The sequence below is a fragment of the Pistacia vera genome, unplaced genomic scaffold (assembly GCF_008641045.1).
Source record: "Pistacia vera cultivar Batoury unplaced genomic scaffold, PisVer_v2 Contig228, whole genome shotgun sequence".
Lineage (NCBI taxonomy): Eukaryota > Viridiplantae > Streptophyta > Magnoliopsida > Sapindales > Anacardiaceae > Pistacia > Pistacia vera.
Window position 1 is genome coordinate 351,042 of NW_022196033.1, and position 144,179 is coordinate 495,220.

The 144,179-nt window shown below is 37.6% G+C and overlaps 1 protein-coding gene across 1 annotated transcript; it reads left to right on the forward strand.

The window, feature by feature from the left end:
• Positions 1-19,916: 19,916 nt before the first annotated feature.
• On the forward strand, positions 19,917-80,244 carry LOC116131041 (DExH-box ATP-dependent RNA helicase DExH7, chloroplastic-like). The gene is given in 46 exon segments (XM_031416691.1): positions 19,917-20,239; positions 20,964-21,069; positions 21,305-21,496; positions 23,390-23,439; positions 23,799-23,949; positions 24,035-24,094; positions 24,097-24,168; positions 24,171-24,273; positions 24,275-24,428; positions 39,982-40,193; positions 41,482-41,615; positions 41,739-41,911; positions 41,913-41,937; positions 45,658-45,737; positions 46,469-46,534; positions 46,536-46,595; positions 46,773-46,796; positions 46,798-46,860; positions 47,553-47,653; positions 48,624-48,681; positions 49,247-49,312; positions 50,478-50,560; positions 50,692-50,875; positions 63,648-63,794; positions 63,897-63,996; positions 64,086-64,252; positions 64,605-64,730; positions 66,497-66,793; positions 68,816-68,909; positions 69,710-69,868; positions 70,337-70,491; positions 70,950-71,238; positions 73,373-73,515; positions 73,940-73,978; positions 74,069-74,125; positions 74,412-74,495; positions 75,272-75,378; positions 76,439-76,581; positions 77,022-77,088; positions 77,332-77,401; positions 77,551-77,643; positions 77,993-78,202; positions 78,477-78,569; positions 78,842-78,975; positions 79,420-79,512; positions 79,723-80,244. Coding segments are annotated over 45 exon segments (5,373 nt in total). The 5' UTR covers positions 19,917-19,936; the 3' UTR covers positions 79,499-79,512; positions 79,723-80,244.
• Positions 80,245-144,179: the final 63,935 nt, after the last annotated feature.

Sequence of the window (144,179 nt, forward strand, 5' to 3'; positions counted from 1 at the left end):
CCATATGCACGCCACCATCAGTGAGTGGGCTCAGCAGAGAGATACATTATTTGTACAGTCTGTCAGCAGTGCATGTAGATGAGGACTGTACCTAGTATACACTCATATGGCTAGGGTTCCAAATCCATGCCTTAGCCTAGTCTGATTGGCAAATCAAAACAGAAAAGAAAAGACAGAGATACAGCATAAGAGACAAATAGAAAAGAAAAGAAAGTTCTTTTCTCAAAAAAGTTTATTATTCTGCATATGTATTATGCTACTTACATGATTTAGTATTTCTTGTATGCTTGACGATGTATAGTTTTATTAATTGTCTTTGCACATTGGTAAGTAGCAAATCAGAATACTAGAAAAGAATGCAGAATATCAGAAAAGAATGAAGAATATTGGCAAAGAATAAAATGAGGGAAGGAAAGTCAGAATATGAGTAACGGAGGAAAAACAGTAGTGCAGTTTGGTTTACTTACTGAGCAATTAGTGCTCGTTCTGTTATTTTACTGTTTTTCAGGTACTGGATGATTTACGGTCGGGTGGGATGTCAAAAAGCAGAGGAGTTTGGTGGCACTATCCAAGATTACATTGTACTTATTAAAGTATATCAGTTATTTTGTGTATATATTTATATGAATTAAAATTAAAATTTTCGGATTTTACATTATTACCTCTATGTATATATGTTTACAATTAGGTTGTGGATTTTATCATATATATCTCAAAGAATTACCAGCTAAAGAGTATATTACATTTTTGGTATTAGAGCGTCGATTTTCAGAAATTGACAGTGTGCCTCTCTTGTCACGTTGGCGTACTGTAGCTGATCGTTTTAAGTTATTTCTTTTTCTCACTTGTATTAGATGACCAATAGTATTGGTGCTATGTGCTTTAGATGAGATGGTCGACTCAATGCAGTAATAAGAATGCATTGAATACGGGTGAGCCATCCAACCCATCAGGATGTACTCCTCTTGTCCTGGATGAAGCGAGGATTCGTAACATTATTCAGGAAGTATTGGTAGAGAGTCAAGGGAGACCTATATCAGAGAGAGTTGAGATACCAATTGTAGTACCGACCACTAGAGATGAGAGAGAAAGGTCGGTACCTCTGATAGTGTAGAGTCGTCTTGAGCCTATTTATGGTTACCTAGTTAGCATTATTCGTTAGAATTTAGAGGTACGACTGGCCCAATAGTGGCAGAAGAATGGATTAGATCTGTGGAGCGTATGACAACAATTTTTCCCATGACAGATTGGGAGAAGGTATGCTAGTTTTTTGTTTAAGAGTGATGCCCGGATTTGGTGGGAGCTGATGGAGGATACTCATGATGTAGCCACTATGACTCGGGGAGATTTTAGACGAATTTTTGAGGTAGAATACAGGATAGCTAACAGAATGCATGAAACGATACAGGAATTTATTAACATATGACAGGGGATTACTTCAGTGAAAGAATACTCCAGTAGATTTAATTCCTTGGCGAGGTTTGCACCAGGTATAGTGAGCACACCAAAATTGAGGATGAACAAGTTTGTGCATGGGCTGAATCCAGAAATAGCTCGGGATGCGATGGCAGGTGCCCAACCCCCTAGACTTACAGTGAGGCTTTGGAGTGAGCTTTACAAGCTGAAGTATTTGTGAATAGGTTAACTCCATTGACTTCATTAGCAGCAACGCCTAGTATTCCACCTCTCGCTCCACAGAGAGACAAATTTGATGCCCCCAACAATAGAGAAGGGAAGAATAAGAAAATATTTCAATAAAAGAAGAACATGAGGGACGGGAAGAATAAAAGGCCGAGGACTTTTGAGTTTCCTCAATGTCAAAAATGTGAGAAACATCATCCGGGAGAGTGTCTCAAGGGTGTGTGTTTTAGATGCAAACAACCCTGACATATGATGAAAGACTATAAGGCCCCTCCTGCACCCACAACACAGACATCCAGAGGTACTAATGCTCGGGTATTTACAATTGCAGAAAGTGAAGTCGAGGCTAGCCCATTTGTAGTTACTGGTTAGTTATTATTTCATTCAATTCCCCTTTATGCATTAGTTGATTATGGAGCCACACACTCATTTATTACACATGGGATTATAGAGACATTGGGTTTGAAACCTATTTCAGTAGATCAACCTATTAAGATAAAATTGCCAGATGGTGATAGTGTGGTAACTCAGGAGATGCTTTCAACGGAGTCCGTAGTGATCCATGGAAGGATGTTAATAGTGGATTTGATTGTATTTGATATGCCCGACTTTGATGTTATTTTGGGCATGGATTTCCTATGGAGATATCGAGTAGAGATTGATTGCCCAAAGAAGCAAGCAAAGTTTAATCTTGATGATGGCAATAAGTTCAGTTTCGGAGAGGGCCATCAGCTTAGCATGTTAATCAGCAGTGTAAAAGCCAGAAATATGTTAAGAAAAGGGTGCTCTGGGTATATTGCCTATGTGGTGCAAAGCAGTGATGTCCCTCAGAATGTTCCAATAGTCTGGGAGTTTCTAGATGCATTTCCAGATGATTTGCCAGGTTTACCTCCAAAAAGAGAAATGGAATTTAGCATTGAGTTAGCACCAGAGACAACATCGATTTCTAAAGCCCCTTATCGTATGGCCTCAACCGAGCTCTAGGAATTGAAGAAGCAGCTCCAAGAACTCCTAGATAAGGGTTTTATTCGACCTAGCCATTCTCCCTGGGGTGCTCCAATTCTATTTGTGAAGATGAAAGATGGGTCGCTATGGATGTGCATAGATTATAGAGAGTTGAATAAAATGACAGTGAAGAATCAGTACCCATTACCTCGCATAGATGATTTATTTGATCAGCTTAAAGGAGCAGCAGTGTTTTCAAATATTGATTTGAGGTTGGGTTATCATCAAGTAAGAGTTGCAGAGCAAGATATAGCCAGGACTATATTTCGGACTAGATATGGGCATTATGAGTTTGTGGTGATGCCTTTCAGGTTAACCAATGGCCCAATAGTCTTTATGGATTTAATGAACAGGGTGTTTCATGACTGTCTTTCATGGCTGTCTTGATCAATTTATAGTGGTGTTTATTGATGACATCCTGGTTTATTCTAAGACAAGAGAAGAGCATGAAGAGCATCTGAGATTTGTGTTGTAGTGATTGAGAGATAAGAAGTTGTATGCCAAATTTTCGAAATGTGAGTTATGGCTGGATCAAGTTATCTTCTTGGGCCACTCTGTCTCAAAAGAAGGTGTGTCAGTAGATCTCAGTAAGGTAAAGGCAATCCTAGAGTGGCAAAAGCCAAAGACAGTGAAAAAGGTTAGAAGTTTCTTAGGGCTTGCAGGTTATTATAGGCGATTTGTAGCAGGATTTGCTTAGTTGGCTAAGCTGTTTACAGCTCTTACCAAACAGGGAACTCCTTTTGTATGGTCAGATGTGTGTAAAGAGAGTTTTCAAGAGTTAAAACGAAGACTCACCATATCTCCTATTCTAGTGTTACCACAAGAGGGTGTAGACTATGATATTTATACATATGCCTTACTTCAAGGACTTGGTGTTGTGTTGATATAGTTAGGTAGGGTAATAGCTTATGCTTCTCGACAGTTGAAAAAGTATGAGACAAGATACCCTATGCATGATTTAGAGTTAGTAACTATAGTTTTTGCATTAAAGATATGGAGGCATTATTCGTATGGGGCAAAAAGTAATATTTATACTGATCATAAAAGTTTGAAGTATTTCTTCACCCAAAGGGAGCTGAATATGAGACAAAGGAAATGGTTAAAGCTAGTAAAAGATTATGATTGTGAAATCAAGTATCAACCTGGAAAAGCCAATGTGGTAGCTGATGCCTTGAGTAGAAAAGCCTTTTTGTCTCAACTCACAGTGCAGAAAGAACCATTGGAAGAATTTCTCAAGGAATAGATAGGGATGGTACCAGGAAGAATTGCCATATTAGAAAAATTCAATCTACTTTACTGGAAGAAATTAAAGAAAAACAAACTGTTGACGAGTGATGTTAGAAAACAAGTCAACAAGTGTTGGAAGGCAAGATATCAAAGTATCAGATTTCAGGTGATGTTCTCAGTTTTAGGAGTCGTATATGTATTCCTTAGGATGCTGATCTAAGAAAGAGGATTCTTATGGAGGCTCATGACACACCATATGCTACACATCCTGGAGGAACCAAAATGTATCAAGATTTAAAAAGTAAATGTTAACTAAATAGCCTTATTTTTTATTAAGCTTAATTAAATATGATTAGGGGTTAATTAGGATTAATGAATAATCGTGTAATCTTTAAAAAATTATAATATGCCCCCAAAGAGTCGAAATTCTTGCAAATAAACCCAAACACCTTCTTCTTCTTCCTCCCGCCACGTTAATGCATTCCTTCACCATTAACATCTTCTCCAACACAGATCCTTCTCCTCCTCCTCCTTCTCTTGACATTTTGTCCAGGTATGTGTATCCCCCTTTCGATTTCATATTTCGATTTACAAAGATCTGGGTTATGATTTTGATTTAGCATGGATTGGGTTTGGATTATGATTTTGATTTAGTTGTTTAGGTTGTTGGGCTATGTTTGATGTCATGGAAGTTGAAAGGAGTGAAATATGTTGAAAATTTGTTCTTGGTATGTGTTCTGGTATGATGGATCGATTGGAGGTAGAGATAACTAAAAATGTGTTTTGGGTATGATGGATCGCTTAAGCGATCTGGTACGTCTGGTAATGCAGCAGATAGATCGCTTAAGCTATCAGGTATGTGACATAAGATCGCTTAAGCGATATAACAGACCATATAAGCGACCGTGCAGATTCTTTTTAAAATATTTGAACCCTTAGTACAGCATTTAAGAATATTTGTTTTTTCTTGCATTACAGGTAGTTGGCTATTATTACACATGGGACAAGTTGTTTTGGGTGTTGAATATTTTGGTGAGTGGGTGGAGGAAGAAAGTAGCTGGAAGTGGATTGGGAAGAGCAAAGAAGTTACACCAATTGTTGTGAGCATAGAGGTTAGTTTTGATGAGTTGATTGATGAAATAATTAGAAGAGGTAATTTGAGTTGCTCGCGTAGTGATATAGTTGTGAAGTATGTTTTAAGCAAAGTTCCTGAACATTATAAGGTACCTCATGCTATATTAAAGTCGGATGAAAGTATGAAGTTATATATGATTGATGTGGCCGATAATGGTTCGAGGCTGATTTTAAGGGTTTCTTTTGTAGAAAAACCGTTGCAAGTTGGTTCAAAGGAAGGGGACAACGAGGAAGTAGGCAGAAATTTGCTTTCTTTTAATTTGAACTACGAGGCCATTGATTTGTTAGCTGAAAAATCAAGAGTAGAAGATGAATTGGGTGGTGAGGAGGACACTATAAAAGAGGTTGGTGATGGGGGATAGAATGAAAATGTTGAGGAAGAGGACCCCGTAGATGTTCCCACAGATGTAGAGATTCCTTTAAATACAGATTATGTAGAAGGCGTAGATTGTGAGGAAGAGAACAATATGGTCGTTTATGCAGGTTCAGAGGGGGCAATTGCAGGTAGTAGTGAATCAGCTCATGTTTTTACGGATGGATCGGAGTTGCGCATAGGGTATTTATTTGACAACAAAGAGGAAGTGGTGAGGAAGCTAAAACTTGTTGTCGTGAGAGGTAATTTTGAGTTCATTACCAAAAAGTCAAATTCATTGGCTGTGATGGTTGCATGTCATGACCAAAAGTGCTATTGGAGTAGGTGCCCTAGAGCCAATCAGTTATTGTGGAATTAACTCTTTGTAATAATGTTCATTAATCAATAAAAGACATTTTATACTCTATCACGTAAATCATTATTATTGCAATATGTATTGGTATATGTCCTTAGAATGGTAGAACCGTGACGAGGGTATCAAGTGTTTCAAATCTTGATAGTGAGAACCCTATGAGCACATATGGTGGCCATTCTAGAAACGTCCGTAGCCCTAGTATTATTCTAAAGTAAAAGCACAGATAATATGGTAAGGCTATCATAGTGTTGAATGACCCTGTCGAAAGGCATGACTGATGTCACTTGTCAAGGTTGTTTGGTGACAACCTGGTGCAACACATGGGTGCTTGCTGATGAGAATGCAAAATGTCACATTTACCCCCCTTAATGTCTAGTATTTTATACTTATTTTTTGCCTAAAATGTACTGATTATTATTCTATTTTTATTTAGGAAGCAAATGGGAGCATTAATTGCAAAACAGAACTAATTAAGTGAATTCGGACAGTTTCAACACTGCTTCGTAATCTGGGTATAACTCTCTCATCCGAGCTCCGATTGAGATAATTCAAAATGCTGTAAAACTCTAAGAAAGAGATATACAATGTTCATGTTTTGAGTTTTGAGAGATACTCGCTGCATCAATGTGGTAATCGGGCCTGAAGTTGACGCATCTGCACTGCCGATGTTCTGGAACATTTTGCCTTGTCATGCAAATCAATTGGGCAGTTTATTATTGGAAGATTTGAAGACCAGTGGCACACAAGTTACAGCTGGACACATCACTTTCCTATTTTTACTTTAGACTTTATCTTATTTTCAATTAATTAGAATCAAATTAGGATTAATGTTATTTTAGGATATTAGGAGATTGAGTGGAATTCAAATACTTAAAAACTGGATTTTTTTTAAGGAGATCAGATTAGGTTTGGAGGGACCACGCCTCTCTCCTCTCTTCTCTGGAATTTTTCTTTCTTTTTGGAGTTTTTGGTTGATGGCCATGAGCGGCTAAAACTTTTGTAACTTGGTCGTCGGAAACGGAGACCTCGGAATCAACCAACTGTGAGATCTAATCTATGTTATTTTAGTGTTCAATTTTCGTGTTTGAGTATTGAATGTTATTCTGTGCATATTTTCATGATTGATGCATTTAATTACTAGGAGGCCTACTAGTGTATTATTTGTTGAAATCTACCGCTAAGTTTGATATCAAATCCGTAATTGTTTGATCCCTCCAACTTGTGAAGCAATTAGGGTTAGTAATTTGCTGCGTCAGGAATTAATAACCTTATGAAGAACATTCAACTAAATTAAATACAACCGCTTGTGTTTGTGTTGTTTAGCTTCATCGATCTCTCTAATTCTTAAGGCTGCCACTAGATTAAATCTTGAGCGCTTGTCTAGGGTTGTTTAGTGGTAAGATTAATTAAGAGCGCTTGTTTCCTAATTAATTAAAATTAAGGAGAGATAGGAAAATAGTTCCAACGGCGAATATTCAATGTATGAATTGATTATTTTTGCATCAATGATCAGTTGTGAGATTCCGATGGTGGATGTTGATGGAGACCAAGTTTCGTTATATTAATTGATTTCGAATTGAACTGTTTTTGTTTTTTTTTTTTGGTTTTTGCTAAGAACGTTTTCTGTTTTACACAAAACCCCCCAGCTTTGTTCACATAACATCAAATTCGGCTAGACACTCTTTGTGGGATCGACCCTTGCTTACCATATTTACAGTTCAGTAGTTAGGTTCGGAAGGTTTTAATTCTGGGTGCCTACGACAGCACGTCACTTGCTGTAGGCAGATACACCGCAGCAAGTTCATTGGACTGACCCACCAGAGGATTCCATATGGATGGTAACCCTAGTGTCTATGGAACAAATCCTTTAACGAATGGTGGTGCATGTGATCCGTAGACTTGAGATCACCGGAGCGCCTTGTGCACCGATTGGTGTAGTTTGACACTAGCCTAACACAGTTCTTTTCAGAGCTGTCAATATGGTGGTTATTGGCTGCATCAAGGAGTGTATCAAGACTATGGTGGATTGACAGAGGATTCATCACTCCCGGGTACGAGAGAAGTTATCTCATGGCGCAATTCAGTAAATGGCAGTGACATTAAAACTAAGGCCACAGTGGGATTAAGTTGTTGCTCTATCCAGATTATAATACGGGTCATTGGTCCAGAAACTGAATACATAATATCGAGAGCAACTGAAGGTTGACACTATTTCTATGCCTTTGTCTCGTCAAGATAACGGATGATGAAAGGATCGAATTGTATGGTAACCATATCATTGACAGGTAGCTACTTTGCTGAATCCGAATCTACAAGGTGGCCATGATGCCTTGCTAAGGGCCAATCTTGGTCTGTGTATTAGTAAGACGGTTAATTGGTGTTAATCGTGATACTATACACTACTAGCATGATGAGGAGCCTATAGGTCACACACATAGAAGATAATTTAAGATCCAAGAAGAAGGAAGGGCGTTTTCGTCTTTTTAGGGCGAAAAAGTATTTTGGTAATTTCACAGTGCAATTAAATTTGCTGAGGTCGTAGCCTTTATTTAATTTATTAGAAAAATTAAATAAGTTAAATTACGTTTAAATATGTGTTCGCATATATTTAATTAAATCATCATTATTGTTAAATGTTAATATATATAGATTAAATATATATTAATTGAGTTTAATTGAGATAATGATGAAATAAATAAAATATCTAATTTGGGAGTGTTTGGTAACATGGGGTGTTTGGGTTGGAGCCCAATGCTATTCCATATGGGAATAAGGCAGTAAAGTTTTACTATAAAAAAAAAAAATTATTTGTAAAAGATAAGAGATTTTTCATTATTCACTTTTTCTTTGTAAAAGAGAAACACAGCAGCCCCATATTCCCTCTCCCATGGTAGACTTGGTTTTTGGTTGAAATCAATTCTTCCTTTTCTTCTTTAATCTTAAAGCTAAGGAGGATCTAGCAAATCCCTCCTTAGTTCTTTGTGATTGTCTTCGTGTGGACTTCATAAGTTCGATCCTATGCTTGGATCGGTAGCAAATACATACAAAGACTATTTTGGAGGAGCCTCCAAACGTGCATATGTTATTCTAAACTCTTGATTAATTTTTCTATAGATTTTACTTTAATATAAATTGTAAAATTATACCCTTGATCTTGGCTCATGTAAACGATCCTTGTATTATATTTTTTTTTTTTGTTTCCATTACATATATGGGACCGTTTACTAACAAGTGCAAGTGGCGGGTTTATTGTAGAAGGTTGGCGGAGTCGAAAAAACTTATTCTTAGCACATATACCCGTGAGCACACATGTGGTTTGGGACATATTCAGGTGAGCATCGACAAACGTCCGCTAATGTTGTTGGACTATTTGTCAAAAGTCAGTTCGTTAAAGGGAAAGGTCCGTCTTCTAAAGACATTCAAAGACTTGTGCGCATAGAATTGGGATGTGCTGTTAGTTACTAGAAATGCTGGAAAGGGAGACAACATGCACAAGATTTTGTAAGGGGCATGCCGGAGCACGGGTACGCAGTATTAGAAGCGTACCGTTATATGCTTTAGTTGACAAACCAAGGTAGCAAGACGGCTTTGAAGTGGGACAAGAATATGATGTTTAAATATTTTTTTGTTGATTACGGTTCTGCTATAAGGGGTTTTGTAAACATGAGAAAGGTGTTGGTTATTGATGGTTGCTTTTTGACAGGAAAGTATGGAGGTACATTGTTGGTGGCCACTGCACAGGACAGCGAGAATCACACATATCCTGTTACATAGTGTGTGGTTGACTTTGAGAATGACGAGTCGTGGACTTGGTTTTTTCAGCAATTACGTATGATAGTGCCTGACAATGATGAGTTGTGTATAATATCCGATAGGTACAACTCTATAAAGAAGGAGATTGCCACTATTTATCGTCAAGCACATCACAGATTCTGTATGAGGCACTTGTTAGGAAACGACCCGGTTGCGCAGTGGAAAACAAAAAATTTATACAACCATAGATCGTTCCTTAAAGCCCAAAATCAAGGCACAAATTTTACAGTTTATGTATAATATCAAGAATCTGTAGAAAAAGTAAATCTAAAGTTTAGATTCATACCCATGTTGCAGGCTCCACCAATATTGTCTCTGAATGTGTTTGCTACCGATCCAAGTGTAGGATCGAACTGTAGAATTCCACACGAAGACAATCATAAGGAACCAAGGAGGGATTTGCTAGATCCTCCTTGGCCTTAAGAAATCAAGAAGAACAAAAAGGAAAAACTTGATTTTTCAATCAAACAGTGAAAGTGACGTGGGAGAGTGTATGGGTTGTTATGTTTTTCTTTTCTTTAATCAAAAGGCAAAATGAGTTAATTAACAAATCATACAAACACATTTCCTTTTATAGGCAAACCAAGTTGCCCTATTCCCACATGGAATGGGCTTGGACTCCAACCCAAACACCCCATGTTGCCAAACACTCCCAATTAGATATTTTAATTTAATTCATCATTATCTCAATTAAAATCAATTAATATTTAATTAACATTCAACAATAATGATGATTTAATTAAATATGTGCAAACTCACATTTAACCGTAATTTCATTTATTTAATTTTCTAACAAATTAAATAAAGGCTACAACCTCAGCAAATTTAATTGTACTGTGAAATTACCAAAATACCCTTTCGCCTAAAAAGACGAAAACGCCTTCTTTCTTCTTGGCTCTTAAATTATCTTCTATGTGTGTGACCCATAGGCTCCTCATCATACCGACAGTGTATAGTATCGCGATTAACACCAATTAATCGTCTCACTAATACACAGACCAAGATTAGCCCCTAGTAAGGCATTATGGCCACCCGCTAGATTCGGATTCAGCAAAGCAGCTACTTGTCAACGATATGGTTACCGTACAATTTGATCATTTGATCATTCGTTATCTCGACGAGACGAAGGCATAGAAATAGTGTCAACCTTCGGTTACTCTCGATATTATGTACTCAGTTTTTGGACCAATGACCTGTATTATAATCCAGATAGAGTAACAACTCAATCCCACTGTGGCCACAGTTTTAGTGTCATTGCCATATACTGAATTGCGCCGTGAGATAATTTCTCCCGTACCTGGGAGTGATGAATCCTCTGTCAATCCACCATAGTCTTGATACACTCCTTGATGCAGCCAATCACCACTGTATTGACAGCTCTGAAAAGAACTACGTTAGGCTAGTGTCAAACTGCACCAATCGGTGCATAAGGCACTCCGGTGATCTCAAGTCTAAGGATCACATGCACCACCCTTCATTAGAGGATTTGTCCCATATACACTGGGTTACCATCCATATGGAATCATCTGGTGGGTCAGTCCAGTGAACTTGATACGGTATATCTGCCTACAACAAGTACCCATGTGTTGCACCAGGTTGTCACCTAACAACCTTGACAAGTGAGATCAGTCACTACCTTTCGACAGGATCGTTCAGCACTATGATAGCCTTACCATACTATATGTGCCCTTACTTCATAATAATACTAGGGCTACATACGTTTCTAGAATGACCACCATATGTGCTCATAGGGTTCTCACTATCAAGACTCGAAACACTTGATACCCTCGTCACGGTTCTACCATTCTAAGGACATATATCACTACATATTGCAATAATAATGATTTACGCGATATAGAATAAAATGCCTTTTATTATTGATTAATGAACATTATTACAATGAGTCAATTCTACAATAATTGATTGGCTCCAGGGCATCTACTCTAACAGCACCTTGGTGAGAACATAAAACAAAAGTTTAAGTGTCCTGGCCTCCTTCAGACATACTACATGGCAGCAAAACCTTATCAGGTTGATGAGTTCGAGGAGCACTTCCAGCAAATCCAAATCAAGGATGATAGAGTTGCTAAGTATCTTGAGCATGATGTTGGTTTCGAGCGATGGAGTAGAGCTTACTTTCCTAGAAGAAGGTTTGATGTCATGACCACGAAAATAGCAAAGTCCATAAATTAGAAATTGTTAATAGAAAGAGAGTTTCCAATAGTTGCACTTTTTGATGCAATCCAGAGGACATTGTCACGGTGGTTCCATGAGCGTCGTACGGAGTCAGATAATTTTACTACAACCCTTGTTCTGTCAGCTGAAAAATTATTGCGAGAACATATGGAACTATCAAATGCACTGTTTGCCTATCCTCTTAATGCTCAAGAGTTCACTGTGCGTGGCTATGGTCCGGATGCCCTAGTTAACCTTATTAGCAAAACTTGCAGCTGTAAAGTGCTTGACATTCAACGTTTACCTTGTCCTCATGCACTAGCAGCACTGAAACACCAATGGAAGCCGGATTTTGGTTCAAGAATTTACATGGAACTTTGCTCCCCTCTCCATATGGTAGATCACTACATGCTAGCTTATTCAGAAACAATATATCTACTGCCTCCAGAAGAGCAGTGAGTAGTGCCGCCAAAGTTGGCTGACATTATCATCCATCCGCCATTCAAGAAGACAGTAAAGGGGAGAAAAAGAGTTAAGCATATTCCATCAGCCTCTGAGGTTCCCCAGAATATGAATAAATGCTCAATTTGCAAGCAACCTGAGCACAAGAGAAGCAGTTGCTAGAAGTAATCACATGCAGATTAAGAAAATTAGGTTCGAAAAAGGATGAAATTCAGGGAGTTGCGAAGGCCAACCGTTGATGAGTTATTGTTTTCAATTATTGATGTTATAAATTTTATTGTTACCTTTAATAAATCATTCTTTACATTTCTTGTTACATGGCCTAAATATTTGTTGGTGATTTTAGTTTGGAATTAGGTTGTCAAATTGAGGAGAAAGTATGGAATTAATACGTGTTGGTAATTTTAGTTTGTCAAAATTCAGGAGAAAAGCTGAAAAAGTATATATTGCCCATGATCGCTTAAGCGACAAAGAGTTTTTCAAACAGGATCACTTAAGCGATATCACGGATCGCCTAGGCGATCGTCCACCTGGGTAGATATGACTTGCCCAGGTGCACGATCGCTTAATCGACCAAGACAAAAGACAAGAATTGCTTAAGCAATATCTCGGGTCGTGTAAGCGATCATGCACCTGGGAAGATTTGATTCTGCTAATCACATGATCGCTTAAGCGATCCACGATCGCTTAATCGACCAAGTGAACAAAGAATCGCTTAAGCGATATCTACGATCGCTTAAGCGACCCTGTGTAAACGAAGTTCCTTTTAGTATGATCACTTAATCGACCAACGAAAAATTTTAAAATTTAACAAATACACCCCCACCTACCCAACTTCCTAGATTCTAGCCACCATCGTCGGAATCCTACCGAGAAAGGGCGTTACGATGCATAGCGATCGGATCAAGCTGATAAGGCATCGATATGGCCTTTTCTGGCCAGATCGACCACGGATGTGGTCAGAAAAGGCTAGATTTGGCTGTCGATGGAGGAAAAAGTCAACATCTGGCCATCTGCGATGGCCAAATATATGGCAGTCGTTTTCGGTCAACGATGCCCCAGATTTGGCTGTCGTTGACTGTCAACGTCGACCATTTTTTTGAAAGTCGATGACGGCCAGATGTGGCCTTTTCCGACCAGATCCACAGTGGATCTGACCAAAAAATGTCACATCTATCAATTATCGGCCATTTTTTATTGTTTGTAGCCATCGCTGGTGCCGGAATCTGGGTTTGGGTGGGTTGGGGTGTTTTTGTTACTTTTTAAAAATTTTCAGGCTGTATTAATGAAATTAATTCAGTTAATGGGTCTAAAATTTATTAAAAAATACTAATATTTCCTAAATAATTAAACAAGGAAAAATTTTGGGAATAAGATTTGTAATATTTATAGGAATATTCAACCAAACGCACCCTTTATGTTCTGAACAAAGAAGAAGAACATATGTTCACTAAGATTCCATGGTTACCTTTGAAATATAATAACGGTCATGGTCCACTGAACGAATCGTAAACCCCATATGTTTAGCATAGACGTAAACATTCTACATCTTATATGTTTCATACTGACGTAAAAGAACTATATGTTTAATATAAATATAATAACGGTCGTAGGCCACTGAACGAATCGTAAACCCTATATGTTTAGCATAGACATAAACAGTCTACACCTTACATGTTTCATACTGACGTAAAAGAACTATATGTTTAATATAAATATAATAACGGTAATAGTCCACTGAACGAATTGTAAACCCTATATGTTTAGCATAGACATAAACAGTCTACACCTTACATGTTTCATATTGACGTAGAAGAACTATATGTTTAATATAAATATAATAACGGTCATAGTCCACTGAACGAATCGTAAACCCTATATGTTTAGCATAGCGTTAATCGGTTAACCGATGCTCTGAAATACAAAAAATAATATCCGAATACATAGGATCACTTAAGTGATCCTCTGTATTTACACAGTCGGTTAAGAGATCTGTCTGTATTGCTTAAGCGATTCTTTGCTTTTGCTCCTGGTCGCTTAAGCGATCTAGCCCGCGGCAGATGCCCAGATCGAAAATCGCTTAAGCTATCCATTTGTATCGCTTAAGCAATTTTCGTAAAAGACTCTTGATCGCTTAAGCGATTTGAGATCGCTTAAGCGATCTTGGCCAAGGCAGAATGCATCTGCCCAGATCTATGATAGCTTAAGCGATCCATTTGTATTGCTTAAGCAATTTTTGTAAAAGACTCTTGATTGCTTAAGCGATTTTGGCCAAGGCAGAATGAATCTGCCCAGATCTATGATCGCTTAAGCGATCTTATGTATTGCTTAAGCGATTCTTCCTAAGTGAGTCTCTGTCGCTTAAGAGATTTGGGATCTCTTAAGCAATCTTGGCCAAGGTAGAATGAACATCTGCCAGATAGGTAATCGCTTAAGCGATCTTATGAATCGTTTAAGTGATGCTTCATAATAGACTCTTGGTCGCTTAAGCGATTTGAGATCATTTAAGCAATCATATCTGGAAAAGTCTTGGTCGTTTAAGAGATATATGTGGTCGGTCATTTACGTAATTGTTTGGTACCATGCCATTCTTTAAGTTAATTAATTTTGAAATGACTGTGATTGGGAAACATTTGTACATCAATCAAATTCATCACAAATCAAAATATAAGAGACATCAATGTAACCTTTTTATCAAAACACAAAATAAAATAATCATTAGCCGCAACTGTGGTGAATCAAATAATCACATCAGTACATCACACGTTGTAGTGATACATAAAATGAAACAAAACGCTAAAAAACCATTATCCAACTTGGGTGAAGCAAATGATCACACCATGCATAATAAATTCAAACTGCTAATGAGATTTCTTATATAGACAAAAAAAAAAATATCTCCCAAATGTCAGATCCAATTCTTTACAATGATTCTACAGACACAAGGCTTTTGGCTGCCGCAAGAAGAGCCACAGCACAAGAATTTCCTATACACTACCTTTAATTTACTTTTTGATGCCAAAGAGTTTAATGTCACTAACACCTTTGCACAATCCCTTTATTGGAGATGCCTTCTCCTGCCAACCAGCCTTTGAGAAGTTTTCGAATTTTGTTTGCCAACAACCTTTCTGAGATCATTGTTTGATACCATGCCTTCCCAGTAGCCTTTATTGCAGATGCCTCCTCTTGCCAACCAGCCTTTGAGAAGTTTCCTCTCATTGTTTGCCAAGAACCTGCAAAATTATCCGGCACACACCTGCAGACACGTCAACCTTTGTAAATAAAAAAACACTTAAAAAAGTTACAGAGTGGGTAGGTGAGAAGTTCACTCAGTCCGTGTCTTTCGGTAAAGCTTCATATAAGCATGACACCTGTAGCATCAGCACCACAACCCAAGTATCAACATCAACATCACATAAACTACAAAATTCAAAGTCCAACTTTCATACCTTTTTATTGGGTTCTGCTCACTCAAAACCGATCCATCTGCCCATGGAAGCAGTTGACAGCCCAACCCTCCCGGCAGTCTCTCATTATTTTGTCATTCAACCCGTCCATCGGGGTGTTGGTCATGTCGAACTCAATAAATTTTAGGGCATATGCCCCACATTCAGCACTACAATAGGAAGAAGACATTAGCATTAGAATAAACTTATAGAACAATTGTATTATGTAAGTTAGTTTTATACAAAATTTACCTTGACTCATTTATTGGGCCAGTAGAGCACTTAATTGGCCACTTTTCGATTAGTACTTGATCACCCAAGTGCCCAAAATCCCGATGTCACGCAACAGCCGTCGGAACAACCTGGACAGTGGCTCCAACTCGACCTCCAACTGCTTGTCTTGACAAATAGTGGGGTTGCAGTCAAGGATCTTTAGCAACCCCTCCTCTAGATGCGCAACACTCCTCTAGAGTGCTTAATTGGCCACTTTTCAGTTAGTACTTGATCACCCAAGTGCCTAAACATCCTGCTGTCACGCAATAGCCGTCGGAACAACCTGGACAGTGGCTCAAACTCGACCTCCAACTGCTTGACCTCCAATTGCTTGTCTTGACAAATAGTGGGGTTACAGTCAAGGATCTTCAGCAACCCCTCCTCTAGATGCGCAACGACTGCTATCCAGTACGTTTGTTTGACAAGGATGATGCAGTACACTCTTTTAACAAAGGCCCAACCGTGGCCATATTTGGGCCGATCCCCCGTATATACTGCATAATTCTGTCATCAAAATGAAAATCATCAGGGATGCAGTCTAACTGTACTGGGGCCAATCTTTTTCACTTCGGTCTTTTTGCTGCACCACTAGCAACGACATTTTTAATTAAAGTGCGATATGCTGAAACAAGCATTTGGCCAAACGCCACATCAGTGATAGCACAGTCGGGATACAACTGATCACCATCAGTAGTCTATCGTAGCCTCATTAGTGGCAATATCTCATCGATATGCTGCATCAAATAAAAACAACAAGATAAGTATGGAAAACATAGGCAAAAATAAGGAAAATTAAGTGAAAATAACTCATCGAGTCCTCAAGCCACGTGCCCATCGTCAACAACTTCTCAAACCATTCTTAGGTATAATCCCTTGTCTTACACTTTATATGGGCATTACTTCCTGATCCATTGTAATAGGCATAGAAGAGCTTTTTCTTTTCCTCTATTGGCCTATACAAATTGACATTTGAGTCCAATTTCCCTTGCCCACTTCCTCCCCCTTCTTCCATTTTTACATCCCTGCTTCTTTCTCCTCCCACCTCACCCTCCTCCATTATCGCCGCCCCACTTCCTCCACCAACCTCCTTAACCTCCTCCATTTCTGGTTCTTCCTCCATTTGTTTCTTAATTTTCTTCTTCTTTACCTGTGTCACTACCATGTCAGGTGATTTCACAAACTTGCTCTTTCGGCTCTCTCTTTTCAAGCCAGTTTGCACTTCAACCACCTTTAATTCTCCACCAACATCCTCCTCCATTGTACCAACTTTCTCCTCCACTGTACCAACTTTCTCTCTCAGCTTATCCATTTTCTCCTCCACCCTTTTCATGCACTCTTCCATCTTGTCAAACCTTGTATAAACAGCTGTTGTAAAACTCTCAAACTGGCCGTTTATGTGGTTAACAACCTCATTCTCCCGACGTCGATTTCTCAACAAAGCAGTACTTATTGTACCGATTTGCTGAGGCATATGAACCTCTTCCTCCCTCTTCTCTTCCTCATCCTCGGGCCTCCAGCCCATTGGAGCTTCATAATCCTTGGCATCAATGACGTTGTCAAGCAATGGCCCTGCAACTGCCATCACATGTGTGACCCCTTTTAGGTCCCGCACGAGGCGATCTATCCGTTCATCCCTTTCATCCTCCATTGCTTTGAAAGGTGTGACATAGTCCTCTTCCGCTTCATCCTCAGTAGTGGTGAGAAAGGGATGGACGACTCCCTGCAATAAGAAACAAAATCAATCAGATTAAAGCAAAATAAAAAAGCAATTGCATATTCAAAAGCTTAATCCTTTAATCTTACCCCAGCCGCTTGAATCTCAATCTCTATTTGGTCGTAATCCGAATGGTTACACTTCCCGACATGCCACCGCAACATCCTAGGAAATTGTTGTTGCACATCCAAAATGTTGCTCCTCCCTCCCGCCTTAGCAAAGACAGGGATGGCCTTGTACATCCAAGCCTACATTGTAAAAAAAACAGTCTATATCATAATTGAAACACATATATTATAAAAAATATAACAGAGAGCTATTAATATTTACTTGTATTGCCCATGGGAAGCTAAACAAATTATACGTGCTTGGTTTAGCCTTCCCACCCCATTTGGCATGTTTTAATGCCATGTCTGGTTTTTTCAGGCTCTTGATGGTTTCGCTCAAATGATATCCATCCCCACGAATAAGAATTAAAGAACTCCAAGTCGCTTGCAAACAACAACCAATCTTTCTCAACAGCTTTTGTTGAGTCACCAGCCAATAAGATAGAATATAAAAACAATAGCAAGCACACTTTTATCTTTTCTCCATCATTAAACCTAACTATTTCTAGCCTCTCCTCTAAAACGTGTCTTGTAATAGACTTTGCCCCCTACAAAACCTTATTACGAAACCTTATGGCTCCCGGACTCATTTTTATTGCGTCTGCCTCTGCCTTATTTGGCACTTCCCTCGCATCTTAAGCCCGTCACCACGACATACTCCATCATCCCAAACCGTAGTGGCTTTCCGTCCACCACGAACCACATTTCATTTTTTTTTGTTGCGTTTTACTGAGTGCAGCAACATGTAATGCACTCCCTGCCCCCAAAATGCCTTTTTCCAATTTATTCCGATTCTTAAAAACTAACTGAAAAAGTGCGACCGAAATCTCTTTCACCATGCCTCATTCCAGCTAAAATGGCCTTTATTCTATCAAAAACATCCTAACTCAACCTCATCATCACCCTTGCAGGGAAGTAGGGTACCTTCTCACTTATAGGCTCTAACTCGTAGTCTCTACAGTTTATGGTCCGCACAATCTGCACAATCGATATAAACAAAATGTCAGCAACAAAAATAAACCAAAACAACTAATAAACAAAATATTAGCAACAAAAAATTACCACTGTAGTCACTTAAGCGATTTTGGATCGCTTAAGAGATCTTGACTCCGCCTCGTGCAAGATCGCTTAAGTGACCAAGAGTAAACTGAGAATCTCTTAAGCGATACAAAAGATCGCTTATTATATCTGTGATTCTGCCTCGACAAGATCGCTTAAGCAATTTGAAATCGCTTAAGCGGCCAAGAGTAAACTGAATCAATCTCTTAAGCGATACAAAGGATCGCTTAAGTGATCCTTTGTATTGCTTAAGCGATCATGAGTGCGATCATGAGTAAAACAGATTAATCACTTAAGCAACAGTATAAGCAATATTCCCAAACAACGTACCCTCTCTTCGTCGGCCTCCTCCTCATTGCCTGAATCCTCGGACGACTCCTCCTGGCTTGAATTCTCGTCGGACTCTTCCTCCTGGCCTGAATTCTCATCTGACTCCTCGTCTTCAAAACCGTTTGCTAGTTCTTCCATCTGTTCTTATGCCACTAGCGTCTCCTCTATGTGTGGACCACCTTCACTGATCGGATGATCCACCGGAACATCCATTCAACTGCTTGCGCCACCGGAATCTAGGATTCGAAGTGGTGTTGGGTTTTCCTCCTCATTGTGAGTGTTCGCCATGGTTTTGGATTGATTTTGGTGTCAAAGTTTGCAGTTTCGATTGGAAATGTGGACTGTATCGCCGGAAATCGCACAAATTCTGTTTAGGGTTAAGGAAATCGATTTTAGGGTTCAACAAATCGATCAAAAATCGCGACTATATCACCAGAAATCGTGACTGTATTTGGTTTAGGGTTCAAGAAATTGATTTTAGGGTGCAAATTGCAGGTGTTCTATCGGAAAAAATCGTGTCTCCCTTTGGTTCAAGAAATCGCTTTTTTCCCTAATGAATTTCGATTAAGTGAGGTGAATAGTGGGGCTTGTTTTGAGAAATTTCAAATTTTAAAAACTTTCATTATTTCTGATTTGGCCTACATATGTTTTAATCTTTTTATTTTAACCCATTTTACGTGTTTAATTAATCCTAACTATGCCACGTCATCTTCTCTAAATTAAAAAAAAATGAAAAACAGTTTCAAGGCCATTTTCTTAAATCGAAACTTGGGATGGCCTGGCAGCTAAATTTTCTACAACTGTGATCACTCCTCTTAAAAAATGGCTCCCAAAAAGAAGCCACAGAAACAAAACAATAACAACAAGAACGCCAATAAGAAATCAAATTCATCTTCTTCTTCTTCATCATCCTACGATCCACGCCTACATATTTCGGCCGCGAACAAGAATCACCTACGATGCCTCCACCTCAACTTGGCCTGCCCTGCTGAGCTAGTTTCGGCTGCAGCTTAGGATACTCTCTAAAGGACTCAAAAGGCCAAGAAGCTCAAAGCTGTCTACGAGAAGCTCTTCTGCGCAGGGTTTTCCTATAATCAAATTGAACTTTCTCTCTCTTCGCTTAAGGTAAATTAGTAATTCCATTCTTCGTTCTCTTTTATTTTATTCTTTTTAATAAATACTTATCAGTTAATTTAAATAATGGAATTTTTATGAATTTAATGTCATATCAATTTGTTTCTTTACTTTTTTTGGTTATTGCTCAAGTAAATTAAATATTTAGAACATTTCAATTCATTTTAGGTCAATGAGGTATAGGCTTATTACAAAATGTTTTTCGTTAACTAAGGAATAGCTAGCTAGGTTTTTAAATAAACTTTAGGAAGAATTTTCTTGACCTTCATATGGCTAATTTTGACTAATAGGTTCTATTTGTTTTGAGATTCTTCAGAAACCTTGCTTTAAGTTCTTTAAATCGCATTAACTCCCGTAGAATATAAAATTTATTTGAAACCCCTCTTGTAGGAGAGGCGACTCTACTTGTTTTCCAAAGCAGGGGCGCATCTGTAACTAGAATAAACTATTGGGGGAAGTACCCTAAATTCACTTAGTTTTTATGAAACTTTAGGGGTGGCTTTGAAAGATTTTTGGGAGGTTTATCAAAATAATTAGAATTTAAGGGGAGGAATCTGATTAATTTTGAAATAATTGGTGCTACTTGTATCTTAGCCAAATTTTGAGGAGACTAATGATTTTTGGAGTTTTGGTGCTTTCATAAGTCCGTTTAGCTAGATTATGAGAATGTTTTATACATGTTGAGTTCATACAATTTTGTGCTTGTATTGAGTAGGATGATGCTACTTTTGAGGCTGCTCTTGATTGGTTATGCTTAACTTTGCCGGGGAATGGACTTCCTTTAAAATTTTCTACTAGGACTTCTCAGCACTTGAATGGAGGTAATTTATATGTACTGTATATTATGGTGTTATATTTTGAGTGTATAGAAATTAAGTGTAAACCAATGGCATATTTCTAGAAGTTTCTACTGTAGTATGAGGTATTGATGCTAGGAACGTTTTTTATCCTTGGATGAAGATCACTAATGGTTCAGACCTTCATGTACTGGTACCTTGTATTATAGAATGACCCATATTTGATAATGATGCTAATGCTCTTGTTATCACGTGTTAGGAGCTTCTGTTTCTGTCATATCGGTTGTACGGGATTGGATTCCATCTGATGGTTCATCAGCAAATACTAATGAGGAAGTGCAAAAAATTTCAGTTAGGACCAAGGGGCATCAAGGTTATGATGCTCTAGATTCACGCCAACCATCTCAAGGAGATTGGATCCGACAATATATGGAACAACAAGAAGAGGTTCGTGGATGGTTATAAATTATGATTTTTCATGAGTAGAGATGACTGGCTCTTGAAAATAATCGACTCACCCTATATTTAATATGTTTATGATTGAATACATATAATTGAGCATCTCCTGTTGTTTTTATTTCCCTTGAAATGGATATGATAATTTTTAGAGTTTTTTTGTTGAAATGGGAGTTTATGAGGCAAATTTTGTGCCTCTAGCGGCATAAGGCAAGGTGACCCACTTTCACCTTTCTTGTTTATCATTATAGTTGACACCTTGGGTAGGCTAGTTGACAAGGCTGAGGAGCTCAATTATATGGAAGGTTTCAAGTTTGGTAAGGATAATTTTGAGGTCTCCTATCTCTTATTTATGGAAGTCACAATCTTCTTCTCTTTTGAGAACTAGGACAAGATCTCTAACTTAATAATAGTGGTAGAAACCTTATATTTGATTTTGGGATTGAAAATTAATTTGTCTGAAGGTGTAACTGTTGGAATTAATTCCCATGAACATAAATTGATTTAATTGGCAAATTCTACTGGTGTTGAAGTTGTTAAGTTTTTTTAAAATTCTTGGGTTTTCCGTTCTTTGGAAATTAAAGAGCTTAAGCATCTTGAAACCCTGTTGTGAAAACTATAGAGAGAAGATTGAAGGATTTGAAGAAGGTTTTTCTCTCAAAAAGGGGTAGATTGACTTGGGTATACTTGGTGTTGTCTGGTTTGCCCACATACTCTCATCTCTTTTCCAAATTAAAGTTCGTAAGACTATGGGTTTCTTTTGGAAGTTTTTAGAGGGAAAGAAGTGTCACAAAGTGAAGTGAAATGTGGTATAAAGGTCTTAAGACAAAGGAGGTCTCAAGACTGGATATCTCATTGCAAGTTCAAGGTTCTCCTTTGACTATGGTGATTCCTTTAAAAGGTCCCTCTTTTTGGCATGTCATCATTAAAAGCAAAACCTAAAATTAATTTTGATAGGCAGGACTCAAAGGTTGCATTTAGAGAATCAATTAGAGTCCTCAAATGCTCATTTCTTGAGGGTATGATGATTTCTTCAGACCTCATGGTTGAGGTTGGAAAGTTAGATAGGCTTGAGGTTTGGGAGGATTCTATATTAATTCTTCTCTTCTATATTAGTTGTCTCTGTTTTGATGCAAATGTGCAAGAATATCTTTGGAAAGCATTGATAATTTTCTTCTTCTTTGTCTTCTGACATTGAATTTCTGGAATAAGTTTAACTACTATATTGACTTCAGTTTCCCAAAATTCTTAAGTGTCTTTGCTTATCAAAAGGTTGTCAAAAACTTCTATTTGATTGAACTGAGGTCTATCAGCTGTTTTATGGGTTAATGGTTGAAAGAAATAGAAGAGTATTTCAGGATTCTGGAAAAGAATAATTTGAATTGTTATGGAACAAAGCTCATTTCTTGCATCCTTGCAGGCTTCTAGTTCAATGGATATGATAAACACATTTGTTTCCCATCAATTATGACTGTGTGGTAGCGAGCAAATGACTTTCTTTTTCTATACACTTATTTTGTACCACTTGTTTCCAATGATTTTTTTCAGAGACTCATGCCATGATTTACTAGTGTGAACCTCTGGCTCACTTCCTCTTGTAGATGTCTCTTCTCTAGTATAATAATCAAATTCTATAAAAAAGATGGTTGAAAATTTGAAGCTTGATAGTTAATCTAGAGAAAGAATCACTTCTTGTTTGATATATCTGTGTTTACTTTGTTTTGATGTGAAAAAATTTGAACAATATGTTTCCATGTGTTACTCATTGATAATGAGTTTAAGGCTTGTGGATATGAGTTAGGCTTTTGTAAAAGTATGTTCTTTAATCAGAAGAAAAATATTCAATGTTTTTGAAAGAGTTAATGGTAGTTTCAGTGATTGCAAGAAGAGTATGAAAATTGAGAAGATTATGCAATTGACAAGAGTTCCATCAAGGAGGTATGCTCTTTTGATTCTTGGTATCATACTGGATGATGTTTTGATTGAAACAAAAATGAAATTGTTATGTGCACCCAATTGGAACTAGTTGCGCACTATAACACAGAAAAACAAACACACATTGAGTAGAAATGAAAATAGCTCACATGGGTATTGTTAAGAGCTTACTCTTGTTAGGCCTTTACCTAGCAACTTAAGCTTTTGGGTTTAATGTTAATGTGTTACTAGAACAAGGTTAACCTGGGTGTTCTACAATTTCTGTTATTAGGTGGTTCAGTAATTTACAAGGTTATTCTGTTCCTTTGATTCTGAAACAGGTTTCCTTTCATTATTTTGATTAATCTTTTTTGTATTAATAGGTCTCTAAACCTAGGTCATATGATGTTATTGCTAGAGAGTACCTTGAGGCTCTTTTGGAAGCTACAAAAGCTAAAGAAAAACGGGACAAAAAAAGCCAGGAACAAGCAGGAGATATGATCCGCAAACTCAAGCAAGAGTTGTCTGCTTTAGGTTAAATCTAATTTCTTTCCTGATCTATGTTTAAATATGGTTACTTTTCACCTTTTGCTTTGAGCAGTTTGGATTTATTGAGTAGGATTGTCACATAATGCCTTGGCATCAGATTTTGAGCTTGAACATGCTTCTGCTTATGCTTCAGCAATATAGTTTCTAGATCCATGCCTTATGATGACCTTGAGGTTGTAACATCAGATGAAATATATGGTGCTTCAGATTTGTTGAGCATACAGATGAATCAATAGTTGGTGGAAACAAGGAGTTTCCACTCAAACCTATTCCTTCTGGAGAATCTGTTCAGGAGAAAGTAGAGGATAAAGTCAAGGGATGTGGAGCTTGGTGGATTCTTTTCAGAAGATGCTCCATCCAATGAAGCATTACCTACTGAAATTATGAAATTACAGAAGAAAGAAAAGATGAGAATGTTATGTAGTGACAAGAATATAGAGAAATTAGATGGCATCTGGAAGAAGGTAATGTGTGACATGCAACAATTTTTAAGGCTAGTTTTGTTACTGTGGAATGTTTATGTGTTAGCTGATGCATAGCTAAATCTTCTATTATACATTCTATTTTTAAAAGCTTCAGAAAAGATGAATCAAAGTTGTAAGACTTATTCATAAAATAGACTATACAACCTCTGGTCTTTATAGGACTGAAAAAGAGAGGAAAAAATAGTAAGAAATAACTACAGATATTTACACCTAGATTATTTCCGTGAATAGCTATATATAGAGAGAGACTAAACTAATATTGTACAGATCTCAACCAAATCAAGGAGATTTGGTCAATTAATCAGAAAGATTATTTCCTGATTTCTGTGAATCATGTCAGGATTCTCAACACTTCCCCTCAAGTTGGACTAAAAATATCTTCCATGTCTAGCTTGCTAATCAACTCCTCAAACTGTTGTTTGGGCAGCCTTTTTGTCAAAAAATCTGCAATCTGTTCAGTAGTTGGTACATAAGGCATACATATTAGTCCATCTTCTATTTTTTCCTTTATAAAGTGCTTATCAATTTCAACATGCTTCGTTTTGTCATGGAGCACAGGATTATGAGCAATAGATATAGCAGACTTGTTGTCACAATATAGTCCCATTGGTAGAGCACTAATTATCTTTAGATCCTCTAGGAATCGTTTAATCCATAGAATCTCACAAATCCCAAGTGTAGCAGCTCTAAACTCAGCTTCTGCATTACTCCGAGACACCACATTTTGTCTTTTGCTCCTCCACATGACTAAGTTTCCTCCAATAAATGCACAATATCCAGATGTTGAGCGTCTATCCATAATGCTACCAGCCCAATCCGCATCTGTATAAATCTTCGCTTGTAGATGACTATTATTTCTGAATAGCAAGCCCTTTCCTGGTGTGCCCTTTAGGTATCTAAGAATCCTATAGACAGCTTTAAAGTGCTTAAGTCCTGGTGAGTGCATAAATTGACTGACAACACTTACAGCAAAAGTGATAGCTGGCCTTGTGTGAGAGAGATAGATTAATTTGCCCACCAGTCGCTGGTACCGTTCTTGGTTAACAACATCCTCAAGTTTAGCAGGTTGTAGCTTCAAATTTGGCTCTATAGGAGTCTCAGCTGCCTTGCATCCTAGCAGACCTATTTAATTAAGAAGTTTAAGTGTATATTTGCGTTGTGAAACTGAGATACCCTTTCTCGACCTTGCAAACTCCATCCCTAGGAAGTACTTGAGTGTGCCCAGGTCTTTAATTTCAAATTCTTTTGCCAAGAAACCCTTTAGTTTGACAAGTTCAACATCATCATCACCTATTAGGATTATGTCATCTACATAAACAATTAGTATAGCTAGTTTCCCCTCTTTTGTGTGTTTATGAAATAAGGTGTGGTCAGCTTGGCCTTGTTTATAGCCCTGTCTTTTTACAGCCTTAGTAAACCTCTCAAACCATGCATGAGGGGATTGTTTAAGGCCATATAAAGATTTCTTCAACCTACACACATTATTCTTCCCTAGCTTTTCTTCGAATCCAGGTGGTAAATCCATAAAGACTTCCTCTTCCAAGTCTCCATTCAAAAAAGCATTTTTAATATCTAACTGATGTAATGGCTAGTTAAAGTGAACAGCAAGAGAGAGAAGAATTCTAACAGAATTTATCCTGGCTACTAGGGCAAATGTTTCTTGATAGTCTATCCCATAAGTTTGCATAAACCCTTTTGCCACTAAGCGTGCTTTATACCTCTCTATTTGACCATTAGCATTACATTTAATTGTGAATACCCATTTGCACCTGACAATTTTCTTTCCACTAGGTAGTTCTGAAACTTCCTAGGTTTTGTTTTTTAGGAGGGCATTCATCTCTTAAAAAACTGCTAATTTCCAATCAGGATGTTCTAGAGCTTCCTTAATTGTCCTAGGCATAAACTATTTAGATAAATTGGATACAAAGGCTTTATGTTAGCTGGACAACCTATGATAGGATAAATATTTGGCAATTGGATGCTTAGTACATTCTCGGACACCTTTTCTAAGAGTTATTGGAAGGTAAAGATCTGGATATTCATCAAGAATAGTAGGTAGAGGGTCTGAAACAGTACTTGGAGTTTCTTCAGGAGTAGAATTTGAGGGTAATGATTAATCAAGTGCCACTGAAGTAGGCTGGACTCTATTGTTCAAATGATACCTCTTCCTTGAATAAACATATAACTCTGCAGGTTGCTCAAGTAGTGGTAGTTCCACCTCTGTTTGTGATGAAACAATACCTTGGTCTGAATTCTCAGAGTTGGTAGTATTCATAGGATTCACAACCTCTGAAGAAACTTCAGGAAATATAGTATTAGGTAATGGAATAGAAGTCTGCCAAAAATGATGTTCACTTTTACTCTCCCCTTGAAGGTCATTTGGTATGAAAAAAGGTTGTTTTTGTAGGAACACAACATCTATACTAAAATATATCTTCCTTGTTTTGGGATTAAAGCACTTATATCCTCTTTTATTTGGTGCATACCCCAAGAATACACATCTCTCTGCTTTCGGGTCAAGCTTAGATCTAAGATGGGCTGGAATGTGAACAAAAATAGTACATCCAAAGGTTTTTAAATCCATCATGGTCATAATTCTAAGATGATGGAATTTTTTTTTTAAGAAACTTAAGAGGTGTTTTATACTTAAGGACATGTCAATGCATTCTATTTATTAGATAACATGCTGTTAAAATAGCATCACCCCATAATTTCTTAGGTACATTCATAGTAAACATAATGGCATGGGCAACCTCAAGTAAATGTCTATTTTTTCTTTCTGTGATCCCATTTTGTTGAGGGGTATCGCGATAAGTTGATTGATGTTCAATTCCCTTTTTTTTAAGAAAATTTTCTACGTATTCATTAAAGTATTCTGTACCATTATCACTATGCAAAATACTTATCTTAGTTTGAAATTGATTTTCCACCATTTTATAGAAATCCATAAACAATTTCTTGACCTCAGATTTTTCACTCATTAGATATACCCAACTTAGTCTAGTGTGGTCATTTATAATGGTAACAAACCATTTTCTCCCAAAAAGATTAGTAATTTTTGAAGGACCCCACACATCGCTATTGTTGTAGATAATCATGCAAAATCATACAGATATTGCATGATTAAGTGTATAAATCTATAATTGGATATTAGGATTGTAATCAATATATATTAGGAACAAATCTGTAAAATAGGAAGTTAGAATATTTATTTCCTAGATTAGATTATTTATTTCCTAGATTAGTTCTTTATTTTCCTATATATATTGATGTATAATTTGTCAATACAATATGAAAAATATTACAATCAGTTCTCTATTTGTAACATGATATCAAAGCAGTTCCAGGTTGTTTTCTTTTCAATTCGTTTTTTTTTCTGCCCAAGTGAGCATTATTTGTGAGTCACCCTGGACAGTGGCCGTTTTTTCTCACCGCCTGCTAGAAGAAGCCTCTTCTGCCGATCGGCCATTCCCTGAACTCCAATCACCCTTCCCGGCTTCGTCTTGTTATTTCTGGCAATTTGTGTGATTAGTTCCTTAATATCTTAGCCAGGTCAGAACAGTTTTGTTGGTTTCTGTTGGTATCAGTTTTGTTGGTTTCTGTTGGTATAGAGTTTGTTCTTTGAAGAGTTTTTGTTGGCTATTTTCATCTTCTTACCATGACTTATAAGTCTATAATTGATATGGTTCCTGTAATGTCAAAAATTATGGAACATAAGCTTAATGGGTCTGATAACTATTTTGATTAGAGTAAGACAATTCGTCTTTATCTACGAAGCATTGGTAAAGATGATCATCTCACCAAAGATTCATCTAAAGACGATTCAAAGCAAACATGGTTGAGAGAGGATGCCCGGTTGTTCTTGCAGATACGAAACTCTATCAACAATGAGGTATTTGGTTTAATTAATCATTGTGAATATGTGAAGGAATTGATGGACTATCTAGATTTTTTGTATTCTAGGAAAGGGAATGTTTCTCGTATTTTTTATGTATGCAAAGCTTTTTATTGAGCTGAGAAACAAGATGGGTCTCTTACGGCCTATTTTATGGATTTTAAAAGGACATATGAAGAAGTTAACATTCTTCTACCGTGAGTGCTGATGTGAAAGTTCAACAAGCTCAACAAGAGAAAATGGCGATTATTAGTTTCCTAGCTGGACTCCCTTATGAGTTTGAATCTGCCAAATCTCAGGTTCTTGCTAGTTCTGAGATCACCTCCCTCCAAGACATATTTACTAGGGTTCTTCGTACAGAAAGCATTCCATCTGTTTAATCGAGTAGTGCTCTTGTAAGTCAGAATCATGACACCAGGCGTTCATAAAACAGGAGCAATAATAAAGGAGGGGGTTCGAATTATCATGAGAATCAGAGTCAGGAGTTAGGAGGGATTGTGTGCTACTATTGTCATGAACCCGGTCATACAAAGCTCACGCACAGAAAGTTACAAAATAAGGCCCAGAAACCTCAGTCAGCTCATGTTGTCGCTACTGATACTTCTGAGAAGAAGGTTATGATTTCAGCTGATGAGTTTGCCAAGTTTTCTCTGTATTAAGAATCATTGAAGTCCTTATCTACTTCCATCACTGCTCTCGCCGAGTCAGGTAAACCAAATACATATCTTATTTCCTCATCCTCTAAATAGGTCATTGATTCTGGTGCCACAGATCATATGACAGGTAATCCTAGTCTCTTTTCATCATATCAGTCACATAATTCCTCATCTAATGTTACTTTAGCTGATGGGTCAACTTCTTGTGTTCTTGGGTCTGGGTCTGGGTCTGGGTCTGGGTCTTCTTGTGTTCTTGGGTCTGGTTCTGTTAACCCTACTCCGTTAATTTCCCTATCCTCTGTATTGAGTCTACCACAGTTCACTTTTAATTTAATTTCTGTGAGTAAACTCACTCTGTGCTCTTAAATGTTGCATCTCATTTTTCCTTGATCATTTCCTATTTCAGGATCTTAAGACGAGGCAGATTATTGGTAAAGGACATGAATCTGGAGGGCTTTACATCCTTGACACACAGGTGCCCAGAACCATTGCATGTTCAAGTATTTCGACCCCTTTTGAGGCACATTGTCGGTTAGGACATCCTTCTTAACAATTGTTAAAGAAACTATGTCCTCAGTTTAATAAATTATCTTCGTTAGATTGTGAGTCATGTCAATTTGCCAAACACCACCGTCTTTCTTCAAGTCCAAGAGTCAATAAACGGGCTAGTGTCCCTTTTGAATTAGTTCATTCAGATGTTTGGGGTCCCTGTTCTATTATGTCTAAACCTAGATTTAAATATTTTGTTACCTTTGTTCATGACAACTCTCGTGTAACTTGGCTTTATTTAATGAAAAATTGTTCTGAGTTGTTTTCTCATTTTTGTGCTGAAGTTAAAACTCAATTTAATACTTATGTCCAGACATTAAAAAGCGATAATGCCAAAGAATATTTTTCGAGTTCTTTTCAGTCTTATATGAGCCAGCATGGCATTCTTCATCAATCCTCTTGTGTTGACACACCGTCCCAAAATGGAGTAGCCAAGAGGAAAAATAGGCACTTTCTTGAAACCGCTCGAGCCCTATTATTTCAAATGCAAGTTCCTAAATAGTTTTGGGCCGATTCAGTTTCCATGGCCTATTTTCTAATTAACCGCATGCCTTCCTCTATTCTAAATGGTTCTACTCCTTACAGTGTTCTCTTCCCGTCTAAGCCTTTGTTTCCTATTGCCCCAAAGATATTTGGTAGTACTTGTTTTATTCGTGACGTTCGACCCCAGGTAACCAAGTTAGATCCCAAATCTCTGAAATGTGTTTTTCTAGGTTACTCTCGCCTTTAGAAGGGATATCGATGTTATTGTCCTAGTCTTAATAAATATCTGGTGTCACCTGATGTTACTTTCTTAGAAAACACCCATTTTTTTCCTACTTCGTCTACCTATACACGTCAGGGGGAGGACAATGACTTACTAATCTATACTCCCACATCCCTACCAGCTACTCCCACACCTGAGGCTTCCCCACCTACTGTTCCTTCTCTAGCACCATCACATGTCTGTCCACTACCTCTATTTTGCATTGTCTATTCTCATCGATAGCAACCTCCTGTACCAGTCCCTTCATCATTAGACCCAGTCTCCAGTGATCCCGATACCTATGTTCCTCGTCAAGAAGACACTCAGACTTCATGTCCTACCTAAGACTCTTCGTCTTTGGATCCAACCTTGAGTGATCTTGATCTTCCTATTGCTCTTCGGAAAGGTAAACGTTAGTGTACTTATCCTATCTCTTTATTTGTTTCTTATGATCACCTATCATCTTCTTCTTGTTCTTTTGTGGCATCACTAGACTCTGTCTCCCTTCCTACAACTGTTCATGAAGCCTTATCTCATCCTGGTTGGCGTGATGCTATGATAGAAGAGATGAATACTTTAGATGTTAATGGTACATGGAACTTGGTTGACTTACCAAATAGAAAGTAGCCTATTGGATGCGAATGGGTGTTTGCTGTTAAAGTAAATCTTGATGGGTCAGTAGCTAGGCTTAAAGCTCGTCTTGTAGCTAAAGGCTATGCTCAAACTTATGGAGTGGATTATTCTGACACTTTTTCCCCTGTGGCTAAATTAACTTCTCTTCGCTTATCTATCTCTATGGCGTCTACTCATTCTTGGCCATTACATCAGTTGGACATAAAAAATGCCTTTTTACATGGTGACCTTCAGAAAGAAGTCTATATGGAGTAACCACCTGGATTTGTTGCTTAGGGGGAGTATGGGAAAGTTTGTCATCTTCGCAAATCATTGTATGGTTTGAAACAGAGTCCACGTTCTTGGTTTGGAAAGTTCAGTGAGGTAGTTGCAAAGTTCGAAATGACAGAGCAAGTCTGATCACTCAGTCTTTTACAAACAATCGGCAGTTGGCATTATTCTTTTTGTTGTATATGTTGATGACATTATCATCACTAGGAGTGACACTACAGGGATTTCATTACTTAAGTCATTTCTTCACACTCAATTTTATACAAAAGATTTAGGAATGTTAAAGTATTTCTAGGGGGTTGCGGTAACAAGGAGTAAGAAAGGCATCTTCCTCTCTCAAAGGAAATATGTACTTGACTTATTAACTGAGACAGGAAAATTGAGTGCTAAGCCATGCAGTACGCCAATGTTTCCTAATTCACAACTTACCAAAGATGGTGAACTATTTGAATATCCTGAGAGGTATAGAAGACTGGTTAGAAAGTTGAACTATCTAATAGTCATTCATCCTGATATTGCATACTCTGTCAGTGTAGTAAGTCAATTCATGTCTTCTCCTATTGTTGACCATTGGGTAGCTTTAGAACATATTCTATGTTATCTGAAAGAAGCTCTAAGATGTGGTATTTTGTACGTAAATCATGGACATAATAATATTGAGTGCTTCTCTGATGCAGATTGGGCGGGTTCCAATATAGATAGGAGATCCACTACGAGCTATTGTGTTTTTATTGGTGGAAATTTGGTCTCATGGAAAAGTAAGAAGCAAACTGTTGTGTCCCGATCTTGTGCAGAATCAGAATATAGGGCTATGGCCCAGTCTGTGTGTGAAGTAATATGGATATATCAGTTTTTGACTGAAGTTGGTCTTATGACCTCTTTGCCAGCAAAATTGTGGTGTGATAACCAAGCCGCTCTTCATATTGCTTCTAATCCTATATTTCATGAACGAACTAAGCACATTGAAATTGAATGTCATTTCATTCGTGAGAAAATACAGCAAGGTTTAATTTCTACAGGATATGTGAAGATTGGAGAGCAACTAGGAGATGTTTTTACTAAAGCTTTGAATGGGGTTCGGATTGATTATATTTGTAATAAGCTGGGCATGATTAGCATCTATGCTCCATCTTGAGGGGGAGTGTTGTAGATAATCATGCAAAATCTCACAGATATTGCATGATTAAGTGTATAAATCTATAATAGGATATTAGGATTGTAATCAATAACAAATCTGTAAAATAGGAAGTTAGAATATTTATTTCCTAGATTAGTTCTTTATTTTCCTATATATATTGATGTATTTAGAATATTTATTTCCTAGATTAGTTCTTTATTTTCCTATATATATTGATGTATAATTTTTCAATACAATATGAAAAATATTACAATCAGTTCTCTGTTTGTAACAGCTATGAATTAAATAGAAGGGTTTAGAAGCACGATAAGATTTTGACTTATAAGGAATTCTATGGCTTTTTGATACTTGAAAACTTTCACAAAATAAGATACTACAATCAACATTGTGAAAAAGTTTTAGAAATAGATGTTTCATATATGGAAAACTAGGATGTCCTAGTCTTTGATGCCATAGCATTATTTGATCAAAAATAGAAGTAGAACTACTAACATTACTTAAGCTAAAAGCTTGTTTATTCTTAGTGAGATTGTCATTGAAGTAATAGAGTCCATCCACCATTTTAGCACTACCAATCATCGTCTCCAAATTCCGGTCCTGAAATTCACAATGTGAGTCAAAGAAGGTGACAAGATAATTAGAATCTTTAGAAAGCTTACTAACAGAAAGCAAATTGAAAGATAATCTTGGAACATGTAGGACAGATTTTAGTTCAATGGTGTTGGAGAGTTTAATTGAGCCTTTGCCAGCAATGGGTGAAAGGCTTCCATCAGTAATCTTTACCTTTTGATTTCCAGAACATGGTATATAGGAGTCAAAGAGCTGACTGGCACTGGTCATGTGATCAGAAGCTCCTGAATCTATGATCCAAGGAACTGGAGTAAGTTTACAAGAAAAGGCACTAGGAATATCACCTGTTTGTGTTAAGGACACGCTGGAAACACTAGGTGGCTGGCTGGAATTTAGTAATTTAAGAAGTTGATCAACTTGCTACTTGGTAAAAATTTGGTCAACCTTCTCGACTTCATTGGCTGATGGGACTCCATGACCACTGTAAAATAAATGTAATGAATATTCACACTTTTTATTCATAGCTTAAAAGGATACATATTTATATACACTTGTAGTGTTTTAAACTAGGTAGGTGATCAATCTAAATTAGGATAGAAGTGATCCCTATAATCAAGGATTTTAATGTGATCCCTATCATCTAGGAAGTCATATACATCTGTAACACTCCCCCTCAAGCTGGAGTATAGATATCAATCATACCCAGCTTGTTACAAAGATAATCAACTCGAATCCCAGTTAGAGCCTTTGTAAAGATATCTCCCAATTGTTCTCCAGTCTTCACATACCTAGTGGAAATCAGACCTTGTTGTAGTTTCTCACAGACGAAATGGCAATCGATCTCAATGTGTTTTGTTCATTCATGGAACACTGGATTAGATGCAATATGAAGAGTCGCTTGGTTATCACACCATAATTTCGCTGTTACTGAAGTTTCAAGGCCTATTTCAGTCAGGAACTGATATATCCACATTATTTCACAAACAGCTTGTGCCACAGCCCTATATTCTGACTCTGCACTTGATCGTGACACGACATTCTGCTTCTTGCTCTTCCATGATATTAAATTTCCTCCGACAAAGACACAATAGCCTGATGTGGATATTCTATCTACCTTGGAACCTGCCCAATCTGCATCTGAGAAACATTCAATATGAGAGTGACTATGATTGGCATATAATATACCGCGTCAAAGGGCTCTTTTCAAATAACACAAGATCTGCTCCAAAGCCGCCCAATGATGAACTGTTGGGGAGGCCATAAACTGACTGACAACACTTACTGAATATGCAATATCTGGATGAGTCACCGTAAGATAGTTTAACTTCCCGACCAATCTTTTATATTTCTCAGGATCTCCAAATAATTCACCATCTTTCGTAAGCTACACATTAGGAACCATCAGAACACTACATGACTTTGCCCCCAATTTTCCTATCTCAGTTAATAAGTCGAGCACATATTTCCTCTGAGAGAGGAATATACCTCGTTTGCTCCTTATAACTTCAACCCCCAAGAAATACTTCAATATCCCCAAGTCTTTTGTGTGAAACTGGGTATGGAGAAAAGACTTAAGAGATATGATGCCCACACTGTCACTCCCAGTAATAACAATATCATCCACATACACAACTAGAAGAATGATGCCAGTTTCAAACCGTTTGTAGAAAACAAAATGGTCAGTTTTACATTTCAGCTTACCAAATCTCTCAATAGCCTGACTAAACTTTCCAAACCAAGCACGAGGACTCTGTTTTAAACCATACAGAGATTTGCGAAGATAACATACTTTCCCATACTCCCCCTAAGCAACAAACCCAGGAGGTTGCTCTATATATACCTCTTCCTAAAGATCGCCGTGAAGAAAAGCATTCTTGATGTCTAGCTGATGCAAAGGCCAATCATAAGTAGCTTCCATAGAGATAAACAGCTGAATAGAGGTAAACTTAGCCACAGGGGAAAAAGTATTAGAATAATCAACTCTGTAAGTCTGAGCATACCCTTTAGCAACTAGACGAGCTTTTAGTCAAGCAACTGACCCATCTAGATTAACTTTAACTGTAAACACCTATTTGCATCCAATTGCCTGTTTCCCTGAAGGTAAATCTACCAATTTCCAAGTACCATTGTCATCTAAGGCATTCATTTCCTCTATCATTGCATTACGCCAACCAGGATGAGAAAAGGCTTCATGAATAGTTTTAGGGATAGTAATAGAATCAAGGGAAGCAATAAAGGAACATGGTGAATGTGACAAATGATCATAAGAAACACAAGAAGAAACAAGATAAGTGCACTGTCGTTTACCTTTTCGCAATGCAATAGGAAGATCATCACTTGAAACTAGATTGGATGACGAAGAAGTTGGTGCCGGACATGAAACAGGAGCAGGTGGATGAAGAGAGTAAACTTTGACAGCAGCAGGAGCAGGAGCAGGAGCAAGATCAGAGATAGGAGCCGATGCAAGAAGCGTAGGAATAGTGACAGGGTCAGAGACAGATTCTAGTTCAGATATTGGTGCAGGGGAAGTGAAGGTATAAACTAACAAATCATCATTATCATCATCCTTTGGACGATTTGTAGGAGAAAAGGGAAAGTATAGTGTTTCTTCTAGAAAGGTAACATCAATGGAAACAAGATACTTATTAAGACTTGGACAATAACATCGATATCCTTTCTGAAGTCGAGAATAACCAAGAAAGACACATTTTAATGACTTGGGATCTAATTTAATGACTGATGGTCGAACATCCCAAACAAAGCAAGTGCTACCAAATACCCTAACTTCAAGAGGAAATAATGCTTCGTTAGGAAAAAGAATACTGTACGGGGTCTTACCATGAAGGACAGAAGACGGCATGCGGTTAATCAAAAAACAGGCGGTGGAAACGGCATCAGCCCAGAATGGTTTGGGAACATTCTTTTGGAATAATAAGGCTCTAGCAGTTTCAAGAAGATGTCTGTTTTTCCGTTCTGCTATTCCGTTTTGAGATAGAGTATCAACACATGAAGTTTGATGAAGAATGCCATTCTGGGTCATGTAATTTTGAAAAGAAACTGACAGATATTCTTTTGCATTATCACTGCGCAATGTATGAACAGAAACATTGAATTGAGTTTTAATCTCAGTACAAAAAGCAGAGAAATAAGAAAACAAATCAGTACGATTTTTCATTAAGAATAACCAAGTCATACGAGAGTAATCATCCACAAATGTAACAAAATATCTAAAACTAGTTTTAGACAGAACTGGACAGGGACCCCAAACATCAGAGTGAACTAACTCAAAGGGAGAATTATCTCTTTTATTGACTCTAGGACTAAAACTGACACGATGATGTTTAGCAAATTGACATGACTCACACTCTAATGTAGACACTTTATTAAACTGAGGACACAATCTCTTTAGTGAAGGAAGAGATGGAAGGCCCAAACGACAATGTGCTTGAAACGGGGATGCAACACTAGAACAAGTGACAGGTGTAGATTTTGGTCTATCGAGAATGTATAAACCTCTAGATTCATGTCCTTTACCAATAATCTTCTTCGTCGTAAGATCCTGAAACAAGCAATAATCGGGAAAGAATAAAACACAATAATTAAGAGCACGAGTAAGTTGGCTAACAGAAATTAAATTGAAAGAAAAATCTGGTAAATGTAAGACATTTGACAAGGGAAGCTGTGGAGTAGGGGTAACTGTGCCAGACCCAAGAACATAGGATGGTGACCCATCTGCTAAAGTCACATTCGAAAGGGTTTTTGATTGATAAGTAGCAAAGAGACTGGGATTACCTGACATGTGATCTGTTGCACCAGAGTTAATGACGAATTTGGAGGATGAGGAAAGGAGACATGTATTTGGCTTACCTGAGTTAGCCATAGCCATGACAAGAGTAGGTGAAGCCTTTAATGATTCCTGGTACAATGAAAACTTGGCAAATTCATCTATAGAGATAAGAACTGACTGATCTGAAGTATCATTGGTGGATGCATCATGGGCAGAGGGATTTCTTCTATTTCTGTTCTAAAGCTTTCTACAATCACGCTTCATGTGTCCTGGCTTATGGCAATAGTGACACACAACTCCTCCCATATTACTATTTGACCCTTCTCCTTTGTTGCCACTTCCAAATTGTGATCGCCCAGATTCATAGTCATTCTTTTGACTGACGAGAGCACTACTAAACTGAACCAATAGGGTACCTTCTGTGCGAAGTACCCTACTAAAGACATCCTGCAATTAAGAGATCTCTAGACTAGCTAGAACCTGAGACTTAGCAGTCTCAAATTTAGAAGGAAGACCTGTAAGAAAACTCATGACTGCCATTTGCTCTTGTTGTTTTTTGTTGAACTTTGACATCATCATTGAAGGGTAACAACATGTTCAGCACTTCATAAGTCTTCTTAAACTCCATAAAATAAGCTGTAAGAGACTTATCTTGTTTCTCTGCAGGGTAGAATGCCTTACACACTTCATAAATATGAGAAAGATTCCCTTTTCCAGAATACAGAAACTCCAAATAATTCATCAGTTCTTTAATAAACTCACAATGATTAATTAGGCCAAGTACCTCACCGTTAATAGAGTTTCGTATTTGTAGAATCAACCGAGCATCATCCCGGAGCCATGTCTTTTTTGAATCATCCTCAGGTGGATCATCAGTCATATGATCATCTTTATCAATACTCCGCAAATACAGTATAATAGTTTTACGCCAATCATGGTAATTAGTTATACCAATGAGCTTATGTTCTGTAATTTTCGACATCGTCGGTATCATTTCCATCACTGGTTTTGTATCATACATGTCTTAAATAGATGATAATCCCAATGCACACCAACAAACGGTTAAAACAAAGCAAACTAACTAAATTTCAGTGACACACCAAATCAATCAACAGTCACCACCAACCAGAGGCCACAGTAAGCAAAAAACCAATAACCAAACGAAAACAAAGTGCCGAAAGATCACAACTAAGTCCGTAGAAATATCCAAACAAAGAACAGCAATGAACCAGTAAGAGATTACCCAATCCAACATGAAAATGTGCTGTAAAAGTACCGACAAAGCAGACGAAGAGAATCAAAGGAAAAGTCAGCTGTGCACGCGCTCTCATGCGCCGGTGCGTGTTACTATTCACCAGAGTTCGGGTGTCACGTGGAGCTCACGCGCGGTGATTCTGATGGCCGGAAATCAGGGTTTTGTCGATAGAAGGCTTCTGAATGTCCCTTGGGTGGCGGTGTTGAACAAATCTCAACCTAAACAGGTTTTCCCAATTTGACACCTAAACCCTAATTTCCCAATTTTGAAACCCAAACCCTAATTTCCCAATTTTGAGACCCAAACCCTAATTATCTTTTAAGGCTCTGGTACCATGTAAAATAAACGTAATGAATATTCACACTTCTTATTCATAGCTTAAAAGGATACATATTTATATATACTTGTAGTGTTCTAAATTAGGTAGGTGATCAATCTAAATTAAGATAGAAGTGATCCCCATAATCAAGGATTTTAATGTGATCCCTATCATCTAGGAAGTCATATACATCTGTAACAACCACGTTTTTCACTGTTTCTTGTGCTCTTCCAATCTGCAAGTTTCCCATTGAGTTTCTAGCAGTTTTCTCAGGTATGGCGTGGTTTTTTACAATAGTCACACCAAACCTGAGGACGATCATGGTTTTGCTCTTGAGTCTTGACACGTGCAACATTGATATCAGCAACAATAAGGGTCGAGTTTTCAACAGTTCCAGTAGTCCCTTTCTTCCCCAACATGACTCCTCGATGACTCTCTTCACGTTTGACCTCCAAGAAGACTTCTCCAATAGATGGCAGTGGCCGTCTGTCAATAATTCTACCCCGTACTTCATCAAACTCCATGTTCAGGCCAGCAAGGAATTTGTAGATTCGAGAATTCTCCACCATCTTGTTGTAATGGGCTTGATCTTCAGTATTTTTCCACTCATAGGTGTTAAACAGATCCATATCTTGCCAAAGTCCTTTAAGAATGTTGAAGTACTTGGTCACACCTTCACTTCCCTATCGGATTTCTCCAAGCTTCAATTTGATCTCATAGCATTGGGACTGATTCCCAAAATTAGAGTACATTTGATTAACATTATCCCATAGCTCCTTCACGGTTGGATAGCACATATAGTTTGCATCAATATCCTCCTCCATGGCATTGACAATCCATGCCATAATCATTGAGTTTTCTGAATCCCAAGTTGCATAGGAGGGGTTAGATTTCTCGGGTGCCTTGGTTTCTCCTGTTAGGTACCCAATCTTCCCCCTACCTCTGATATACATGCGCATAGATTGAGACCACCTAAAAAAATTTTTTTTCATTCAACCTAATGCTGGTGATTTGGACAGAGTGTGCGCCAATAGGCTTGGCAGTGGTAACAGGTGGTGTTGCCGGAATGGAAATCATAGGAAATTTCTGACATGGTGACAAATGAGAAGGAAGGCTACTAAAGACAAAGATTTAGAGGCTAGGGTTTACAAGGTAAGAGCAACCTGGCTCTGATACCATAAAAGCTTAAGAAAAGATGAATCAAAGTTGTAAGATTTATTCATAAAATAGACTGTACAGCCTCTGGTCTTTATAGGACCGAAAAAGAGAGGAAAAAATAGTAAGAAATAACTACAGATATTTACACTTAGATTATTTCCCTAAATAGCTAGATATATATATAGTAATGTTGACTAAACTAATATTGTACAAATCTCAACCAAATCAAGGAGATTTGGTCAATTAATCAGAAAGATTATTTCCTGATTTCTGTGAATCATGTCAGGATTCTCAACAATTTTCACGTTTTTCATTGAGAATATTTGTGATGTTTGCCATTATGCAATCTAATTTGGTCATGGATGATTCTGAATATACAATATCAGATGCAATATAGTTTTGTTTATTACTTGCAATTAGTTTTCATATATATAGTTATGATCTTGGAATTAATTTTGATGGACCTATACATGCAATTTAATATTTGACTCTAGTGGCATTTGTCGAAAGGTATCTGTTTGGTCTTCTATTTTGGTGATATGGGCTAATGATGACAGGGGGAGCCACAAAAGATTCCAAAAGCTGTTCTTCATCAATTATGCCAAAGATTAGGGTGAGAAGCACCAAAATTTAATAAATTAGTCGAGAAAGAAAATAGTTTCTGTTATTCTGTTATTGTATTACGTAAAGCTAGTGGCAGGGGCAAGAGCAGAAAAGCTGGTGGGTTAATCACTCTTCAGCTTCCCAACCAGGATGAAACCTTGCTGAGGTATTTATATATCATTCTCCTCCACATACACAAATAAATTTATGCTGATAACATGCATAGGACAAGAGATAAAGAAATGAATTGGAAGGTGATCAAATTCTAGAGACTTTTAGCTAGGAGGGTATTGTTTTCTTTTTCCCCTTTTAATTTTTTCAAATTTCAGAAATCTAAATACAATAGGTTGGAAATTTTCTTATTTAATTGCATTTGAATGAAATAGAACTTAATGTTCATCCTGATTTTTCTACCTCTTTAGTATATCTGGAGATTGGAGTCACATTCTACCCTTGACTAAATATGGCATTGAGTGTCACATTGAAACAGACATTCAGAGTATACTTTCATGATATTTAGGAACACCTTTTCTTCTTTAGCAAGAGACAACAAAAATATACAAAATTAGCCTGGGACCCCTTCTTAAGATATAAATGCTTTTCCTTGAACTAACTAGATAAAGTAAGAGCTTTTTTCATATTCAGTGTGTCCAGAGCTCCAGATGCTAAGTTTTCTTTTTGTAGGCGTTGATTCATCTGGTGATATGGACATTGGATCCCACTGGAATAGATAATAGCTATATACTAGTATATTGTTTGGGCATTTTGAAACTGAGGTGTAAGACTAATTATATTCCTCAATAATTTTCAATGAAATTAATTCTTATAAATGGATTTGTGATCCCTTGTTCTCCATGCCAAATATCAACTTATTAAATGCTGGAAGTTACTGGTCTGTACACTTGAATATTTTTTTTTTATTTATATTCAAAATGAAATGTTATTCTGTTGAATAACATGGGTAGTATAGCTCCGAATCTCCAACCAACTTGATCTATGTGTATGGTAACCTGGAGAGGAGATGTAGGAAAATGGTGGGCCTGGTGAAATTTGCATTGATTTAGATGGAGTTCACATTGGGTTGACCATAAGGCTGGTCTATCCCAGAATAAACATTTTCATGTTAATATCCTTTAAAGGTTTTAGTCCTCCCTTGGCTTGTGCAAAGTTTGCTTAGGATTGCTTTGTTCTGCTACCCATGAGGGATTAGCCCGATGGTCAGGCCTGTGGTTTGCTCCAACAAGGTCTGAGATTCGAGCCCACTCATGGGCACTTGCATGGCCAGTAAAGCCATGTTGATCTCAATGATGGCAGGGTTTGTTGGGGGCTCCATTAAAAAAAATAAAAAAATAAAAAAATAAATAAAAATTACTCTTTTCTATTGAATTTAATCAGATGTAATTTCTGAACAAAAACACTCTATGAATGCTCATTTAACAACTTATGTACTTAAGTTACAGAAATATCTGGTTGCAGGATGCACAGAATAGAGTCGCAGCTTTTGCTCTTTATTACCTGTTTCCTGATCTTCCAATTGACCTAGCAATTGCTGAGCCTTATGCTTTGCTTGTTTTGCAGTGGATAGAAGGTGATCCTTTAATCCTCCTGTTGATATCAAAATGCTTATTAGTTTGAAATGCTGTAGTAAGCATTTTGAAAAGCCATGTTGTTGTAGTATCTAAGAATTGCTAAATTTTTTGGGTGCTAACAGGGGAATCATTAACTAAAATTGGAGACAGTGAGGAAGATAGGAGGGCTGATTTTGTGGATAAATTGCTGAGTGAAGATGGTTCTAGTTCCAATGCTGTTCTCAAAGTTCCTGACAGTTTGGTTTCAGATTCATTTCAGAGGTCCAATGTTCAAGAAAATAAAAAATTTGAGAGTTGTAGAAGCCGATCCAATTGCTGGAAGTATGTCCTTTCCTTTTGTTAAATTTTTTAAAATAATAACACAATAGAGTAAAAGAAGATTGGGGAGAAGAAATACAAGAAAAAAAGAGAAGTTGGTTTAACCTCCAAGATTTTTTCTTTTTTTCTTTTACAGGCACATAGTACAAACCCTAATTGGCACTCCAGTAATAATAAAATTGCAGGTTCTAGCTCAATAAGTTCACATCCATATGACACTAAAGAAACCTTAAACATTCCTCTTGTTGCATTCAATGCAAATGATGTAGTTAAATTGTTATTGATAAGGCAACTAATTTCTATGAGATTTTTTTTCTTCTACATTCTTTCCTGTTGAATACTATTATTATTTTTCCCTTCTACTACCTACTGGGTATCCTTCTTGTTTCATATTGAAAGTGTTCTATTACCAATTATTGTGAAGGAAGAATGATAAAGAATAGTAGGAGTGTTCTGTTTACGGGGGAATATTAAGAAGAAAGTATGCTGGGTTATTTTGCAAAGATTAGAAGTTAGATGGCTTGAATTTCAATTAAGCAAAATGTAATACATTGTCGTTTTATACAGTGTAACAAACTATAAATATGTTTGTTTTCTGTTAAAGACTCAGTTAATAAAAATCAATGAATTCCAGAATATTCATCTTTCTTCTCAGCTCTATTTTTCGTTTTTCTTGGTCTCTTTAATTTTCTTGATTCTTCATCTCAATACTGAATTTCTACATGGTATCAGAGCCCTAGACAAGCGTCTATGGTTAATCTTAGCTTTGAATCTTCAAGTTTGAATTCACAATCAACCGATATGGATAATGTTAACACCAACTTTACTACCTCAAACACTACACCCTCTTTACCAACGATTTCGATGAAATTGCTGGAGAAAAACTACTCATTTTGGCGTTCGCAAATCCTACCAGCTCTGGTCTCTCTTGGAATCGATGATTTTGTTACCGGAGAAAGAATCTGTCCTCCTCCATTTGTGTTCGATAAAGCTGATGAATATAGGCAAACTATCAAGAAGTCAAACCCTAACTATTCCTCTTGGAAAAAGATCAATCAATTCCTAGTGAGTTGGTTGTATTCTATACTTTCAGAATCAATGTTTTGTCATGTTGCTAAATGTAGCATTGCTTATGAGATTTGGAGTACTTTAGAGCTTCATTTTCATTCTGTTTCTAGAGCTAGGACCCTGCATCTTAGAAATTTGTTGCAATGCACTAAGAAAGAAAATTGTATTGTTAGTGAATATGTGTTGAAAATGAAGGAGTTGGGAGATGAACTGATAGCTAGTGGTGTGAATATAACTGATGAGGAGTTGTTACTCTATATACTGGATGGCTTAGGGCTAGAATATGACACAGTAGTGGCCAATTTGACCTCCACTAGTAGTCAAACGACACTGCAAGAGGCTCATTTTTTATTGCATAAACATGAAATTAGGCTTGAAAGGCAACATAATGTGTTCTCTAACTTTCATGAAGCTCTTCTGGTGTCCAAACAGCAGAGTCAAACTGATTCTTTTTTAGGTCCTCATCATGTAAATCCTACCTTAACCCCAAACTCTCAGCCTCAAATACACTCCCAACCTCAACCATCTCTCTCACAATTCAATCCTAATACTTGTCAGTTTACTAGAAATAATATGAGTCAAGGCTTTTCCAGATCAGGCTTTGGTCTGCCACATCAACAATCACTCTCTCAGTTTCTAGTGACAAGTGAAGGCTTTAATCCTTTTAATTAGTACCAGGTTTACAACTCACAACTAGTGCGTAGCAGGGGACGAGGAAGGGGTTATTTTAGACCCAACCTGATCTGTCAAGTCTGTGGTAAAGGTGGACATTCTGCCCTGCAGTGTTACCACAGATTTGATCATACTTACCAATACCAAAGTTTTGGAGTTGCTGGAGTCGGTTCATCTGCTAATTCTCTTGGCTATAATGTTGAATCTGGTTCTCAAGGATCTTCCCACTTCAATGCCTCCCAAAGCCCAGCTCAGATTCCTCACTCAAACAACTCAGCACAAGCACTTCTGATGACAAAGACTACTATGGCAGATCAGTTATACAACAAGTCAGCCTCTACTTCGTACAATGGTTCTGGATTTTCTGGAGTTTATCAGCAGAATAACAGTTACCCTCCTCCACAAAATCTGACCTCTCAACTGTTTTCACCCACAGTTGGATCCTCTAGTGTTACTGCTTTACTTGAAGGAAGTCAGTCTTATTTGTCCTCTGCACATAATTCTCACAGTATACCAGTTGCCAATCCTGATACAGTTATGGATCAGACCTGGTATATTGATTCTGGAGCAACTAACCACATGACAGCAGATATGAGTAACCTGGTTATCAAGGACAATTATCAAGGTGGCTCCACAGTTCAAGTGGGAAATGGATAAACAATTCCAGTCTCCCAAACAGGTGTGTCCTTTCTCAACTCACAAAATTCTCCTAGGATCTTGCATCTCAAGAATGTGTTGTGTGTACCACATATAGCAAAAAATTTGTTAAGTACATCACAAATTACTAAAGACAATGAAGTTATTGTTGAATTTCACTCTGACCGTTGTCTTGTAAATGATAAGTGCACTCAAGAGGTACTGTTGCAAGGCTTCTTGAAGGATGGTTTGTATCAGCTGAAAGGTTCTTGCTCATCTGTGGCCTCTTCTATTGGAGGCGCTTCTGGTTCTAAAGCTTTCTGTCATGTTGCTGCTGTCAGCAATACAAGTACTAGTATTAGTAGTAGTGATGATAAGACATGTCATGTTCCTGATTGTTTCAGTCTTACACCAACTGTTAGTAACTCAAATAAAGAGAGTGTATCTCAAATAAGCAAGTCTGATGTACTGTTGACAGCATTGTGGCATGCTTGGTTAGGGCATCCACAAGTTAAAACTCTCAAGGATATTATGAATAAAATTCATGTACATGGTTGTTTTGATAATAAAATGTTTGGTGAAGCATGTCAATTCGGCAAAATGTCACAGACTTCTTTTCCCATTTCTGCATCCAAATCCAGAAGACCTCTTGAGTTGGGGCCCTGCTCCAATTTGCTCTTCCGAAGGTTTTAAATATTATATATTATTTGTGGATGACTATAGTAGATACATGTGGATATATCCACTTAAGCTTAAATCTGAGGCATTCAAAGTTTTTACACATTTTCATAAGTTTGTTGAGAATCAGCTGGATGTTAAACTCAAGACTCTACAAACTGACTGGGGAGGTGAATTCAGGCCCTTTACTGAATATTTAAAAGAGCATGGCATTGGTTTTAGACATCCATGCCCTTATCTACATCAGCAAAATAGTAGAGTTGAAAGGTAGCATAGAACAATCACCAAATTTGGATTAACACTGCTAGCACATGCATGCCTTTGTGTTTCTGGTGGCAGGCCTTCTGTACAGCCGTATACATTGTTAACAAACTTCTTCATCTGTTCTTCACTTTTACCATGCTTCAACACCAATAAACAAGAGAAACCTATAAAAAAGAGCTGACTAAGTTTGAACTGGTATTTTTTCATGAAGTTTTGCTGACATTAAGTGGGAGATTCACAGCAAGAATTCTTCCTCCAATTAGAGAAATATGAAATAGTGTATTCTAGAAATAGTTGAATTTAATTCTGACAAGAGCATCATGGTTTATTTTCTAACTAGATTAAATATGTTACTTTTAATATTGGTGTGGTCTGTTCTCTAACTTTTGTAATGCCAATCTGCAGGAGTGAAAAATCTAAAAGTATCTGAAAGTTCTCATCTGAAACAGGAACAAGAAAAGAAAAGGAAAATGCAGAAATACAAGGTTTGTATATCTTTCTTAATTCTCCTTGGAAAGAAAATTTCTCCAAGGCAGGCGAGCTTTTGGCTGTATAAAAGGTTCCTTTGGCTTTTATATTAAAATTTTCTGCCACCCACCAAAAGCTTTTTCTTTTTCCTTATACATATTAGCTTCTCTGGTTTATAAATGGCATGCCTGTTCTGTTTGGATGATTCTTATTTTTATTATTGACATTGTGTATTAACATTATCAGGAGCCTATTTTGAACATTTTAACTTTCAGAAGCTTATTTTGGCAACTTGTGAAAATTGTTGTCAAGTATTTTCCTTTGTTCCTCTGTATGGGACAATATTGGTTCTTGCAGACACAAAAGAATAGTATTTATTTATTCACTACTCTGTTTATATTGCTGGATAACAGTGTGTCGCAATATTTTGTGCCAGAATCTATTGGGTGTAGCCGAAGTAGTTTGTTTCATAACCTCAAATTGAAGCTGGCATTTTCTTTCTGAAATTTTCAAATATTAAATTACCCTTACTTGCATGATAGTCATAAAAATTTCAGTTTCCTACCTGCATCATTATGCATGTACACTTCATCTGGCCACTATAAATTTCTTGGTTTCTGTTCATGCGTTTTCATTCTTGGACCATAAGTATTCTAAATATTCTGGTTCTATTCATGCATTTTCAATATGGTTGAAGTCGGGCATCTCTTTGTTTGATTATTACATATGTACATGTTTTTCCTTTCAGGATATGTTGAAAACCAGACATGTGCTTCCAATTGCTGTGCTGAAAGGTGATATATTGCAACTGCTGAATGAAGGAGAATAATGTCCTTGTCGTATGTGGAGAAACAGGATCTGCAAAGACTACTCAGGTCAAATTTATATTTAGTCTGTCTTTTATGAATTTTTTTTTTTTTTTTGGATATAATTTGGCCTCTAGACTTTATCATGGCCATTTTTATTTTTATTTTTATTTTTTGGTCACTTGTCTTCTCCTACCTTCCAAGAACCACACTACAGCCTGCTTTCTAACTGGCCTTTTAATGTAGGTTCCACAATTTATATTCGATGATAATGATTGAGTCAGGATGTGGTGGAAACTGCAACATTATGTGCACACAACCAAGAAGAATAGCGGTGGGTACATGATTTTTCAGATTAAAGTATTATTTTCTAATCTTTCTTGGTTACATGATACAATAATACATGACTAATCTTTCTAATTAATTTGTTCATGTTATGTAGAATAAGGAACAGAATCTTGGTTCATTATGGGCTTTATTGTAACTTCTGTTTCTATTAATAGAAAATCATGTATTTAGTTCATGCTCTATTAGCATTTATACCTAGAAGATCATTGTTCCATACCTTTTGGAATGGGTTATTTTATTTGCAACATTGGTTGAGGACTATTTAGCCGACATTTTACTTGTTCTTTGCCCCCTGTAGATAAGCATGATTCAGAATCCAGCTTTTGGTTAGGGGGGTGGGCAATTACATTTTAGGACACTTCAGAGATGTTAATAGTTTTATGGTAATTTTGTGATAGAGGATTTGGACTGTGGGGCTTTTACTCACTTTCTTTGGTTGTTCAATTAGCTATCTCACTTTCAAAATTTCATTCTAATAAATATGTTCTGAAGATCTTTCTCCTACTTACTGTGCGGTTGTTATTGCCTATATTGTGCGTGATATTACTTATTGATGAAAGGTCAAGAGATACGTATCTCTCCTGTTTATCAATAAATTTTAGTCTTACTGGTGCTTTATTGTAAAATATCCTGGAAACATTCGACTTATGTATTACATTTTTGCTGCCTTGTATTTAGGCTATTTCTGTGGCTGAAAGAGTTGCTTATGAGCGCTGTGAATCTTCTCCAGGTTCAGATGGTTCTTTGGTTGGTTATCATGTTCGTCTTGATAGTGCAAGGTATATGTTGGCATCCTTTTCTTATTAATTTTGTGAATCTGCTAATGGCATCACATCACCACATATAATGTTTAAGTTGCATTCATTGTTTCTCTGCATTTTGATGAGATTATGGTCTTGTGCTTTTAGCTTGATATCTGCTGATATATTCAATATTTGGTTGAACTGTTCATAGTTTAAAATATGTGGTCTGTTTTTATGTAGCAGTGTGAGATCTAGTTATCAATAAGGTGTAAGAGGTTATAAAAGGAAGGTGGTTCTTCAGGATTACGGTTGCATTTGCTCCTTTTTTAATGAGATTGCAGGAATTATGAAGGGGTTTTTGTGGAGTCGTAAAGTAAATGAATATAAACATTGTATGATGAAAATCAAAATGAGCTTTGACCAAGGTTAGAAGAAACATGCTGTGGGCGCATAGTTGTCAATTATTATGTTAAAAGCTTATTTATAAGCTGCTATTTGTGAGATCTTGTAATGAGCATGATGCTTGTGGAGTGAACTGATAATTGCTAAACATTAAGCTTGGATTTTTAAGGAGCTTTGAAATCAATTGATGACTTTTGTTTTCTGCCGTTAATTAATCCACTCTTTTATATGTCCTTTACATTCCATTGAACTTTATAACCATTGTGAATTGGAGGATTTTTTTGGGGATTTTCTTGAATTGTTGGACTATTCCTTAAAGCTGCTGTATATATATAATTTTGATCTATCTTATGATCTCCTTTTCTTTTTCCGGTATGACTTAAAAATTCTTCTTTATCTCATTGCTTATGGTACTTTTCAACTTCTACTTTTAACTTTTAGTTTTATCCCCAATTTTGTATTTGACGTTTATTGGATAATATTTGTATCCATGGTTTTGTGCCTTTATTGCCTCCAGGAGAATATAGTCCCACTTTTCTTAGAATATTATTGTCGTTTCCTTTTAACTTTTGAACTTCATTTTGCTTGCATTTTATCTATTCAGGAATGAAAGGACAAAACTTCTGTTTTGTACAACAGGTATTCTTCTGAGGAAAATTGCGGTATGTCCCATAGTTGAATTGAATTTACTTAACGAAATGCCTTAATTATGGTTTATTTTCATTAGTATGGTGTAAGATTATTTCAGTAAGTTGCTTGTCATTAATAATTCATAAGGAGCTTAACATCACTTTTAGTAGTTATTCCATTTGATCTAGTGCCTTAGTATCTCTCAGCCTGAGTCTCTCTGTTGTACTATTATAGACTAAACAATCAGATTTGTATTCACCGGTGAAGACATTGGCTAAGGCTTTTGTCTATAGCAAATAGTCTGTCACAGATTCATACAGTTGGATTTGTAGAGTTTTTGTTGCATAAAGGATTCTACAGATCTTTTTGTGTCCTATCAAACAAATGATTTAACAATTATAATCATGATATTTAATAATATAACATTTAGGTAAGTTGAGATAAGAGGAAGCTCCTTGGGGAATGAATTTATTGTCTTTCTGTGAGTTATTTTTGGGACAGGTTAAATTATTTTTTATTTTGCTTATACCAGTTTTTTTTGCTTGCGGGATCTCTATGTGGTCTATTTAGCTTATGATGGTTCTTTTCAATTTGCAGGGGGATAGAAATTTAACTGGCATTACTCATGTCATAGCTGATGAAGTGCATGAACGATCTCTTTTGGTGAGTAATGCAAAATTTATGGTGTTTCTTAGGAATATCTTCATGATCCTTTGACAAACTTAATTGGCAGTCCAAGACATCTCTCCACGTCTATTGATTATAGAATGACTATAATTACCAAATTCAAGGATTTTCCTGTGTTTTGTTTTTGCAAAGGAGAATCATCCATTTTATATTAAGCATTTGGAGGCTTATTACTTTGCATGGATAAAGGTGATATGGAATGAGCTGGTCTGATGCTTCAAAGGTGTCTGTCTTGTATATTCCCAGCAACGCTGATGTTGACAACTATTGGAAAAGCAAAGACCTATATTCAAGTAAATTATCTGATCATGGGAAGCCTTATCCTTGATAGTTTAAAAATGGCACACAGGTCTCAAACTCTGACTTCTAAGAGAATGTTAGTTCAATATATTGATATAATTGTTGGTTTCAGCCGGAGATGATATAAGAGAATGAAGAGAAAAAAAAACAGAGCACCGTAAAAGAAAAACTGATATATATAGAAAGCTTACATATTCATTGATCATGGACAGTATATAGCACTTAACAACTCTCTGCTAATTACACCAACTACAGCAGACATTACAACTTTCAAAATTCAAAAATCACCACACATGTTACTTCTAATACACTTTACTTAAATACCCTTAATTCCCTAAACACATTATTACACAAAAGCACTCCCATGCACGTTAAGACCACTGCTGCATGTAACCTTCTGCATCTTCCAGACACAAGCTTGCAGACTTGACCACTTGAAATATTTCCAGCAAAGCATCACCACATCAACAATAATTATTCAAGTAAGATGTTTCGTAATTGGCGTTAGAAAGGAAAAAGATCCCAGTTTTCCATATTAACGGGATGGTCTACCTTAATTGGAGGACTCTTGATTGTTGTATCTTAATTTCCTGTTGTCTTCATATCTTCTTAGAGTGAACACTGCCAAAATCAAGCCAACACATAGCTTTCTCTTTATTAATAGGCTATCATTTGTGTTTTGTCTGAGAAGAGCCTGTTCTTACATGTGATCTTTTCTCCCAGAGGTTGTCAAGGATAAACAAATTTTGCATTGATACCACTTTGTGAAACTTAGGAATCAAAATTGACCAGTTTCTTTTCAGAAAACGGAAAATAGATTGACCAGTTTCTTCTCTTACAGGGTGATTTTCTACTCATTGTATTGAAGGACCTGCTTGAGAAGCAGTCTGCTGATGGCTCATCAAAACTGAAGGTTATTCTTATGTATATATGCGTATTTCTGTTTTGTTGTAGATTGCAATATTAACTAAGGCATATTGTATTTGTATGTTGTTTACATGTAACTTTGTTTTGATTCTTTCACATAAACTGAAGGAACTTTTCTTAATTTTCAGGTCTGCCACAGTTGATTCAGAATTGTTTTCAAGATACTTTTGACACTGCCCTGTAATTACTGCACAACGCCAAACACATCCAGTGACAACATACTTTCTTGAGGACATATATGAGAGTATCAATTATCGCCTTGCTTCAGATTCCCCAGCTTCTATAAGATATGAAACCTCTACAAAACAAATGGTATTTTGTTTTTGATTATAATTACCTCTAGAATTTAGGGCAAAGAAGAAAAGTGTTTTTCTTATTATTTCACGAATAGCGAAAAGTGCTTTTCTTATTATTTCACAAATAGCAGTACAACTTTTTATAGTGTTTACAATAGACTAAGTTGGGAAATATCCTTAAATGCTAAAGATACAATCCACCAAACTAGGAAAGAAATAAACTATATTTACATCAAATATACACTTGGCAAAAATAGAATGATCTGACCAAATCAAGGAGATTTGGTCAAAGAATCAAAATCTTCCAACACTCCCCCTCAAGCTGGTCTAAATATGTCTTCCATAGCCAACTTGCACACCATATTTTCGAACTGCTTTTTAGGCAATCCTTTTGTGAGAATGTCAGCCACTTGTAGGAATATAAGGCATGCACATTACTCCAGTGTCTAATTTTTCTTTAATAAAGTGCTTATCGATTTCCATATGCTTTGTTCGATCATGTAACACTGGATTATGTGAGATTGAAATAGCAGCCTTGTTGTCGCAGTACAACTTCATTGGTAGTGGTTTGGTAATTTTCAGTTCTTCTAGGATCTTTTTAATCCAAAGGACTTCACAAATTCCTAGGGCAATAGCTTTGTACTCTGCCTCAACACTACTTCTAGCCACCACTACTTGTTTTTTGCTCCGCCAAGTTACTAAATTTCCTCCCACAAAGGTGCATTACCACGAAGTGGATCTTCGATCAGTTACACTGCCAACCATTTGCATCTGTGTAGGCCTCCACTTGTAAATGCCTTATTTTCTTGAATAATAGTCCCTTTCTAGGTGATCATTTTTGATACTTTAGGATTCTGGACACCGCTTCAAAGTGTTCCTTACCTGGAGCATGCATATACTGGCTCACAAGACTCACTGCAAATGCTATATCAGGTCGCGTGTGAGAGAGGTAAATTAGGCGTCCCACAAGGTGCTGGTACAATTCCACGTCTATTATCTCTTCATCTTTAGCAGGAAGAAGCTTCTGATTAGGTTCTAAGGGAGTCTCGGCAACTTTACAACCAAGTAAACTAGTTTCACTAAGCAAGTCTAGGACATACTTGCGTTGTGACACAACAATACCACTTTTTGATCTAGCAAACTGCCCAAGAAGTATTTTAACTCACCTAGATCTTTAAGCTGCCAATCTCTAATACGTCATCCCCTGTTAATATAATGTCATCAACATAAACAATCAAGACAGGTATTTTTCCTTCTTTAGAGTGTTTGTAGAACATTGTATGATCTGCTTGACTTTGGATATATCCATAACTTCTTACAACACTCGTAAAACGCTCAAACCATGCCCTTGGTGATTGCTTGAGGCCATATAAGGCCTTTTTTAGTTTACAGACCTTACCTTTGCCAAGTTCCTCCTCAAATCCGGGTGGTAGCTCCATAAACACTTCCTCTTCTAATTTCATGTTAAGGAATGCATTTTTTACATCTAATTGATGTAAACTCTAGTCAAGCTATACTGCAAGGGATAACAAAATACGAATTGAATTTATTTTGGCAATAGGGGCAAAGGTTTCTTGGTAGTCAATGCCCTATGTTTGAGTAAACCCTCTTGCTACCAATCTTGTTTTAAGTCTCTCTATACTCCCATCAGGCTTACATTTGACAGTAAACACCCATTTATAACTTATAGGCTTTTTATCATTCGGCAGCTCACTAACCTCCCAAGTCTCATTCTTTTTAAGAGCATTCATATCCTCAAGAACCGCCAACTTCCAGTCTGGATTACCTAAGACTTGTTCAACGTTTTTAGGAATTAGAATTTTGGATAGGTTTGTGGTAAAAGCTCTGTATTTACTGGATAGCTTTTGGTAGGACACATAATTGGAGATAGGATGATTTGTGCAAGTGCGGGTTCCTTTCCTAAGGGCTATAGGTAGATCTAAGTCTGAAAGAGATGAATCAGAAGGCAAAGAAATAGAAGTAGAAATGTTACCTGGTTTATTTTGGACCTCGGCTCCTGGAGTTGATGATTGGTGTTGTGCCATATCTGTAGGTAGATTTTTTCTATTGTGATGGTATCTCTTGCGAGTGTACACACGTAGTTCAGGCTGTGATAGTATTTCTCCCCTTGCATTTGATTCTAAGTTTGACTCCTATAGATAAGAGTTTTCCATATTTTTCTCATTTAAAACACTTATGTCCTGACTAGGTGTTGAACTAGGAAAAAACAAATTAGGCATACGTGTCGACATGTGCCAAAATTGGTCTTCACTCACTGTTTTCTCCCCCTGAAGAGAATTTTGGGCAAAATAAGGTTGATTTTCAAGGAACTTGACATCCATACTTACATAAGTTTTTCGAGTTTGAGGAATAAAACACTTGTAGCCTTTTTTGTTAGAGGCATAGCCTAAAAACACACTTTTCAACCCTGAGATCTAATTTGGAGCCAAAATTGAGCAAGAATATGCACAAACACTATGCAGCCAAATACTTTTAAAGGTAGATTGGGAGTTATCCTATTAAAAGGAAAAAAATCTTTAAAATAGGCTAAGGGTGTTTTATAGTTGAGAACACGAGTTAGCATCCTATTGATCAAATAACAAGCTGTTAAAATTACATCACCCCAAAGATATTGTGGAACATTCATTGAAAACATAATTGGCCTACCTACCTCAAGTAAGTGACAATTTTTTCTCTCCGCAATACCATTTTGTTGTGGAGTGTCACGACAAGTGGAAGTATGAGTAATCTCTTTTTCATTTAAAAAACTCCCTAAGTACATATTGAAGTATTCAGTCCCATTATCAGTGTGAAGCAAACTTATTTTGGTTTGAAATTGATTTTCAACCATATTATAGAAATCCTTAAATAGTTTTTCAACCTCAGATTTTTGATGCATCATATAAACCCAACAAAGACGTGTGTGATCATTGATAAAGGTGACAAACCATTTTTTTCCAGTTAAAGTTGTGATTTTAGGACCCCACACATCACTATGGATCAAGTAAAAAGGCTTAGAAGCACAATAACCAATAGTTTTATAAGAAACACGATGACTTTTAGCAAGATAACAACTCTCACAATGAAAAGTAGTATAATCAATATTTTTAAATAAACTTGGAAATAGATGTTTTAAATAAGAAAAACTAGGATGCCCTAGTCTAAGATGCCAAAGCATTATTTGATCTGTAACAGGGATTGAACTAATACTACTAGTCAAGCCTTGAGCTTGTTTATTATCACAGAGATGACCATCAAAATAGTAAAGACCTTCCAGCAAACTAGCATTGCCAATCATCTTCCCCAAGCTCCGGTCCTGGAATTCACAAGAAGAATCAAAGAAGGTAACACGACAGTTAGAATCCTTTGCCAATTTACTAACTGAGATAAGATTACAAGAGAGTTTAGGTACATGTAACATATTTTTAAATTAAATGTTGTTACAAACAGAGAACTGATTGTAATAATTTTCATATTGTATTGGCAAATTATACATCAATAGATACAAGAGAATAAAGAACTAATCTAGGAAATAAATAATCTAATATAGGAAATAAATATTCTAACTTCCTATTTTACAGATTTGTTTCTTATATGTATTGATTACAATCCTAATATCCTATTATAGATTTATACACTCATATTTTACAGATTTGTTCCTATTACGTATTGATTACAATCCTAATATCCTATTATAGATTTATACACTTAATCATGCAATATTTGTAAGATTTTGCATGATTGTCTACAACACTCCCCCTTAAGATGGAGCATAGATGTTAATCATGCCCAGCTTGTTACAAATATAATCAATCCGAACCCCATTCAAAGCTTTAGTGAAAACATCTTCTAGTTGCTCTCCAGTCTTCACATATCCTATAGAAATTAAACATCGCTGTATTTTCTCACGAATGAAATGACAGTCAATTTCAATGTGCTTAGTTTGTTCATGAAATACGGGATAAGAAGCAATATGAAGAGCGGCTTGGTTATCACACCACAATTTTGCTAGCAAAGAGGCCATAAGACCAACTTCAGTCAAAAACTGATATATCCATATTACTTCACACACAGATTGAGCCATAGCCCTATATTCTGATTCTGCACTAGATCGGGACAACAGTTTGCTTCTTACTTTTCCATGAGACCAAATTTCCACAAATAAAAACACAATAGCCCGTAGTAGATCTCTTATCTATCTTGGAACCCGCCCAATCTGCATCAGAGAAGCACTCAATATTATTATGTCCATGATTTTCGTACAAAATACCACGACCTGGAGCTCCTTTCAGATAACACAGAATCTGTTTTAACGCTACCTAATGGTCAACAATAGGAGAAGACATGAATTGACTTACTGCACTGACAGAGTGCGTAATATCAGGACGAGTGACTGTTAGATAGTTCAACTTTCCAACCAGTCTTCTATATCTCTCAGGATCTTCAAATAGTTCACCATCTTTCGTAAGTTACGAATTAGGAAACATGGGCATACTGCATGGCTTAGCACTCAATTTTCCTGTCTCAGTTAATAAGTCAAGTACATATTTCCTTTGAGAAAAGAAGATGCCTTTCTTGCTCCTTGTTACCTCAACCCCTAAGAAATACTTCAACATTCCTAAATCTTTTGTATGAAACTAAGTGTGAAGAAATGACTTAAGTAATGAAATCCCTATAGTGTCACTCCCAGTGATGATAATGTCATCAACATATACAACAAGAAGAATAATGTCAATTGCCGATTGTTTGTAAAAGACTAAGTGATCAGACTTGCTCTTTGTCATTCCGAACTTTGCAACTACCTCACTGAACTTTCCAAACCAAGCATGTGGACTCTGTTTCAAACCATACAACAATTTGCGAAGATGAAAAACTTTCCCATACTCTCCCTGAGCAACAAATCCAGGTGGTTGCTCCATATAAACTTCTTCCTGAAGGTCACTATGTAAAAAGGCATTTTTTATGTCCAACTGATGTAATGGCCAAGAATGAGTAGTCACCATAGAGATAGATAAGCGAACAGAAGTCAATTTAGCCACAGGGGAAAAAGTGTCAGAATAATCCACTCAATATGTTTGAGCATAGCCTTTAGCTACAAGACGAGCTTTAAGCCTAGCCACTGACCCATCAGGATTTACTTTAACAACAAACACCCATTTGCATCCAATAGGCTTCTTTCTAGTAGGTAAGTCAACCAAGTTCCAAGTACCATTAACATCTAAAGCATTCATCTCTTCTATCATAACATCATGCCAACCAGGATGAGATAAGGCTTGAACAGTTGCAGGAAGGGAGACAGAGTCTAGTGATGCCACAAAAGAACAAGAAGAAGATGATAGGTGATCATAAGAAACAAATGAAGAGATAGGATAAGTACACTAACGTTTACCTTTTCGAATAGCAATAGAAAGATCAAGATCACTCAAGGTTGGATCCAACGATGAAGAGTCTTGGGTAGGACATGAAGTATGAGTGTCTTCTTGACAAGGAACACAGGTATCGGGATCACTAGAGACTAGGTCTAACGACGAAGGGACTGGTACAGGAGGTTCCTATCGACGAGAATAGACAATGCAAAATGGAGGTAGTGGATGGACATGCGGTGGTGCCGAAGGAGGAACAGTAGGTGGGGAAGCCTCATGTGTGGGAGTAGCTATAGGGATGTAGCAATATAGATTAGTAAGTCATCGTCCTCCCTCTAACTTGTATAGGTAGACGAAGTAGGAAAAAAATGGGTGTTTTCTAAGAAAGTAACATCAGGTGACACCAGATATCTATTAAGATGTAACACCCCCCTCCAGCCGGGTACCCTTTAAGTATTCCATTAGGATGGAAAATTAGAGAATTCATGCCTGGAAGGTTGTGTAGTTTAAATCGTAAATCCTGGTTACAAACATGTACTATAAGAAAATAAATAAATAAATAAATAAAAACGTGTCCTCTCATTTACATTACTTTCTTAATCAACCTATCAAGATATGACTATATATGAAAAATATGGTTTAAAGAAAACCACAACATCAATTGTTTAATAGTGGAAGCAAATATAAAATATCTCCCATCATTTATAAGCAAAACATATTTACTATTTCATAAAACTCAGATTATAAACATTAAACTATATATATTAAATTCAAAAGCAACATCCTTTATATAACATCATAAGTTTAGTTAGAACAAAAACATGCATGCCCCAAGCCTTCTTGACCGCCACTCGCCGTTACCGCTTTAACCATTACCTGCAAAACATGGAAACTAGGGGTATGAGTGCTAATCACTCAGTAAGGGTATCAATCATTTAACCCTATGTAACATTCTTAAACTTAGGAAGCATCTTATTTACTTGTACATGAACCAAGCATTAATAACATAAAAGTAATATAACATAGCATAATCAATCCATATCAGAAGGCATAACATAATTCATGTAATGCTTTCCTTTAATGTTCACGAATAATGCACATCAATATCACGCATGTATAAGTACATTTTTCTTTGAAAACCTTTTACTGTTTACCGATCAGACTAAGCTGAGGCATGGATTACGGAACCTTTGGCCAATGAGCTAACTTTAACATAAAACACAGTCCCCATGGTCATGCATGCTATGGACTGTTCATTTCTTTTGGTTTAGACATGTGCATGAGTGAGCTCAAGTTCCCCATAACATGCCAACATCTTCCATAAAATTTACAAATCATTTTCCTTCACAAAAATGCATGTCTATGTACCTTGGAAGCATTTTGCTCAAACTTGGGATCAAGTCCCCCTTTTTCATCATTAATATGCTTGACATGCTTTATTCTTAAAAAAAAAAACATACACTTTCCATATATGAACATATCATTTCATCATGACCATTTTGTGGATGCATAACATATTCATAGAACATATCATACTTAGGTTTGTTTATACATACACAAGCTCATAATTAGGTAATACATAACATATTACATATAACCTCCTTGGTCATTCATTACATCAACTATATATGCTCATACAATCATTAAATAATCATAAAGATCACTCATTCAAACATACTTCAAAACCCTTTAAGCATCATTTCCATACTTGGAATCAACCATAGGTTATTAGGCTAAAAATAAATTAAGAAATTAGAGGCACTTTTGAGGTAGTTATTCTGTACAGGTCAGATTCAAGAAGGCATAACTTGAGTTATACACATCGGATTGATATGATCCTGGTCTCGTTTTAAATCTTAGAGATAGGGCTACAAATTTTATGTTTAGGTCTCAACCCAGTTCAATCGGTAAGATACCCAAAAATTACTCATAAAGTCACAGCTGTGACAGGGCAACCATGGTAACATGCCTATTTTAGGGTTTTTCCTTACCTATTCACCTCCACTTACTCCCTAACCTTTCCTAACCATTCTCCCCTGTGAAAAACATGTTAAATGATCAATAATAACCTCCCTTGTAATATGTTAAAAAAACTCATGTCACAACTAATTCCATTGGTTGTCATCAAACTTCAATGTTTTTACAATTCACATATAAATCCATCAATTATATCATCAAACCAAGCTCAATTGCTATTGTGTGACAAGAATTAAGGTTCCCTAATACTAACCCTAGAAACCTAATTCTTATTTCCTATTAAAGGGAGGTTTCCCTTACCTTATGTCAAGAAACAACACTCCTTTGCAAATTTCCTCCTCCTTATCTCCAATTGACCATTTTCCTAACATAAATTATAAGGAAATTTCAATAACTTGAAATACACAATATTTATATAAGATAAGGAGTTGAATTTTACCTCCTAATATCCTTAATAAAGGAAGAAATATAAAACACTTGAGAGATTGCAACTAAGAAACTTGAAACTTTAATGGAGTAGTGAAGAAAAGTATGGAAGATTGTAGAAAACTTGAAGAAGAGAATGAAAAGTGGTAGAAGGCTTATGTTGGCCGACCCATACCATCTAACATCTTCTTTTTTCTTTCTTTATTTTTATTCATTTGACATTTGTCTTTTGCATTTAATGTCCTATAACATTATTTCCCTTTTTGCCCTTAACAATTGTCTTTTAATTACTCCTTAATCCTTCATCATCTTTATCTTGTCAAGCAAACAAAATATCATCATTCTTTTACCACTTTACCCCTAAGGCATGTGCATGGTAGTTAACTTAACACATAAAAAGGAGAAGACTATTTTACCCTTGGACGTATTGGTGGGGTTTACATAAGACTAGGACAATAACATCGATATCCCTTCTAAAGGCTAGAGTAACCTAGAAAAACACATTTAAGAGATTAGGGATCTAACTTGATTACCTGGGGTCGAACATCACGAACAAAACAAATACTACCAAATATCTTTGGGGCAATAGGAAACAAAGGCTTAGACGGGAAGAGAACACTGTAAGGAGTAGAACCTTTCAAAATAGAGGAAGGCATGCGGTTAATTAGAAAATAGACCGTGGAAACTGCATCGGCCCAAAATTGTTTAGGAACTTGCATTTGAAATAATAGGGCTCGAGCGGTTTCAAGAAGGTGCTTATTTTTCCTCTCGGCTACTCCATTTTGGGACGGTGTGTCAACAGAAGAGGATTGATAAAGAATGCCATGTTGGCTCATATAAGACTGAAAAGAACTCGAAAAATATTCTTTGGCATTATCGCTTCTTAATGTTTGGACATAAGTATTAAATTGAGTTTTAACTTCAGCACAAAAGGCACAAAAATGAGAAAACAACTCAGAACGATTTTTCATTAAATATAGCCAAGTTACACGAGAGTTGTCATCAACAAAGGTAACAAAATATTTAAATCCAGGTTTAGACATAATAGAACACGTACCCCAAACATCTGAATGAACTAATTCAAAAGAGACACTAGCCCGTTTATTGACTCTTGGACTTGAAGAAAGATGGTGGTGTTTGGCAAATTGACATGACTCACAATCTAACGAAGATAATTTATTAAACTGAGGACATAGTTTCTTTAACAATGGTAAAGAAGGATGTCCTAACCGACAATGCACCTCAAAAGGGGTCAAAATACTGGAACATGCAATGGTTCTTGACACATGTGTGTCAAGGATGTAAAGCCCTCCAGATTCATGTCCTTTACCAATAATCTACCTCGTTGTAAGATCTTGAAATAGGCAATGGTCAAGGAAAAATGAGATACAACATTTAAGAGCATGAGTGAGTTTACTCACAGAAATTAAATTAAAAGCGAACTGTGGTAGACTCAATACAAAGGATAGGGAAATTAACGGAGTAGGGTTAACAAACCTAGACCCAAGAACACAAGAAGTTGACCCATCAGCTAAAGTAACATTAGACGAGGAATTATGTGACAGATATGATGAAAAGAGACTAGGATTACCTGTCATATGATCTGTGGCACCAGAATCAATGACTCATTTGGAGGATGAGGCAATAAGACATGTATTTGGTTTACCTGACTCAGCGAGAGCAGTGATAGAAGTAGATGAGGACTTCAATGATTCTTGATACTGAGAAAACTTGGCAAACTCATCAACTGAAATCATAACATTGTTTTTAGAAGTATCAATAGCGGCAACATGAGCTGACTGAGGTTTCTGGGCCTTTTTTTGCAACTTTCTATACGTGCACTTTATATGACCGAGTTCATGACAATAGTAGCACACAATCCCTCCTGACTCTTGACTTCGATTCTCATGATAATTCGAACCCCGTCCTCTATTATTTCTCCTGTTATATGAACGCCCGGTGTCATGATTCTGACTTACAAGAGCACTACTCGATTGAACAGATGGAGTGCTTTCTGTACGAAGAACCCTAGTAAATATGTCTTGGAGGGAGGTGATCTCAGAACTAGCAAGAACCTGAGATTTAGCATATTCAAACTCAGAAGGGAGTCCAGCTAGGAAACTCATAATCGCCATTTTCTCTCGTTGAGCTTGTTGAACTTTCACATTAGCACTCACCAGTAGAAGAATGTTAAGTTCTTCATATGTCCTTTTAAAATCCATAAAATAGGTCGTAAGAGACCTATCTTGTTTCTCAGCTCGATAAAAAGCTTTGCATACATAAAAAATACGAGAAACATTCCCTTTCCCAGAATACAAAAAATCTAGATAATCCATCAATTCCTTCACATATTCACAATGATTAATTAAACCAAAACCAAGTATCTCACTATTGATGGAGTTCCGTATCTACAAGAACAACTGGGCATCCTCTCTCAACCACGTTTACTTTGAATCGTCTTCAGATGAATCTTTGGTGAGATGATCATCTTTACCAATGCTTCGCAGATAAAGACGAATTGTCTTACTCCAATCAAAATAGTTATCAGACCCATTAAGCTTATGTTCCGTAATTTTTGACATTACACCATATCAATTATAGACTTATCAGTCATGGTAAGAAGATGAAAATAGCCAACAAAAACTCTTCAAAGAACGAACTCTATACCAACATAAACCAACAAAACTGATACCAACAGAAACCAACAAAATTGTTCTGACCTCGCTGAGATACTGAGGAACTAATCACACAGAATTGCCGGAAATAACAAGACGAAGCCGGGAAGGGCACTCCCCAGGGTGACTCACAAATAATGCTCACTTGGGCAGAAAAGAAAAAAACAACCTAGAATTGCTCTGATACTACAAACAGAGAACTGATTGTAATAATTTTCATATTGTATTGACAAATTATACATCAATATATATAGGAAAATAAAGAACTAATCTAGGAAATAAATATTCTAACTTCCTATTTTATAGATTTGTTCCTAATATGTATTGATTACAATCCTAATATCCTATTACAGATTTATACACTTAATCATGCAATATCTGTAAGATTTTGCATGATTATCTACAACAAATGTTATCAGATAATTTGATGGTTCCTTTCCCAGCTATGGAAGATAAGCATCCATTAGCAATTTGAACCTTTTTATTACCTGGACAGGGTGAGTATGAATGGAACAAGTCTGATATACTGGTCATGTGATCAAAAGCACCTGAATCTATGATCCAAGGTGTAGAATTTAAGTGACTAAAGAAGGCTTGAGAGATACTACATGTCTGAGCAAGGGAAGCACTAGATTGGCTAGGAATTGGACTGGAAGTCAGCAGCTTAATGAGGCAATCCATTTGCTCCTTGTTAAGACTTTTCTCCAAACTCTCCACTTCATTGGCAGTGGAAATTGCTCGATTGTTCTTGTCACCACCCTTGTTGCTCTTCCAATCTACTGGCTTGCCATGAAGTTTCCAGCAAGTCTCACGAGTGTGTCATGGTTTGTTATAGTAATCACACCAGACACGAGGCTTTTGAGTGGAGAAAGACCGAGCAACATTAAGATCAGCAACGACAGCAGATTTTTCAACTGTACCACCAGAAGGCTCCTTTCCCAACATCACCCCTCGATGGCTTCCTCCCTCATTACCTCCGAAAACACCTCTTCAATAGTAGGAAGAGGTTTCCTACCAATAATTCTACCCCTGACCTCATCAAATTCAACATTAAGGCCAGCAAGAAATTTAAAGATTCTCTGTTTCTCCACGGTTTGTTTGTGGTGTTTAAAATCATCTGAGCTCTTCCACTCATAATCATTGAAGAGATCCAGATCTTGCCACAACCTCTTAAGAGCACTAAAATAGTGAGTCACACTTTCTCCCCTTGGCGAATTTCGCCTAGCATCAATTCCAACTCAAAGACTTGGGACTAATTTTCAAAGTCAGAATACATCTGACAAACATTGTCCCAGAGCTCCTTAGCCGTAGAGAAGCACATAAAGTTGGCACCTATTTCTTCTTCCATAGAGTTCACCAACCATGCCATCACCTTTGAGTTTTTTGCATCCTAGACACTGTAAGCAGGATCAGAAGTATCAGGTGCCTTAGTCTCTCCAGTTAAGTAACCAATCTTACTCCGTCCACGAATATACATGCGAACCGATTGAAACCACCTCATGAAATTTCCCTCGTTCAACCTAATAGTTGTAATCTGGACAGAATGGTTGGATTCAATATGGGTAAGTTTGGGGTCAAAGGTTTTGGTACCTTGGGAGGTGACAGAAGTCTCGCTGGATTGTTTAGACATATTGGAAAGAGGGGCTAGGAATAAAAAAACCAGAGAAAAAAACTGAACAATAGCAAATAGAAAATGCTCTATTTTCGGTAAGAAAAACAGAGCAAAACAGAGCACGTTTCAGCAAGAAAAAAAAAAAGGACTGGAGAAGACAATATTCAAAGGACCTAATCTGGCTCTGATGCCATCTAGAATTTAGGGCAGAGAAGAAAAGTGTTTTTCTTATTATTTCACGAATAGCAGTATAGATTTTTATAGTGTTTACAATAGACTAAGTTGTGAAATATCCTTAAATGCTAAAGATACATTCCGCCTAACTAGGAAAGAAATAAACTATATTTACATCAAATATACACTTAGCAAAAATAGAATGATCTGACCAAATCAAGGAGATTTGCTCAAAGAATCGAAATCTTCCAACATTACCTTTACTAGTACATGTTCATGCCTGCTTGAGGCTTCTTTGTGAAGATATAAAATCAACTATAGTTTTGTTGAAGTGATGTGTCCTCATAAAATGACTTAGCCATGTCAAAGTGGTGATTGCTTTTAAGGAAAACCTTTTTTTCTTAATATATTTCATCAAATTAAGATTCTTGGTAAATCAGTTAACTTTTATGGATTGGCATGCTGAATTTTCTTCCTGTAATTATTGTCATGGTTTTTTGTCTGTAAGAGTTTTAAAATCACCCTCTGGGTAATGAACTCTTTTGATTTTGATAGCTGCAGTGTGGTCCTATGAACAACCACAGGGGGAAGAAGAGTGTTGTGTTATCTACATGGGGTGATGATTCTATGCTCTCAGAAGAGTATATTAACTCCTATTATATTCCAATTAGTTATCAATCTTTTGGCAAACAAACACAGCAGAATTTGGTATTTACCTTTCGATGCTAATTTAGCTTTATTTATAGTATTATTTTCTTTCCTTTTACTTTTCTGCATCTGTAACATGAAACTACATGGTCTTTTGCTCAGAAAAGATTGAATGAAGATGTTATAGACTATGATCTTCTTGAAGACTTGGTATGTCATGTTGATGAAACATGTACTGAGGGTGCCATACTCATTTTTACCTGTAAGTTCTTCCAGTAATCCTTTCAAATTGATCACTCATTCATGGGCCCGTGTTGTCTCTATATCAAAACTGTTATTTTGATGTAATAGTGCTTCATAAACAGGGAGTGTCAGAAATCTACATTTTACTTGATAGATTAGTGGCTTCTTATCGATTTACTGGACCATCTTCAGATTGGATTCTTCCTTGACATACATCTATAGCATCAACTGATCAAAAGAAGGTGTTCTTACGACCTCCTGATAACATATGGAAGGTAGATTTTGCTTTATTTTACTCTTGTGGTTAACGATAACGATATATACTATTCTTCAGTGATTCTCTGTTTGCAACAAACTTCTTATGTTTTATTTTTTGGGGATAATATTGTGCTAGTCTGCTTTAAGGAAATAAAGACTGCAGATTTTTTTTTTTTTTTTTTTTTTTTTCTTAATACTGAATTTTCGACATTTTCCACTAAATGTAAGACTCGTTATACTTTTACAAAAAACTGTGATAAATGATGTTATTTAACACCTATATCCTTATGATCTTGGTTATCGTTGCTATGAAATAATTAATTTTGCTCCCGAAATTATCGATTTCATCTTCAAATACTTATGATCCAGGTTATCATTGCTACAAACATTGCTGAGACAAGTATAACGATAGATGATGTGGCGTATGTGATTGACTGTGGAAGGCATAAGGAAAACCGTTATAATCCACAAAAGGTTTGGGCCATTTTGATAAAAGTCATACGCTCATATCATTCAGAATGTCAACTTTGCTGGATGACTGGATCATTTTCAAACCATTTCCTTTTATAGGATTTGGCATGATGAATTAGAAAACTGGATTTGGCATGATGAATTAGAAAACTTCTCAGTGACAATTATAATATATTTGATGGAGCAGAATTTGACCAAAAAAATGACGATTTGTTGATTAGATTTTTCTTTCTAACGTGGCAATAATGTTGCTGACAATTAACAAGTTTCACAAAACAAATTTGGTTGGTGGCCAGGGCTGTCTTTAAATTTATAGCAATATTGGAAATATATAATTATATGACATAAATTTCTTAGGTACCCTGTTTGAAATTTGTTTTATAAAAACTAAACTGAAAATGGATTACAACAAAAGGTTTTTGGTCTAATTATTATTATTGTTATTTTGATAGGAAAGACGATAAAACTAATTATTATTATTGATAACTTAGAATTAACGAACTCGTCTAACAAACTTGAGTTCAAAACTGGGAACTAGAGGAACCCTAGAATGTTTGGGAAGGTATTTTGAAGGCTGTGGACCAAGGAATTGAACCGTAGGCCATTTGGGAGGAAACCATATGCGTGATAAACAATTATAAAAAATCTGAATGGGAATTGAATTATACTTTTCAACTTTACTGCCTGTGGCTTAAGCATTATTTTAAAAACCGAATCGGAGGGCAACCCGTTCTGATGGTCGGGTCACAGTTCAATCGGTCCAACCGATTAGACCGTCGGTTGGACCGGTGACATCATCACACATTAGCACATTTTTAAAATAATTTTTTTTTTAGATTTTTTTTTTAATAAGATAATAATAATTATGGTCTAACATGATTCAAAGTTCAAAATCCATTCTTCTTATTCCACACTATCTGACAACATAACAATTCTTGGGAAATTTGATTTCAGCTTCAGCCCTTCTAACTTCAATATAAGTGCTTAACTGCTAATAATGAAAGGATTTATAATATTTCTACGGATACAATTTTTTTATAAAAATATTTCTCTGTATTTAAGTTTATGTTTGAATAGAGCACCAAACCACTGTTTCACACTTCCCGAAAGTTAAAAATTACAGAGCTTGGTAGAGCGTTCAGACTCAGTACTGGAACCGTACTTAAATCAAAATAGTGTGGGAGAAAGTATCAAAGATACGTAAAATCTTCCGAATAACTTTCTTCTGACCTTTTTCTGCTTAACGTTGGAAACCAAAAAGGTGGGCCAAAAGAAAATCTTGAACCCAAAAGATTATAATATTATACAGTCTAATATACGGATTTAACTAGTGAACATATGGCAGTTTGACTTTAAATTCTCTTCTCTGCCTTTCATTTCCAAGGTTCCTCTATACCTCTTCTTTTACTTTTCCCAACCAAGAAGAACACAAAGAAAGTTCTCTCTCTCTCTCTTTCTCTCACCATAAGCCAGAGAAAATGGGGTCACCACTTTTTGGCTTTCTCAAACAATACAACACTGAATCTCTCATGATTTTTATGATCTTCTTCTTGAGCTCTATTCCTAACACAACGAACCTTTCTTTTAATCTCTCTTTAGCTACCACAACAATTCAAACTCATTCTTCTTCCTCCAACATCCCTTTCTCATTAAAACAACTGCCTCTGGACGGCTACCTTAGCTTTCAAAATATGCATCATGCAGCTCAAGACTTTGGCAATACTCACCATTTCCAACCATCAACAATTCTATATCCTAAATCAGTTTCTGATATTTCCTCAATAATAAAGCATATCTATCATATGGGTTATGCTTCTGATCTCACAGTGGCTGCTAGAGGCCATGGCCACTCCCTTCAAGGCCAGTCACAAACTCAAGAAGGTGTAGTTATCAACATAGAATCACTCCAAGAACCACTTATGGAAGTTCACCCTCTTGAACTGTCGTATGTGGATGTTTCCAGTGGTGAGTTGTGGATTAATATTCTGCATGAGACTCTTAAGCATGGGCTCTCACCAAAGTCTTGGACAGATTACCTATATCTCACCGTCGGAGGCACGCTATCGAATGCCGGAATCAGTGGTCAGGCATTTCTCCATGGACCCCAGATCAATAACGTTTACCAGCGAGTTCAGATGCTATTTGGGTGGGCTGAGAAAGACTGAAAGAGAAGAAGATGAGAAAGGGCTGCATTGCGTATTAGGGATTTTTAAGATTTGGACCGGTTTATCCGTCGGTCCAACCTCGCTGAAATTATCCGGTTTTCAAACGGTTTAAAGCGACTTAGTGTATTATAATGGTTTTGGGGTTGACTCGAATCTGACACGTGACCGATCCCCGGTCCAACCGGTTGGACCAGTCGGTCCGGTCCGATTTTTAAAACAGTGGGCTTAAGCAGGCCCTTCATATTTTATCACCTTCTTTTATAGTTAGGCAATGCACCTTAAAATCTCAAGCTATTAGATCGAGGACCTAATGAAACATACATAGTCCTATTAAGTACTTATCCTATTGGTGTGGTGTGCTCTATCACTCCACATCATATGTTTGAGCCCGACAAAATACTTTGCCAAATGGGTCTTACACTTGATCTATTATTGATGTTTGATTTTGACACCAACTATTTGCACGTGTGAAGTGTTAAGAGGACTTAGAAATCACACGTGATATGACAATGCAGAAAGAGAGACGGAGTGAGTAACAATTTTTAAAGTGGTTCGAATGCTCTACAGCGAATCCTATATCCACTGTGATATATAAAAAGTGGGTTATAATTAGGTCGTACTCGACGAGCTGAATTACAACATGGAAAATAAATGGAAAGAGAAAGGGAGAGAGAGAGAGCTTAGATGGTGAAGGAGACAATCTTGTAAAATGGAGGAGAGCCCTCTATTTATAGTGGGAGGATCCAAGCTGGCAATCATGATTCTACGTGCGGGTAGGTGTGGTATAATTTCTAACCTGTTTCCCATTGGTCGCCTGCATGAGAGGTATCTTTAAATAGCGTATAGCTTCAGCAGGTGGACATTTCCCAGCCACTCATAGGCTTGGCGTTCACCTGTCTTATTGGCGATGGCCTTACCCCTCTTGTCCTTGTGGGATATGGCTACATCTAGGCGGCAAAAAACCTTCCTGAATTCTCATGGTTCTTGTTGACTCATGCTTACGCCAGCCTTGGTTCTTGAGCATAACAGAAGCCCTCCAGTTTTTAAGGTTTAAGGATTAAGCCTTGAGAACTTCATGATTATGCCGCGACTTGGGCGGTCCCGGATGATGCTTGATTGAGCCGGTCGATCTGCATGGATCCTTGAGAAATGTACTTAACGACCTGATATAGTTTTTTTATGGCAGGTTCAATGACCTGACTCAAGTTGCGATCAGTGCCGTATCAATATATCTTAAGCCTCAACTCTATCTTACGACCTGCGAAAGTTTTATTGCCTCTCTTATCAAAAGCGAGGGGTCGTGTTCCTTGAAATCAACGCTTGGTGAAGAGTGTTAATTTGAACGACCTCTTCAGATGTTATCCGTTACGCGTGACATTCACCTAACCAATAAAATATTCTTGATTCTGACAGACTTGCCCATTACATAATAAGTGGCAACCATGCGCTTTTAATGCACACCATGCTGAAATGACATTCTCCTTCAGGGCATTAAATGCAGATAGGGGCTCATTTAATGTGGAGAAGGGTAACTGTGCCGTTGTTTGGTTATTCCAATTGAGGAAAATGTCGATTGGTGTTTCCAAAGCATGGGAGTTATTTTTCTCACGGATTAACGATACGTGGTCGTAATCAATGGTAAGGACCATGTTCTGCCCAAACGTCACCCACTCAGGAAACCCAATCGACGCATTTTTGCTTATAAAATCCGAATTTGTTTCAGATTCGTTGCCACAAATTCTCATTCTCAAAAAGAGAAACGAAGCTCTCGCAACAATCAGCCCACCTTCTTCCATTGATGCACATCGTTCGTTACGATAGAAAACTCTTCCCACACCGTCAAGAGGTAAGAGGAGTTTCTCTCTTGCTCTCTTCTGTCATTCGACGATTCTGTACGACTTGTTTGGTAATGGTGGGTATAAGCTGTCCGGTGGGTTTTTGTAGTGCATGTCCCCAGATAGTGGTGAGGAGAGGGGTTTAGTTTCTCTTGAAGGTGAGAAGTTCAGGGCACAGATCCTTGGGGGTTCACTCCCAAGAGGTTTTTGAGGGTTTTGCTAGGGTTTTAGAATGATACATTAGGGTTCCCCTTGTCCTTCCACGTCACTGTACGAAACATTGTACGAAGGCTGAGCTTTTTTTCTTTCTTTTATTATATATTATCACATATTACTTTTTATTATTTTTTATTATGTCGCCTCTTTTCAAACCTTAGGAACAATGGACGCTTCAGCGACCAAGGGAGCCGAAGGCACAAGCTCGTAGGCACCAGCCGCCCAAACGGGTCTCGTGCTAGAGACCTTGTCGGTGATCACCCGAGAGGAGATACAAAAGGCAGTTGACCAATATGCGCTTAACGTGAATGTCTACCAGCACAGAAACTGTACAGCTCAGAATCCCCCAGAGGGAAAGGTCGCGATCTCGGAGACGATCTTTAAGTGTGGGGCGCTGATACCTTTTCATCCCTTCGTAAGGTCGATTCTTAACCACTTCGAGGTTGCGTCAATGCAGTTAACGCCCAATGCGTAGATGATAGCTATTGCTATGTATATCGCATGTGGCAAAAACGGCCTTGGCGAGCTAACAACACTGGAGCTTGCGTGCTCTTACTATCTGAAGAAGAGTAAAGACAAGGATTCTTTCTACCTCTCGAAGCGATCTACGATCGAGGGAGGGATATTCAATTACCCCAGCAATGTCGGGGCTTATGAAACTAAGTTTTTCTTTTTTGAATATGATGGCGTCTACTAGTTTAGGGAGCCAAATATGTCTTTCTTTTCCATTTGCGAGTTGTTATACCTTCAGTTTTTGTGTCTGATGAAACTTTTTGTCTCTTCGCAGGGAATAAGATGACTAGGTTGGGAAATCTAACAGATTACAACCAAATCATTGCATTTGGCCATCTTCCCGACCTTTGTCGTGATGCGAAGTTGCTCGTGACCATTGCAAATTTGAGGAAGTACATCTTTTTCAACCCGGAAGCATCCTTAGAGTCGGATCGTAAGTATCCCCCATACTTAGAATACTTTTTGGTTGCCTGTGGCGACCTGTATTACTAACATTTTTATGGTACACAATGATCATGTCGCCCAAGGTGCATTGAGCCAATCGAGGCAGTCCATGGTGATATCCCCACATGAGGGATACAAATTGGAGTCGAAGGGCGAACACCTCCAGAGACACATGAGGAAGCTCCTCGGCCTGCGGCAACTCGCCCCCCCCCCCCCCCAGTAGAAGATCGCGGGCCAAAAGAGTAAGAAGAGAAAACAGTTGCAGGCCGAAGAATCGGAGTCCGAGTCAGAGGGCGTTGGGTTGCAGCCTGGGAGTTCTCAGCCTTACCAGGTTTTCTACTTGTCAGGCGTCTCAGCGATCCCCAAAGGCTCAGGCCGAAGAGAGGGGGAAACTATGGTCACCCACAAGAAAGTGGGCAAGCAACGGGCTGATGAGTTGCCATTCCTACGGAGGTAGATATGCTAGTGTCAGACTCCATGGGGCAACTTCCTGAGCACTTGCAGTCGGTGGTGTACATCCTACTGGAGTGCCAACTGGCTTCGGCCTTTGAGGAGTTCGTGGCTTCCCGGCCTACGGACTTGCTGAGCACTGCTCTTCAGCTGCAAAGTCAGGTAGGGCGATCCGTCCTCATCGAGGACTTCAAACTTGGTTGATTTTCTGGCTTTAATAATTTTCGAAAAAATGGGAGTTAACTCTTGCTTTCTTTCTTTTGCAGACCTTACTTGCTTTGCACATGGCCCAATAGAAGCTTAACTTAGACTATGCTAGAGGGATCCACAACCTGAAAGTGGAGAATGCCAAACTGGAGAAGGACCTTGAGGATTGGGCCATAGAGGCAAGGTCGCTCAACCTCTAGGCAAATCAATACTTGGTGGAGAAAAATTCCACCCTTAGCACCGTGGATTTCCAGAAGGCTGAGCTCGAAAGAAGAGGTGAAGAGGTCAAACAGCTCTAGAGAACAGTAGCGAAAGAGAGAGCTCGATTGTGGGAGACCTCCGAGAAGCAGAGGAGGGCGTTGGAAACGGACCTCAAGCTTTCCCGAGGGTGGGTTGCTTTGCTGACTGACTAGATCAAGGGACAGAATCTTGAGCTTGAAAGGAAAGCCGCCGACTGGGCAATTCAAGCCATTTATACTTTGCAGCCAACGAACCTGGGAATGGATCTCTCCGACCTCCCACCTTATTATCAAGACATCCTTGCTTCCATGGCTCGAGCTGACGACGAGGCTAGGGAACAAGAGCCCACTCTGGAGGATGATCAGTCGGAGCAATATGTTCCTAAGGATCCAATGGTTGACCTGATAGCCGGCGACCAACCGGGGGACGATGAGGTCGCGCCTGTAGATTCTGGAGATGAAGGCCAATGATTTGTTTATCTTTTTCTGCTTTTTGACTATTTTCTTTTTTGGCTATCCATTGTACTTTTGTAAATCACGAATGAAAAGAGTTTCTTTAGACTTTTACAATTTCGAGTGCTTTACAAAACTGATATTACATCGTATCGAGAAATTTGTAAAAATATTACAACGAACAAGATCATGTAAGACATTTATTCAAGGTGAAGAAGAACGATCTCATTCATAAAGGTTACAAGGAAAACTTTATAAGTAAAAGAGATGGAAGACTGAGAGCAAGCCTGGAATTATTGATAATAGGGGCGAAGATGCTCGGCGTTCCAAGCTCGCAGTACTTTGGAACCGTTAAACCTTTTGAGGTGATACGTCCGTGGTCGTATCACTTTGGCGATGAGTATAGACCTTCTTTTAGACCTTCAATTAGTTCCTAATACCCCCGCGCTTGGTTTCCTTGTACCGAGAAAGACTTCTTTTAGAACCAAGTTGCCGACCTAGAAGTCTCTTCTTCTGACCTTGGAGTCAAAGAACATTTTTGCTCGTTGCTGGTAAGATGCTATTCTTAACCGAGCCTTGTCTCGATGTTCTTCGACTAAGTCTAGGCTAACGCGTAGAAGCACTTCATTTTTCGTTTTGTTAAAAAAGTCTCTCCGAAGTGAACCGATTCCCACTTCTATCGGGATCATTGCCTCACAACCATATGATAGCAAGAAGGGAGTTTCCGAAATGGAGGTTCTCGGAGTCATTCCGTATGCCCATAGAACTTCAGGGAAGTCATCAACCCAATTACCCTTGGCAGTGCCAAGCTTGGCCTTCAAGGTGTGCTTGATGGTTTTATTAACAGCTTCAACCTGCGACTGAGGCGAACTTTTTGTGGATCCCCAACTCATCGCAAAATTGCTTGAATTCCTCGCTGTCGAATTGCTTACCTCTTCTAGAGATAAGAGTATGAGGAATTCTATATCAGCACACTATGCTTTTAAAGACAAAGTCATTGAGCTTCTTAGTAGTGATCACAGCCAGAGGCTTGCTTCTGCCCAGTTTGTGAAATAATCTATCGCGACCATGGCATACTTGACACCCCCTTTTCCAGTGGGCATAGGCCCAATAAAGTCAATTCCCCACATAGAGAATGGTCAGGGGTTGGTCATGTAGTCAGCTGGTGAGAAAGAGCTCGCGGGATGTTTGCGAACTACTAGCACTTGTCGCACTTTTTTACAAAGTTTAAAGTGTCTTCCTGAAGTAAGGGCTAATAATATCCTTGGCTGACAATCTTATTGGCGAGTGATCGAGCGACAGTGTGATTACCACAGATCCCTTCATGTATCTCCCTTATAATATAATATGCTTCTTGTCGGTCACACAACAGAGGAGAGGGGCGCTAAACCCCCGCTTGTATAACTGATCCCCAACGAGGGTGTAATGAGCAGCTCTAGTGCATAAGATTTTTGCCTCAGTTTTGTCGTTGGGCAGGGTCCTATCTCGGAGATACAGAATGATTGGGGTTATCCAAGAGACTGATTTGGTTGTGGCTACCATTGGTTTAGGCAAGCTAATGCTCGGGATTCCTATGTACCGGACTAGGATATTGTCCGACACATCCAAGTCTAGCGATGATCTGCGATAGAGTTACTATCTCTCGGGATTTGCGTGATCGTAAAGTATTTGAAAGGCTTGAGTGCAGCCTTTGCTTTCTTTAGGTAGCTGATCATGTTCTCTTCCTTGGCTTGGTATTCTCCCGAGATCTGATTAATGACCAACTGGGAGTCGCTATGAATGTTGATCGCCTCGAATCCCATTTCTCTTGCTAATCGCAGTTTAGCGAGCAGCACTTCATACTCAGCCTCATTGTTAGTAGCCTAGAACCAAAACTGGAGGATTCCATGAATGCGCGTCCCTTCGAGACTAAGGAGGAGAAGACCTGCCCCGACCCTTTTTCTATTTGAGGAACCATTAACATAGAGGCTCCAGGTTGATAGTTTTTTAGCGGTCTCTTGGACGATCTCGTCGGTTGGTTGCTCAGGTCCTCGATCGGGCTGGTATGAGAATTCTGAAATGAAATCGGCAACAACCTGCCCTTTGATGGCTGTTTTCGGTCTGTAATGCATATCAAATTGACTCAGTTCCGTTGTTCACTTAAGCAACTTACCCAAGCATGGTTGAAGACTGGATATCCCAAGCAAATGCAAGACAACGAAGAGTAAGAGCAGGACGTGTAAAACCTGGAATTTGCTTTTGTTCTTACACACGTCATAGAGATGAAAAACTCATGCGTCATTATCAGGTACTTTCTACTCCCAAAAATACTTAATATTGAGGTGTTCTTTAGTCGAGCACTTAAAGATTGTCTGATAAGATTCAACAAAGTATATATAAATATAGTTTAATTCAACATTATAGATTTTTTTTAATAAAATAATCTGCCTATTAAAATAATTTTATTTTTCATTGCATGTGAAACACAAATATATGTGACCCTTAGTATTTATCTGATTTTTAGATGTTTCTAATCTGCAAATTCAAATAACTTAAGATTTATCTTTAAATATTGAAAATAAAAATAAACATATCATGAAAATCTGTTCGTTTAGACCCATTCAAAGTTCCATTCGATTCAGATTTCACCCAAAAAGAAAATAATGATACCTTAACTGTTGATGTCTTCATTTATGACCCACTTCTTATTTCTTTCTCTCCACAATTCAAAGGTTCGTGAGTGGAGTTGCATAAAGGAATTTCTATCCAAGGCAAGTAATACTGTTTCCGGGTTTGTATATTTTTCGTCTGAGGTACTCTGTCAGTAGGCTGACTTGATTTGTTAACCTTTCTGTTTTCAGGCTTTAAAACCTCCCAGGGAAGAAGCTGTGAACTCAGCAATTTCATTGTTGTATGAGGTAGGCTTACTATCATCGTTACTAAAGCTCTGGTGCAGTTTTACCATTGGATATATGCAAAATTGCTTTTAGCTTAGCATTACTCTCTCTAACTTGCAGAAGCAATGAATGCTTAGCATAATGTTGTCAGATGCTTCATGAAACAAGTACTTCTGTGTTTCAGATTTTCCTGTTAACAAAAGAACCCCTTTTTGTGATGTCAAAAAATGTTTCAATTGTGTTCATTTAATTGTTTCATCTAGCTTGCCGTGTAAAGTTATACCTTGCTACTCGGTTATTTGTTTAGGTCGGTGCTGTTGAAGGGGATGAGGAGTTGACACCTCTTGGACACCATCTGGCAAAACTCCCTGTTGATGTATTGGTCGGAAACGTGTGCATTACATATTAATTTAGTCCTTTATATTCTAAATGTAACATTTTAAAGGACTAGGGATTTGAATGCTTGTACAATAATTTTGTGGCATCTTAGTCATCGTATGAATGTTGATTACTTTTTCTTTTTGTTTTCTGTGCTATGTTAAAGTTTTTATTTCTACTTGCCTCAAATTCTGAGTTGAGAGTCGACTACTAGTCCTCATTTACAAGTCAAAATAAGAAAACTTTATAATTCTTAGGAGCAAATTATTTTTATATTTTCACTTAACGTCGTATTTGGTGGGACATAGAGTTTCAAAACATCGTATTTTGTGGGACATAGATTACTTGAAACTCCAAGGGCAATAGTGTGATATGCAAATTCATCCTCCATCTTGTGAGGGAAGCAATTCCTCCTTTTTTCTCTCTCTATTTGATTTGAGTAGCTTTAACAATTTTTTTTTTTTTAATTGTAAAATCGCTGCATTCTAGTACGAAAACAGATATGGGACATGCACACAATTGGTAACAGCACATCAACATGTTAACTTAATTATAGTGGAAATAATAAGGATGCGGACAAGGAGGGTGATGAAAATCTGTTGATATATCCCCATGATATCTAATTCTTTATATGTTTTTTCCTTCTTGTTTTTTAATTGTAGTAGTCATGCATACTATCTAAAAAAAGATTACTTTATATTTTTCCCTTGGACTGATTGCTTGTCAGATTTAAAAATATACGGAGGACTTAATTCATTCAATAATTTTTTTTCCCCTTTCAAAATGCAGATGCTGCTGTATGGTGGAATGTTTGGCTGCTTATCCCCCATTTTCTCAATGTCAGCATTTCTTAGCTACAAATCACCATTTGTTTATCCGAAAGATGAGGTCTCTTTGTAAGTGTTTTGTCATCTTATGATCTTGTGTCCTATTTGTTGTCTTGCACAATCTTCAGGTTTGTTTGCCAGTGTGACCACTCTCTGTAAATGTGACCACCTTCATCTGTGTGGGCGCATTAAAGTCTGTGTGGTCACAATGTATTTAGCAAATGTTTTTTTTCCACAAATGTACAAATTCGCTCCCATTTTCATTTGGGATAAAAATATCCCATTCTTGATATTTTGTTGTGGTACTTGTCCATTTGTCACATTATTGTTCATTGTCAAGAAATTTTTTTTTGCTTTTGTTGTGGTTCAAAAGTTTTCTTTTACAAAAAGCAAAATACAAAAATTAACTTTAACTTTATTGTCTCCTAACCCTTGGGCCTTGTTCTCTATATATTCATACTTTTCTAGCATCTTCTTCAAGAAATCTGATTACCTCTGTTTATTCATTGACTGTACTCTGAGGTATTTGTTTTTGTTAATGTTTCTCTTATGTTTTGGTAGGCTTGAAATTACCATCTCTTCTTGTCCTTGTGTGACAACTTTGGAACTTGATTCCATGTTGATGATTGCTTGTGTGGAAGCGGCTGTCTCAAAGATTGGTCTTCGTTGTTGAAACTTGAGAGGAGCTCAAGTTCGACCTGGTGGTTTCGTGTTCGTGAAGCTTGTTGTGGTGACTCGAAGTTCAACCAAAGAAGATAGAATTGTCATGTTGAAGACAGGGAGTGTTTTACAACTATGTTTATCTTGCTTTGTATTTGAACTCATAAGTTTTTCATAGTGGATTTGCTTCTTCTGAACTTGGTCTCATGGATATAGGCATGTTGCCTAACCATGAAAAATTGAGTGTGTTCTTTTCTTGTTTGATGGATGTTTACTTTATGTCTCTTACAACTCATTTGATCTAAAATGAAAAAGGAATCCATTCCACTAAAGTTTTAATCACTTGGTAACTTCTTTAAGACTTTCACTCTCATTTAACGCTGAACTAAAGTTTGATGGTTCTGCTGTCAAAGAAAAGAAAATCAATTTCTTAAGGATTTATTTCTTTATTTGTGTATAAATTCTGGAGGCAAAATGTTGAGAGAGCCAAATTGGCTCTGTTGACCGATAAGCTGGATGGACTCAGTGATTCAAATGACAGTTATCAGCAATCTGATCACTTGGTAATGATAGTGGCTTACAAGAAATGGCAGAAGATATTGCATGAGGTTAGTTGGTGGTTTGCTTGAACTTTGTAAGTTGATATATTCTCCAAGTAATAAATGATATATTGCTGGGAATAGACTTCTTGACTTCAGATCGTGTTTTCCTACTTGCAGTCATGATATACCTCTGTCCCAGTTATCAGATAACCCTTTCTTCCCCATTCTAGCGAGGCAATTTTTTTTTTAAATTTTACCATGGTCCTTATTATAATCAGATTACTTATAGACTTTATTGGAGCCAGTGTACTTTTTGACTGAATGCTGAACTCATATCAGTGTCGTGAACTCGTGATTTGCTTACTAATAAGCTTTACTGGATCAGATCCTGTAGTTGTTGACTGTTTACTGAACTCATATTGATGGCATGTTTTTTCAGTATAATCTGTTGTTTGGTGCTTCTCTTAATACATTTTTCTCTTATATGTGAAACTTAATTTTTGCACAAAGGAGCTAAAGTCGCCAATCAATTTTGCAGCTCTTACTTTTTAAGCAGTTCAGTCATGTACATGATCAGGTGTAATTTTCATTTCTTGTCTGTTTGAAAAATTTAATATGAATACTTTATAGTTTTACTGTCAAAAAGGAAGCAGCTTAATGCACTGGAAATTATTCTTGATACTATTTGGTGTACATGACTATCAATTCATGTTAACAGAAATATGTTAAGAATAGCATGACAAATATATCATGAGTAATTTGAGCAATATGCATATTCAATTAATATTTTTGCGTTTTCTGATATTTTTGTGAATGTCAGAGACATGAGGGTACAGTTTGGAACATTGCTAGCAGACATTGGGCTCATTGATCTTCCAAAGAAATATCAGGTGCCATGCCTTTGTTTCATTGGTTTACATATAAGTTTGTGATAGCATGTTTGAGTGTTCATTTATATTTTACAAAATTTTTGTCCAGCAATTTGCACTTTCTTATTTGAAATTGAAGATTTTAACAAGTATATGCTTTATTGGTTCAGGCTGAGGGAAAGAAGAAAGAGAAGCTTGACAGTTAGTTTTCTGATAAATCACAACTATTCAATATGTATGCTCATCATTCGTCAATCGTGAAGGTAAGAACCATATGGCTTTTGATGCTTTTGGTTCCTTGCAGTCTTCTTTCTCTTCTTTCTCTTTCACAGTAAATTGTTCATGTTACACAACAACTCTTATGTTATTCTGGAGGACAATTACTTGACAGAGCTAATTTCTTATTGCACGCTTTTATTATAATATGTCATTGCACTCAACTTTAAATTTCTCAACCAAGCTTAAGATCAATTTGGAGGAGATCTGCCCATGGTTGTATATACTTCACAAAGTCACCAACTTTATAGTTGGAAGTTGTATTTTACGTCTAATTTCAGACTAATTTGGTAGTGACATTTGTACTAGACATAGATTCTGAAGGCATTCTTGCAGGCAGGATTATGTGCAGATTTATATCCTAATGTAGCTGCCACTGAACAAGACATTGCTGGACCAGCTCTCAATAACCTTAGGAAGTCCAGTACTTCAGTAAAGGGTCATCCAGTCTGGTATGATGAAAGAAGAGAGGTTTACATGCATCCTTCTTCAATCAACAATAATTTAAAAGCATTTCAGCATCCATTCTTGGTCTTCCTTGAAAAGGTATGTGCACTTTCAGCTTGCGGATGCAATTTCTCTCTCTCTCTCTCTCTCTCTCTCTTTTTTTTTTTTTTTTTATTTTGGTCATCTAATGTTTCTCCTTTTGTTGATTGAGCATTAATGCATTATGTATTATGATCTCGTTGTGATGTAACTGTCTGGGCTTTGCCCAAACAATCACAACAGGCATGGGCCAAGAGGCCCCATTGTGCTTAAGAGAGAGATTTGGACTCACTTGAAGAAAGTTTCCCCTTAATGATTGACTTGATATTCTCAGGTTGAAACCAAAAAAGTATTTCTGCGAGATAATACGATCAACTATCCCTTAACTATTTTATAATTTGGTGGATCCATCAATGTTCAGCACCAGGTAAAAATTCTTCCTAACTTTTGCAACATATAATGCATGTGTACTTGAATGCTATATGCTATCTATTGTAAACATATTTAGATAGTTTAACAACTAGGAATTTTACCACATAAAGTATCCGATGCCTGGTTTAACAACTAGGGATGTCAATCTTTCATCGGATAAATGTATAGTGCCTAGCAAACGAGAGAAAGTTTATATACATCTTATTTTTTTTATTATGGTTTGCTTTTCTATCTTTTTGAAGTTTGTGTTGGTGTTTCGTGTTACAGACTGGACTGGTCAATATAGATGGATGGTTAAACGTTAATGCACCGGCCCAAACTGCTGTCTTGTTTAAAGAACTGCGAGTAACTCTTCATTATATTTTGAAGAAGACGATTAGAAATCCAGAGGTACCATTCCCGTATCCCTTACAGGCGTATTACATAGCTGTATCACCAACCAATACAAACCTACTGCATAATTTTTCAATTTAATAACTATCAACCACATAACTGTAAAGATCGATGGGAGAAAAAAATCATTGGTGGTATTAATTTATTGGCTTGTGGTATGGTTGACATGGTATTCCGGGGGCATTTTAGATTTTTGCTTTTAAGCGATGTTTATATTCATTTCCGTCCAAGTTTATTTTGATATTTGTCCACCTTTAAATATTTGTACATTATCTTGTTCCGGTCCAAACAGTCTTTGTATCATGTATATTTTGGTTCATTCTCTTGATTATGCTATGTTAATACCCGGTGCTAACTTTTTCCTTTTCTCATTTGTTTTTCGTTTTGCATAACATGAGTTGCATCTGGAGTTGTTCATAACTTCTTTCTTTCTTTCTTTCTTTGTTATTCAGAATTCTAACGATTGTAAATAATGACGTTGTCAAGTCTATGATCCATTTGCTGTTAGAAGAAGACAAATGGCAGAAGTAATTTATCAGCACAAGGTATATATGCATTCAAGTCTTTATTTCAAATTTTAGCTAACATGCCAGAACTTATTAATTGAGCACAATATTCCTGTTCATGAGTTCATGACTGAGATTTTATTTCAGATTCACAATAGTATGTTTTGTTTTTTAATTCACCTGTTAAAGTATTTCCCTTAGTAGATTACATTTAACTTGGTGATTTATGCAATAAAAACTTGTTCACAGGACGGCACAGGTTATCTATGTAAATTTGCCGAACTGATCACTGTAACCCCTTGTTGGGTATCCAGATCTAATGGGTATACTTAGTTACTTACATTCTACAGCCGTTTTTTATTAAAGACTTCAAGTACACTCGAAGTTGCAGCAGGAGAGATTTGGTAGCAGCTTAACAAAATGCAAGATCTGGCTGGAATTTTTAGCTCATTATGTGACACAGGGCTTCCGACAATAATACAAGGTTTTTATCTCTTTAAGCTGAGGATATTTTCTTATATGATAACAATTTTGTTGCACAGGCTGATGTCGATCTGGCCTTGATTTTTTAGAGAAACCCAAACATTATCTTGATTTTTGAGAGAGCAACTTTTGTATGTTAAATTATATTGACAAATCCAAAGGCCACTTAGCTGAACTTGGAGGAGAACTATGATAAACGTAGAAATCAGCAATGAAATTTTGGTGAACTCGGAGGTTGTTCATAAGTGTGCAGTTATTATTAAAGATCATCAATAGATGCATGTTTCTTTTCGGGCATTTGGGAAGATTAGTTATTTGAACATGCATACATAAGACATAAGAGTACAAATAACTCCGGTTCTTAACACCATAGTACAAATACTAAATAACCCATCTATCTACTAACATGAGTATATGAGTATAAATATCTCATAAACAGCAACGTAAACTCGAATATATATAAAGGCTATACACACAAGTTTTACCTTAAGACTACACAAAAAAGGGGGATGGAATATGAAATAATAAAATCACTCTGTGGGAGAGTTTTAATTCAAGGTCCATCCAATACCAATTTATCCGAATAGAACCAACAGAAGTAGAATTAATTAAATTAGAATTTTTAAAATATAATTGGTTAGAAAATTATAAGTTGTTTGAAGTTCTAACACTTTAAATCATTGTTTTAAAACCTAGTTTAGCCCGACCGACTGAATCTGGACCCGCGGCTTTCCTCGGGCTGGATTACCCATTTCATTGTTCACTGAAAACCTTAGAAATTGGGATGATGATTGACAAACAATTGAAGGTCGAGATGTTGAGGCTTTTAAAGAGAAAGTGCTGGTGAGTGCAATGGTGGCGATAAAATTGATTTCCAGTGAGTGAATTGACCGAAAATTGAAAAAAACTTGCTGTGAGAATAGCCAGTTTTTGCCAGTGATTGGCTAGGCTAACGGGGGTGAGGTGAGATAGGTTTTGGTTAGGAGGAAGAGATAAGTATTTTCAGGATGATAAGGAGGGTTGTTAACGTCGATGTCGATGAGATCTAGCATGGAATATAGATGTCAGCGTCAATGAGATCTAGCCAACCGATTTCAGCCAGATCTTAGATAGATTTTCTGGGGAATGGACTCAAGGGATAAGTAGATTGCATTTGGGGTGTTGTAGTCGTTGCCACCAACCAGTCACGGTCGATTTGTATTTGGGATGTGTTTGCTAAATTTCAAACTTATATAGACTACATTGTGATTTTCAAGGGTGTATTTGCTTAATTTTAAAAATTGTCGGGTCCCGGTTGCAGGGTTTCAATCCCTGGATTGGTTATTAAAACATTGCCTATGGCCCACCTATAGTTGCCTTTGAGAAGGGGAGGGGGTGTGGAGTGGGTGGGTGGTGGGAGGTGCATAATTAAGAGCCTTACAAATCTTGAAGAAGAGCAAACATTCCAAAATTTGCATTTTGTCGTGACATGAAAGGATAAAATCAAAGTTAGAAGGTGTGTAATGGAGGACCCATTTGGCAAGGAAATTTCGCAGCTTGGTTTCATAATATTTACAACGCAAACAAAAGAAAGGAGCAGGTCTTGTACATGCACATCATTATTTTCGACTTTCTAAACCACCAATGGCAGCAATTAGACAGGTAAATGCATCAATTGAATGGTATGGAAAGGGCCAGAAAGCAAAAAATGTTGTGAGCAAACTCAGCACTGAAAGCAATGACAAGATACACCTTATATTTCTATGAAACAATTTGCAGCTTCTGTCAATTCTGCTTTTATTCCATTCGGGAAAAGGAGATGAAGTGAGGGAATAAGAAAGCAATTTTCCCAAGCATCGGTAAAACCAAAAACCATACAGATGAGCACAACTCAATAGACACCTTATTGTATAAATACATAAATAACGATTTGATTTAATTGGTTGTCAAAAAAAGAACTAACGGGAATGACCGGAATACATACTAAATCAAAGGTAGCCACACTGCAACTAAAAGACCAAACAAGNGAAGCCTCAGTTTGGGTTCGCCTTTTTCCCGCTAGAAATCGTACTCAGATCTCGAATCGGGTCGCAAAAGGAAAGAAGGTCCATATTTTTTATTGAAATTTGTTCATATATATATATATATATATATTGTTGATGCTTGATTTTGACACCAACTACTCGCACATGAGAAATGCTGATTGGGCTCAGAAGTCACGCGTGATTATGGATGGGTTTAGTTTATTGAAGGGTGAAGAACAATGTTTTAAGTGATTCGGATGCTCACAAGGCGAATCCTACGTCCACTGATATTGTATTAATGAGTGAAGTCAAGTCGCATTTGGCGAGCTGAGTTACAATTTGGAGAATACAAATGAGAGAGAGAGAGAGAGAGAGAGAGTACGCTATTCCAGAGTGAAATTAACCAATCCCACAAATGGGAGGAAACTCCTCTATTTATAGTGGGATGAACCAAGGTAATGATTACCAAATCTGCAAGTGGGGTAGATGCCGTGCAAATCCATCTCTGCGTCCTATTGCTCACATGCCCTAGTGATTTCCTTGACTCATGCAGGGATTGGACACGTGGATCGTTTCCCACCATTCGCCAACCTGGCGTATACCTACTACACAGGCAGGAGCATGCCACTCACGTTATCACGAGACGTGGCTGCATTCGAACAATCGTAGAACCTTTTTAAGCACTGACCACTCATGCTGACAAGACTCTGCGTCAGCATTGCTTTTCCAGGCATAACAGAAGTCCCCTAGTTTTTAAGGTTTGAGAATCGAACCTTGATAACTACACAATTATGCCTTGATTTGATATGTGCTGAATGACGCTTGGTCGATCTGACCTGGCTACGAGGAGGTCACAAGGCATTTCCATATAGGCGACCTAAATGGTCCTCTTCTGCTAGGTTTATGACCTGGACTAGGCCTTATTCAGTGCCATATTGATGGAGCTCTTATCTTGATTGAGGTTCACGACCTGGTTATACTTAGCGTATTTTTTAGCTAGAGGCAATGAGTCACATTGCTTCGCACCAGACATGCGACGAAGAGTGTTTTATCGAACGACCTTTTCAGATGTTATCCGTTGCGCTTTGGTAGCTAATATATTAATGAAGCACATTTTGCTCTATCAGACGTGTCCTTTGCACAATAAGTGCTAGCCATGGGCATTGAATGTAAGCCATGCTAAAACGACATTTCTTATTAGAGCATTAAATGCTGATGAGAACGCATTTAATATGGAGGAGGGAAATGAGCCGTCGCTCGATTATTTCAACGGAGGGAAGGGACGATTTAATTTCTCAAAGCGTGATGGTTACTCCTTCCCGTTGATTGATGACACGTGGTCGTGATCAACGGTGAGAGGTGATTTCTGCTCACAAGTCGCTTGATTTCGAGAAAACCAAGTGCCACTTCCTTCACTATAAAATCCCAAGCTCACCTTAAGCAATGTCACAATACTCACTTTTGCAGAAAGAACAAGAAGCTTTCGCGAGACTTGATTTTCCACCTTTTAGATTGTGCGCACTTGATATTCAGAGCAGGATGATCAATCTTCATATTCAAGAGGTAAAGATGATTCGTTTATTGCTTTTTCTTTTTCTGTTTTTTGACGATAGTCATGCGATAATGGTGAACGTTTTCTGGTGGTTGATCGAAGAATAAGCTTTCTCCTAGGGTTTGAGTCTTTGGGGTTGGCCCCCAAGGATTCTTTAGAGTTTTTCTAGGGTTTAAGGAAGATGGTGTTTACCTTTTTCTTCCACGTCATCATACGAAACTGTGTACGATGACTGAGTAATTCCTACAGGTCACTTTTTTTCATACCGCAGAAGAAATGGACCTTTCAACGACCAGGACAGATGAGGGAATGAGCTCGACGGTACAGGATGCCCCAGCAGGTCCCTCTCAGGAGATTCTGTTAATAGCCACAACATAGGAGATTCAAAAAGCGGTAGACCAATATGCATTTAGCATAGATGTCTACCAACATAGGACGTACACAGCTCGGAATCCGCCAGAAGGAATGGCTGCGATCTCCGAGAACATTTTTAAGTGCGAAGCGCTGATTCCGTTCCACCCTTTCATAAGGTCAGTCCTCGATCACTTTGGGGTCGCACAGTTACAACTAACGTCGAACGCGTATATGATAGCCATGGCTATGTATATCGCATACGGTGAGAACAGCTTAGGCGAGCTAACCACGCTGGAGCTCGGCTGCTCGTATTATTTGAAGAAGAGTAAAGACAAAGAGTCTTTTTACCTCTCGAAGCGATCTACGATCGAGGGAGGAATACATAGTTACCCCAGAAACGTTGGGGCATATGAGACAAAATTTTTCTTTTTTCACTATGACGGCATTTGCCAATTTAGGGAGCCGAGTAGGTTTTCCTTTCTTTTTCTTGGCGAATTTTCTTTCTTTTTACCTTTGCTAATGAGCTTTCTTTGTCTCTTCGCAATAAACAAGACGACCAGGTTATTGGCTCTCGTTGATTTCGATAGGATCACTGCTTTCAGTCTTCTGCCCGAACAGAATCGCGATGCAAGCTGCTCTTAGCAATCGTGAACCTACGGAAATATGTGTTTTTCAACCCCGAAGCGACCTTGGAAATCTTACCAAGTAAGTATCCATAACCTTAGCCAACCTTGATGTTTGCATGGGATGAGTTGTTTTATTAACGACGTTCGTATGCAGCGACCATGCCATCTAGGGTACCTAGGTCGTTGAGAGCAAGGGAGTTCACCTTCCCTTGGGTCAGCGTAACAAGACCAGCCGAGGTAGCCCCCAACAGTCCCCCCGTCAGAGGGATACCTGCGGAAGCGTCGGTTCGACTAGTGAGTGCTCCCCAACCTGCGGCTGCTCATCCCAAGTAAAAGACTATGGCCTAGAAGTCTAAAAAGAGGAAGCAGCTTCGGGTCAAGGAGTCAGAGTCCGAGCTAGAGGGCTTGGGCGTTCAGCCTGGGAGGTCGTAGCCTTATCAGGCTTTTCGCTCAGGGGGACCTCCTACGGGCGCAATGAGCGTCACCATTACCCTTGAGGGTCTGCCAACGAGGCAAGGGGAGGTCGCGGACCTAGGGAGGAGAGCAGACAAGGAACCAATGGGCGAGGTGTCATCTGTCGGGGGGGCAGGCACTCCCGTGCTGGACTCCATGGGGTAATTCCTAGAGCATCTACAGCCGGTGATGTTTAACCTACTAGAGTGCCAGCTTGCAGAGGCATTCGAGTGGTTTGTGGCCTTTAACCCTGTGGACCTGATGACCATGGCCTTCCAGCATCAAAGCACGATAAAATGATTTGTCCTCATCGAGGACTTTCTTACATTTTCTTACTTCTCAATGAAAAAGAATTTAACCCTTTGTTCTTTCCGCTTCACAGTCCCTGCTTGCCATGCACCTGGCCCAGCAGAAGACTCAGCTGGGGGCTGCTGAGGGGCTAGTCGAGTTGAGAGAAGAGAATGTGCGGCTTAAACAGGACTTAGAAGTCGTACAAGCAGAGAAGAACCTATCTACCATTCAGACGAACCAATATCTGTCTGAGAGGAATGTTGTACTTCACACTGTGGATTTCCAGAAGGCCGAGTTGGAGAAAAGAGGAGAGGAGGTTAAAGAGCTCCAAAGGATAGTGGCCAGACTCACCAAGGAGGCTGGCAAGAAAGAGCTAAAGCTACGAGCAAACTCCGAGCGGGCATTTCAAGCAGAGCAAGAAAGAGCACAGCTTTGGGAAGCCACCGAGAAGAAGAGGTGGGCACTTGAGGCCGAACTCCAATTCGCTCAGGGTCGCGTCGCTTCACTGACCGAAGAGATGCAGTAATAAGAGTTGGAGATTGAGAGAAGGGCTGTCGATTGGACGATCCAGTTTATCTATGCCCTTCGGCCGAAGAATCCCACCATATATCTTACCGACCTCCCGGACGATTATTAGAGCATCCTCACTTCCATGGCATGAGCCAAGGATGAGGAGGAAGTTCAGGGGCCTAATTCAGAAGATGAGCATCCAGAGGAGTATGTCCCTGAGGAACCTGTGGCCAACCAGGTGATCGACGACCAACCTGGGGATGCTGAGGTCGCACATTCGAGACTTGGGGATGAAGGCCAGTGATGGCTTCTGCTATTGTACTGCTTTTTCTATGCTCACTGATATGTACTTATTTGTATTTTACAATAAATAAAGAAGACGTTTCCTTAATCATTTGTGAGTACTTATAATTTTTCGTACCCCACAAATGTTACACATGTGGACATGAGATCGCTTTCTAACTGTTTACAATAGCATTCGTACAAATAATATCTATGCGAACAAAATTGTATACATGCGGGAAATGACATTACAAAAGAGCTTATCTTATTTACAAGTTTTGAGAGAGTAAGTCTTTACAACGAAATTAGGAAAGTGAGTTCGGAATTACTAATAATATGGCCGAAGATGTTTGGCGTTCCAAGCTTGTGGTACTTTGGAACCGTTCAGTCTTGTAAGGTGATAAGTCCCCGATCTTATCACTTTAACAATGCGGTATGGGCCTTCCCAATTCGGCCCTAGTACTCCCACACTTGGTTCTCGCGTGTAAAACCCCCCTCCAGTCAGGTATCCTCTGAATATCCCTCAATGAGAATCCCGAGGATACATGTCTGGAGAACGAGTTATATTTAGAAAAAATCTGTATAAGGATAATAATAATAATATCCAAAACATGCATATAAAATATCACGCAAGATCTAAACTTATAATTTACAAACTTTAAGAAATTACACAATCAAAACATATTTATACGGTGGAAGCTTCCAAATGTATTTCACAAATATTTATCATTTACATATTTACATCAAGATAAAAACATCAAGATGATAATAAATCATCTCCCCTCACGTGTAGTCCCGCTGTCTCTAGCATCCCTCGCTTCTAGTCTACCTGCAAAGCAATCAACAATGAAAGGGTGAGCGCTAATCGCTCAGTAAGGAATGATCTGTTTCATTCTAAATGTACTATTTGATCTTTATTTAAACATATCTGTTAACACATCACTTATCTTTTACATCTAGGGATACTTCCCCTTTTATTACTAATTCATATGCTTTTCATCATTTTATCCCATGGCTATATAAACATCAATGTGTACACACACATCACATATCATGACATAACATCTAAAATCATCTAACATGAGTATAAATCATCTCATGATGTAAATAACATCATAACTCATGTAATGCAACTAAATGCATATGAAACATTTAACGTCTAGCCGATCGGACTTTTCTTAGCATCTTAAGCACTTCATATCATCTAGCCTCAAATTTCATCTAGAGCTCATATCATCGGGAGGCGTGCTTACGCGTTATTTAGCATCTAAAGCATATATTCATCTTTCCTCAACCGGTATACGAGGATATGCTTACGCGTTTTCCATCGTGTCTATATGCATCTCTATCATGTCTATTTGCATCTCTAACATCTTATGGCATGTAAATACATATTTTGGTGAGCTTAATACTTTTAATTCATCTATGGATTATCAACCCATTTACATTACCTCTTGCTCACATACATCATCTTAAAACATGTATTACATTGCATCTTCATGCCATTTCATAACATTAATCATGCATTGACATCATGACCATGTATATCTTTCAAAGATCATCTAACTAATGGGTAAACATTAGTACATGGCATAATTACAATAATACATTAATAATCAATTCATAATCATAAGAATTGATTATGTTAAATCTTAAACTTTAATAACCAGTTTATGCTTCAGGCCATTTTCCATCCTTTTCTCAAACGAATTGGCTCTTGGCATAAACATAAAAGTTATAGGTCTGTGTCTTAGCTTTCTAATGCTTCAAGAATCATCTCATTTCGATTTTTATAACTCAAGTTATGGTCGAAATACAGAAGCAGGGTTAACAAAACCCCTAAGCCCATTAAATCCGAATTTTCATATTAACTATGCCACATCAATTCCTATTGACATTAACCAATAGGTTAACTTATGGATCAAATAAACCTCCCCTTAATAGTCTTTAACATCTTAAAGGAAGTGTAAAATCTCATTTCCATAATCATCCATTATTGCTATAACATTGTAAGCTAATGCAAACAACACATCAACACTTCTAATAGCAACCATTCAACACCATGTGGCCTCCAATACTACAATTTTTGCCACAATCAGTATCCACACTTCATTTTCTTCAATCAAACATAACAACTCATAAAACATAAAGAGCAATAACTTCATGTATAATGAATTCAAGGCAATAAGTAGAATAAATGAGTTCAACTACACTTGCCATCAACTAATTCTATGCCTTAAAGCCTTAATTTAAGGTTTCATAAAAATCTACAAACCCTAGCATAAACCCTAAAGTCATGGGAGGTTCTTCCTTACCTTTTTAAAGACTTCCTCCAACAAATCCTTTGCCTTTGACTTCTTTTACACCTTAATCCTACATATATAACATTATACCTCAACATCTACCTCAAATCTTCAAATCACATCAAAACTAAAGTTTTTAATCCTTACCTTAAACCCTTCAAATTGAAGATCCAAGGCTCCTATCTTGTTCTCCTTGAAAAATTATGCAAAACTCCTTGAAAACCTAGAGAAAGAAAGCTTGTTTCATGGAAGATTTGAGAGAAAATGGAAGAAATGTTGAAGAAAGGCTCTCTCCTTTGGCTTGAACGAATTTCATCTCATTTATAGGAAAATATTTCATTTATTTTCCAAAATTATGCAATTGGCCCAATTATTTTAATTGTATAACTCATAAGTCCTTAATTCTTCATATAAGGGCATTTTGGTCATTTCACACTAGACATAATTATTACTTAATTAATGCCATTAAATGCAATGAAGCCTACTCATCCTTGACTTTTTCAATGCTTATCCATAGGCAAAATAACCATTTTGCCCCTAAGCCTCTTTATGGATAATTGATTCATACCGTTCCAAATGAATTGACTATTTTGCCCTTAGTTAGATTTTATGCTTTTTAACATAAAATAAACATTTAAAGGACTATTTTGAGTTAGGAACATACCTTTGACATCTTGGGTATTACATCGCGTACCAAGAAGGACTTCCTTCAGAACAAGGTCGTTGCCTTGGAAGTCTCTTCTTCTAACCTTAGAGTCAAAGAATCTTTTCGTGCACTGTTGGTAGGCTGCTATCCTTAGCTGAGCCTTGTTGCGATGTTCTTCAACTAAATCCAGACTTGCACGCATAAGCGGCTCATTGTCTATTTCATTGAACAGGTCTCTTCGAAGTGAACCAATTCCTACCTCCATAAGGATCATCGCCTCGCAACCATATGCCAGCGAGAAGGGAGTTTTTGAGGTAGAAGTCCTCGGAGTTGTCCTGTATGCCCATAAGACTTCAGGGAGGTCGTTAGCCCAATTATCCTTGGCAGTGCCAAGTTTGACTTTCAGAGTGTGCTCGATGGTCTTGTTGATAGCTTCAACCTGACCATTTGCTTGCGGTCTTGCAACTGAGGCGAACTTTTTGTGAATTCCCAACTCATCGTAAAACTGCTTAAATTCCTCGTTATCGAACTGCTTCCCATTATCAGAGATGAGGGTATGAGGAATTCCATAGCGACACACTATGTTTTTAAAGACAAAGTCCTTAAGCCTTTTGGTGGTGATCGTAACCAAAGGTTCGACCTCGGCCCACTTGGTGAAGTAATCCATCGTGACCACCGCATACTTGACTGCTCCTTTACCAACTGGCATGGGTCCAATAAGATTGATTCCTCACATGGAGAATGGCCAGGGGCTAGTCATGGTTACCAGCTGGTAGGAAGGAGCTTGCAGTATGTTTGCAAACCGCTGACACTTATCACACTTCTTCACAAAGTTGAAGGTGTCTTCTTGGAGTAGAGGCCAATAATACCCTTGACAAATGACTTTGTTGGCGAGAGATCGCGCGGCCGTGTGATTACCACAGATCCTTTCATGTATCTCCCTCATGATATAGTCTGCCTCTTCGTCAATTACACATTAGAGGAGAGGGGCGCTAAACCCTCGCTTGTACAATTGATCTCCTATAACTGTGAAACGAGCAGCTCTAGTTCGTATGGTTCTTGCCTCGACTTTGTCATTAGGCAAGGTCCCATCTCGAAGATACTAAATGATTGGGGTCATCCAGGAAATTGACTCGGTTGCATTCACGGCCTGTTCAGGTGAGCTGGTACTAGGGATCTTTATGAACCGAACAGGAATACTCTCCGGTGCATCTGAATCCAGCGACGAGGCTATCTTTGCCAAGGCATCTGCGACAAAATTACTATCCCTAGGGATCTGCGTGATCGTGAAGTGCTTAAATGGCTCGAGTGTGGCCTTAGCTTTCTTCAGATAACTGATCATGTTTTCTTCCTTAGCCTGATATTCCCCCAAAACTTGGTTAACAACTAGCATGGAGTCCCTATGGATGCTAATCGTGGTTGATCCCATTTCTCTCGCAAACTGCAAACCAACGAGCAGAGCTTCATATTCAACCTCGTTGTTGGCCGCTTTGAATCCAAACCGAAGAATGCCATGAATACGAGTCCCTTCGGAACTAAGAAGGAGAAGGCCTGCCCTGGTCTTTCTCCTGTTCGAGGATCCATCGACATAGAGGCTTTAAGTTGATAGATTTTGAATAGTTTCTTGGGTGACTTCGCTAGCCTGTTGCTCATATTCCTTAACCGATTGATATGAGAATTTCGAGATGAAATCGACAGTAGCCTACCCTTTGATGGTTGCTTTCGGTTTGTACTACAGATCGAATTGACTTAGTTCCATGGCCCATTTGAGCAACTTACCCGAATCCTCTAGTTTCTGAAGGACTTGCTTGAGCGGATAGTTGGTTAATACATGGATTGTGTGGGTGTGGAAATAAGGTTGCAACTTTCTGGAGGCGATCAACAGGGTATAGGCTAATCGCTCCATTTCTGGATACCGCATTTTGGCGTCCAGCAAATACCTGCTCGCGTAATACACTAGACATTAGACCTTGTCTTCCTCCCAGATTAGAGCTATACTAACTGCATATTGAGAGACGGATAGATACAGAAGAAGAATTTCTTACGGGAGAGGTTTGGACAGAAGAAGTAGTTTTCTGAGATGCTCTTTAATGCTCTAGAATGCCTGTTCGCTCTCGAGAGTCCATTCAAATTTCTTATTGGCCTTGAGTATATTAAAGAATGGTAAGCAGTGATCTGTTGCTTTTGATATGAAGCAACTGAGTGCCGCTATTCGCCCATTAAGACTCTAAACCTGTTTTCGGTTGGTCAGGCTTTTCATATCGAGGAGAGCTTGGATCTTTTCAGGGTTGATCTCTATTCCCCTTTGGTTAAGTATGTACCTCAGGAATTTTCTTGAGGATACTCCGAACGAGCATTTGAGAGGATTGAGCTTCATTCTATACTTCCGAAGTATGCCAAACATCTCAGTGAGATGTGCTATGTGATCAGAAGCGACATGCGATTTAACCAGCATGTCATCAACATAGACTTCCATCAATTTTTCGATCTACTCGGAAAAAATCCGGTTAACTAGTCGCTAGTAAATTGCTCCAGCGTTCTTTAGGCCGAAGGGCATAACCTTGTAGCAATACAGCCCCCGATATGTAATAAAGAAGGTATGCTCTTTGTCTGGTGCATACATCAGAATCTGATTGTATCCTGAGTAGGCGTCCATAAAACTCAGTAGCTCGTGCCTAGAGGTGGCATCAACGAGCTGGTCGATTCTTGGCAAGGGAAAGTTGTCTTTCGGACAGGCTTTGTTGAGGTCGATGAAGTCAACTCAGGTTCGCCATTTGCTGTTGGGCTTCTTTACCAAAAGCGGGTTGGTGACCCAGCTTAGGTAGAGTGCTTCCCGGATGGATCCGTTCAAGAGGAGATTATCTACCTCAACTTTCAAGGCAACATATCGCTCTGGATCCATTGCTCTTCTCTTCTAGCGGACCGACCTAACCTCACTATCGATATTCAAGGCAAGACAAATGTTATTCGGGCTGATCCCAACCATGTCGGCATGAGTCCATGTGAACACGTCGATATTTTTCTTGAGGAAGCTGGTCAGGTCGCAGGCGAGCTAGGGGTTGAGATTACTTCCAATTCTTGGCACTCGGCTAGCTCTAATCGATTAACACTTCAGACAGGTCCTCAACCGGCCTACTGGAAGGGCATTCTTGGATACAAGGATCCATATTATCCTCAGCTGGACCAGACTGTGGTTCGATCAGGCTGATCGCCATTACTCGTTCAGGGATGCCAAGTGGACTGCTTTTTCCCTTGCACGTCATCTGCACTGCCCTTACATAGCAGTTGCGAGATGCGCGTTGAGATCCGCTTACTTCCCCTATCCCCATCAGGGTGGGGAACTTCATCTTTAGAAGGTAGATTGCGGTGACTGCTTTGAAGTTTCTTAGTAGAGGTCGTCCCCTTGGGGATCAGATGATCCCCGATGAAACCATATAGAGGGATGGAGGCAGGCTTCAGATCGACCTCATCCAGTTTCATTCTTTCGAAAGCTCGTTGGAACAAGATGTTCATGGTGCTTCCGTTATCCACCAGCATTCGATCAACCTCGCACTGCCCGATTTGGGGCGTGATGACGAGAGCATCGTCATGAGGATGATGTAATCATACTACATCTTTCTCTGAGAAGGTGATTTCCTCCTCTCTATGAACCTTAGATGGTCACGACGTCGTGTTCATTACACTGATAGGGTCGTGATGGGCTGCGTAAGCATACCTTTCTTGGACACCTCGCGAATTCCTTGCGAGATGTAGTCCCCCAAAGATGATCCCTACATTGTAGAGACCCTTGCGACCACGACACTTCTTGCTTGGTTCCTCTTGACTTTTCTCCCGTACTGGAGCAGAGTCATCGACATACTCTTTGAAGTGCCCCTACTTGATGAGGTCCTTAATTGCTTGCTTGAGGGCTTGACACTCATCAGTGTGATGCCCATTATCCCAATGATAGCGACAGTATTTTTTATTATTTCTAGCTGAAAGGGTATTTTTCATGAGCTCGGGCTCCCCGAGCAGATCGGCTTCTTCCGACTTATCAAGGATAGCCGAGACTAAGGCATTCATAGGGGTGTAGTGACTCTTGTCGTGATAGCGACGAGGAACTGGGGCGTAGGATTTTTCGGGCTCATATCGCTACTTCTTTCCTTTGCGTAGATCGTCATTAGCCCATCTACGATCAGCCCTCCTACTTTCCCCCCGATCGAGGGCATTGCCCAAAAGATCGGGGTCGTGGCAGTTGAGAGCCGCTATGAAGTTTTCAATGCGGAGGTACTTTTTTGTAAGATTGTAGAAGCAGGTGAAGGAAACATCATCCTCGAATTGCTGCACCTTCCACAGATCTGTCTGTGGACAAACTCCCGTGATAATAAGAGTCCGAACGGACTCTTCGGGAGTGTGAGCTACTTTATGGAGCTCCCTATGGAACCTGTCGATATAAGATTAGAGGGGCTCATCCCTCTCTTGCCTTATGTTGCTGAGGTAGCTTAGAGGCATCGAGAATTTCCTGTTTGCTTAGAAGTGTCTCAGGAATGTCGAGCTCATCTGGGGTCACAAGCTAACTGATCCTACTGGGAGCGACCTAAACCATTGCTTGGCATGAGAGGTAAGAGTTACTGCCAAGCAACGACATTTTGCCAAGTCAGAGACTTGGTGGAGTTCCATGAGGTTGTTAAACTCATACAAATGATCCTGCAGGTCGGAATTCTCGTCGAATGCTCGCATGACAAGCATTCAGAATCTTGACAGGAGAAGAGCGGCTAATACTACTAGAGAAAAGGGAGACGCCTTTGCGACCTACCCTTACTCATTTCGCTGAGCCTTTAGTTGATCCAGAGCTCACTATAACTCCTTAATCTGAGGTAGCGCAGCTACCTGGGGATCACTTTCCGCAATGTAGGTTCGACCCTCATGGTTACGGTTGAGGAAAGATCGTAGGTCAGATTCCTCCTCTCCTCGGCCGGTAATTTCGGCCAATCTTGACACACGTTGGCTAGAGTTATGTGATGGCTTTGAATAGTTCAGGGAACTTTCCCGACCTCCGTGGTGGTACAAATTGACCCACGGACGGTGGGAATCTCCTGCGTGACAATGATTAAAGTCGTCCTTTTGGTGATTATGGGAATCTCCCCGCCTTGCACTTTTGTGGGAGTGCTCATGCGATGTGGCATGGGATAGCTCAAGCTGCGACATGTCACCGAGTCGCAATGCCATTGGTATTCTACTCGGGGCGCGATCGGTGTTCGCTGATCCCTCAGAGCCTCTAGGTCCGCCATGCACCACTTGCTCTCCCTTTCTTTGACGCGCTACAGTGCGTGCGGTATGGGCTTTTTCCCTTTTCCGCGCTTTCACTCGACCTGCAGGCATTTTTAGCAATTGCACCGCCTCATTTGATTCGGGTGGCATGACCTGATCCAACCGGTCCAACCTTTGGCTGACCGTTAGGAGAGTATTGTTGAACCTCTCCAGGTAACTCATGACGGTTGGATCAAGCCGTGAGGTTGAATGGATATCCCTCATTACATTTTGCTGGGTTGGAGGCACTCCTTCGGGAGAAGTGTCCTCCTATACCTGGGGGATTTCTTCGTTGCCATAGTTGATTCGCTCATATTTGAAACCACGAGCCCTTTGCTGTAATGGGACCGATTAGTCAGAGATTCTCCTAATGAAGAACAGGTACTAAATCAGGCCCTCCTTCTAGCACTAAACTGATCAAGTTTTTTCATTTCCTACTAGTGCACCTCAGTCCTTATCTCACACAATATCATCACCTTTACAACAACCATATAACCTCACGTCCTCATATTATCCCACTAATCAAAATCAGCCTGTGTACTTGTAATAACTTCTTTCTACTAGTATACTTAGAAAAATATACTATGATAAAAGTATATTTATAGCAAATGAAAAATACATGGGCCCAAAATTTTTCTTGACTAAACATATATTATTCTGTACTTAGCAAAATATCACACACATATATATATAAGCTTTTACAACGGTGGGCAGTAATGCCATTTCTCTCCGCTTGTCGACGTCCCTCCGATCGCTGCTCACCTATTTCCTGCAAAACATGGGAAACAATGGGGTGAGCATAAAAATGCTCAGTAAGTAAATCCTTAATCTCTTTTATCCCCTATCCCCGCACTTCTTGTTTGGTTCTTTCCTTACTTAATTCTCTTCTTCTTCATTCTTAGTTCTTTCTCTTTTCTTTCTCTGTTCCTAATTTTCACTACTCTTTCTTTCTTTCTAATTCTCCCTGTTCTTTCGTTCTCTTTGTTCTTTCTTTCTAATTCTTTCTAACCATGAAAGAAGTCATGGTAATATGCATGAATGAAATGCATATGTAATAATGCATAGAAAATGCATTTTCTTTCTTCTTTTCGATTTCTTATTCTATTTCTTTTCTTTTCTTTTCTTGCTTGCTCAAACTCCTATTTTCTTTCTTGTTTTTCTTTTCTTTTCTTTTCTTTGCTTGCTCAAGCTTTCTCATTCTTTCTTATTCTTATTCTTTCTTTCTTTTCTTTGCCGATCGGATTTGATTGATGCATGGATTTGAAACCCTGGCTGTGTGAATGAGTACAGTCCTCATCTACATGCTTTCTTGCAAACAGTACAAGTTCTTTCTTTCTTCTTAGGCCACTCGTTTAAGGTGGCGTGCATGTAGGAATTCTTCTTGGTACAACCCTCATACACATACACTCTTACGGGTCGTACAAATTCTTCTTCTTCTTATGCCACTCACTTAAGGTGGCGTGTATGTGGGAATTTCTTCTTCTTAGCACGTAGGGGTTCCCCATCGCAACAATCTATTATTTTCTCTTCTTTAACACTTTTTGTTTCTTTAATTCTTTAGTGCTTTTCTTTATTTTTCTTTATTCTTATGAATTATTTCTTCTTTCTTTAGGTTCTCATGCATATGGATGGCTCATGCTTACGTTTCTTTCTTAAGTGCAATTATGCTATGTTGCACAAAAAATAAGTTTCTCTACTTATGCATAAGCTTCTCTTAGGCATTTCATCAAACATCATGCATGCATACTTTAATTCTATTTTTGATACATCTCTGATTCTTTTTTTAACCATCCATTCATGGAGCCAAACTTCTCCACAATAAATCTAAACATGGCCAAGAAAAACACTTCCAATATTCTACTTAAATTCTTTCTAAATGTAACCAAACTTCACTTGGTTACCACAACTTCATTTCTACTTCTCATGGCTCAAACCTTCTCATCAAAAGCCATAACTCATCAATAATATCATTCTCAACAATCAATCTCAAGCTCATGAACATAAGCATGCATATCAATCATTTGATTGCTTAAACCTTAACTTGGGTTGGATTTACTTACTTTATGCTTGAAGAATTGCAAAAACGTTCTCTATCCTTGTTGGACTTGTTCTTCCTCTTAAACCCTAAGCATAAACTTAATAAGAATTCAACATGTATACAAATTAATCTCATGTTTAGAGCAAGAATTCTTACCTCTTGATGCTTAGGATCAAATCCTTGTAAAAATCCAACCAAAAGCCCTCAATTTCCTTTAGCAAATGGATGAAGAGTTGAGAGAAATGGAGAGTAGTAGAAGTGTATAAGGTGTAGAGAATGGGAGGGTTTCTAAGGCTAAACCCTTTTTAGCTCATATAAATAAACACTCTTTCCCATTTTGCCCTTACACTTTCTTGAAAATTCCATCCTTGTTCTTTCATTCTTTACAACTTCACCCCCATTCTAAAACATTCTCCATGAAATTTCCTTGCATTTCACTCCCCACGTTTCCTGCTAATTAGGGGTAGAATGGTCACTTCACCCCTATGGAAAATCTTTAGAAACTTCACAAGGAAAATTAGCCAGCTCGTTGCCTCGGTGAGGAATTTTCTTTGGCCTGGCAAAAAAATACAGAGCCTACATCGTCGCGGCGAAGTCTGCATTTCCAAAATTCGCCAAGACTTCATCAAATTCAGGGCATTCACATAACCAATCAACATACAAACTTAGCTAAGCACCAATTTACCACATTAAGGGCAAAATAAACATAAATCAAAGATGTACCTCAATGTGGGCATTACAGTACTTAAATCCTCGAAATAAGTTTTATCCCTATCAATCTGCTAGAAGTTTTTCTAATGGAAGAGGCCAAGGTAGAGTAGGTGGTAGAAACTGTTAGTAACTGACCAAATTCGCACAGCGGAAAAATGTAATATTTAAAACGAATTGATCAATTACACGAAGCAAGATCCAGGTACAAATTATAATGTTTTCATGCATAAACTGAAACGTAAAATAAAATTGTATTAAAAACAAATCCATACAAGGATTTAGTTCATGCCGACGTTTGGAGGCTCCTCTGAATATCTCTGATTTTGGACATGACACTGTTCACCGGTTATCATTCACTATCTACTGTTCACTTGATTCTTCGTTAATCGATCCAATGTAGGATCGCACTTACGGAAGTCCACATGAAGATAATCCCAAGAACTGACAATTTTTTTGCTAGAACAATTGCTGGCATCAAGAATCAAGAACAATCAAAATTGAAAAAAAATTCTTCTTCACTTGAAGAAGAAAACGTGAGAGAGAGAGAGAGAGAGAGAGAGAGAGAGAGAGAGAGAGAGAGTATGTCTAGGGTTTTAATTGAATGAAGTTTCACCTGTGTTTTAATTTTAAGTTGCACTTATATAGTGCAACAATTAAAACCCTATTCCACTTAGGAATAGCTATGGGCTCCAACCTTAGTTCACCCTTGCAAACAAACACACCCTTTATGGTACTTTAACTAATTAATTAATTATTATTATAATTAAAATTAATTAATATATAATATTATATTAACATTTAATTTATAATAATAACTCATTTAAATATATACAGAGATATATTTAAATAAAATCTCACTAATTTAATTTTAATATTATAATTAAATATAGGCAACAACCTCAGCAAATTTAATTTCGTTGTGAGATTACCAAAATACCCTTTCGTCCTAAAAGACAAAAATCCCCTTCTCACAAATTGATTCTTAAATTATCTTCTAAGTGTGTGACCTATAGGCTCCTCATCATATCAGCAGTGTGTAGTATCACGATTAACACCAATTAATCATTTCACTACACACAGACCAAGATTGGCCCCTAGCAAGGCATCATGGCCACCCGATAGATTTAGATTCAGCAAAATCATAGCTTGTCAACGGTATGGTTACCGTGCAATCCAATCCTTTCATCATCCAATATCTCATCGAGACTGAGGTACAGAAATAGTGTCAACCTCAGATATCCTCGACATGTTTGTATTCAGTTAATGGACCAATGACCAAAATAATAATTTGGATTGAGCATCAACTCAATCCTACTGTGGCCACAGATTTAGTGTCATTGCCATTTACTGAATTACCCAGTGAGATAACTTCTCCCGTACCCAAGAGCGATGAATCCTTTGTCGATCCACCATAGTCTCGATACACTTCTTAATGTAGTCAATCACTACCGTATTGATAGCTCTGAATAGAACTACATTGGGCTAGTGTCAAACTACACCAATTGGTGCACAAGGTGCTCTGATAATCTCAAGTCTAAGGACCACATGCACCACCATTCGTTAGAGGATTTATTCCATAGACACTAGGGTTACCATTCATATGGAATCCTCTGATGGGTATATCCAATGAACTTGCCTCTAGCAAGCACCCATGCTTTGCACTAGGCTGTCAGCAAACAACCTTGACGAGTGAGATCAATCACAGCCTTTCGACAGGGTCGTTCAATGCTATAATAGTCTGACCGTATTATCTGTGTCCTTGGTTAGAATAATACTAGGGCCATGGACATTTCTAGAATGGCCACCATATGTGATCATAGGGTTCTCACTATCAAGATTTGAAACACTTGATACCCTCATTACTTTTCTACCATCCTAAGGACATATATCATTACATATAACTAAGATTTACACAATATAGAAGAATATACCTTTTATTGATAAATAAACATTTATTACAGAGTCAATCTTACAATAATTGATTGGCTCTAGAGTACCTACTCTAACAGAAACAAGTTTGTTTGCCAAGTCTGTGGGAAGACAAGGCATTTAGCATTAAATCGCTACCATAGGTTTGATGTTCATTTCACAGGAAACAATGCCTTGATTAGGAATAGTGTTAATGTCCCTGGACTTGCAAGATCTTCTGAGTTTGCTAGATGTACAAGGCCAACTGATTTTATTCAAGGAGGATCATATTCACCTGTGAACTCACATTATTACTCACAAGGCATGAATTCAGGACCATCCGTGCAATTTTGAAAGGGTTATCCTTCACAACCTAATCCTGTCTCTGGATCACCTGTTGTACAAACTAGAAATCAATCACCTTTAACTCCTACAAACTTACACAGTCAAGCCTTCATGGCTCAGTCTCATTCACAAAACAAAACTATTGTAGCTATTAATTATGTTGCCACACCTTCTGCTATCCAGGATGTTGCATGGTACATGGACTTTGGATCAACAGGCCATGTGACATCAGACTTTTCACAGTTGATAGCTAGTACCAGCTACACAAGAAGTGAACAGCTCTAAGTAGGTAATGGTGAGTTATTATCAATCTCACATACTGGTTCTTCTACTTTATCATGTCATGGTAGAACCTTGCATCTTAGGAATATCTTATATGTGCCTAATATTACAAAGAACCTGCTTAGCATATCTAAGTTCACTAGAGATAATGATGTGTTTGTTGAATTTTATGCTGGTTATTGTGTGGTTAAGGACAAGTCCTCCAAAGCAATTCTTCTTCAAGGAATGCTTAAAGCTGGCTTGTATCAACTCCAAATTCCAACATGTGCCTCTTTTATCCTACTAGACCCTTGGCAACTTCAGTTAGTTTCCAGTCTAATGACAGTAATGTAGCTTCATTTTCTAGCTTTATGTCTAAACATCTTAGTTCTAGTTCTTGTTCTTGTATACAACCTTTGTTCTCTACTTCTGTTTCTAATGTACATTAGATTGTGCTTTTTCTACTGGCCAACCATGTATTCACTGTAATAAGGTTTCTATTTCTGACAATGGTTTTGAAAATGTATCCTCTCTTTGTTTTGCACCTGTTATTAATAAAATGCATGAATTCCAATCATTTCCTACTCAAAAAACTAATATTATGTTATGGCACAAGAGGTTAGGACATCTAAATAGTTCTGTATTGACTAGGATTTTAATTGACCTCAAAGTTCCTCACTCACCCAAAACTAATTTGTCTTTCGATCAAGCATGTCAGTTTGGAAAATTACACCAGTCATTTTATCCTAGGTTTTCTTTTCACACAGCTAAACCCATTGAGTTGATTTGCTCTGACCTTTGAGGACCTTCACCTATCCTTTCATTCGAAGGCTTTAGGTATTATATACAGTTCGTTGATAATCACTATAGGTTTACATGGGTCTTTCCCTTGAAAAATAAGTTTGAAACTTACTCCATTTTCACCCAATTTCACAAATTATTTGAGAGACAATTTAACTATTCTTTGAAGTGTGTTCAAACTGATTGGGGAAGTGAATTTAGAAGCTTAGTTCCTTATTTTGCACAACATGACATTTCCTTTAGGCACCCCCGTCCACACAGTCACCAAACAAAATGGTAGGGTGGAGAGAAAGCATAGACAAATAGTTGAACAAGGTCTAACCTTGTTGGCTAAAGCTCATATGCCTCATAAATTTTGGTGGCCTGCTTTTCAAACTGTAGTTTATCTAACAAATAGGCTTCCCTCTCCCGTGTTAACCAATTTCTCCCCTTTCCAGAAACTGTTTCATCAACTTCTTAATTATTTTGTTATAAAAGTTTTTGGTTGTGCTGTATACCCTTTTCTTAGACCCTATAGTCCTCACAAATTCAACTTTGATACTACCACATGCACTTTTATTGGTTATAGTTTGCAACATAAAGGGTACAAGTGCCTTGATCCTTCTAGTCGAATTTATACTTGTCAAAGTGTCAAGTTTGATGAGTTGGATTTTCCTTTTCAATCTCATAATTCTTCTGGTTCCTCTTCCCTTAACAACTTACCATATACTAATTTTGATTATGTTCCTAATCCTTCTCAAACTTGGCACATTCCTCATTCTGTTCTAGTTCACTCTCCATACAAATGTCTTGTCCTATACCTTCTTACTATCCAACCACACATGATCAATCAGTCCCCGTCTCAGAACCTTTGTCTCTTACACCTAGCTCTACTTCTATGTCAGAAAAGTCACCTATATCTTCTACTTGTCCAACCACAAATAATTAGTCACCAAACATATCAGTTCCTCCTACTTTTATATCTGTTAACCCCTTTGACTTAGTGGATGTATCTTTTGCACCTATTACTTCTCCTAAGTCCACTGTGTCTAGTGAGTCCTTTGATCTTATCTCATCTTTTTCTATCCTAAACGCTTACCCAATGACCACTAGGTCTAAAGCCAAAGCTCACAATACTGTCCTTGTTTCTTCTTATTCTCTTGACACCAAAGAACTAGGCACTATCTCTAAAGCTCTTTCTCATCCCTCTTGGAAAGTTGCCATGTAAGTAGAATTTGATGCACTATTAGCTAATAACACTTGGAAGCTAGTTCCACTCACCTTAGGCATACATATAGTAGGCTACAAATGGGTATTTAAGATAAAGCATAATGCAGATGGTTCTATCCAAAGATTCAAAGTAATGTTAGTGGCCAAATGGTTTTAGCAAACCCCTAGAATTGACTACTTGGAAACTTTTAGTCCAGTTGTGAAATCTCCAACTGTTAGAGTCATCCTAAGCCTTGCTGTTAGTCATGAATTGGATATCCAGCAGGTAGATATTAATAATGCATTCTTTAATGGTGATCTTACTGAAAAAGAGTATATGGTCCAACCTGAAGGGTTTGTGAGCTCAATAAATCCTCATCATGTGTGTAAGTCTATGGTCTAAAGTAGGCCCCAATGGCTTGGTTTGACAAGCTAAAGAAGGCATTTTGCACTGGGGATTTGTGCAACCTATGGCAGACCCTAGTCTGTTTGTATATTAACATCAAGAGAAGATCATGTATGTGTTAATATATGTGGATGACATACTCTTGACAGGGAATATCCTAGCTTGGTTCAAGAAATAATGCACAAGCTCAACACTCAATTTTCCTTGAAAACACTAGGGTCCTAGAAGTATTTTCTTGGTTTTGAAGTCACACGAAATGCATCTAGTTTGCACATGAATCAGGAGAAGTATGCTACGGATCTTCTAGTTAAAACCAACATGATGGACTGTTGTAACGCCCACTTGAGGTACGTAGCTCATGTTTGTTCATTTTGCCCTTAATGTTGATTGTTTGCCCTTAGTTAAGCTTGTATGTTGTTAATATTGCTTGATTGGCCCTTAATTGAAGTGATATGTTAGTTTGGTGGAGTGGTTGCCCTGAAATTGGTGAAGACTTGGCAAAAATTGGAGTTACAGACTTCGCCGGGAGCGAAGAAGAATCTTTGCTGCGGCGACGTAGGTTCTGTAATTTTTCGCCGGAGCAAAGAAACAATCTTCACCACGGCGAAGAGTCGGCTGAAATTCTTCATGAAGGTTCTAAAGAATTTTCTATAGGGGCAAAGTGACCATTCTACCCCTAATTAGCAGGAAAAGTGAGGAGTGAAATGTAAGAAAATTTCATGGAGAATACATTAGAGATGGGGTGTGATTTCAAAGAATTAAAGGGCAAAGTTGGAATTTCTAAGAAAGTGTAAGGGTAAAATGGGAAAGAGTGCTTATAATATGAGATATTAAGGGTTTAGTCTTATAAACCCCCTCATTTCTCTTCTTCTACTGCCTCTTCCATCCTTCTCATTTTCTCTCAATTTTTTTTTTCACTCAATCTTCCAAGGATTTTGAGGGTTTTTGTTTAGAATTTGATAAGGAGTTGATCCTAGGCAACAAGAGGTAAGAATCCTTGCTCTAGATATGAGTTTTACTTATGCAAGAGTTGAATCCTTATTAAGTTTATGCTTAGGGTTTAAGAGGAAGCTTGAGCCCAACAAGAGTAGAGAGCTTTAGTAGAAATTACTCAAGCATAAGGTAAGTAAATCCACCTAAGTTAAGATTTAAGTGATTGAATGATGTGTAGAGATTGTTTATATGAATCTTGCATGAGTTCTTTATGCTTGACATGAGTAGATGGAATTGTTATTGAGTTTGATGATGGTTCATGATTAGATTTCCACCATAAAAAGGGTTGGTTGTGTTGATAGAATTTGATGGAAGTTTGGATGAAGTTAGAAAGAATTTGAGAAGAGTATTTGGAGTATGTTTCCTTGGCAGGATTTGTGATGACTCAAGGGAGTTTACTCCAATTTTGGATGGTTTAAGAAAGAAGTAGAATTATAGTTAAAGTATAGTTTATGTATGCATGCTTATTGTTTGATGAAATGCCTAAGAGAAGTATGAGTATGAGTAGAGAACCTTAATTTTATGCAACATTACATATTTGCATTTCATGAGAGCATTTAAGAAAAAATTCTAAGCATGAGCCATCCATATGCATATATTTATATATGTGTAATAACTTAAGAAAGAATCATAAATTGTGAGAGTAAAGCACTCTAAGAGTAAAGAGAAAGAAAGAATAAGCACTAGAGAATAAAAGAAAGAAAAGTGCTAAAGAAGAGAAAAGATTAGGTTGTACGATGGGGAACCCATGAGTGATGAGCAGAATATTCCCGCATGTACGCTGCCTTCAGTGAGTGGCGAGAATGAGAAGAAGAATTGGCATAGCTCGTGAGAGTGCATGCGAATGAGGGCTATACCAGAGAGAGAGAATACACTCACATGGCCAAGGGTTCCGAATCCATGCATCAACCGAGTCCGATCGGCATAGAATAAGAAAGAATAAGAATGAGAAAGCATGAGAAAGAAAAGAAATCATAAAAATAGAAAACAGAAGAGAAGAAAGAGAATGCATTCATATGCACTACTGCATGTGCATTTCATTCATGCATTGTTATCATGACTTCTATCATGATTTGTAAGAATAAGAGAGAAAGAAAGAAATAGAAAAAAAAAAAAAAAGAATAGTGAGAGAGAATTAGTTGAGGAGTACCATGAGAAATAGAAACAGAGAAGAAAATAGAAAGAATAAGACAGAAAGAAAAAGAAGAAAAGAGTAGAGTAAGGAAAGAATGAAAGAGTTATGCACGGGGATAGCAGTGTAAAGGATTTACTTACTGAGCATTTTTGTGCTCACCCCATTGTTTTCTATGTTTTTGCAGGAAATAGGTGAGGATGCGGTCGGATGGACGTCGGCAAGCGGAGAGAACTGGCAACACTATCCACTATTATGATAGTTTTTGTACATCCACTCCATTCTAGGGTTCATACATCATCGGGTTCAACCTAGTACTTTCATCATTCAAACTAGTTAGTGGCGTATAGCCTAGTCTAAACAACGAAGGAACCAATTCGCATAGACACAAATCATCTATTCACAAAGCTAATCAAGATAGGCATGGTGCCTCTCATTTCTAAGGTATTACCGCGACCATTTGGAATAACCTAGTGTTTCCATCAACTAAACTAGCCTAGTCTAGTAACAAAAATCCATTAAGCACAGACGATCTTAAAGAAAATAACTAACCTATACCCGGGCAGGGCTACAAGTCAGTCATTCCATACACACTCTTGTCTCATACAATCAATTAACTAACATCAAGGTTGATCAAGCCCTAATATCAACTAAAGATTGAACTAAATGCAATGAATGAATCTAGAACATAATAGAATGGATCAAACAAATAAAATAACAATAAAACACAAGCCTTTAATTGAATTATATCAAATCCTTAGAAAACAAAATACAGCATAAAGGAAAAGAAACTATTACACCTGGAACCATAATTGTGAAGAACAAAGGAGGAAGGGAACCTCCTTGCCTCTCCAAGCTCATCCTTTCCAAGAAGCCCTAAGAGTAGTTCAACCGTAAAATGTGTATATAAAACCAAAAACTTATTAAAAAAAGACTAAAGCTGCCTTCATATAGTTTTTAGACAAAATGGCTAACTTGTAAATACTGGTCGTCGAAATTAGGGTTGAAAATGCGACATTTTTACATTTTGTGTCATTTGCACCCCGACGCAGTTTAATTGAGCCGTAGTGTGGTTGAATTGCACCTTGGCGTGTTTCTAGGGGATTTCTTCTTCGACAAAAATCATACCACGCCGCGGAGCAGTTAAATTATGCTGCGGTGCCATTTGGATTCCTTCGACATTGTGTTGCAGCGCCATATTTCTCTGCTACGGTGCAATTTGGATTGCGTCGTGCTCTCACCATGGCTCAAGAAATCGTGTTGTGGCACAAAGTCAGAATTTCACTCTTTTTCCACTCGCCTTAATTTATTTGCACTCGAATGGGTCCAGGATGTCTTAACACCAACACAAGCATGAATAATCCACCTTTTTGCACCTGAACAGTTGAAAACACACACAATGCCCATGATTCTAAAAGATAACGAATCATGCAAGAAATTACAGCATAAATCATGCATCAAACCTTAAATTCCATATAGTTTCACCCCTAAATCGCTAAATAAATCCACATTTCCAACACTCAACACAACCACCAACCACCTTATTGCTAGTCCCTAGCAATGAAAGCGATATAAAAATAAAAATCTAACCTAACTAAACTATCTTAAACCACTTTCATAGGTTGACACGATTTCATTTAGCGTATGCCCTTTTAGCCCCTAGGTTGTAACGCCCCACTTGAGGTACGTAGTTAAACTTTGCTGTATTGCTTAAACGTTCATTGATTCAGCTTCAATTAAACTTATATGTTGTAATGTTTGGTTTGGTTGGCCCTTGGTTGAATGGATGTATTGGGTTGGTTGAGTGATTGCCCTAAACATTATGAAGACTTGGCGAAATGTTGTGTTACAGGCTTTGCCGGGGCGAAGAAGAATCTTTGCCGCGACGAAGAGGTGCTGCAGCACGGAGTAGCTGCTGGAGTGTTTCGCCGCGGCGACGGAATTGTCTTCACCTCGACGACAGGTTAGCTGAAAAGTTGTATTAAGTTTTAGATATTTTTCCTTAAGGTCAATTTGACCATTCTACCCCTAATTAGTAGGAAAAGTGGGGAGTAAAATGTAAGGAAATTTCATGGAACATATGTTAGTATGGGGGTGTGTTTGTAAGGAATCAAAGGATATGGATGGAATTCCAAGAAAGAGTAAGGGCAAAATGGGAATGCTTGTATATAAGTTGAGCTAAAAAGGGTTAAGTGTAGAGAATCCTTCATTTCATTCATTTCCACCGCCTCTTCCATTCTCTACTTCTTCTCAAATTTCCTTCAATCTTCCAAGGATTTCTAAGGACTTTTTGAGTAGTTTTTAGTAGAGTTTTAATCTAAAGCATCCTAAGGTAAGGATTCTTGCTTTAGATGAGAGTTTTATTATGTTTTGGTTAAAGTCTTATGTTATGGTTGTTATTTAAAGTTGTAGAGAGAAATCAAGCTACCAAAGGAAAGGAGAAGTATTAGAGAAGCTATTTCCTCACAAGGTAAGTAAATCCAACCAAGTTTTGAGCAAACTTATAGAAGTGTTTTCCTTTGACAGGGAAATTAGAGAGTATAAGGGAGCCTCTCTCCCATTTTGGATGATTAAAGAAAAGAGAAAAGTTATAGTTAAAGTAGGGCTTTATATGCACATGGGTTGTATGGTGAAATGCTCAAGAGAAGCATGAGTAAGAGTAGAAAGCCTTAATTTTTGCTACATAGCATAATTGCATCTCATAAGTGCATTAATGAGCATGAGTCACCTATGTGCAGTAATCATGCATTAATTATACATTAGAAAAGGAGAGTAGAGAAATTGAGTTTAAACTACTCTAAGAATAGAGGGAAAGAGAGAATGAGTACTAGAGAATAAAGAGAAAGTAGTGCTAGACAAGAGAATAGAGTAGGTTATGCGATGGGGAACCTGTGAGTATGGGTAGAGTATTCCCGCATGTACGCCGCATTGAGAGAGCAGCATGAGTAACAGAGAGAGAAGTGGTGTAGCCCGTGAGAGTGCATGCGGATGAGGGCTATACCTGAGTTTACCCGAGAGAATTTATGTACTCACATGGCCAAGGGTTCCGAATCCATGCATAACTGAGTCTGATCGGCTAGAATGAGTAAAAGTCACAGAGTGCCTCCAGTCAGATGGGGCCGTGACTTGCTAGAGAGAGAGTTAATAGAAAAGAAAGAGAAACAGAGGGAGTGAAACCGAAAGAGAAAGCAAAGAGAGTAATGGGAATTGTAAGGAAAGAATTGAGGCGAAAGAGTTACGGGGATAGATGAGTAGAGGATTTACTTACTGAGCATTGTTTTGTGCTCACCCCGTTGTTTCCTATGTTTTTGCAGGATCTAGGTGAGGACACGGTCGGATGGATGTCGGCAAGCGAGGGGAAATGGCTACGCTGTCCACCTTATTGTTCATAGTTTTATATATGACATGAGTTTTGTACAAAGAATGTAAATGTTTAATGAAAGAAAAATTTGGGCCCAACTTTTTATGCTATTTTACATGTACTTTACTGTGCATATTTTATGAGAATACGAGTAGAAAGCAGTCATTACATAGGTCCTGCTAGTGGACGAGTTATAGTCTCGTGAGGGTTTTCAGCGATGTTACCCACAAACATCCTACAAGTCCTAACACACATATATACAAAACAAAAATTTCCTAGATTAAGGTATAAGTGTGTCTTATACATAGCATACACATATAGAATAAAGAATAAGCAATAATTACCCCCCATCTAGGAACACCCTAAACATTAGTTTCATCTTCATTCTCAACTCTCTCCACACAGTCATACCACAAACCATCAATCCTAGCCTTAGAGGTAATCTCATATGCAACTTCCATAAAGAAAACAAATTTTTGATCCCATAAATATCAAAACTTTAAAACACAAACTCCATAGGCCTACTTTTCAGATCACTCTCCACTAATGTAGAACAAACGCACAACTTTAGATCATTAGGACTTCGTTAAGCTTGTAACATTAGGCTAGGGTATTGGGTTATAAAAGACAGTAAGGGATTCAAGCAATTAAGAGGAATAATCTTACATTTTAAAGAACACAATCGCTCAAAACAACTTACTCTCTTAACCTGAAACCCTTTATTTTTTATTTATTTTTATTATGCATCACTCTTTCAAACCACAATCGAATCTATACTCTTTTCATGCTTCCTTATTGTTTTCTCTCCTCTCTCTCTCTCTCTCTGATTTGATCTTTTTGATTGAATTTTTTTTCATTTTTTTTTTTTTGGATATAATAAAAGCAAATAACTGAGGAAGCAATGATATCACCCAATTACCCTTTTCCCACACAACAACCCCCAATCCGTTCTTTCGAACATCTTCACAAAATTTTATAACAAAGCTCAAAACCACACACATATTTCACTTTTATCAATTTAGATTAATCCTCTTAAAAGAATATCAAAGGTAGGAAATGTATATAAGAGTTAAAACAGGTAGGTTATTGCGGTTTAAAAGAAAATCAAGGCTAAATATATGTAATAAGACTCAATGGGGTGACTAAGGATAAAAATATATAAGGTTGGCTTGAAAAGCTCAAATGGTCCAAAGATGGCCTAAGTCATTTCTTTAATTATGCGTTGTCTAGGATTTTGCCTCAAGTGATCATCAAATAGGTTCTAGAATTTTAGGGACCTAGAAAAAATAATGGGAAGATTACACACAAAACATCTCTAAATGCTAGAACCAACCAACCAAACAGACCACATTCTCAAGAATTTCAAATTACAACAAAACCAATGTAATAGCCACTACTACTCAAAAACTTATAATGAAATACATATAAAATAACATAAAGAAATTGGGCCCAAAATTTTCTTTTATTAATTATATTTATATATTCTACAAACATATACATTTTTACACAAAATGTATAACATATACAAAAGTTATCAAAACATAAGGGACAGTGTAACCGCTCCTTCTCGAACGCCGACATCCATCCGACAGTGTCCTCACCTAGGTCCTGCAAAACATAGGAAAACAACGGGGTGAGCACTAAAATAATGCTCAGTAAGTAAATCCTCTACTCATGCTATCCCCGTAACTCTCTCTCTAATTCTTTCCTTACAACACCTCGTTCAATTTCTCTTTGGGTACTTCTCTCTTTTTCACTTTCTCTTTCTCTTAGAACTCTTTTCTACTACCTCTTTAGTAAGTCATGACCCCATCTTACCGGGGCACGGCCGGGACTCGCTCCCACTCTACGTGACCTCTACTCATTCTAGCCAATCGGACTCGGTTATGCATGGATTTGGAACCCTTGGCCATGTGAGTCTATAATCTCTCTCTCGGGTACTCGGGTATAGCCCTCATCCGCATGCACTCTCACGGGCTACACCATTTCTCTATCTGATACTCATGCCGCTCTCTCAATGCGGCGTACATGCGGGAATACTCTACCCATTACTCACGGGTTCCCCATCGCACAACCTACTCTATTCTCTTAACTCTTAAAGAACTTATACTCACATTCTATACTAAATCTCAAGCTACTTCTCAAGTGTATAAACAAAGGTGTAGAGCTATCTCATGCTCCCTAATGCACTAATGAAATGCCAACTACAAGATTTCCTCAAAACAGTCATTCTGCACCAGTCACACTAAAACGGCCATAACTTATGCTATACACCTCGGATTACTACGGTTCTGGTCTCGTTTCAAAGCTTAGAAACAGGGCTACAACTTCTCTGTTTTGGTCTCAGCCCAGTTCGAACCGTAAGATACTCAAAAATTACTCAGAAAGTTACGGCAGTGACAGGGCAGATTTCACTTAGGCATTTCCTCAAACATCTCATGTGCATATAAACACCCTACGAAAATTACTACTAAACTTCATTTTTCTAGCCATCTAAATTGGGGAAAAACTCCCTCAATTACTCATAATCCCTGTCAAGAAAAGCACTCCCAAAAAGGATTACACAACATCTCTCAAACTTCATCTCAAACTCCATTCTCAATACACATATCAACAACACTTCTCATATTTAATCAATCCCAACTACTAAGACTAAGCACACATCTCATCTCAATTTTCAGTAGGTATACCATGTACATACATAATTAAAATAAGTCTCTACTCAAAGCTTAGTCATAACTCAACTTGGTTGGATTTACTTACCTTGTGCAAAGATGACTTCTTTAGCACTTTTCCTTCCCTTTGTGGTCTTGTCTCTTCTCTACAACTCAAAACAACCACAAGGACAGCAACAACCAAATAAGACTTCACTACAATTATAAGAAAACTCACATCTAAAGCATGAATCCTTACCTTAGGATGCTTTAGATGAAATCTCTACTCAAAACCCCTCTTAAATCCCTTAGAAATCTTGGAAGATTGGATGGAGAAATTGAGAGAAAATGGGCAAATGGAAGAGGCGGTGGAATGAAGAAATAAAGGGTTTCTCTACACTTAACCCTTTTTAGTTCATATTATAAGCATCCTTTCCCATTTTGCCCTTGCTCTTCCTTGGAAATTCCATCTATATCCTTTGATTCTTTACAAATACACCCCCATCCAAACACAATCTCTACTAAATTTCCTTTCATTTTACTCCCCACTTTTCCTACTAATTAGGGGTAGAATGGTCATTGTGTCCCAAAAGAAGAAATCTCTAGAAAACTCAAGAAACTTTGTCTTAGGCTCGTCGCTGCGGCGAAGAACTTTGCGTCGCCCCGGCGAAACAGGGCAGAACCTACCCGTGGTTGCAATCTCCTCCTCGCCGCGGCGAAGCTTCTTCTTCGCCCTGACGAAGATTGGATTTTCCAAACTTTACCAAAAATTCAACCAATTACAAGGCAACAATTCAACCAACTCAACATACAAACTCAATTAAAGTTGAAACAATAAACTTTTAACTAATACAGCAAATCTTAAATACGTACCTCAAGTGGGATATTACAACCAACAGCCATAATAATTCTTTGACTAGGGTAAAAATTGACCTCTCCTATTCACTACATGTCATGCAATCATGTTATATCATAGACAAATGACATAATCCAGGAAACACAAAAATTCCATAAACTCACAAAAAATTTATAGGCATGCATAAACATGAATTCACAAACATAAATTTCATACTTTCCCACCCCTAACCAAATTCCTACATTGTCTCCAATGTAGCCATCAACACAAAGTAGAGGTGAAAAGGGAAAGAAACGAGTTACCCCCTTGATTAACAAATCATAAAGCACCAGAAGTAACTCCATTGAATGCGCATCCCGTAGTCAACATGAAATTTGCCTACACAAAAGAAAGAACACATGGTGTCTTGGAATAGAATCCATGTTGTTGGTTAGTCATCAAAAAGTTTGCGAAAATTAAAACAAACACACAAGTAAAAAAAAATGAAATCAACATAAAAGTAAATAAAGTTTAAACTAAAAACAAAATAAAAGTAAATAAACAAAGATAAGAAACAAAAAAAGTAAATGGAAACAAAAGAAAATAAAACAGGACATGAATATTGCCGAAATGCGCTATGGCATGGATCCTTGTACCGGGGCGTGACATGGTTTCTTGCGATCAAAAGCGCCGAAATGCACCATGGCTTGGTGAAATCACGCTATAGCACCATGGTGACTACGTTGTACGTCAAACATCAAAATGTGCCACAGCGCTGGGGACATGCACAGCGGCGTGACAACGAAACTCTTAAGCTAATAACGCCGAAATGTGCTGCAACATGAACATATTACGCCGCGGCATGAAATGAATTTCCTGGAAAAAATAAACTAGAATCAATAATCTACAAAAATGAAAACAACACACAAAATAAAATACTGAAAAATGAAACAAAGCACACTGAAAAGAAGCCAAACATCAACATGCATAAAACAAACAAATAAAACAAAAATCAAACGCACAGAAGCATCATAAATCAAGGCAAAGTCACTAGAAATCACAAAGCAACTTAACAGTCCCCAACAACGGTGCCAAAAACTTGATAGATACAAAGTTTAATCCTTCGCAAGTGCACGAGTCGATATCGCAGCATAGTGCACGAGTAAGGGTCAATCCCATAAAGACTGGAAAGTGTTCTTGTAATCCTAAGAACTATCCCGTGTGAAAACAAGAAGAGTTGAAATAAAGAAACCATATAAATGACACTAAAGTAAATCTAAATCTATCAATCTACAAAGAATCCTAGGGCTCTAACTCAATCTTAATTACCAAGCTACATGTTCATCGTCAAACTATTGTTTTCTCCACTCCATTCTAGGGTTCGTACATCATCGAGTTAAGCCTAGTACTTTCATCATTTAAACTAGCTAGTGCATATAGCCTAGTCTAAATAATGAAGGAACCAATTCGCATAAACACAAATTATCCATTCACAGAGCTAATCAAGATAGGACGACGCCCCTCGTTTCTAAGGTATTATCACAGCCATTCAGAATAACCTAGTGTTTCCATCAACTAAACTAGCTAGTGGCGTATAGCCTAGTCTAGTAACGAAAACCCATTAAGCACAAGACAATCTTAAAGACAACAACCAATCTATACCTGAGCAAGGCTACAAATCAATCATTCCATACACAATCTTATCTAATACAATCAATTAACTAACATCAAGGTTGATCAGGCCCTAATATCAACTAAAGATTGAATTAAATGCAATGAATGAATCTAGAACATAATAGAATGGATCAAACAAATAACATAACAATAAGACATAAGCCTTCAATTAGATTACATCAAATCCCTAGAAAACAAAATACATCATAAATGAAAAGAAACAATTACACTTGGAACCATAATTGTGAAGAACAAAAGAGAACGAGAGGAGGAGAACCTCCTTTCCTGTCCAAGCTCCTCCTTTCCAGGAAGCCCCAAGAGTAGTTCAAACCTAAAATGTGTATATGAAACCTAAAACTTCTTAAAAACAGACTAAAGTTGCCTTTATATAGTTTTTAGACAAAATGGAAAACTTGTGAATATTGGTAGTTGAAATTAGGGTTGAAAATGTGACATTTTTACATTATGCATGATTTGCACCCCGACGCAATTTGATTGAGCTGCGATGCAGTTGAATTGCGCCCTGACGCGTTTCCAAGTGATTTCTTCTTCAAAAAAAATCATACCATGTTGCGACTCAGTTAAATTGCGCTAGGACGCCATTTGGATTCCTTCGACATTGTGCTGCAATGCCATAATTCTTCGTTGGGGTGCACTTTGGATTATGCTATGTTCTCGCTGCGGCTCAAGAAATCATGCCTCTCACCTTAATTTATCTGCACTCAAATGGGTCCAGGATGTCCAAACACCAACACAAGCACGAATAGTTCACCTTTTTGCACCTGAAAACATGCACAACACTTGTGATGTTAGAGTAAATGCCCTAGAGCCAATCAATTATTGTAGAATTGACTCTTTGTAATAATGTTCATTGATCAATAAAAGGCATTTTATTCTATATCGTGTAAATCATCATTGTATGTATTGATATATGTCCTTAGAATGGTAGAATCATGATGAGGGTATTGTAATGCTTTCTTTCTAGCTAGTATACTCGTAAAATAATCACTAAAACTCATTAAAAATATATATAAGAAAATACACATATATATACGAGTAATAAAGTATGGGCCCATATTTAATTTTTCTTTATATACAGATATTTACAAAATGTTCTCAAAAATAGCAACTTAACAGTGTAGCCCGACCCTTCCACTGCGTGATGTTCCGAGCGACCGCAACTCGCCTATTACCTACAAAACATTAAAAACAACGGAGTGAGCACTAATGTCTCAATAAGTAAACCCACTATGCTACCCTTCTCTCTCTTCGGTGCTTAAAATTCCAAATTTTCTTTCCTTACATCACATTTCCCGATTATTCTCTATTCTTTCCCTGTTCTTCTCTCTGTTCTTTCTCTATTCTTTCTCTGTTTTGCTCTCTGTTTTCTAAATTTTTCACTACCCATGATGATGAGCATGGTATTATGCATATTCATGATGCAAATGCAAAAATGCATAAATTATGCATTTTCTTTTCTATTTTTCTTATTCTGTTTTCTTTTTCTTTATTTATTTCTTTCTTCTCTAGTCTTTCTTTCTATTCTTTCTTTCTTTTCTATTCTTTCTAATCTTTCTTTCTTTTCTATTCTTTCTTTCTATTCTTGCCAATGGGACTCGGTTGAGGCATGGATTTGGAGCCTTGGCCGTGTGAGTGAATTTTCTAATTTTGGGTACAGTCCTCATCCACACACTTCTAACGGACTGTACATTTCTTCTTTCTGAATTCTGAGGCCGCTCACTAAAGACGGCGTGCATGTGAGACTATGTCACTCGCAGCTCCCCATCGCAACAACCTTCTCTTCTTTTTTATCTTTTTTTTTTTTTTTACACTTCTTTAAGAAAAATTCAGATTTGAATATATTTAATATTCTCATTTCTTTCTATTTTCTCTTTAACATATTTTAGGGCATTTTCATGCTCTTATGAATATGTATGCATGTAGATGGTTTCATGCTTATAATTCTTTCTAACTTCACATTTTAAACGCATTATGCATTATAGAATGCAAACATGTCCTTTTCTACCACTACAACACTCCCAAGGTAACACATAATCATACAAATACATGCACTTCCCCTTGGCATTTCATCAAACAATTCAAGGTGCACAAATAACACTAATTTGGCTACTTTTACTCTATTTTAGGCCACCCAATTTGGAATAAACTCCTCCTAATTAACACCAAATCTGCCCAAAATCACCACTTCAAAATTTCACTTCAATTCTTCCAAATCTCATCCAACATTCATCAAATAACAACTACACCAACACAACTTCTCATGGATGTTCTAATCATTATTCAACACCAAATCCATCACACATTCTACATATAACACTATTCTAGGCATAAAGAAAGTTCTCTACACAACATAACTAAATCATACTTAGGGTAGGATTTACTACCTTTGATATGAGCAAATTCACCCTTTAAGAATCCCCTTTTATCAAACTCCTTTCCCTTAAATCCTATGAGCATAAACCATCAAAATCAATGCTTTAAAAAACTAAAATTCACTTCTTAGTGCAAGGACTTACCTATAGAAGCTTAAGATTGAAAATCCACTCAAAAACACCAAAAACCTTTGAATTTCCTGAAAGAATTGAAGAATTTGAGAGAATTGGAGGTGAAAGTGGCATGCAAATGGGTAAGTGTCTAGGGTTTCACTCTTCAATTTGATATACATAAAAATATATATAGTTTCCCATTTTGCCCTTGCACTTTCTTTAAAATTTCATCTATGTCCCTTAGTCATTACCATATGCCCTCATTTTTATTGCATTCTCCATGAAATTTCTCTCTTTTACTCCCTACAATTTCAACTAATTTTGAGTGAAAAGACCTTTTTACCCTTTGCAAGTTGAAGGCATTTTATTCTATATCGCGTAAATCATTATTATTGCAATATGTATTGATATATGTCCTTAGAATGGTAGAACCGTGACGAGGGTATCAAGTGTTTCAAATCTTGATAGTGAGAACCCTATGAGCACATATGGTGGCCATTCTAGAAACGTTCGTAGCCCCAGTATTGTTCTAAAGTGAGGGCACAGACAATACGGTAAGGCTATCATAGTGTTGAACGACTCTGTCGAAAGGCAGTGACTGATCTCACTTGTCAAGGTTGTTAGGTGATAACCTGGTGCAACATATGGGCGCTTACTGTCCATATGGATGGTAACCCCAGTGTCTATGGAACAAATCCTCCAACGAATGGTGGTACATGTGATCCTTAGACTTGAGATCACTGGAGTGCCTTGTGCACCGATTGGTGTAGTTTGACACTAGCCTAACGTAGTTCTATTCAGAGCTGTCAATACGGTGGTGATTGGCTACATCAAGGAGTGTATCAAGACTATGGTGGATAAACAAAAGATTTATCACTCTCGGGTACGGGAGAAGTTATCTCATGGCGTAATTCAGTAAATGGCAGTGACACTAAAACTGTGGCCACATGGGATTGAGTTGTTGCTCTATCCAGATTATTATTCAAGTCATTGGTCCAATAACTAAATACATACATATCGAGAGTAACCGAGGTTGACACTATTTCTATGCCTCTGTTTCATCGAGATAACAGATGATGAAAGGATTAGATTGCACAGTAACCATATCGTTGACAGGTAGCTGCTTAGCTGAATCTGAATCTATCGGGTGGCCATGATGCCTTGCTAGGGGCCAATCTTGGTCTGTGTGTAGTGAGACGATTAATTGGTGTTAATCGTGATACTACACACTGCCGGTATGATAAGGAGCCTACAGGTCAGACACATAGAAGATAATTTAAGAACCAGTTTGTAAGAAGGACGTTTTTTGTCTTTTTAGGGGAAAGAGTATTTTGTTAATTTCACAGTGTAATTAAATTTGTTAAGGTCGTAGCCTTTATTTAATTTGTTAATTAAATTAAATGAGTGAAATTATATTTAAATATGTGTCTGCATATATTTAAATGAATTATTGCTATTGTTAAATGTTAAGATATGAAATATATATATTAATTGAATATAATTGAAATAACAACAATAATTAAAATTAAAATATCTTAAAGGGGCTGTTTGGATACAAGGGGTGTTTGGGTTAGAGCCTAAGCCCATTCCATGATGGAATAAGGCAAAGTGTGCACTATATAAGTGCAACACTTTGTGAATTGTTTAGGTAATTCATTCATTTATTGAAAGCAAAATATTCCAACCCCTTTTCTTCTTTCTCACGCTAGATTTCTTTTGCTTGAAGAAAATATTTCATTTGATTTTTCATCTTGGTCTTAAAAGCTAAAGAGGATATAGCACATCCCTCTTTAGTTCCTTGAGGTTGTCTTCGTGTGGACTACATTGGTTCAATCCTACACTAGGGTCAGTAACTGATGTGTGATTTCATAAACATGCAAATGTAGCAAGTGTACTAGTCGCACAAGTAATAAAGTGATGAGTGAGTATCGTTCCCATGAGGATTGGTGGCTAAGCACTAAGTTTTTCTACTGTTTTCAAGTTGGAGCAATCGAGTTGTTTGGATTGATGGGAGAATTTTAAACTAAACTAAATCAAAATTTCTAAATATTCAAAACTAAATTATGAAAGCAAGTTTAAAACACGGATAAAATCAATTCAAACAAACGGGTAGAGTTTTGACTTCATTCGGACTCTATGGGTTAAACCTAAGGATTATACTAATTCCATATTCACATGCATTGATTGTGAATCGAACTCTCTAAAGTGTAAAATATACCTTCTCAGGCTATATTTCCTTACTCTTCCCTATTAAACTTCCGCACCCAACAAAATGAAGACTAATAGTTCAAAGCTCATTAAGCACAAAGAATCCTAGATTAATTTCATTGATTCTTAAATCTATCTCTAGCATTTAATACTACAATGGTGATTACCCAAGAAGCTTAACATGAATTATTTCTCAATCTCATCATGTTTATCACATAAAAACAATAAATTCAGAATAATCACACAATCAAAGCAACATCATATGAAAATAATAACAATCAATTACTTAACCCATGGAATTCCAAATTACATCAAAACCCTAACCCAAAATGGGTTAGTTCATAGCTAAATCAACAACACAAACAAAAGAAACGAAAAAACCCAATGTTCAAAATAATGAAAATAAGAGAAAGGACAAGAGATCTCCCCAAATGATGAATCCACTGGTTTTAATCTCAAATCTTCACCCTTTTCGATCAAAGTTCACCTAAATTCAACCTAAGAGAATGAAAATAGCTGCTCTCTCTCTAAAAACGAACCACCCCCTACAAAAAATGACTAAGTTTTTCTTCTATACCTAGCCCAAAACCCTAGGAAAATGCCTAAAAATGAAATTGTGCGTTTTGGAATTCGCAGACTTTGCCACGGCGACGAAGTGAAATAAACCCTCGTGCGCAACTCTCTTCGTCGCGGCGAAGCTTCATCTGAAATTCTGAATTTATAGAATTGCCCTCTGCTTGCTTCTTAGTGCTCCACTCTACTTCAGAACTTTCCCAACTTCTAAGGTTCGCTCACTTCTGAGTCCAAAAACTCCAATTCGCTCATTATTTGCAATAAATGTCCATTTTAGCCTGAAACACAAAATATAAAGAATTAAGTAGCAATTTAGGTCAAAATGAACTAAGAAGTATCTAAAATCCGACTAAAAAGTCTAATAAAAACGGTATAATCCACGGATTATCAAATACCCCCAAACTACAGACATGCTTGTCCCTGAGCATAAGGTACAAAACTTAACGAAAGAAAAGCAATAAACAACCAAAAACAAAAAACACAACACAACAAACTGAAAGATGAACAAACACAAATTAGACTCAAACTCAACATACGAATTGCCTAGAAATCACACAAGTCTCATAGGTTGTTGAAAAAATATTATCAGAAAATGTTCAACACTCCAAGAAGTTATAAGCTACATCGACTGTCTTTCTCAATCGGTCCACCGAGTAGGTGATCCCCACTTCAATCCGCATTCCAACTTCTCGGATTATTTTATGTAGAAATGAAAAGTTTATCAAATGGTGGCATACTCCATAGGCCTAATTATCGAACTACTCTCCACTAATGTAGACTAGACATCGCTAAGAATCAACAGGTCTTTACAAGCTTGTAACGTTTGGCTCGGGTAGTGGGTTTCAAGAAAAAGGATAGGATAAACAAAGTAAGAGAACTCAGTTTTCCTCATGCAAACACTACAACTCACATCAATCTCCACTTCTTCTAAACCACCAATCAAAGTGTCAACCATTTTACACCCCTCAAACTTATGCATTCCTTATTTTGATTTTGAATTGAACTAAAGCAATTTTTTTTTTTCGTATGAAAATAATAACAATCAATCGAATTGAGGTCAATTACCTCTCTTATTCTCATCGCCCTTCTCACAAGCCCCAAACTGGTCTTTTAGTGATTCGCACAACTCTTCACTTTCTTTGTGTTGCATTAGGCCCAAAATTCTCCTAAGGGTACGATAAAGTGTTTATGGTAATTGGATTGGGCAACTTTAGGTTTGCAAAGAAAATAAAGCAATGATAATCTCACAAGGTTCAAATGGTGACTAGAGACAAATTCATTCATGGGTCAGCTAGAAAGGCTCAAACGTTCCGAAAAATGCCTAAATCATTTCCTCAACAATGTCTAATCCTAGAATTTCGCCTCAAGCACTTCCCTACTAGGTTCTAGAATCCACCAACATTATCAAACTTTACCTAATCACATAAAATGAATCTAAGTATGCTGAAATAAATGAAAATGGTGGTTGAACCACTCAACAAACCTCAATCAAAATTCAGTCAATAAACATAAACTTGAGGCAATGCTTAACATTTTTCAACAATAAAAACCCAACAATCCTAGTCTCATCATGGACTTATGCAATTCATCATTGGCAACCACAATAAAAACACAAACGTAACTGAAACAAAAATAAAAAATTTTTAAAATTTTTCCTACCCCCAAACTAAAGATGACATTGTCCCCAATGTCACATTATGCATATATTAGGAATAGAAATCGAATTAGAAAAAGGTGCAAGATAGTTCCCTGATTAATTCGTGAAGTTGAAGTTCCACTCAACATTGTGCACACCCGGTCCTCGGCTTTTTCATCACTCAAATTCTGTAAAAACAATTGAAAACTATGGTGTCCACTATGTTAGAAAAATCCACTGACTAGTATGAAAGTATTACAACCCTAATCTTGTCTTTACATTAACTAGAAATTAAAACAAGAATGAAACAACTAACACAATCCCAAACAAAAATATCAACTGGGTTCAATGTTCAAGATAAAAGAAAAAAAGAAACAACTAAACAAATAAAAATAACGAAAACTAAAACAGGTGCTCAGGTGCTCATTCTTCGGCCTCCTCCTCTTCCTCAGCGTCATCCTCTTCTGAATTGGAGCCCATCCACTCATCTGAATCCCAGTCTTCCCACTAGTGTTCTGAAGTATCAATCTTGACATTGTTGCAGCAGTAATTTGCAGCTCATGTGTCTTCCTGGCCTGCTCTGCCAGCCACCCGTGATGTTGCTCCATCCTTTTCATCAAACCCATCATTTTCTGCATCATTTCTCTCATTGGGACTGTTGAACCGGATGCGGTGGCAACTGCTATTGTTCTCCTTTTCTTGGTGCCTGATCTGGGCCCTTCTTCTGGTTGAGGTGCAAGATGTTTGCAGAAGTATGTTGTGTCGAGGACTGGGGCAGCATGGATCAGTGGCTCATCAAAATGTACCTCGATTCCTGCTTTAGTGCACAACTCTGTAATGAGTTGTGGGAATGAAAAACTGCCTCGCCCTAGTTTGGCTGCTAGTTGGATACTCGTCAAGATGATGTTCCCCATGTCCATTCTCTTTCCTGTGGCAATAGAATACAACAAAAGTGCATTCTCATACGTCACTGTACTATAGTGCATCTCCGACATCATCCTAGCACAAATAAAATACTGCCACAACCGAGCCATTGGTGTTAAACTAGTCCCCTTAATGGTTTTCTTGCCCTTCTTTGAAATATCCCAAGAGGCATTTAGTTTCCCTATGGTCCTAAGAATCACCTCATCTCTTTTTTGTGTCCTCCTAAACTCCTCATATTCATCATGGTCAATTTGAGGTAAGCCATAGAAATCATTGATGACCTTTGCCATGAATGCCACATCAGTACCCTTCATAAAAACAACCCCCTCAACACATTCAAGGAGGTTGGCATAAAACTCTCTCACTAGTGGTTCCACAGTCGTATGTTCGGGTTCACTCATAAAGTCATCCCAACTTCTCCCTTGACTTTACTCATCAGCTTGGTTTGCAGTCAGTCCAAGCTTAGGGATAAATCCCTTGTCTTTCCTTTTGGTTGCTGCCTCATAGTTTTTCTGAGCCTTTTCGTTTATAAACCGATCATCTACTTTCTTTCCTTTTCCGTTGCCGTTGGATGGTACCTTGACTTTGAGCGGCATTTTCTCCAAAACTACACTTCAACTCAACAATGCAACTCAAAGATTCAAACCTAAGTGTCCTACAACAACCAATTCAATCCTGCAAAAATTGACAACACTTCCAAAAAATTTCACCTCAACCCCCAAACTATGATTTTTCCAACTTCAACCAAACAATCCAAAATTTAAAACCCACACTCCTCAATACCACACAATGCACAATCAATCCTTCCTCAAACAACATCAACACTCATAAGCACAAAAATTCCACAACTCAACCAACAATAAAAAAATTTTAGATCTACAAATCAAAACTCGAAATTTTTGAGATAAAAAGCTTATAGAACGTGAAATCTTACCCAAACTAAGGAGTATTCGCCACCAATTGAGCCAAAATAAGCCTAGATTGCAAAACCCCCAATTTCTTGAACTCAAAAATTTTGTGAATTTTTCGCAAAGATTGTTGTTGAAATGAGTTGTTTTGGTGTTTAGGAGGGTTAAGGAGTGAGAAATTTGGTTGGGAAATCACTAGGAATGCTTTGGATTGAAGTTGGAAAATTTTTCTCTCAAATGGATTTGAAAAGCTGTGTGAAAAATGAAGAAAGAAAGTGAGAATTTATAAAAGCAGACTTCGCCATGGCGAAGTTCATCAATTGAATTCTAGGGTTTTTAAAACCCAGTCGATGCCGCGGCGAAGAGAATTTCTCCGCCGCGGCGAAAAAATACAAGGAGTACCTCGCCTTGGCAAAGAACAATCTTTGTCGTGGCAAAGATCCCTTAGTCAATTTCGCTCACATTTCTCTCGCCACGGCGAAGACAAATTTGTCGCCGCGGCGAAACTTTACTGAGAGAATGGCGCCACGGCGAAGAAAAATTTTTGCTGCGACGAGGTCTGGAACCTTTCGCCTACCAAATATTTTCAAAAATTGCTTCACCGCGGCGAAAACTGGAAGATTCAGTTTTCCACCTTGATTCGCAATTTCACCTAAAACATCCAAAAACACACAAACTAAACTTCATAAACACAATCAAACAAAAACTAAACAACTACAAAACAATGACAAAGATAAATAAATGAAAACAGTTGGGTTGCCTCCCAAGGAGAGCTTGTTTATAGTCGAAAGCTTGACTCTCTCAATTCCTTAAGTCGGAATGTCAAGCCGGATCGAGATGGACTTGCAACTCATCACCCCATCAATGTATGGCTTCAATCTTTGTCCATTGACTGTAACAGCTCCCTTTTCTTCATGTGTAACTTCCACCACTCCGGATGAGTGAATTCTTGTAACTGTGAATGGTCTGGACCATCTAGACTTAAAGTTTTCTGGGGAAGAGCCTAAGTCTAGAATTGAACAACAACACTTTCTGACCCACTTCAAAGTTCTTCTTCCTGATATGCTTGTCATGCCACCTTTTTGTCTTCTCTTTGTAAATTCGAGCATTCTCATATGCTTCGAGATGGAACTCATTGAGTTCATTCAAAGTAAGCATCCTTTCCTGCCCAGCAGCTCTTAAGTCCATGTTTAGCAGCTTGACTGCCCAGTATACCCTATGCTCGAGTTCTACTGGTAAGTGACATGCTTTCCCATAGACCATCCTAAATGGAGACATACCAATTGGAGTCTTAAATGCAATTCGGTAGGCCGATAATGCATCATCCAATTTCTATAACCAATCTTTCCTAGATGCATTAACTGTCTTTTCTAAAATTTCTTTAAGTTCTGTGTTAGACAGTTCCACTTGCCCGCTCGTCTATGGATGGTAAGGTGTTGCAACTCTATGCTTCACTCCATACTTTCCCAAAAGTGCATCCAATTGCCTATTGCAAAAATGGGATCGTCCATCACTAATGATTGCCCATGGTGGCCCAAATCTTGAGAAAATATTCTTTCTCACAAAATTAATCACTACCCTGGCATCATTAGACAGCAATGCAACTGCTTCCACTGTAATAACTGCTTCATACTAGGATACGTATAGAAATACATCAAGTAAATATATCTATATTAGCAAAAGTAAATGGGCCCACAATTTTCTTTTAATACATTTAATCATTCTTTATACAAAGTAAGGCATCATAAGTAAAAGTTATCAAAAATAGTGGACAGTGTAGCTATTACTCCTCGCTTGCCGATGCCCATCCGACCGCGTCCTCACCTAGATCCTGCAAACACAAAGAAAAACAACGGGGTGAGCACAAAATAATGCTCAGTAAGTAAATCCTCTACTCGTCTATCCCCGTAACTCTTTCTCTTAATTCTTTCCTTACACTCTTCTCATCTCATTTATTTTCTCTTTCTGTTTCTCTTTCACATAGCTCTTTTCTATAACTTTCTGTTGTATGTCACGGCCTCATCTTACCGGAGGCACGGCTGAGTGGAGACACAAAGCACCCACCCATCTTCGTGACTTCTACTCTTTCTCTTCCTCTATTCTTTCTTATATTTTCTCATTCTTTCTCACTGGAATGTCACGGCCTCATCTTACCGAGGCATGGCCGGGTGGAGTTCACAAAGCACCAACCCACTCTTCGTGACTTCCGGTTGGAGTTCACAAGAGCACCAACCCCCTTCGTGACTTCCGGTTAGAGTTCACAAAGCACCAACCCATTCTTAGATTTTCTCCTCTCTTTACTTTGGAGTAGCCCATTCACAAAGTCTCTACTCTTTCCAACTACTTCTCAATGCACAATTAATGCATAAGGATGGTTCATGCTTAAAGTTTCTTACTTAATGCACTTTTGAAATGCACAAATGCAATATTGCATCAAAACTGTCATTCTGCGCAGGTCACACTCAAGAAGGCATAACTTGAGTTATACACGTCAGATTGCTCGATTTTGGTCTCGTTTTAAAGCTTAGAGACAGGGCTCCCACTGTTATGTTTTGGTCTAACACAGTTCAATCCGTAAGATGCCCAAAAATCACTCAGAAAGTCACGGCTGTGACAGGCAGTTTGGTAACATTTTTTCACTTAGGCATTTCATCAAACATTAATTGTGCTAACAAACCCTAATTCAATTATCATTCCATTTAGTTCTCAAACCATCCAAAATGAGAGAAAAACTCTCTTGTAGCATCACATACCTACATGGCAAACACACTCCACAAAATTTCTCCAATTCTTCCATTATTCAACCCATCATCAAATCTACATAACTTCTCATATTCAAATATATCCAACAACAAACAAATTCATCATCAATCTCATCTCAATTTCTCAATAATCAAACAATGCATATTTAGAAGAAATCTCAACTCACTTGAATTCTTAAATTTTAGCTTGAGTTGGATTTTGAGTGGAATTTACTTACCTTGTGCTTGAGTAGTCTCTCCTAAGCTCTCTATTCTTGTTGGATTCCAATCTTCTCTAACCCTAGCATAAACTTCATAAGAACTCAAACTTTACACAAATAAATCATAGATAAAGAGCTTGATTCCTTCCTTTGATGCCTTGAATCAAAACCCTATGAAAATCTACTCAAAAGCCCTCAATTCCTTGGAAAAGTGAATGAAAATTTGAGAGAAAAAAGGAGGAGGAGTGTGGGGGGTAATGAACGAAAATGAGGGTTTCAAACCCTTAACACTTTAATTTATAACCACACTTTCCCATTTTGCCCTTGCTCTTTCTTAGAAATTCCATCTATGTCCCTTAGTCAATTACAATAATGCCCTCATTTTTAATGCATTCTCTATTAAATTCTATCTCTTTTCACTCCCCACAAGTTCAACTAATTTTGAGTGAAAAGACCATTTTACCCTAATGAAAGTTTAAGGGATTTTCTCTACATTTTTTGCAAAATAACTTTAACAAAAATTCAACTAAGGGCCTACCAACCAATATTAACAATATATCGACCCAAATAAAAACAAAACAATAAACATTTAAGCAATACACCATAACTTAACTATGTACCTCAAGTGGGGCGTTACATCCACCCACTTCGATTCATAGTCCACCACCACCAAAATATATGTGTTCCCAAAAGAATTTGGGAAGGGACCCATGAAGTCAATCCCCCACACATCAAACAGCTCAACCACAAGGATGTTGCTCAACGGCATCTCATCCCTTTTTGAAATATTACCACTTCGTTGACATTGGTCGCACTCCTGAACCATTCGGAAAGAATCCTTAAAAAGGGTTGGCCAATAAAACCCAGATTGAAGAACCTTGGCTGCTGTCCTAGCTCCTCCAAAATGGCCACCCACTTCCCCCTCGTGACAATGCCGTAGAATGCTTTCCATTTCCTCCTCCGAGACACATCTACGTATCATTTGATCAATGTAGTGTCTGTACAAAAATGGCTCTTCCCAAAAGTAATACTTTAAATCTGAGAAGAATTTTCGCTTTTGTTGGAAAGTCATTCTAATTGGGAGCACCCCTGATGACAAATAATTTGCAAAATCTGCATACCATGGTGCTTCATCCACTCTCATCAATTTCTCATCTGGAAATGTTTCTCTAATTGGAATTTCCTTTTCATTTCCCTGGATTGGTCTCTCAATCCTTGACAAGTGACCTGCCACCACATTTTCTGACCCCTTCTTATCTCCAATTTCTAACTCAAACTCTTGAAGCAATAGGATCCATCTTATCAACCGAGGTTTTGCTTCTTGCTTTGCCAATAAGTGCTTGAGTGCTGAATGGTCTGTATAGGCGATCACCTTTGCACCTAACAAATATGAATGAAATTTGTCAAAAGCAAAAACCATAGCCAATAATTCTTTTTCAGTGGTGGTGTAATTCAATTGTGCATCAGTGAGTGTTTTGCTAGCATACTGAATTACATGCAACACTTTGTTTTTCCTTTGTCCTAACACTACTCCTAGAGCAAAATCACTAGCATCGCACATCAATTCAAATGGTAGTCCCCAATGGGGAACTACAATAATAGGTGCAGATACTAATAATGTTTTTAGAGTTAGAAAGGCATGCATGCATTCATCATTAAAATCAAAAGCAACATCTTTAATTAACAAATTGCAAAGGGGTTTAGAAATCTTAGAAAAGTCCTTGATGAATTGTCTATAAAACCTCGCATGCCCCAAGAAACTTTGAATTGCTTTAACATTTGATGGTGGTGGTAGCTTCTCAATCACTTCTATCTTTGCTCGGTCTACTTCCATTCCATCTTTTGAAATTCTATGACCAAGCACTATTCCCTTCTGGACCATGAAGTGGCACTTCTCCCAATTGAGTACCAAGTTTGTCTCCTTACATCACTGCAAAACAAGAGAAAGATTGGATAAGCAGTTGTCAAAAGATGAACCAAAAACTGAGAAGTCGTCCATGAAGACTTCTATAAATTGTTCTATCATATCTCCAAAGATCGACATCATGCATCTTTGAAATGTCACTGGTGCATTGCATAACCCAAAGGGCATCCTTCGATAAGCAAATGTGCCATATGGACAAGTGAAGGTTGTCTTCTCTTGATCCTCAAGAGCGATGGCAATCTGATTATATCCTGAATACCCATTTGGGAAACAATAATAGGCATGCCCTGCCAACCTTTCCAATATCTGATCAATGAAAGGAAGTGGAAAACGATCATTCCTTGTCCCCTTATTCAATTTCTGGTAATCAATGCACACTTTCCAGCCCGTGACCGTCCTAGTTGGTATCAATTCATTACTCTCATTCTTTATCACCATGATACCTCACTTCTTCAGAACCACTTGTACCGGGCTAACCCATGGACTATCGAAAATATGATAAATTATCCCCGCATCTAGAAGTTTCACCACCTCCTTTCTTACCACTTCCTTCATCGAAGGATTCAATCTTCGCTGTGGTTGCACCTTAGGCTTGATATCATCCTCCATGAGTATCTTATGCATGTAGAATGATGGCAAGATGCCTCTAATATCCAAAATAGTCCATCCAATTGCTAGTCTATGTTCCCTCAACACCCTAATCAACCGCTCTTCTTCTAATTTGCTCAAACTTGAACTAATAATTATTGGGAAGGTCTCTGATTCCCCAAGATACACATATTTGAGGTAGGAAGGTCAAGGTTTTAACTCAAGTTTTGGAGGTTCTTCATTTTTTTCCTTTTCCTTCTCTTTTTCAAAATCAAATTCCTCAAATTCTAGATCTTGGCTCTCATCTATTGGTTGAGGTGCTTCCAATAATCTAGCACATTCATTACTCACTGACTCATCTACCTCTACTGTTTTTGATTTGGCAATACAAGCTTCTAGAGGTAATTATAGGGTGTTCTCTTCAATAGATTCTGCTACTAGTTTATCCACCACATCAACACTAAAACATGAATCCGATTCGGATGGAAACTTCATAGCCTCAAAGACATTGAAAGTTACTGTTTCATCTTGAACTCTCAATAGTAACTTCCCTTCTTGCACATCTATAAGTGCTCTTCCCGTGGCCAAAAATGGTCGGCCCAAAATGAGAGGAATTTCCTTATCCTCTTCCATGTCCAAAACAACAAAATCTGCTGGAAAGATTATCTTATCCACTTTCACCAACACATCTTCCACTATCCCCCTCAGATTTTTTATGGACCTATCTGCAAGTTGCAATGACATGGTCGTTGGCTTCACTTCACCAATTCCCAATCTCCTGAAAATAGAAAAGGGCATTAAATTAATACTTGCACCTAAATCACATAAAACATGATTAAAAGTAATGTCTCCTATAATGCAAGGAATAGTATAACTCCCTGGATCTTTGAGCTTCGGGGGTAGCTTCTTCTGGAGAATGGCGCTGCACTCCTCTGTGAGCATCACCGTTTCCTCATCTTCTAACTTCCTTTTGTTTGATAAAATTTCCTTAAGAAATTTCGCGTAGCTCGGCATCTGTTGCAATGCATCTGCAAAATGAATGTTAATATGCAGTTTTTTAAATATTTCAATAAATTTGGAGAACTGCTTATCCTGATTCTTTTTCTTCAGTCTCTGAGGAAAAGGCACAGGTGGAGTGTGATGTGCCAATTCTGGTGGTATCTCGGGAAATGGCAATTTCTCTTTCCTTCTCTTTTGCCTCTCTTCCCGTTTCTGTTCTTCTTCCCTAGAAATATATGGTTTCTCTTCAGCAACTATCTCTTCATCTACTTCCTCATCAGATTCTTCCTTTTCCTTTGGTGGGTTTTCTTCTTCTCTTGATTTTTCCACCTCTTCCAAAACTGTCCCACTCCTCAAAATTATTGCATTTGCTTGCTCACGTGGGTTAGTCACTGTGTTGCTTGGTAAAGACCCCTGTGGTCTCTCATTTAGCTTTTTAGCTAACTGCCCCATCTGTACCTCCAAGTTCCGAATGGACGCCTCATGATTTCTGAAATTAGTTCTTGTCTCATTCATAAAACCTGTGGTCTCTTGCATGAATTTCCCAAACATGTCCTCCAATTTTGTCACTCTTGGATCTCCCGGTTGATTGTTCACCCCTGTTTGGTTATTTGGCAATGCCCTTTGATTCCATTGAGTGTTTTACTGATTCTGGTGGTTTTGATTGCCCCAAGATAGGTTTGGGTGATTCCTCCAACCAGGATTATATGTGTTGGAGTACGGATTGTTTGGTTGCCTTTGATTTCCAGCCAAGTAGTTAACCTACTCTGATGATGACGATGCTGAGGCAAAAGTGTTCCCTACTTGACATTCACTGCTCACGTGATTACTTGCACAAAAATCACAAGTTAGTTGAGGAGCTTGAATGGAATTTACCTGCATACTTCCCAACTGTTTCTAAAGTGCTGTCAGTTGGGCTAAAATGGTTGTATATTTATCAACTTCATGAAAACCCATAGATTTCTTCGGTTGCACCTTCTCATTAGGTCTTTGATAGTTGTTGCTTGCCAGAACCTCAAGCAACTCGTGAGATCTTCCGGAGTCTAATTCTATAATGCTACTCCCGAGGCTGCATCCACCATAGTTTGCACATTCACCGTTAATCCATTATAAAATGTTTGGACTTGCATCCAAACTGGCAACCCATGATGTGGAAACCTTCTCAATAATTCTTTGTATCTCTCCCAACCCTCATACAATGATTCTGACTCTTCTTGTGATGTCATTTCTCAACTTTGTTGACTTTGCTGGAGGAAAGAAGTTGGTCAGGAACTTTTGTGCTAAATTATTCCATGTGGTGATTGTTCCTATTGGTAGTGCTAGTAACCATCTCTTAGGTTTATCCTTCAATGAAAATAGGAATAGTCTCAATCTGATTGCATCATCTGACACTCCGTTTGACTTGAATGTATTACAAATCTCTAAGAAATTTGCAATGTGTAGATTTGGATCTTCTTTCAAATCCCCTCTTAACTGAATCAACTGCTAGATCATCTTAATGATTGCCGGCTTTATCTCAAAAGTGATAGCTTGGACCGCTGGTCTCGTAATGCTCAACCCACTGCCTTCAACTGTAGGAACAGAGAATTCCCTTAGTGTTCTATTCTCTGCCATCTCTACAATTATTACTTATGGTTCAACGGTAGCTTCTCTTTCTCTTCCTTCTCTATTCAGTCTTCAAGTGGTTCTTTCAATTGCAAGATCAAAAGGAACCACTGGCTGATGTCTTGCTCTTCGTATAAACTACACAGAAAAATAGCAAGAGTAAAATCACACCAAACAAAGAAAAATAACAACAATAAAACAAATAACAATTAAGTAAAAATAACACTCCAATCTAGCTAACACAAGAAAATTTTAATGTTAACACAAAACTCAATCCCCGATAACGACGCCAAAAACTTGATGAGTGATTTCATAAACATGTAAATGTAGCAAGTGTACTAGTCGCAGAAGTAATAAAGTGATGAGTGAGTATCGTTCCCATGAGGATTGGTGGCTAAGCACTAAGTTTTTCTACTGTTTTCAAGTTAGAGCAATTGAGTTGTTTGGATTGATGGGAGAATTTTAAACTAAACTAAATCAAAATTTCTAAATATTCAATACTAAATTATGAAAGCAAGATTTAAAACACGGATAAAATCAATTCAAACAAAAGGGTAGGGTTTTGACTTCATTTGGACTCTTTTGGGTTAGACCTAAGGATTATACTAATTCCATATTCACATGCATTGATTGTAAATCGAACTCTCTAAAGTGTAAAATATACCTTCTCAGGCTATATTTCCTTACTCTTCCCTATTAAACTTCCGCACCCAACAAAATGAAGACTAATAGTTCAAAGCTCATTAAGCACAAAGAATCCTAGATTGATTTCATTGATTCTTAAATCTATCTCTAGCATTTAATACTACAATGGTGATTACCCAAGAAGCTTAACATGAATTATTTCTCAATCTCATCATGTTCATCACATAAAAACAATAAATTCAGAATAATCACACAATCAAAGCAACATCATATGAAAATAATAACAATTAATTACTTAACCCATGGAATTCCGAATTACATAAAAACCCTAAACCAAAATGGGTTAGTTCATAGCTAAATCAACAACATGAACAAAAGAAACGAAAAAACCCAAAGTTCAACGTAATGAAAATAAGTGAAAGGACGAGATCTACCCAAATGACGAATCCACTAGTTTTAATCTCAAATCTTCACCCTTTTCGATCAAAGTTCGCCCAAAATCAACCTAAGAGAATGAAAATAGCTGCTCTCTCTCTAAAAATGAACCATCCCCTACAAAAAATGACTAAGTTTTTCTTCTATACCTAGCCTAAAACCCTAGGAAAATGCCTGAAAATGAAACTATACGTTTTGGAATTCCCAAACTTCTTCTCGCCGCGGCGACGAAGTGAAATAAACCCTCATGCGCAACTCTCTTCGCCGTGGCGAAGAACAAGCTTCACCGTGACAAAGCTTCATGTGAAATTCTGAATTTACATAATTGCCCTCTGCTTGCTTCTTAGTGCTCCACTCTACTTCAGAACTTTCCCAACTTTTGAGATCCGCTCACTTCTGAGTCCAAAAACTCCAATTCGCTCATTATTTGCAATAAATGTCCATTTTAGCCTGGAACACAAAATATAAAGAATTAAGTAGCAATGCAGGTCAAAATGAACTAAGAAGTATCTGAAATCCGACTAAAAAGTCTAATAAAAATAGTATAATCCATGGATTATCAGTAGCGAAACCCATTCCGAGACAAATTGGAGGAGCCTCCAAATGTGGGTATGGTATCTTAACCTTAAACTATTTTATTGCAGATTTTAATATGTTGTATAGACTGTAAATTTGTGCCCTAATCTTGGTTCAAAGGAATGATCTATAATGTTTAAATAATTTTTGTTTCCGCTACCATGTATGATCGTTTTCTAACATGTGATTCTGGAAGATAACGAAACATGCAAGAAATTACATCATAAATCATGCATTAAACCTTAAATTCCTTACAGTTTCACTACCAAATCACTAAATAAATCCCCATTTCCAACACTTAACAACTGCAAGCCATGTCCTGCACCATTGGCAGTTGGCACTAAGTTGACTTTAGAAGACAATGAATTGTATGACAACCCAACACTCGATAAAAGCACCATTGGTGCTTTGCGATACCTAATACTCTCTATACTTGACATATCCTATTCTGTCAACAAATTGAGCCAATTTTTGAAGGCCCAAACTCAGTTGCATTGGTAGGATTACAAGAGACTACTTAGGTACGTTAAAGAGACCTCTATTTATGGTGTTCATTTCACTAAAAGTCATTAGTTCAACTTAGAATGCTTCAAAGATGCTCACTAGGCCTACAACCTTCATGATAGAAAGGCTGCAAGTGGCTGATATGTGTTTCTTGGTTCCAACTTGATTCAATGGAACTCTAGGAAACAAAAGGTTATAGCCCTCTCGTCCATTGAGGCAGAGTATAGGGATCTTGCACAAGGTTCTACTGAACTTGCTTGGTTTTCTAGCTTGTTCTCTGAAATAGGATTGCCTGTCAATAAAGTTCCTATCTTTTGGTGTGATAACCAAAGTGCTGGATCTTTAGCTTTTAATCCTGTCTTTCATGACAGAGCAAAACATATTGAGATGGATGCTCATTATGTGAGGAACCAATCACTACCAACAAACTGAAAGTTCAGTATGTGCCTACTGAATTCCAAAAAGTAGATGTGTTTACTAAAGCCTTATCAGTTTCAAGGTTTGAAATTCTTAGAGAAAAGCTTAATGTGAGAGCTCCAAGTTCTTTAAAGTGAAAGTATCACATGCTATTTTGTTTGTGCTTTGATAGCTGCTCAAATGCTATTTTGTTTGTGCTTTGATAGCTGCTCAGGTGATGTTTTGTTTGTGCTATTCAAATGTTGTTTTATTTGTGCTTTGATAGCTACTGTTATGCTATTTGGTGATATTTTAGTGTTGGTAGTTTCTACTGGTTATGATGAAAGTGCTTAGTTGAGTTATTTTATAGTCTGCTTTTGGGAAATTTGGAAGTAATAAGTTAATGTTGCTGTGGTGTGTGTAGTTTTGAGCCCTGGTGGATAGCTGATGCAGTTTTGTAGTATGTTTTGTAGTATTGTGTAACAAAACTTTGCCATGTTGTGTGCCAAATTTTGAAGACTTGAATGCTAGCTGATGCAAATACTGTTAGAGATATATTAGCTATAGAGGATTCTGCAGTTATAACTGATCAACGGTATTTGAGTTCTAAACATGAGAAGATCTCGGAAGTTGATAATGCAGCATCATAACAAGCTATTATTTAGATATATTATAGCTGTATTCTTATCTTCTCAGTAACCACTTTGTAAATTCAAATACATGTATTACCTCTATAAATATAATGCAATACACGATTGGTGATTGATAGGAAACCAGCCTTCAATTTATATTTCTAACTTGGTATCAAAGTTTTCATTAGCTCACGCTTTTCTCCCTTTGATCCATTATGGCCTCAGCTTCCAATAATCCCTCTTTTATCATTCCTAATATCACATCTTTGGTCTCTGTTAAACTTGAGGGACCAAACTATCTGAACTGGACTACTCAATTTATTTCAGTTCTGAGAAGTCATGACCTCCTCAGCATTATTGCTGGCTCAGAGGTGTGCCTTGCTCAGTACCTCATTGATTCAAATGGCAAAGTCACCTCTGATATCAACCCTGCCTACTTGGTGTGGCAGAAGAAGGATCAATTCATCTTGGCATGATTAAATGCTACCCTTAGTGAGAAGGTTTTGTCCACTGTTTATGGCCTCACTACTTCCAAACAAGTTTGGAATACACTGTCAACAAGATTTGCTTCTCAGTCTCGCTCCAGAATTTCTCACCTCAAAAGACAACTCCAAACTCCTCAACAAGGTACTAAGACCTATTCTTATTACTTGCTTACAGCAAAAAGTTAGGCTGATCAACTGGGCATTGAAGTTTACCTAATAAAGGATAAAAAAGGATGAACAGAATGTCCGAAGAAAAAGAACTAGCCAATCTTCTTCACAAGCGAAGACAGGGAGAAACGAAAGACAGAAATAAGGATCTTCGACTAAACGGATCTACTAAAAGAGGTGAAAGCACTTCGTTGCTACTGGCTTTCCATCTCGATCTGCCAACAGTCAATCGAAAAGAGGCCTTGCTTCTTCATTCGTATTCGGATAGTCTACCATTGGTAAGCCTGTTGAGAATGATGATCTGATTTCATATGTTGTTGGAGGACTTAACCCCATATTTACCCCTTTCATCACTATTCTCAATTTTGCCACCCATGATCATTCCATCTCCTTTGATGACTTCTAAATTAAGTTACTTAACTTTAGGCAACTTCTCGAGGCATAAAATAAGAATTTACCATCTAAAGGTACTTAAATGGCCTTCTTCACCAATAAACATAAAACACATTATGGCAGGAAACCAAAATTCTTACCTCAGAAAAACTAGCAGTTCACTCGACCAAATATCACTCCAAACACCTCTCCAAATCCTTCCTCTCATACACATACAACACCACCCTCAAACACCTCCAACACATCTAGTTTTTCAAGCAAATTCCCTCCCTATCAAATATGTGGTGAATCCAATCACCAGGCACTTGACTGTTACCACCAAATGGACTTCAACTACCAAGGCAGGCATCCTCCAGCACAATTGGCTACTATGGCAGCTCACACTCATACTGTCCAAGAGCCAGAATAGCCATGGTACCTTGATAGCGGTGCTAACAATCACATTACTTTAGAGCTCAAGAACCTGACACTGAATTAGCAACCATATCATGGGAATGATACGGTCACAGTAGGCAATGGAAGAGGTTTAACCATCACTACCACTGGTTCTTCCTTTCTTTCCAACTCCAAAACAAAATTTTTTCTATTTGATATACTTCATTGTCCTAATGCCTCATCTAATCTTTTATCAATTCAGAAATTCTGTCATGACAATAACTGCTACTTCATTCTCACTTCCACTTATTTTTTGGTGAAGGACATGCAGACCAGGGAAACACTCCTCCAAGGACCGAGTAAAGGTGGCCTTTATCCCATGTACCTACAGTAGTTAAAACTCAATAAGTCAACTCCTAAAGCTACTCTAGTTTCATCATTCACAGCTCTATTAGGCGTCACAGCTCCTCTTCAAGTCTGGCATTCAAGATTGGGTCATCCATCAGAGTCTATTGTTTCCAAATTAATCAAGAGTTCTGTTTTATCTGTTTCTGGTCCAATAAAATCTAGGCATTTATGTGAGTCATGTCAAGTTGCTAAGAGTCATATGCTTCCCTTCTCTGAGTCCAATAATAGGTCTACTACTCCTCTTGAGTTAATCCATTCGCATGTATGGACTTCTCCTATCATTTCTATTGGTGGTTGTAAGTTTTACATTATATTTATTGATGATTTTTCAAGATTCACTTGGTTGTTTCCATTAAGGCAGAAATCTGAAGTGTTTAGGTATTTCATTTGATTTAAATGCCTAGCTGCAAAGCAATTCTCTACGCCTATTAAACAACTCCACACTGATAATGAAGGTGAATACTTGTCAACTGCCTTCCAATCTTATCTCTCAACCAATGGGATTTTGCATAACCTTGCATGCCTCTACACCTCAGAAAAAAATGGAATTTTAGAAAGGAAACACAAACATATCATAAAAATTGGCTTAACCTTCCTAGCTCAATCCCATATTTCCTCAACCTATTGGGTCGATGCCTTTCTTGCTGCTACCTATCTCATAAACAGACTTCCTTCTCATGTTCTGGCCAACAAATCTCCCTACTTTACCCTTTTTAACAAGGAACCAGATTATTCACTCCTCAAGACCTTTGGCTGCCTGTGTTTTCCATTACTCAGATTTTACAATTCCCACAAGTTAGCCTTTAGAAGCAAAAGATATATGTTCCTTGGTTATAGTACAAATCAAAAGGGGTCTAAATGTATGGATATTCAAACTAAACTTGTGTACATCTCCGGACATGTGGTTTTCGATGAAATGAGTTTTCTTGGTCAGATCACACAGGATAAAGCTGCTAGATCTCCAACCTTGCCGGAGTGCTCTCCTGTGCTCACATCTTCTTCATCGCCAGGCAATCTTCCCATTAATCCTATTTTTTTTTCCTGCAGTTATAACTGATCAAATCTCACAACCTGCTCCTATCACCTTACCTGTTACCTTTCCTCCAGAAAAAACTCTAACCTCAGTCAATTTGCCTATTCCAGATTCAACTCCACGACCTGATAACAGTCCCCTCCCAACTCCTGTCTCTCCATCAGATGACACTTTCACTTCAGCCAATTCCTTTCCTGCCAGCAGTCCCTTGCCCACTCCTGCCTCTTCATTACCAACCTCTCCCCCACCCTCTTCCTTTAACACAGATACATAGCCCATCCCTCCATCCACAGATCCCACTTCATCCAGAATTATAACTAGATCTCAAACCAATTCCCTAGAACCTAAGCAATTCCCAGAATATCACCTCTATCATTCCACCAAACACCCTCTCTAAGCCCTCTTTACCTCCTCCTTACCTACTGAACCCTGAACTTATCAGCAAGTAGTAAGGGATCCTAATTGGATAAGTGTTATGCAAGCTAAGTATAATGCACTTTTAGCAAACAATACTTGGACCCTTTGTCCCCGACCCACTCATCAAAAGGTTGTGCAGAATAAATGGGTATTCAAAGTTAAAAAGAAATCCGATGGCACTCTTGACAGGTAGAAGGCAAGGTTAGTTGCCAAAGGGTTTGATCAGGTTAATGTTCTAGACTTCAATGAAATGTTTAGCCCTGTTATTAAACCTACTACAATTAGAATGGTTTTAGCTTTGGCTGTTCACTACAATTAATGCATTAGATAGCTTGATATTTCTAATGCTTTTTCTATGGTTCTCTTGAGGAAGAGGTCTATATGGAGCAACCTAGAGGCTTTGAAGACCCTAAGCTGTCTGATCATGTCTGCCTTTTTCATAAATCCATATATGGCCTCAAACAAGCTCCTAGAGCTTGGTTCTTGAGGCTTTCTCAGGTTCTATTAGAGCTCGGTTTTACTGCCTCTATAGTTGACACTTCCCTTTTCACTTTTCATAAAAACAGCATGTGTGTTTTTGTGCTGATATATGTTGATGACATTATTGTCACTAGCAATGCATTATCTACCATTGATCATCTTATTCTTAATCTCAAAACCAAATTTGCTGTTAAAGATCTTGGTTCCTTATCATAGTTTTTAGGCATACAGGTCACTCCTACATCTACATGTCTTCATTTAAATCAAGGGAAGTATGCAACTGATTTACTATGCAAACTAAAGATGGAAGGTGCTAAACCAGCCTCTACACCTTGTACCTCAGGCAACAAGCTTTCAAAGATCTTGGGTGACCCTCTCCCTGATCCTATCGAATATAGAACAATGGTGGGAGCTCTCCAATACTTGACACTTACAAGGCCAGACCTCTCCTACAGTGTCAACCAACTATGCCAGTTCCTTCATTGTCCAAGAACTAAACTTCTCACAGCTGCCAAGCAAGTCCTAAGATATCTCAAAGGGACACTTCATTTTGGTCTTCAATTCAGCAAAGGCTCTTTAAACCTTAATGCTTTCTCTGACTCAGATTGGGCAGGCAGTCTTGATGACAGAAAGTCCACCTCGGGTTATTTCATTTACCTTGGTCCCTGCCTAATTTCTTAGACAGCCAAGAAGCAATCCATTGTTTCTAGATCCAACACAGAGGCTGAGTATCAGTCACTGGCACACACAGTGGCTGAGCTTTATTGGCTACGGATGATACTTAAGGAACTCCACATACCTCTACACATTGCCCCTTGCAATTGGATTGATAACATCAGTGCTTTAGCTCTATCATGCAACCCTGTTTTTCATGCCCAAACAAAGCATATTGAAGTGGACTACCATTTCATCCGTGAGAAGATTTTCAATTGAGACATTCAAGCCACATACATCTCAACAGCTGAACAGCCATTAGACATATTCACTAAAGGACTTACTTCCTCATGGTTCAGATTACTTCTAGACAAACTGATGATTCGTGATCTTCCCATCAGTTTGAAAGGGGATGTTAGAGATATATCAGCTATAGAGGATTCTGCAGTTGTAACTGATCAACAGTATTTGAATTCTAAACATGAGAAGATCTTGGAAGTTGATAATGCAGCATCATAACAAGCTATTATTTAGATATATTATAGTTGTATTCTTATCTTATCAGTAACCACTTTGTAAATTCAAATACATGTATTACCTATATAAATATAATGCAATACACGACTGGTGATCGATAGGAAACCAGCCTTCAATTTCTATTTCTAACTGATACACTTGGTGCTACAGATTGAGGTTGAGATAATTTTGAAGACTTGAATGCTAGCTGATGCAGATACACTTGGTGCTACAGATTAAGGTTGAGATTACAATTGTTTACATTAATTGTTTTCTAAACATTTGTATAGAACATGAAGTTTGGCTTACGAGGGAATATTGGTAAGTATTGAACTTGTTAATAAATGTACCTTAATGTATCATTGAATAATGATCTCTCTCTCTTAGGTATTTGAAATGACAGTTTACTCTATATTATTATTGTTTTGTAAAAGTTTTCGTCACCCATTTGTTGTTAGAGGAATGACAAACCGCACCAGGTAGAAAAGTCTTTAAATGGGTGACGAAAATTTTTATTTGAAAATTATAGCTAACATTGCAAAACTTTTTACAGTAGTATAGTTTCTATCGACAATCAATAGCAATCCTATATATTATAAAACTTTAACCTATTGTGTTGTAAATTGTTGAGATTGCGGGGCCAAATTCAATCCAAATTTGTGTTGGATTAGGACATAAGTTTTCTTAATATGTTTTATGTAGAATTGTTTTCTTTTAGGAATACAATTAGGAATAGGATTATAATGGTATAAGGAACTAAAAATAAAATTCCTATTAGGATATGGGATTTGAGTCCTATTAGGAATAGTATCCCATGTATTACCTATAAAAAAGGGTTAAGTCCTAGAGTTAGATATCACATCACAAAATTGAATAGAAGGCAAAACCACAATTAGAGAGTGAGAGCCACCAAATAAGGTTTAATGAGTGAGCCAATTTGTGAGGCTTGAGAGATTCTTGTAATTTCTTTTCTTCTTCTTCATAGTAAAATTTTGCAACGGCAAAGTGGATGTAGCTGGAGAGTGAACCACTATAAATCTTGTGCTTGAGTGTGTGGACATTTGTTTGTCCTTTGTTTGCATTATTTTCGTTTTCAAGGATTTAGGATTTGCTAGTATCTAATTAAATCCTCCCAACAACTGGTATCAAAGCAATGTTAAGGGAAGGAGCAATGGTTGGAGAAGAAGAAGGATTTGCACCCAGGACCAATAAGTTTGATGGAACAGATTATGCATTCTGGAAGATGTAGATTGAAGATCATTTGTATGGTAGAAAATTACATCTACCTCTCTTAGGAGAAAAACCCAAAAAGATTTCAGATGAGGAATGGGCACTCCTTGATAGACAAGTATTAGGAATCATTTGATTGACATTAACCAAGAACGTGGCGAAGTAGACAGCCACAACAGGGTTGATGAAGATCTTGTCCAATGTGTATGACAAGCCTTCTGCAAGTTGCGATGTACATCTTATGAAAAAATTATTTGATCTTAAGATGAAAGAAGGTGCTTCCGTGATAGAGCATATGAATGATTTTAATACAATTATTAATCAACTATCATCTGCAAAAATTGATTTTGGTGAAGAAGTTCGTGCCCTAATTGATATGGCCTCCCTACCAAATAGTGGGAGCCTATGAGAGCAGCAATTATTAATTCAATAGGTAGTGTGAAATTAAAACTCATAGATGTTAGAGACAAAATTCTCACTAAGGAGGTTCGTAGGAAAGATTCAAGTGAGATAACATTTAATGCTTTGAATGTTGAAATAAGAGGTAGGGGGATACGATAGAAATTCAAATCGAGGCAGAGAAAGATCAAAATCAAGGAACGGAAGAAGCAAGTATAGGTTTGGGAAAAAATGGAGTGTTGGAATTGTGGCAATTAAGGCCACATACAAAGGAATTGCAAAGCACCAAAGAAAGAGGATTACAACAATAACGACATTGCTAATGTCGTAACTGAAGAGGTACAAGATGCCTTACTTTTAACTGTTGATAGTTCCATTGACTCTTGGGTTTTAGATTCAGGAGCTTCATCCCATACCATTGCACACTGTGAAATTCTAGAAAATTATGTGGCTAGAAATCATGGAAAGGTATACCTAGCTGATGGAGAACCTTTGGATACTGTAGGTATGGGTAATGTTAGGTTGAAGATGGCAAACAGATCTCTGCACAAAATCCAAAAGATAAGGCCTATATCAAAATTGATGCGCAATCTAATATCGGTTGGGCAACTTGACGATGAAGGGCATAGTGTGTCTTTTCTAGGTGGTGTATGGAAAGTTACTAAAGGAGCAATGGCGGTTGCTCGTGGAAATAAAACGAGAACTCTTTACATGACTTCTGATTGCAGAGATTCAGTTGCAGTCACAGATGCTAGTGTTACCTTGAGTTTGTGGCATTGTAGACTTGTATGAGTGTGAAAGGAATGAAGGAGCTTCAATCAAAGGGAAAACTACTAGAGTTGAAGTCAATTGATCATAGTTTGTGTGAAGGTTGCATCTCTGGCAAACAAAGAAGAGTAAGTTTTCCCAAAGTAGCAAGGGAACCAAAGGCAAATAAGTTGGAGTTGGTTCATACAAACATGTGCGGACCTACTCTTGTGTCATCCCTTGGAGGCTCAAAGTACTATATATTTTCATTGATGATTCGAGTAGAAAGGTATGGGTTTATTTTTGAAAAATAAATATGATATTTTTGATACTTTTAGAAAATGGAGACCCGTGGTTGAAAATGAGACAAACTTAAGGGTGAAATGCTTGCGATCCGATAATGGGAGAGAGTACATTGATGAAGGGTTCAAAGAATATTGTGCCAATAATGGATCAAGATGGAGAAGACCATTCCTGCAACTCTTCAGTAGAATGGTGTCGCCAAAAGGATGAACAGAACCCTAATGGGCGTGCAAGAAGCATGAGATTGCATACTGGACTACCACAGACGTTTTGGGCTGATGCAATTAATACCACAGCCTACTTGCTAAATAGAGGACCCTCTGTACAACTAAATTACAAGATCCCAGAAGGAGTTTGAAGCGGGAAAGAGGTAAATTATTCTTTCTTAAGAGTGTTTGGTTGTTTAGCATATGTTCACATTGACTCTACTCCCAAAAGTAAGCTTGATGCTTGATAATCATATTTTACACTATGATTTTGCATTGAATTTTGATAGGATTTAGGATACTTTTCATACAATTTGGGCCATAATTGCTACTTAATTCTATTAATTTGTCTTTGCAGGCCTAAACGATGATTTTTAGCCTAAATGACAGTTTTGAGCGTAAATTGTGTAACTTGAGCTTGGAAACTCAGAATGACCTGAATTTAGAAGCTTTAGAAATCTAAGAAGAAGAGCTACAACTTTAATGTTTTGGGTTTTTCCTAATTCTGACTGGAAAAGGGTGAAAACTTGGCTTGAAGTCGTGAAAAGTATGCTGGGAACTGAAGAAAAACGTCTTTGCACGTGCTTCAGTATTTCTGCCATAACTTGAGCTGTAGACCTCCGATTGTGCTTATTCTTAAACTAAAAGAAATATAATTTAAATGGATACAATTTATATGTTTAACACATTTCCAGATTCAGAATCTATCATGCTCAAATTTGGCCCGAAATTCTTCGCCGCGGCAAAACCTGCATCAGATGTAAAAATAAAACGCGTTTGGGCTTGTTAGGGCTTCATCCTTAAGTGAGAGAGGTATAAATTAGAGCAAAAAGGAAGAGAAAAGAGTCTTGGTTCGTCGTTTGGAAGGCAGCTCTTGGAAGGAGAAAAGTATTGAAGATTTGGGCTTCAAATTAGAGAAGATTTCTCCATCTTTTACTTGTTTTTCAATGATGAATCTTGATTCAGTTTGTTTTTGTTATTTTATTTCATTTTTGAGTATGAACTGAGTTATTTAGCTAGGGTTTGATGTAACCTTGATACAATGATTCAAATTTATATGAATTGATTTACTTTGAGTTTTAATTTCATGATTGAGTGTTTATCTCTTTGCTTAATGATTTTTGGATGCTTGATCACCATTCAAATGTGTGTTGTTCACAATGAGACAGAGAAGTGATTTGTGATTGTGCCTCTTGGGATAAATACCGTAGATTAAGCAAACGCTAGAGATAGGTTTAGCGATCTATGAAATCTAGATAGAATTCCATAAAGCTTAAAAGACTTTGAACTATTAATCTTTATTTTGTTAGGTACGGAAGCTTAATAGGGATAAGTAGGGAAATGTAGCCTGAGAAGATATGTTTTACCACTTAGGGAATTCGATTTTCAATCAAGAAATTAGAACTTGGGTAATAGATTCTATGATTTGGGTTAGCGTATCTAGGTGAAATCAACACCCTAGCATTTTTTTTAGCATTGTTTAATTAGTTAAGTTGTTGGGTTTTGCTTTAATTTCATTATCATTCATTTATATTTTGTTGATTTGTATTTAGTTGTTAATTTTCCATCAATCCAATTTATTGTTGCTTTAATTAGGACTTTAACTAGGAAAATCGGTACTTAGTAACACTATCCTCGTGGGAACGATACTCTACTTATCACTTTATTACTTTGTGCGACTAGTACACTTGCTACATATTGCATGTTGTAGTAAACACGCATCAAGTTTTTGGAAAAACTTGATGCGTGTTTACTACAACATGCAATATGTAGAAAGTATACTAGTTGCACAAGTAATAGAGTGATGAGTGAGTATCGTTCCTACGAGGATTGGTGGCTAAGCACTAAGTTTTTCTACTGTTTTCAAGTTGGAGCAATCGAGTTGTTTGGATTGAAGGGAGACAAATTAACCTTAAAAACTAAAACAAAATTTCTAAATGTTCAAAACTAAATGATGAAAGAAAAATTTAAGACACGGATAAAATCAATTCAAAACAAACGAGTAGGGTTTTGACTTCATTCAGACTCTTTTGGGTTAAACCTAAGGATTATAATAATTCCAAATTCACATGCATTGATTGTAAATCGAACTCTCTAAAGTATAAAATATACCTTCTCAGGCTATATTTCCTTACTCTTCCCTATTAAGCTTCTGCACCCAACAAAATGAAGACTAAAAGTTCAAAGTTCATTAAGCATAAGAAACCTAGATTGATTTCATTGATTCTTAAATCTATCTCTAGCATTTAATACTACAATGGTAATTACCCAAGAAGCTGAACATGAATTTTTTCTCAATCTCATCATGTTCATCACAAAAAAACAATAATTTCAAAATAATCACACACTCAAAGCAAAATTATATGAAAATAGTAATCATCAATTACTTAACCCATTAGAATCCGAACTACATCAAAACCCTAATCCAAAACAGGTTAGTTCATGGCTAAATCAACAATACAAATAAAAGAAATGAAAAATCCAAAGTTCAACATAATGAAAATAAGAGAAAAGACAAGAAAATCTCCCCAATTGAAGAATCCACTGGTTTAATCTCGAATCTTCACCGTTGAAATCAAAGTTTGCCTAAAACTAATCTAAGAAAATGTAAAAAGCTACTCTCTCTAGAAAAAATGAACTCTTGGTAAAATGACTAAGTTCCTCTTTTATACTCAGCCAAAAACCTAAAAACAAATGCCTAAATGAAACGTGCATTTTTAAATTTCCAGACTCGCCGCGGCGAAGCGTGAATTAATCCCTCGTGCGCAACACACTTCGCCGCGGCGAACCTTCATGTGGAATTGAATCTCTGCTTCAGACTTTCCCAACTTCTAAGATCCGCTCACTTCTGAATCCAAAAACTCCAATTCGCTCTTAATTGCATTAAATGTCCATTTTAGCCTGAAACACAAAATATAATAATTAAGTAGCGATTCAAGTCAAAATGAACTAAAAAGTATCTGAAATCCGACTAAAAGTCAATCAAAATAAATCCAAGATTACAAATACCCCCAAACTAAAGACATGCTCGTCCCCGAGCATAAGGACTCAATAAAAAAACAAAAAACAAAAACAAAAACAAAAACAAAAAAAAAAAAAAAAAAAAAAACAACCAAAAACACAAAACACAACACACAACACAACAAAACTGAAAAATGAGCAAACACAACTTAGACTCAACTCAACATACGAATTACCTTGAAATTTCACAAGTCTCAAAGGTTGTTGAAAAATTACTATCAGAAAATGTTCAACACTCCAAGAAGTTATAAGCTACATCGATAGTCTTTCTCAATCGGTCCACCGAGTAGGTGATCCCCACTTCAATCCACATTCCAACTTCTCGAATTATTTTATGCAAAAATGAAAAGTTTATCAAATAGTGGCGGACTCCATAAGCCTAAATATCGAACTACTCTCCACTAATGTGGACTAGACATCGCTAAGGATCAAAAGGTCTTTGCAAGCTTATAACGTTAGACAAGAGTAGTGGGATACAAGAAAAAAGATAGGATAAACAAAGTAAGAGAACTCGGTTTTCCTCATGCAAACACTACAAGTCACATCAAGCTCCACTTCTTCTCAATCACCAATCAAAGTATCAACCATTTTACACCCCTCAAACTTATGCATTCCTTATTTTGATTTTGAATTGAACTAAAGAACAAAATTTATTTATTTATTTATTTTTTTTCACACAATCAGATTGAGGTTAGTTAACTCTCTTATTATTATCGCCCTTCTCACAACCCCCAAACTGTTCTTTTAATG